Source organism: Manacus candei, unplaced genomic scaffold, assembly GCF_025592945.1.
Source record: "Manacus candei isolate 608988 ecotype Guabito, Panama unplaced genomic scaffold, ASM2559294v1 h1tg000051l, whole genome shotgun sequence".
In the NCBI taxonomy this organism is placed as follows: domain Eukaryota; kingdom Metazoa; phylum Chordata; class Aves; order Passeriformes; family Pipridae; genus Manacus; species Manacus candei.
The window spans coordinates 2,363,581-2,507,759 of NW_026138099.1; the positions used below are offsets into that span (position 1 = coordinate 2,363,581).

At 39.4% G+C, this 144,179-nt stretch overlaps 2 protein-coding genes across 4 annotated transcripts; one reads left to right on the forward strand and one right to left on the reverse strand.

Annotated features, from left to right (window-relative positions):
- Positions 1-10,361: 10,361 nt before the first annotated feature.
- TLE4 (TLE family member 4, transcriptional corepressor) lies at positions 10,362-111,249 on the reverse strand. 3 transcript variants are annotated; one of them, XM_051801407.1, is made up of 20 exons: positions 110,179-111,249; positions 109,696-109,793; positions 108,492-108,555; positions 107,141-107,185; positions 80,829-80,891; positions 72,133-72,207; positions 54,082-54,283; positions 53,670-53,686; positions 24,548-24,667; positions 23,948-24,001; positions 23,155-23,307; positions 21,793-21,925; positions 21,295-21,488; positions 21,028-21,104; positions 16,835-17,084; positions 15,494-15,741; positions 14,398-14,545; positions 13,656-13,806; positions 13,253-13,329; positions 10,362-12,081 (listed from the first exon to the last, which is right to left on the reverse strand). In XM_051801407.1, the coding sequence occupies exons 1-20, from the start codon at positions 110,221-110,223 to the stop codon at positions 11,974-11,976; spliced, it is 2,322 nt and encodes a 773-aa protein (XP_051657367.1). In that variant the 5' UTR covers positions 110,224-111,249; the 3' UTR covers positions 10,362-11,973. The 3 variants fall into 3 exon arrangements, with proteins under 3 accessions (XP_051657367.1, XP_051657366.1, XP_051657368.1); XM_051801406.1 differs by having other exon boundaries at positions 54,082-54,286; XM_051801408.1 differs by lacking the exon at positions 72,133-72,207 and having other exon boundaries at positions 54,082-54,286.
- On the forward strand, positions 62,787-64,781 carry LOC127477302 (uncharacterized). The gene is made up of 2 exons (XM_051801494.1): positions 62,787-62,970; positions 63,670-64,781. The coding sequence occupies exons 1-2, from the start codon at positions 62,957-62,959 to the stop codon at positions 64,691-64,693; spliced, it is 1,038 nt and encodes a 345-aa protein (XP_051657454.1). The 5' UTR covers positions 62,787-62,956; the 3' UTR covers positions 64,694-64,781.
- Positions 111,250-144,179: the final 32,930 nt, after the last annotated feature.

Here is a 144,179-nt window from a genome sequence, read left to right on the forward strand (position 1 = left end):
TGTCCCAAGAAGCTGAAGGGCCTACACCAAACATTTTTGTTGTTTTCATAGGAAAAAAAATATTATCAGTAAATGTTATAAAAGACAAAATTCCTTTCCTGAAAGATTCACTGAGACTATCATAGAATCATAGAGTGTTCTGGGTTGGAATGGACCTTAAAGATCATATAGTTTCAACCCGCCTCCACCTTGCCTGGCTGTGTAAGTTTTGAGCTGGCTTCCCGCCAAGTCTCCGAAACTTGACAACAAGGCCTGCTTCCCAGAGAGGGAAGAAAAACAAACCATGGGAAAAACTGAAAGAAGTTTGAACGAAACGGGATTCTATCAAAAAAAATATATTTACAAATATATATACATATACAATTTGAATATATTATCCACAACAGGGACCTCCCGGAAGGAGGGAAAAAAGGGAAAAGGGAAGGGGAAACAGGGATAAAAAGAAGCATAAAAACAAATATCTCCTCAATATACCCGTTAATAGAGAGCTAGTCAATAAATATAAAAATGAATTAAATACTTCCCTGATCAGGACAGCAGAGGTGTGCAAGGCAGCAGCCAACTCCTCCACGCCTCCCGGAGAGATCACGGGCAGGCCTGAGCAGCAGGCCCCGGCCTATATAAACAAAGCCCATCTACAGAGAGACCCATTGCTTTCAGCCACCGGAAGAGAGAAGAGAGTGAACTCTCTTATCTGTGCCTTTTTATATGTTGTGTTACGGAAAGGAATAGCATGGAATACTTTCTAAGTCATTACCCTAGTTCCTTCCTGGTTACAAGCTGGTCTCCAGGAAGGCCTAGAGTGAAACCATCACACTGGCTGTGGACAAGAACACCTTCCACCAGACCAGGCTGCTCAGAGCTGCTCCATCCATCCTGGCCTGAGAGACTGAAATGTTAATGATTCAAACAACCGGTCATTTACAAAAAGCAGCAGGGTGCTTTGTTGAGGCCAGGTTTGCAGCCTCCAGCGGAAGGGAAGGAGGAGGGGGTTTGGGTGTATGGAGCTGTTTTTATAAACAGCCCCGATGCAGAGGGGGTGAGCACCCACCACAGGAGGATGACCCGGACGAACTACCTTTGTTTAAGGAGCTGGGTAACTAGCTGGGGTTTGAGCCAGATAGAGGAGAAGGCCAATAAGAAGCAGACCCTGCGGCAGTGGGATAATGCTTTTTATGGTGCCAATTTCCTTCCTTACACAGCTGGCTCAGGTGTAAAAATCTCCACCTCAGGAAGGCATCATGCATATGTAGGTCTGAGGGTATTCATCCCTTCTGATGGTGCATAATTGGCTCAACTATGCTGGCCTGAGAGGCAGCTGCTATGTCTTAGAGGGGGTCATAAACAATCAAAGACCTTAGAAGAACCCCCAGACTAATTTCCACCAGAGGACTCCGCATGACTTACAATGGTACATCAGGCAGTGTAAAACTCCCCCTGCCAGAGGAGCTACCTGAGTGTTCCCACCTGAACCTGAATATATATTAACCCATTGAACTTCATGTTTTGCGGGCTTCCCCCACTCCTGACAGATCAAGACTGTGACCATCACTTCAGCAAATGGACACTGAAATTGCAACAATCAAGATCCATGGGTGGTGACATCTTTCTACTCTCATCCTTTCTTTCTCTTTCTTTATGTATTTCCTTAAGTGATATTTTTATACTTTTTTTATTGTTGCGTTTCTATAGATAATAACAAAATGACTACATACCTCCTTTCCTTTGCAACCAAATTGTTCTAAAATAAACCTGCCATAAATATATATATGCATATATATAAATATATACACACATATACACATACATACATATGTATACCTATATACATGTGTATTGGGTCCGGCTGAGCTGGAGTTCATTCCTCACAACAGCCCTCACTGTGCTGTGCTTTGCATTGGTAGTTAGAAGAGTGTTGATAACACACCGGTGTTTTGGTTACTGCTGAGCAGGGCAGGCACAGCATCAGCACTGTAACATGCCTTCCTCAGTTGAGGGCAAGATCCTGGGAGGGGACCCAAGTAGGCCAGCTGACCCAAACTGGCCAAAGGGATATTCCATACCATACGACATCAGCTCAGATAGAAAAGCTAAAGCAAGGAGCAGGTAGGCAGGCATTCATTGTCTCCAATGGCTGCCTGCTGAGGAACCATCACACGTGCTGAAGCCCTGCTGCTCGGGAGTGTCTGACCATCGCTGCTCATGGGAAGTAGAGAATAAACCCTGCTATCTTTCGCTTCGCTTTTGCTTGCACAAGCTTCCGCTTTGCTTCTGCTTTAATAAACTGCCTTATCCCAACCCATGAGTTGTTTTCCACCTCACTCTCTACCCTGTCCAGCTGGGAAGGGGAGTGATAGAGCAGCTAGGTGGGCACCTGGCATCCAGCCAAGGTCAACCCACCACAACATATATATATATATATATATGCACATAAGCACTGATCATTCAGTGTCGTTTCACTCTAATCTGCTCTAAAAGATCTCTTAACAAGAACCTCAGTTACTCTTGCATTCAGGGGCAGGTCATAACATGGTCTTAAAACACTTCCAGAGATGGAGGTTTGATTTCTCTGAGCAACCTGTTCCAATGCCTCGCCATCCTCACAGCAAAGAATTTTTTCCTAATATCCAATCTAAACCTATTCTCTTTCAGTTTGAAGCCACTTCCCCTTGCCCTATCACTACATGCTCTTGTAAATACAAGTCCCTATCCATCTTTCTTGTAGGCCCCCTTCAGGTTGCTATATGGAAGGTTGCTACATGATCTCCCCAAAGCCTTCTCTTTTCAAGGCTGAACAAACTTGATTCTCTTGGTCTTTACTCCTAGGAGAGGTGCTCCATTCCTCTATCATCTTGGTGGCCTTCCTCTGCACTTTCTCCAACAAGTAGATGTCTCTCCTCTGCTGGGGACCCCAGGTCTGGAGGCAGTACTATAGCTTAGAGAAAGTGCACGTATCAAATGAGGCGTCAGTGTCTGAGAGAAAAGCCCTTGTTAAGGACTCAAAGGTGTTCCCATTTTACATCCAATTCAGGACAGGACTCTTCCAGATGTTTTACGGGGAGGGCAGACTTCCTTGCCTCTCATGCTATTACCACAGGCATGGCAATGCCCCTGGAAGTAAAGGAGAAATACAATAAGAGGAGAACACCATATCATGCAAAAACCATACAGTATGTCCCTCAAGTCAGATTCCCTTTCTACCCATACAGCTAGGACTGTCAGGCAGAAAAGAATGATGGTATGCTCCATAAGTCTCAAACATTTCAGTGCCACAATGGTGGATCAATATTTCAGTAAGGGATAACAAGAGAAACCTAAATGCTCCATGATAATTTCATGTCCTTTCTTCTCAAGAAAGGGCTTCTTCCACAGTATGAACAGGTGGGTTGGGAAAAAGACAACAATTGCAATGAATTCAAAGTGCAGAAAATAAGATTGTTTTTGTCTTTAAAATTGCTGTTTGCTTATTTTTAATATGACAAGTACAGTCAGCTTTGTGATAATTTTCTGCAGCCATTTTTCAGCCAAAATTCAGCTAGCATTTTGTTGCCTTTCTTCTGTGTTCCACTACCAAGCCACTACATTCCAGTTGCGTACCATTCCACCAGGTTCCTAACTTCAATTGCATCAGACTTTTTTCCTTCACTCTTAAAACTGGTGTGAGGACACACAAAACTCAGTTCACAATTTTCTCACACTGTTACCACTGCACATTAATTAATACATTAAACAAGTTCTTTGGAAAGCTGTGCAGGATGGTCAACAATGCTTTCTCTGGTGGACTGAAATTCAGCTCCAGAAAATACTACGTTTGAAAAGGGGCAAGAAAAAAAGGAAATAAGCTAGTTGATACGCTACAACTACCATGGTGATCCATCAAGCCTGTATATACATATTCACATTCTTCCAGCTGCAGGCACGCCCAGACTGAAGTATACAAACACTTGTCTTGGGATCAGAAATTTTCCTTTTGCATTAAGAAAAGAAATGCCTGACCTAGAACCAGAGCTGGTAAAATTTAGTCTGGTGGTAGAATGCAGCCTGTGTTTCACATGGAACAATTTGCCTTATAATACCATTTTCTCCTACTCTTTCTGACATGATAAGTGAAGGGATCCTTGGCAATCTTTGTCCTCAAACCACATCTCCCACAGCACTGCACAGTAGCAATTAGTATGACTGACTATGCCAAGCTATAATCATCTTGCCTCCCTCCTGTGCAGCCAAGATCATCTTCCCTCTCTTCCCTCGAGGTTATTCTGAGCAGCTTACAGCTATCAGTCTGCACAGCTGCACTCTGGGACACTCCACTGAACCCAAGTGCTACAGATGAGACCCACAATAGACGTGGAGAAGCATCTGTCATTTCTCCAAGCTCAAAATCCAAACACTTTGACTTATAAAAGAAACCAGATCATCTATCTGGGCTGATGGAGTACAAACCAGTGAACCTAACTGGCCAGAGCACAATGCATTAGACTTTGAATAATGTGCTGTTTTCTTTCTAACTATTGTTTTAGATAAGCAGTGTTGTAATAAATAGACCTAAGGAAAAGTGTTCATTTTTCATCTGCAGAGAAACACGCCACATTGAGTGTTTTCTGTTTGACAACCCTTTTCTCCCACTCTCTTCACCTACCAAACTTCTTTCCAAAGTAAACATCCTTTCATTCCATTACCATTATATATTCTGTAGGTCAAGCACGTAGGAAGCACTGGAAGAGACCTATGGGCTATGGATACCAGTGCCCTGCAATCACACACACATCTTCATAAATGTATTGTGCTCTGCCTTAAAAGCAGTTTGCTTTTCCTTTGCAGTCTCTGTGTTGGAAATCCTTTGCAGCATCTCCCTGCTCTTAACAGAAGCCTCTTTAATTCCAGGTTACACTGTTTTCCTCACCTTTTTTTTTTTTTGTGCTAGCTTTTTCTTTCAGTTGTAATGCCATTTCACCCTTGATGAATAGACATTTGAAGTATTTTCAGATGACATTTGGATCTGCTCTTGGTCTGCCACCTTGTAAGATTAAAAGGATGCAGGTTTTTCTTACATGACAAGTTCTCCATCCCCTTGTTTTTCCAGTTTGCCTGGTAGGCCCTTCTCCCTATCAGTCCCATTTTCAATTAAGATTTTGAACACAGGTGACCAGGTTCGTACTCACTATTTCAAGTGAGGTCTCGCCAGTGCCTTGTATAATGGCAGCAATACTTCCCTATCTCTGCAGTAAATGCCTCTCCTGACACATCCTGTATCACATTTGTCTTTTTCATGGCTGTCTCCCACCGGCACACTGAGCCTAGCTAGGACTCCCAGCTCCTTCTCCTCCTCTATCATTTCCAGATGATGAGCACCTGTGAAAACCAGGTAAAGCAGAAAGGTCAGCTACACAGAGGACTGCTCCTACTGCATCTCTCTATTTAAGACTGCTCAGAGGAAGGAGGAGGCATAAGTGAGTCTGTAACAGCTGTCACAGCAGTTGTTACTGCCAGCCAAATCCTGTGAACGCTTTCCATTCCCATTCCCTGAGCGGCTCCAAGATCAAGACCAAGCCACGAGCAAGAGCATCTCTTGAGTACTGAACACCAGCTTCAGGAATGTTCTCAGTGGGGGAGGAAGGAGTGAGAAAATAGCAGCAGAGTCACACACAACCCGCAAAAACCCTAAAATTGATATGACGTAGAGAAGCTCTTCTGATGAATAGCTGGATGAAATAAGCTAATTTGCAATGGAGGTGGGATTTTTTTTAATCAGGCAAAGACATGTGCATATGGAAATGGGAGGATGTCATTAATGTTATTTCGGAAAAAGTATTTTCAGTGAAATATTAACATCGCTGTTCTCACTTAGGAAATTATACCGTAAAATGACCGGATTTTTTTTTATAATATTGCTTCATGTGTTGGAGAGGTGAAAGCCTGGTAACTATCCTCATTATTCAACCCTATTTTTTTGTAAGGTGGCCAGACATGCCATCATTAATATCACATGAGGATTCGTGTCTTTTTATCCTAAAATGAATGCAAATTAGACATCACACCTAATACTTTAAAGCCATGCTGAAATACAAGGAAGTCTATTATCTTTATACCATATATTTTAGGATTTTTTTTTCTCCCCACTTCAGCAGAAGACTGGCAGTTTATAACACAGCAGTGTGACTGCCTCATTTGCACATTTACAGTACTTGATAAGGGGTTGAAACGCTTGATTCCCCAGAGGTCCTCCTTGTTCTTTTCCCAAAATGTCTCCCTATATTTCAATACAGCTGTGACAAATTTTTCTAAATAACAGATAGCTAGCCTTTAGATAATGCCTTTCATGCAGAAGAACATAAAACCACTTCACAGGGCTCATGCAAATAATTTCACTAGATGCCAGTCAGCACAGAGCACAGACTGGAATCAGAAGCAGAGCAATCCATTCCATATAGCACCTATTGCTCATGGTCCTGGGACCAGAGCGGTCCTTAAGTATCATTTTTTTGTCTCAAATGCATTCTAAATTACAGTAAAAAAAAATCAAGACAGAATTGTTGAAACCCTTTGAAGTTTCTCTAAGCCATACTGGACAGACATTCAAAAGCATTCAAATATACAGCCAAAATTCCATATTCCTTTTGCTAAGGAAGTGAGGTAACACCTTTGACCAGCAAATCATACTGACTTTTTTTTTCAATGCCAATAGCATCGTCTAAATCCTGGCTTCTAATTGCAGCCGTATCACCTATTTGCCTTTATGGCATTACTGTCCATTGTGCTAGAGCATATTTGCTAAAAAATTCTTTAAGAATAATGAAAATAAACCAAACTCCTTCAAGCACTAGCATTGGGGTATTTTTTAAAGAACAGATTTGATTGCAAGGGAAAGGGAACTTTAAATTCCTCCACCCCTTCTTTTATTTGAAAAGAAGGTGTAATACAGATGCTTACCTTGATATGATATTAAAAGACAGTTTGGGTCAATATAACTACTGTAGAACAGCAGAATTTTTTAAAAGATACTTAAGTGTTTGTACTTACTGATTTTACCTTTCAGATGCATTGTAGCACTCCAAGGTAATCAGTAAAATCCAAATCACAGATGTAGAGATAACTGCTAAGACAGTCTCTCCCTTTATTTGTACACTATGCATACAATATCATAGGTTAATCCTTCCAAAACAAGGAAAAATGTATTTCTGCAATAACATTTTAGAACATAACCACGTGAGTCAGTGACCCCACAGAAGAGCTTCTTTGCACTTGATGGCAGGTTTATAGACACGTTGTAAACGTCAGACTACACCATTTTTAATAATAAAAAAAGGCAGTATAATACTGTTTCCTTGTAACTGAGACAGAAAATCATTTGGTAAGAGTAAGAACATTTATTGGTTTTGACATAAAAATTTCTTGCTGTGCAGTGGAAATGCTGTAGTCCAAATACTGGAAGAAACATGAAGTCTCAAGGGCTATGTTCAGCAACTCTTTGGTCAAAAGCAGATGTGGCAGGTGCATTATTTAAGAGCTTGTCAGAGATGATCTTCCACAGCACACTACTCCAGGATTCATCTCCTACTGTGCTTCGGAAGGGAACTCTCATGTAAATATATGGCAGAACTGGCTGGCTGAACATCAAGCCCGAACTGCCCAACCCTCTTCAAGAAGACTGCGGTCATGCATCAGAAAAGCTCTCCACTACTGAATGCAACTACCCTACCACATACCTCATGTAAGAGCAGCTCTTTGGATGAGCTGCTGAAAAATTAAAAGCGACATTTTTCTCAGTAGCCATACTTGATGTTCTGAAGTGGTTTTGTATTGCTGTATTCAGTGTTAATTTGGTACCATGAAGATGTAGTATATTCAATACAGCGTGGCCCAAGCTACTGCTTTGATTTTCCTGACTCCTACACACATACAGAGACATGAGTTTATTTTATTTTATTTTATTTTATTTCACAGCATAAATCCTTGAGTAGAAGCTAATCACCTCAGTAGGGATGATCACAAATAAACACGCCAGTAGAAAACCAGAAGAGGCTCAAAGGATCAAACTGTTTCAAACAAAACAACAAAGAAACAAAAAACCCCAAAATTGAACCCACTCCCCACTGAAAAAAAAACAACACCCAAATCAGTCCAAATGGATCTGTGTGGTCCTCCTTGCTTACTGTGGTGAGCTAGATTTTCATCTGCGTAAACCATGGGAGTGTTGTTGTCTGTAGCACAGAAGTGTCATTTGTGCAAATAAGCTGACCTGTGTTTCTGTAGAGAATAGTCCAGACATATGTAGACCTGCACAGCTACTTTCCTGTTTTGACGACACACTCATCAACATTTCAGGAAGAAGGAATTTCCTGCGTCCTTCAGGTACCAGAGTTAAAACAAAACACAAAATCCAATTTGAACTACTCCAGTACAGACTTAAAAATCCCTCATACAGGAGAACCACAGCTGGTAAAATAAATCTTATTTTCTTTTTATGTAATGGAGTAGCTTAAGAAACAGGAGAGAGAAATCACTTTTGGCTAAAAACAAACAGGAGAAATACCATTTAAAATTGCCTATCTTTGGAAAAAGAAATTTTGATGGGAAGTGTTCTTCTTAAATGTGCCTATACTGGCCAGTCAGAAAAGATCTAAAAATTAAAAAGAAATGTCTTTCCTAATAAATCACCGTACTAAACAAAATTTGAGATGCGAAGAATAGAGAGAAAGTAATGGTTATACCTCAGATTATGGTATGTTGGCCACATGTTTGTGGCACAGTACACATTTGTAAAAAAACATTTTACACAAAATTGTGCTGTGCAGTGGCAAGTGAAACTAATGAATGAAAAAGAAAGGTGTCCCTATGTATACATAACTAAAAACCAGAAAGTAGCTCTGTACCATCTTTCACTTGCACTCAGCTCTGAAGGGAAAAAATTAGCATGACTGCAGTAATCCAGGATTAAAGCATTTAATTCCTAGACTGTTTACAAGCCATTAATACACACATTAATAAGCATATATATGGAGGGCTGCTCTAAAAATATATTACTCTGCTGTCAAAACTAGCTCTGGTACAAATTCAGTTGTATGCAAAGTTTTATTCTTTTTAAAGGAATGCTTTATGTTAGATGTTTTAAGTAATCTCATGCTTGAAGTACTACATAAAAATATAACATCCTCTGCATATATTAAGTAGGTCATTTCTCTTTTGTTAGTAAATGGAGTACTCTCTAGCCTTTTAAATTTTTCAATGCTTTTGAAAAGATAAGGTGTCTCCATTATAACAGGTAAATTATGTTTCTTCAGACAAGAGTAAATAATAACAGAGGGTATTTGTACCATGTTTACTTTTATGGAGCATTATTGTATTAAGTGGCACATAACCTCAATATGAGTAAAATCATACATTATTCTGGGAGACAACTGGAAAACTCTTTACCGTTAACTCTAAGGAAACTGATAGCTCTGGAGGAAACTTCCCTCTAGTCTCCTCCATCAACAAGTATTACCCAATCACTCACACTAAAGGTAAATGACTCTATCAACTTAAGGCTTGTTTTGACATTTCAAAAACCCCCTAAACATTTCTCAGCTTGGGTTCATGTACCAGCAGTCAAGATGGGCTGGCATATCACAAGACAACAGGCTTGCCTGCCTGGGAATTTCCACCATGCACAATATCACTTTTCAGAAATGGGTTATGGGACAATGATTTAATTCCAGATTTCTCTTGGATTTTTTCCATTTCCATTTTTCCTGTTATAGACAGCACAATTCCTTCCCCCCCACTGCCTCCCACTTCCCAATAGTGTATAAATTACTTTGCCCTAATTCACTTTAACCCAAGTCCTAATTTCACAGCAGCTGGGCTAAATTCTTGATCTAAACCCAAATGTAGTTGAGAGAAGCCTATCTATGGGCATCAACAGATTTTATGTCTGGACGGGGAAACCCAGGTGTGATGCTGCAGTGCAACACTACTCCCCAAATCCTGCCGAGCTCTACATACTCCAGCAGGCATGTGAGCAGGAATGGTCCCCAATTTCACTCTCTCCAAGGTATGGGATAACAAAAAGCTTTATGTCAGGTGGACAACTGCCCAAATGGGAGGTGGCAAACTCCCAGGTGACCCAGCCAAACTCTTGTGGTTAATGCTTCCAAGAGTTCAGAATCACTGCAGTCAAGTAACTTCGAAAACTATAAATTCATTGATTTCACTAGCTCAGATGAAACTCTTCATTGTCTCTCAGTGTCAAACCCACAAAGTATCTGTAGCGGCATGTTCTGTGACTGAATGGCTGTTGTCCTTATGGACGGCATTCTGCACACATAACTGAGATTATCACACATATTAAGAATGAGGGAGGGGAGGAAAAGAAAGAAAAATGCATCTTAGAAGTTACTTATTTTTAATGTCTAAAAGTCTGAATGCACAAACAATAATCTACCATTATAGAAGTACTGGTGGTCAATACAATGCATTAGAACTATGTACAATGACACAGTTTAGTATCAAAATCTTTCTACAATGTAGAGTATTACGAAACTGTTAATGACATCAAACACTAAGCACTTAAGACACCATTTTTGCTACCACATTTGGAACTTCAATGAACAGTCCATTTTAACTTGCAGCATCAATCCATTTCTAGTATGAAATTAAGTAATTTTCTACTTATACAATAAGATTTATCTACACGGGTCTTTTGATTTTGATCCATAGCAGCAAAGGCACTGTACATCAGCAGATCCACAGACTTAAAGATTTTTTTTAAAGCATTCAAAAAAAAAAAAGTCACAGATCATAGTTCAACAGCAACAACAACAACATAAAAAGATAACACGTTGTCTCTGGCACAATGGCTCAGTCTGCGTCCTTTTTAGGGACATCCAATCAAGACTTGGATTGAACTGCTGGCAAACAAAGCAAGTCCTTATCCCAATGAGAATCCATTCCTTTTTGAATGTCGGAATGAGTACTCTTGTAAATCCTACCTTGGAGGTCATTGCTTTTGTAGTTTGTATATTGGTAGGCATCCATTCTTATTTCAGTGCAGTTTCCAAAGAACATATCAAATATTTTTCATAATCTCTTGTAATTGAAAAATTGCCCAAAGACACATATCCCCATTTTCAAGGAAACATTGCAAAAGTTTCCAGAAGTAACAAAGGTGATTCTCTGAGGCAACTTATTGTACTCTCTACAATATAACAAAGAGAGGTGTTTATATTAAAAAACCTAGCTTGACACCAAAATGCTTTATGTTTATCAACAGAAAAGCATTGAGAACAAATCTGTACACAAGATGCTATATTAACATTGCAAATATATAAATTAGCACATTCTTACTTAAATTTAATTTAGATGTGAACTGAATTTGCCATTCATCACAGGCATGTAGATCACTGGCTACAGTTTGCAATTTCCTAAGTTTCCAAGACTGTCTAAAATAGTTAAGATACAGCATCTTCCCACCAAATAATTATACTGTAATAACATTTAGAGGTCTCATTCAAGAACAGGACTAAAAAATATAACAAAGTTTATTTTTTTTTAAATAGAAACTACAAGTCTATTTAGTGTAACTTTAACTATCTCCTGAACATCCTTCTCCAAGATCCCCAATTTATCCACCTGCAAAAACACAAGTATACAATGCATTTTTCAAACTAAAGCCGGGTCAGACAGCTTTATTAAGTCAGTTCATTGTTAGAAAGCCTTCTTTAAACAAAATAAATACATTACAGCTATAATACATAATTAAAGAGTCAAGGTCACTGTTCAGTATGCTTATTCCATCTTCTTCCAAATAGATATCTGACAATTTGGTATCACGAGTTCTTAATGAACATTCACAAACCAATAGCAAGTTAAGAAGGTAAAAATAAATTCCACAACTGTGATGAGCATTTAAGTTTTCAGTTTAGAAAGAAAAAACAAAAGGAATATACAGCAAAGTGCTAGGAGAAGGAGTTCTGTCTGCATTCAGATTTGTCTCTAATAAATAACTTCATAGACTGTAGCTTTCTTGTCCCCAGAGCCAGTGACAATGTATTTATCATCCACAGAGATATCACAGCTAAGCACAGATGAGGATTCTTTGGACTACAAGAAAAGAAAAAGAAAAAAAAAAGAAATTACGACTTTCCGATACTTCAATCCTGAAGGGCTTCAAGATTAATTGGAAGAGTTTATAGAGCAGGAATACACCAAAAGCTCATTTAAGTATCAGTACTGTACTTTTGTTACAAGACCAGGTCTCCAAATTTGTTCCACAAAAAGATCTGTTACAAGATAAAACAGCTGTGGAAAGGGAAATGAATGTTAAGTACCTAAAGATAATCTATCAATCCAATGAATAGAAGTAGTCTTTTCTATACACTTTACAAGGAATGAGCATTTACTGATATTTTACATATTGGATTTGCATAAAAATTAATTAAAAGCATCTTCTTCCCTTTTTTTTTGTTATAAACCACAAATTCACATGAAGTAGTAGTAAAAAGCCCAACCCATCCACAGGTATAAAATAAGGAGACTCCAAGAATAAACTATATCTCCTCTCACTACTTCCCAAGAGAAAAGACAAAAGCTTTGTGCAAAAGAATTCACATTATCAGGGAGGATGCAAACAGGAAAAGATATTCTAGTGGAAGAGGATGCACAACAAGTGTATAGGAGGTGGATGGGAGACAGGATGTACCGGGTTGCAGTAGCTCTATCTCCTCCAGCTTTTCTGTCTGTGCTGAGATTATGTTAATGTATTGTCACATTTGCCTTGCTGTTTCAGCGCAATATATAACATATGTCCACATTCTTTTCTGCCTGCCACTGCAAGAGCTAAACACTTCCCCAACATGCTATGTTTCGGTGAAGATGCCTCTGCTGCACCGCAAAGGAAGTTTTCTTATCTACCCCTCATTAAGAAAGCTGTAATGGGGTTTTTAACATCACTTTTAAGGGAGATGTGTTCTTGTTAGCATGATTTGGGCTGTCTGTGGGAGACATGAGTTGGGTACAGTATTACAGCAATATGTAGAAGATGGTGAAAAAGAAGTGTATTAAAACCAATTTTGTATTAAAGGGCTACTTTACTGTAAGAGCTGAATTACTAAATAAAAGCATATCTTTCTCTAATTACAGACAAATTCTTTAAGGAATATAGTAATTAGCTGCATTTCCATGTGAAAATTCCTTGAATTACTGACAGACCCTGAGATGTGCAGCTCTATTGCACTGTAATGTATGTGGAAAATAGCTTTTAGGAGATTATTACCTGGAATATACTGGCTCCATAAGGTGTTCTCCAGGCATTAAGAAGATTATCTTTTCCAGTGCTTACAAACCATTTGCCTACAACAGATTGTTTAAATGTTATTGTTGCATTTTGTTTTCAAGGAATACACCTCAAGAAACAGATTGATCATAACAACAAAGCATTCACACATATTCAAAGAAACAGTAATATTTTCATTTGGTTGCATTATGATGTTCAATCACAAAAAAAGCAGTAAATACAAAAAGCAGTCGTAGTTTTTAAAATAATCTTAATATTAAAATTTAATACCTAATTTTTAACTATACCCTATAGTTAAGTATCTACATTATATTTTCATTTAAAGATAATTTTGAGTGAACTTCTCAGGAAGGAAAACATTGATATATCAAGATTTGCTTACCACAGTGAGCAAATTTGAGTGACAATACACAGCTCTCATGAAGATGTAGCTGATACTTGTCCGGCTTAGTAACATGTAGCACCTCGACATTGCTGTTCTCCATTCCTACTGCCAACCACTCACCAGTTGGACAATAGCCCAGTGAGAAGATCTGTAATTAGCACAGCATATGCTTCAGTCAGTAAAGGAATGAGCTTGAGATCCTTGCTACACTGTTAACACTATGCAAAACCACATTTTTGGTCTACTACAGTTTTAAAAACATGATAATTCAATTACTACAGTACTCAAGATAAATTAGTTCATGCAAACACAGCTGTAAAGCTATGCTATTAAATGCTATTAAAACTGCAATAGTGAAATACTGAATCAAGTAAAAGTTAATGTCCGAGCTTATCTGACAGCATTTAAAAATATTTTCATAAAATATTTCTGAACCTCAGTCTACAGAAAGGGAAACAGATTACACACTTGTTTTATAAAAAGATTCTCCATTACTCCATTAGAAGTACTAATCTGTCACATAGTTATAACCCAGAAAGACATTTAGCTGCCCCATTAAATAAATTAAAAAAAAAAAAGTAAAAAAAAAAAGAGTATGACACTAAGTGAAAAATTCTTTGGAGTTCTCTTAAGAGTCTGCTTTTTTTTTCAGAAACTCCCTCACCCCCTCCCAAAAAGTGCTAGTTTTAAAAACCCATGATAAACTTTTCTTAACATGCCAATGCTTCTGAGATTGAACCTGTGATGTGAAATCATGTTGCTGTAGCTGTCTCCCTTCTCTGAGATCCCATGATCTGACTGTATTGTCCAAGCCTCCCGTCCATAGTTTGGTGCCATCATTAGAAATGTCAATACAGCTTGCTCCATCTGTGTGGCCCTGAAATTGCCTGAATATATTGAGAGAAGATCAGCATGTTCTTGCACTGGAAAGAGTTGGTTCTGAGCAAGTATACAAAATACTTCCTTTTTCTTTCAGTCCCTAACATGCAGCCATTGAAGACAACAGTAATGTAGATTCCAATAGCAATCCCAAATTAATATAAACTCTGGGACAATCATGTAAGTTTTTGAATTGATGAAGCAATCAGCCCCAACAGCCAAGTGCTAATTTGATTTCAAAAAATACACTTTAAGAGTCAGGTACTCTGGAAATCTTTGCTGCTGACTGTGTGATACCCACTATTCAACTTAAAATACTCATTCTCTCCAGTGGAATGTAACATGATCAGGAAAATGACCTTAGTTTAGGAAGAATCTGCAGGTTACCAAAGTTCTAAAAAAAAAGAGCAGTCTAAAGGGGAATATCAGGAAGTAAAAGCCTGACTTTACATGCAACACTGACACACTGCATGTAAAAACATACACACAGTACAGTGCACAGAGAAGCTCTGTATGATCGGCTCCTAGCTTAATGTACATCAGTGTTGAGCAGCAGCACATGCTCCTAAGAAGCTAAGTTTGCAATGCAGTAATTTACACAGAGCTTTACCCAAGACAATTTTGCTGGACCTCTGATTAAAGAGATTAGAGTGAGAGCAGTGTATTGCACAGAAACAAAGAAAACCATCTATTCAAAGAATCTACAGCAGAGTCAACATCAGCTGGTATTAGGGAATTACAGTTATGGGTTGCTCAACAGGGCTGGAATTGTGAAACTCTCAAAATCTACAAAGAATCATCTAGATTTTTGTCAAGGTATTAGCATGGCTACTGCCAAACAACAAAATATTGGAAGCATCTATGCATAGAGAAAACGGCATATATGTGCAAAGGTGCACATAAGGCTGTGTCTAGTTAATTCTTCACAATCTGACGATCCAGTTCTGTCGACCTACCTTACTAAAGTCTGGTTATGCAGATCCCACACTGCAATGTTCCCATCACTACAGCAAGAGAAGCAGACCTTGGAATCAGGGCTGATAGCTAGGGCATAGCAAGCTGGAGCAGAAGATGTCAGCTCTGCTTTGATGCGAGGAGTTGGAGCTGCCAGGTCCCAAATAGATAACGTGCTGGCTTCCCCACCAACAATCAGGGTGCGGCCATCAGGGAGCAATCTGCAGGAACGGATGTAGTTGTCTCTGTTCTGTGGAGACAGAAGCCATCAAGAGATTACTCATGAGGAAAGAAAACAGCATTAACATGAGAGAAGAAATCCATAAAAGTATTGTATTCCCTCCTGGTTTTAATGAGCCATTTATACTTATGACAATGATAAAAGTGTATTAATGCCAGAAAATAACATGACATTAGGGAAGTACTTCAGCTTGATCTACAAAATTCAGTAGTGAGAGATATTTAATCTTAATTAGCATCAAAATGCAAAGACCTGAACCCAGCCCAAAACAATTCAAGATAGCTGTATTTGACAGCTGGTGTAGAAAGTTATATTTTCATACTCTGTTTATTTCAGCACATTAGCCTCTCAGCATGGGGGATTACCAAATTCCCTGCACACTTCCCCCCTTCCCACTCCAGTGAGACTTGCTGCCACCATCTAGGAGATGTCAGAGGAAAATATTTGGGTAATTTTCTTCATTTGTGTAGCAACTTGTGTAGCAATTCATTGTAAGCCTACATGTGCTGCACAGTTCGTATTTTACTACCTTTGCAACATGTAGCCACATCTTACCAAGAACTCCTAAATTACAAAAGAAAAGCTGCTAGCAACAGTTCATCTTGTTAGCACATTCAAATAATTTGTGAATAACACTCAGAGATATTTTTAATAATATTTTTAATCTTTGTCACATTAAGATTGGGTGATCCGTTCCTGCACATACACAAAACACATGACGCAATCTTCAAATATTCTCAGGGCATACAGCTTTAAGACAGCAATTTTAAGCATGATAGGATATCAAGCTTTAAGACTGCCAAAAAATGTCAAAGTTTATAAACAATATCTGTTGTGCTGTCTTTGATCTTTCCTCCTACCAATAAAATTTTAGGATATTAAAAATGTTTTGAGTCATTGTGGGGAAAAAACCCCACAAGTATGGAAGGGATATACTCCAACCTCAATTTTAAAAGAAACACCAAAATTACAAACGTAATACCAATCTTTGATACCATGACAGCACTCAAATACCCACTATTTTTTGCACTTAAGATGTAGCATTGCAATATTAACACGACCTCCTATCTTCTTTCATTGCCATATCCTGCTGTTCACCTACCAGGCAGTCCAGCTGAGAGACAGGGTTCTTGTTGCCAGGGTGGCTGATGTCCCAGACTTTGACGCACCCCTTCCCACCCGTGTACACGTGTCTTGTGGGGTTGCTGATGGTAACTGCACACACAACTTCCCCGTGGTTCAGAGTGTTGATCTGACGGGCATGGCGAGGGATTCCCGGACCGATGAGGGCATCAGGAGGGAAAGGAACTGGCTGCATCTGACCATCTGCACTTACATGAAATGAGTATGCTCTGAGGGGGAAAAATTATAGGGGGTGATTTAAAGAGTTTTTCTTCAAGCCTGTTTAAGAAAATAGAATCAAAGACATGTTTCCACTGTAGGCCTTTAGATTGTGCCCTTAGCTCAATTTTTTTGCAGTCTTTTTCACAGATATTTCACAGACTAATCTGAGTTGAGAGGGACCTGCAAGGATCCTTGAGTCCAGCACTTAAGTGAACGGCGTGTATGGGAATCAAACACATGACCTTGGTATTATTAGCACCATGTTCTAATGAACTTAGCTTATATCAGGTATTTTAATCATGCAAAGAAGAAATATTTATCTATAGCATGGCCCTCAAAGCATAAACTTAGCTAATCACTCATCTTTTAATGTAAAAGTCAAGCACCAATCAAACAACCTTTAACAACTCATGCAATGATGATTTCTGCCATGACATGACAAGACATGAGGCTATATGACACTACTCTTTATTTTGGGGCATAGGCATTCTTAAACTTGGGGATCAGGATATCACTGCATGCAGAGAAGGGAAGGAAGGTTGGGTAAGGGGCTCCTGAAAGACCGAAGTAGTTGGCTGCAGAGCATGGAAGGTAGCTGCGTGCCAGGGGGGACATTTACTTGCTCACTTTACTGACTCTGATGTGGCAGCTTCAGCTGGACTGCTGCCAATCTGCCCCAAACACACAGTGGCTCCCAAGCCCCTTCAGCAAAACTGCTCAGCACTGTACCTAAGGGTGCAGTGAAACCTCCACCCACCACCAAAGAGCTAAGTCCTCAAGGCACAGTTGCTGACAGCCGACATGACAGACCAGCAAAAATGCACTGGAATGGAATTTTTTGTTGTTTTTTTGTTGTTGGTGGTGATTGTTTGGTTTTGGTTTTTGAGCAGGTTTGGTTGTTGTTGGTTTTGGTTTGGGGTTTTCGTTTTTTTGTTGTTGTTGTTGGCTTTGGGTTATGTGGGGTTTTTTTGTGGGTTTCTTTTTTTGGGGGAAGGGTTTGTTTTTTTGGGGAGGAGAGTCGGGTTGGGGTTTTTTGTGTGTGTTTTTTTTTTTTTTTTTTTTTTTTATGGACCCAACACAACTACTACAGATTCCAATTTCTCTTGCCAAAATCAGGCCTCTCACTGAGAAAGAACGTGTTGTGTGACTGCCACTTATGCCACCTGTGAATAACCTATCAACAGTTATATCTTAAAATATTTTCCAGGGAGAACAGTTAGGTTGTGAAATTGTCTTGTTCTGAGATGCTACCTGACACATTGCATCTATTACAAGGGCACAGACTTTGTAAGAGGGTTCACCTACACATACCAAGGTAGGCTTAATGGAAGGCTTTAATTTCCTTAGACCTAAAAAATCATCATAGTACTGATGAAAAATTCATTGTCACAATGGTGGGATGAGAAGAGCTCACAAAAAAATCATTTTATGAGAATACTTTGTAAGCTCACTTCCTTAATTAATGCTTCAAAGTCACTGAAGGAAGGCAATGTTCAGAATTCAACTACTGAATTTGGCATTTAAGATTCATAGTGCATTAACACTGGAACAATAATTGTCAGTGAGACAAAATGCAAAGGCATTTTCATCTTTCTGCCCTATTCACAGTGCTTTACACACTTTTCTCACACTGTACTCTGTTTCTTATTCTGGCAAATCTGAGAGACAGATCATAACACCATTCTCTGTTTTTTGACATTAAATACATTCAGGAAACAGTACGACAGACTTCTGTGGTTGTTAGAAGAAGAAAACTGCCTAAAGGAGTAGAATTAGGGTTTGATCATCACCACAGAAATCTGAAATATCTTCCGCATTATCTCCCTACTTCCTGTTTGTGCAGTAAGATACTGAAAAAAGCGGTTGATGGTCATCTAAAATCAAGTGGAATTTCATAATCCTCTTTTCTGATTTCTGTACACAGTCACACTCTGCAGAGCCATGTTGAGCACTGAGTGTATGATACCTTTATCAGCCAAAGTGTTTTTTAGCATCGTTATAATGAACACAGAGAGCATATTTAAAAATTACAGAAATAAATCTTATATCTTACATTATCCTCACTCTATTCATTACTCCATACCAGCACATGTGATTATTTTGTGGTCATTGAGTGCTCGCCTTTTTTTTCCCCCTAAGAACTAACACCGCATGTTGCTTACAGAAGGACTGTAAATATCTTACAAATAACTGACACTATAAACACCTGGTGAGCACCTTTTCCTTCTTTTCCCTACTTATATACTGTACAATAGTCAACATGTTGATGTATCTCCAAAGTGAAAAGAGAGTTATTCGGGGCCAGATCCCTGATGTACTACATGCTGCCCACTCTATTTCAAGATATTCAACAGTGCAGAGAATTTACACAGCTTTCCCTCTAAAGGAAAAGGAGAAGTAAATGAAAAAGTAAGTGAGAAAGTAAATGAGAAACAATCCTGAATGGAAGCTGTGAGAAGTACCACACTTAAGATGAAGAAAAGTCAATGCCCTCATGCTAAAAGAACCACAGATTTTAAAATTTCAGGCCCTATGGTAGACAAATGATAGCTACATTTAAATGCTTAACAGAGACATCAACACAGCAACAACATTCAAAAACCTTGGAGATGTACCAGAATTGAATTGATTTGATTTCAGTTTACCTCATGTTTTATTCCCCTAAATTCTAGCGTAAGTGAGATGTAAGCAGGGAAGTCCCTTCATCCCTGCAATTGCCATTGCTCAGACCACAGCAAGCAAAGCCTAGCAGATCCAGTCACACTTCTTTTCAGGTCATTGACTCCACAGGGGATGAACTTAAATCCAGCAAACATTTGAACACTATGTCAAGACATTTCTAAGAGCCCATGGTATGCATCGGATGAAGATCTGTACCCACAGAATTTTTAATCCAAGTAGCTCATCATCAATTTCCATACCTCCCTTGCACAGCCACCTAACAGGGTGGAAAAATTCGCAGAAAGTCAACTGAAGGTGGTTACCATGCTTGAGAGATCTGGACCTGGTTTGATTTGTGTGACACATGTACAAGAAGAGTTATAGGCACTAGGTTTGATCGCTTATGTCACCATATTAACCATTAATCCTGTGTGTGTGCAAGCCCACTGGCAGGTAAGTATCCATTTACTCACACATGCAAGTGTGTAACTAACCCCAACCACTCCTCGACAAACACGTTCCTACACAAAAAAGCTAGAGATGGAGTGACACAAACATCCCTTGACCTTCACACTCTGTAGGATGAACTGGTCACAGTGTTCCACAAGTGTCAGAAGGAAGTGGAATTAGATGACCCATACATAAAATCTGGATCAATGTGGTTTGTGGAGCTGCTTTAGTTCTTCTCCTCTCTAGCTCAAGAGGAATATGAGCAGAGAGTTCTTTGTCTCCGTAATTCTTCTTTCGAGGTTCACAACATGATAAGCCTGGTAGAGCAGGTCACCTTTTACAGTCCATTCCATAAAGGATGAATCTGAATATTATGATACAATAATTTTTCAATCAAACAAAACAGGTCAGCATTCCTTTCTCTGCACACTGCTTATAGCAGCTGCTAGGTTTGCTAGTAATTGCAAGGCTTTTGTGAACAAAACAATAATTTTTTTTAAACTGAGAAGCAGAGTACAGTAGAGATGGATAGCTGAGATCCCATTCCAGTTTGCATTTCCACAGACAATCAACCAGTCAGATTTGAAGTTCACCTTCTTTTTCCATTTAATTGTCTCCTTTACTCTATGTCATCCAGTCCCTGTTGACTGCTACTAGTCTTCAAAACAAATTTATAAATGTAACTTTAAGATTAAACAGTAATTCTCCTGCTCTCGTTGAATAGCTGTATTTATTTCTATTCACACAGCAGTTTTCAGCAGCTAAGGGGAATTCCAACCAGCAAGGGAACACAACTTCCAACAGATGATTGACTTTTAAAGCTGAATGTTTGATACTCACGGTTTTCCTCCTGGGATGCCTGTTAGATTGGGAGGGATGCCTGGGACTCGCATGTGATGATGTGGATCAAAACCAACCTATAGTTTTCCCCAAGCAAAACAAAAAGGTGTATTAAAGTAAGAGCTTGGCAAGGGAAGACTGTTTAATTCATGTTCTCCATAGCATGCTCCCCAAACCACAAAGAGAGTGAACTAGAGTTAAACCCACAGGTCTTATATTTAATATACACTGCTCTCAAAACTAAATGCACCAATGGCAAACACTTACCACTGGAGATCGCCCGTAAGCTGCTGCTGCTGCTGCTGCTGCAGCTGCTGCACTCATTTGAGGGGAAATGTTGTGCAGACCGGCATAGGCAGCTCCAGGGCTGGTCAGCTCCCCGTTCATACCAGCATGTGGCACGATACCAAATGGAGTAGGATAAGGGCACGGTACTGCCATAGGTGTTCTTAAACCTGAAGCTACAGAGGGAGTAAAAAAAGAAAGAAGTCACAGAGGCATTCTAGACCCATCAGATGAAACATGAGTTTGGTAAACAGCAAAAAGACCCCAACACATAATAACAAAAAACCCAAACAAACAAACAAATAAAACAAAAACGGCAACAATGATGAAACACACACACTGTATTACAATGTTGAAGAAACAGCTCAGCACCCAATTTAAGTAACTGTAAGGTACTGATTTCACACTGCAGATTTAAAGGGAGCCTGGTAAGGGACAAATGGCCACTGTTTCACGCCACTGAAATATGTGTACACTAACCTATTGGGTCCACACCTGGGGGTTTGCCAGGCACTGATCTCAGTCCAGGAGTGGAGTTGCTGCCTGGAGTCGGGGCATCAGTCCGTGGAGTTGGGGTATTTGATTTAGACACAGGAGTGGTAGATTTCTCATTCTGGTCACCAAAAAAGGAAAGAAGACAGCTTGTGAGTTATTTAAGTCTTATAGGTAGTGGTTGGAAAGAGACAACGACAACCAGAATGAGTATGATTAGTGATATTTAGCTTTTGGGCTTGGGTTTTGACAGTGCTTGGCAATGAAGAGAAGCTGCAGAAACACCAAAAAAGATGGAATGGTTTTGGTAATTAACTACAGACTTCACAGCTTTCTTCATCAGTAGTGTCCATATGATTCAGACTGAGGTAAATGAAAATCATTGCCATCTGACAATTGGCAGCATATGTGAACTCTGTCAGTAGTCTCACTTTGCTCATGGACCTGTTCCCATTATGATTATGATTTTCTGTGAGAGGCCACTGCTGAATGGACAAGAAGGGTGGAAAAAAATCCCCAAACTGACCGACAACTCATGCCCAGGCATGGTGCTAGAAACGCAGGATGGAGACAGTGATGAGTGTAAAGTCAGGGACTGTGCAATGCCATTCTTGTGACAAGCTTGTTCATCAGACGAATCACTGACTCCCAGACCCGAACCTGTCATTCCACCACCTTTCCTGAGCACAACATTCACTTTAAGCTTTCTTTTTATTTATTTTGCTTCTTTAAATAATCATGTACCCTGCCCTGTGAAGAACTGAGAGGGGAACTACTGTGCAGCTTAGGCAGGTGATTAACTGTGGTCACAAATATGAAAGGAAAGAAGACCCCTTGCAGGCATTTTGCATTATGATTTGTGATGCAAGTCAAGGAAGGCTCTTGTAAATGACAGATTACTTTTTAGACAGAAAATAAGAATTATTGTTGTTGTATATAGCCTGGTAATTCAAGCAAAGCTAACAACCAAATCACATCCAAGCAGGGAACTGGATTTGCTATAAACCACAGCACAGGAAAACAGCTCAAGAAACCCCTGTGTACTTTTATTTATTCTCAGATTGACAGCTTTTCATATGGAGGAGGAGAAGAATATCTCTCAGAACAGCAAATCTATCATCTACCCACACCACCAATGAAAACCTCTTCCTATTGCAAAAAAAAAGACTGTGGACTTTCTCAGTATTATGTTATTAAACTTCCTTGAAGACATAAATTAAACTAATTTTAAATTGATGCTTCATATTGCACTATATTTATAGTGGAAATACAAATTGTGTCCAGAAAAAAATCCAGTAAGCATGCATTTCAGCATACAATCATGGGTCAGGAGCATTTTGAAGCACTTACAAGGCTAAGTTCTTTGGATTTGGAGGAAGGAGTACTGCTAGAAGATGCAATAGATGACGGACTAATTGGTGCATCTTTTTTCAGCAGGCGAGTCTTGTCCAAGCCATTTTCCCGTGGAGACTGGGCTGGGCTCCCCCGGGGAGAAGAAGGATCCTAAACATCAGCAACATGGGTTAGCATAAAAATTTCATACTAGTCACTAGTGCTTGACTTGAGCAGTCCTTGCTTCGGAATGAAGATCCGTCATAGGAATTGACGTCTTTCTTCTGTTCTCGACTGATTTAGCTGATACAATTGTAAAATCGAGATGGATAATGAAGGACAACCTTTTTTTTAAAGAAAGCCCTAAAATTTGATGCCATTGAATTATGTAAAAAAATTTATGGATATTGAAATAGGCAAGTAAATCTTTTTTTTTAGGTGACAGACTGAAAAGGTTTGATGCACTTAGCAGACCTGATAAAGCTGACAAACGAACTCATGGTCAGAGTGAAACAAACGACTGTTAGAAGATACTGTTAGATGCTGCATCCCATCTTGTGCTGTTCTGGCTTCAAATATCTCAAGAGAACTTTCCGTTCATATGAGAAACAAAAAGCCCTTTGTAGAAATAAATGTTAGATCTGATTTGTTTTCTAAAGAGAGACAATGTGACTGGATTCCCTCATGTATTTCAAGTTCCTTTATGAAGGCAAACACTGTAATCTTAGTCATAAAACCAATACGCACAGAAACCACTGAAGACACTCCCACCACCACTACTATAAGGTAGAAAAAACACCATTGTGTATACCTCATTGGAAACATCAACTACCAAGTTGTCATCACTCTTTTCACCATCGCTGTCCTGCAATGACAAATCACAATGTTCTAAAACCCATTTATTTAATATCCCAACATCTCTTAAGCATTAAGAAAAAATAGCAAGGCTGCTCGCAAATATGCAATGTACCATTCCCAAGCTTTAAGTGGTAATACAATTAGAATATTTAGATCACCTACAGGGCTTCTGCTTTGCAGGTTGCCATAGCTATAGTATTCTTTCCAGTTTTTACACTGGTACACAAGGACACACGATGAAAATCTTCATCCAAAGTTGCGCTGCACTATGAAGTGGAGCCAAATTAGAGCCCAGATCTAACAAGTCCCAGCCTAACTAAAGCTCAGCACTACTGTCACATGGCTTCCATGTGCTCTGTATTTATATTGTTAAAAACACTATCAATCATACACACCGAAAACCTTTAATCGAATACAGACTTTAGAGGTAACCAGCAAGAACTTGTTGAAAATTTGACCCTCAATTTTAAAATTAGTTATGCAGAAGGAATCAGGGTGAAATTTCAGAGGAACACTTAAGTACAACAATGCACAATGCAGACAATTTACTCACATAACGAGCCGCTATTTCCTTTTCTTCTGTTTTCTGTTTTTTACTATCTGAAGAATAATCTGTAGAATTTCTGTGCTTTTCTCCTGTTCTGAAACTGGCTGAGGGAGATACAGAAGAGCTCTGCAGTCCAAAAACAGAAGGAAACATTATCAAGCACTTATTCAAAACAGTGGTTCATTTGTCACGACCCCTCAATACATCTTAAGCTGATAATATAATTTGGAGCTGTTCTTATAGATAGCACTTTGGGTTTTAATTGGTGATAGCTACCCATCAAGTGTCTTATATTAAAAATTGCACATTGTATTGCAAGAGACAGAAAAAGGAGATCAACTGATGACAACAGTGGCTATCTGCAGTGTCAATTGGATGAATGTAGAGCTAAATTGGGTCATTTTATGAATACTGTGCATTGATCTTGTTTAGCTTTGTTTCCTCTACAAATAAACAGGGTTAAATTAGTAGTCCAAGAAGGGGTGTGTACATATGTGTGTGTTTGCCTGTGTACATCAAAAAGGACGAAGAGGCTCAACGCAAGTCACACTTCAGCAAACATCTGAATGAAGATTTTTACCAAAGAAAGAAGTAAGCTTCTGAACAGTCTTGAAGCAGCCAAGAATAGGGGAAAACACTTAAACTCATTTTATTTTGATGCTGTTTACAATTACAGGCTGTGTCTGCAGCAGATGGAAACAAAATGTAGTGGCTCAGCAATTCTCTTACCATTCTACACTCTCACCTAGTAATGATTGCTAAAGAGCACATGTAGGGACAGGAGAGAAAGAAAGATAACAAGTACTTTATGCACTGTCATCCAAAAATTCTACTGTACTCCTTTAAACAAGGCAGGCAACATTTATCAACTCCTACCATATTCCCAAAAGTTGGTGGAGCCTGTATCTTGGTATACAAAAAAGAAAACAATGAAAGATGCAAAGTTCCCTCTGGGACTGATTTTAGCAGCAGCAGGAGCTTTTGGCTGTAGTTCAAGAGAGCATTTAAGCATGCACTAAACTTTATCTCACACTGAAGTCAGTGGTTGAACGTACATAAGTAAGGATGTGTTCAAGCTTTTTTCAGAATTTGAAATGACAGCAATGAAGATGAAAATAATTGTCAGTTGAAACCCTGCTGACTGTTTCCATCACTATCCTCCTTATATAATGGGGTGGGGAGGAACAACAGCTAAAGAAGTCCTTACTGATGGATTTTAGATCCTCCCATTCATTCAGAAACACTGGTTTGGGAGTTCTCCCTCCATACGCTACAGACAGCTGTTGTTCCACATAAAACTGTACTACACAGCTGTTTTGTTTTGGGGATCTCAGTGCACATCTTCCTTGGTTTATTTTACAATTATGAACACGAACATAAACCAAGAAATCAGCACTTACACTGAGTAACTTCTGCTTCATCACTATGACAAAATTTCTTCTTTTCCTTATTACATCACAAGCTTCTGGTAAGGATTTAGAACACTTAACCACAGAAATTAAGCTGTCCTTATTGCCCAAGTCATGTGAGAGAATATTTCTCCCTACTGCGACACTCAATTTTTCTAAAATTTCCAGTTCTTGTAAAGAGCATCTCAGATTAATGAGTGGTGGAATTTGCAAAAATCTTCCACATTTTTGACTGTCAATCGTGAATTACTCTCTAAGAACACTGAGTGGAAATAAAAATTTTAGAACAAAGCTAGTGCTGAACACTGCTTGTGCCTTTCCCATTTTCATATCTTCCTGCCTCCCTCTCTCTCTCTCCCTGATAGTATAAAATAAGTTGAAAAGGAGCAAATACATCTTAAAATACTGTTAATTTTGAAGCAGATTATTAATCAATTATTATAGTAAATGACAAAAACTAACAAAATTATTTTTTGCTCTGAAGTGACAACACATGTTCAGACATTTAGAGACAACAGCGGCAGTAGGTACAGAAGCCCTTAAAATAAAGTCCAAGAAGAAACATTAAATGAACTGATGACTTTAAAAACATATCTGTTTACTGCAACGATATAGCATAGCCTTTTGCAAAAGACTTTAATAGCATGTTCCTATTACATTTATATTCATTTACAATTTGGGAGACAGTAGCTTGTAATGTGAATTCAATTCATTATTTTTCAACTTCACCCTATGGAAAGCAATTTGTTTTAAAAGGAAGAAAAATGATCACCAATAAACTACAAATCAGAGTGTTGTCTAAAGAATTAAACTACTGCACTTACTTAAACAGAAATACTTATTTTCATAAATTTGAAACCATATAATTTCATTTTTCACAATCTGGTTAGCTATGTGCTATAGATACCATTTCAATCTTTGATTTCACTGCTTAATAAAGTAATAAATTAAAGTTCCCTACTAGAAAGATAAAGTAGCTAATTAACATTAGCATATAAAGGATGAGCACCACATTTGGCATTGGGGTAATGCATGTTGCTTAAGGCTTCTATTGCTTTAAAGATGGATCAGACCCGATACCAATATGAAAAAATCCTCCTGCAGCATGTCACCTGACATTAGCAGACAAATGGAGACAACTCACCTATTGACAACAGGCAGAATCTCATTTCCCAACCTGAAATTAGGCCAGTGTACTAGGACTAACATTATTTTGCCTCAAGAGTCAATTAGTACAGAAAAAATCTAAATATTCCCAGTTTTAACTGTCACCCCCCCTTTCCTTGCATGAAGCCAGCCTATCAATACCTCTGCAGCACTACCTTCTTTTTCTTTCAACATGAAATGCACCTGCTACATAAAGATCAATGACTTTATGAGATCTCTGGTAATGGTGTTGGCAGATCTAAATTTACCTCTTATGCTAAGTAATAAATACATGTCATACACATAGCCAATGAGCTGTGGTGTAGATCTTCCTATGGACGTAATGCCTACTTATTTTCACTGTGCAAGGGACAACGCTATTACCTGTACTGAGTTCCCTCCATTGTTCGTAACAGCTCTTCAGTCTATAAACAGTTGTAAGGATCTATCTTCATTGATAAATACCAGGATGTAACAATGTCCTCATGGTTTCCACTGACATCAGATTCCTGTATATAATCCTGTACACACCTACACCTTGGTTCCTGAGTGTGCAGGCCCACATGTTCCAAGAGAGGCCCTTACATTTGCAGACTGTGAAAGAAAACCTCCATCAAAGCAAATTGTTTAGCTGACAGATTCTGCCCTGTTCCTTGATTAAAACATCAGTGCCCTCCTAACAGCTGTCTTTAAGAGGCAGGAATAGGATGGCTACTTAGAGAAATTAAGTGATTCAGCACTATAACTTGGAGACTGTAACTTAATGGGCCAGAGCCTTTGTTTTAGTAACTATTAAAATTTATAGAGAAATAAAGTCTTTTCACACTGCTGTTTTCTTTAATAAAATGTGTTAATCTACTGAAAGAGTAGCATTTTCCTACTAAATAATGCTGAGTTTGCTCGCATATAATAATTAGATCAGACATCGGAAAAATACTCTTTGGTGAAAGTAGGTTACATTTAGTTGTGTTTGAGCAAAATATACAGGTTTTTCTTATTCTGCTTAGGTAGAACATTTTTATTCATGTTAAATACAACACAAAATGCTGACAAAAAACAACTGAACATACATATTTATGGATAGGTTGAGCACATTGCTGTGTTCAAATAATTTGCTTAAGAAGTGGAACAGTGTGTTTCTAGTGCTGGACCCACAGTATTTTTTGCACTAGGCTGTAAAGCATGGCATGCTATGCTTCGGTCTTTGTTTTGGGCAGTGCTGAGCGCAGTGCTAACTGAAACAATCTACCACAAGGATCACTCTTTTTTCTCTCCAACACTGGCAGGACACTGCTCCTGGTGGAGTACCAGTACCATACAGGTGCAAATTAAATAAGTATCAAAAAAGCCATGCAAGCCTCTTACGCAGCAGTAAAATTCTCTCCAGCATGCTGTCTATTTGGGATAATTAATAGTTCAAATTGCTAAGGGAAAAAACACTCCCTGTTTTAGCCCCAGGTTCCACTGGAAGTTAACTGCATCGACATAGATGGCTCACACTGTAACGTGGCAGAAATCAGTGTTGTCAGACTGCACAGCCATACAAGTGCTCTCAAATCCTGCAAGCCCCAACTCCCTGTATGCTGATTCCTCTAGATGAAGACCTGGTCTGAGCAGACTAAGTAATAATTAAATTAAATCAGTGTTAAAAGTAATGACTAGAGACAACAGGATGAAAAGCCTTCCCACATGTTTAAGATGGTAACTCTTTAAAGCATTCACGAATATGACCATTCCCATGTGTACTCTTACTACTATGCCAAAATGATGTATTTGGAGTGGAATAATTAAAACAATAATTCCCAACAAAGTGGGAATTACAAGATAATTGACCATACTGAAGTATTAAGCAAACTGCAGTAAAAGCCAAGGATGCTCAATGCTAAGGTCAATTATGGTATAATTATGTGAATGACATTACTGCTGTTACAAAGTCTGTTGAAAGTATAAAAGAACTATAAAAATTGGTACAATATGCATCACGGGGAAACGACCAGGCAGTAACGCTGTTTTGTTGGTTGATGCCAGTGTTTTAGATGGAAGTACCAGTACAGGAGCTTGGACTCAGCCACTGCACTTATGTTTGGGCTTGGAGCACTAAGCTGTCTAAGACAACGTCTATGCTTACATCGGAAGCACAAAGAAAAAAAAGAAAAAGAAATAGAGAAATTCGTGATGAGACTTCTGACACCTGAAGGTTAAGATGAAGACTTCTCTAGTCAGCTACGAATGGTATGAGGTGGGAGACATCTCATCATACAGGTGAAAGGACATGGAATAAGAAAAAGGGGCAGTACAGCACAGTCCACAGAGACCATGCACTGCTCAGGGAGAAAACTGCAACCAAGAGCTACCAAAGGCCTTCTACATGGCTCCAAGACAACACTCATCTGCCTCAAAGAATGAATTCATTTACATATACCTGTATGAATGGGCATATTACTTTGGTTAAAATGAGGGAGGTGGTGTGAAATGCTGTGGACTGATCTACAGACACTATGGAATGCTTGCATAGTGACTGTGGCTCCTCAGGTCCCCCACAATTACTGCTACTACACTTTTTGTTGTTATCATTCTTATTAAATTATTATTATTATTATTGTTATTACTACATCCCACTATCTATTCCAGTCTCACAGATTTTGTGCTCTTTGCTTTAGATTTTCTACATGTCCTCTTTGCTATCCTCACTTAGGTAAGCGGATTTTCCTTACCATGCCTTTATCTTTAGGTATCCATAGTAGATAGTGATCAAGCTGACACAGTCAGGCAGTACAACTCAGAGCACAAATCTTCTAAAATGATTCATCAAAGGAGAGAAGGTTGCTAGTCAAGTATTGATCCCATATATATAACTTGTCATGGTAGACTTTTTTAATATTTTCACCTCTCCCTTTTCCAACTTGTTTCTCTACTTACCCAAACTGAAACCCAACTTCCACTCAGTCATATCATGATCAATTTTTTTTTTTTTTTTGTCTCATTCACCACTTTTTCTCTGTAGCTGCATTTTCAGAAATCAGACAAAGCCTCAGTTATTGTTAGTGAAAAATACTACTAACTAGCTAGGAAAGATACAGAACAAAGCTGGTTTTAACATCACATGACACAGTCTGAGCTAACTGAATTGAGTTTAGTAATCAAGCATGTGATAATTATTTTTAATACAAACTATGATTAAAATGGAAACTTTGAAGTTTCATACAGCATTTTTACCCACTAATTAACTTCACTAATTGCAAAATTAATGAAGATAATTAGAGGATAAGAGTGTCATGAAAAACATCAAAGTGTAGATGTGTGGCACTGCCTACAAGAGCAATGAGAAGGCTATAAAGTAGTCTGGAATAAAGAGAATGTGTAGGCTCAGCAGTCTTCAAAACCCACATGTTCTCAGAAGTTTTACATGAACAGAAGTACAGATATGTATGTACATTATGTATAGGGGTATGCAATTTCTACAAAAATATCCATGTAGCTGTTAACACTTGTAATCTGCTTGCCCTGGTGGTACCACTGGAGTATTTAATCTAAGATAATTAAAAGCATCAAAGTCTAGATGTAATGAAACGGGTAATAAAATGAACAATAAACTACTATGGTTGTATACATTAATTCCAGTCATATTTCAACATACACTTATCAATTTGCTGGAAAAGTTGAGAGGGCCACACAGCAGCAGTTGAAGATACCTAGTAATTTTGAAGAATAATCCTATCAGCATGTGATGATGTTTTTCCAGCCCCTCCTGGTGTACAGGTGCATGGTGGTGATAAGAAAGGTAGGTGTTTAAAGCAATGGTGAGGGCTACCGGCTAGCCTTTCACAGATGGATTTTTGCAATAAATCCTTTAAAATACAGCTTCTCCACTAATCAATGGCTGAAGGAATAACACACCTAAGGCTTAATCACTACTGGCACTGTGAGGTTCAAAGGATGGAGAGAAGAACCAATGCAGCTTAAGTGCAAGCAGTGAAGAAGTAGAAGAACACAGTTGTGAGGTAAAAAGGAAAGCCAGGTTTAGCTTAAAGTATATCCTAGCAGAGGCATATGAAGATAGTGAAATCGAGTGTGGCAAATGTAACAAGGGCCCTTTGGTAAGCAAGACAGTTTGAACAAAGGACATGGTTTCAGAAGGGAACAAAAGAAACAGATGGGCAGGAAAAAGAGTTAAACATTCCTGATAGGTTTACAGAAACTTCAAAGTTCACAGATTACATTTACCATCAAGGCTGCTCTCCACATCTGCCTACTTATAAATATTGAATTTAATTGATGGTAACAAACCTGGGCATTGTCAAACATCCTCCTCTTTAAACTACAGAGTAATTCACCTGATCCGTTCTCTCCATTCACCACCCTGTGATTCTATCTCCTCCCCTTTGAATAGACCCCAGAATAAGACCACATGCTTCAGCACTCAGCAGAGAAGGTAATTTGGAAGGAGCAAAAAAATTTGCAAGAAGGTATCAGAGGTACAAACTGCAATTAGTATAGGCAATACAGTGGGTTTGCCCCAGGCCCTATGCAGGCTGCAGAGGAATACCATACCATCCCTAATGATCTCAGAAAAGGTAAGTGGTCCAACATCACAAGCCTGGAAATGCTGCCAGAGAAAAACATGCTGCTGGTATTTTAGAAAGTAAGTGTGAAAATCAGGAACAAACCTGCATGTTGGCCATGACAGTGTACAAACCCTTAAATGTTACTTTTGTCAAAATCAGGCACAATGAAATGGAGGGATCAAAGATCATGAAGTTACAGAGATTCAAAAGAATTTAGAGTGAATACCATTAGAAACCTGAGGAAACAAGCAGTGCCAAGGAAATGTGAAACTACAGCTCTACTATCCTCAAATATTTATTTGGGGTTCTAATTACTGGTTTTTCACGCTATTTCCTTCAGCAGAGACCTGAAACAGTTTGAGAAGTTCTAGCAAAACTGAAACACGGAGAATAGAGAGTATTGGCAGTTATCTAGGGAGAAAGAGCAGGGAAAGCATGTAATCAGAGCATAAGGGGAAAAGCTCAACCAGTTGGAGCATTCAATGCAGCAATTTAATTGTGGGTTCACCACCATGAAAGGGAGAGAGCAGTAAAACCACCAGTCTGCATTATGGGCTTTGTTTCAGTGGCATGCCACAAGGCAACGAAAAGTAGTAGCACTCCACGGGTGTTCTTCAAAAGCCAGTGATATACATGCACAGACAATTCTCAGCATCCAACATATCTCCAGAATATTAACACTAATTACATTTTCACAACAACTGCATTTAAACAGAATACACAAGGATCCTTGGTTAGTTGTCAGAATACTAAAAAAACACTAAAGAGGGAATGTTTTATGATAGCCATCAAAGGCCTGTGTCAGTACACTTTACACTTTGTTAAAGAATACACGCAAGAATCAGGAAACCCCCTGAAGAATAACCGGGTTTTGCTTAGGGTCCTCTTTTCAGACCAAGCACCACAGTAAAACTGTTGTCCTTTCACTTTGCATAGTGATTAAAATGGAGGCACTGAGCCAAGCTGAACACACTTTCCTGTAGCATCTCAAGCCACGAGGGCTATAAAAATCTCTTCAGTACCAGCAACAGAGGTTAGGAGGTAAAAAATACACACGTCTACACTCTCTAGATTTTCCACATTAAAGCAGCAATGGTCAGGTTTTAAGTGTTGTCTTCTCCAGGGATATTTAAGTGGATTCAGTTTCCATGTGACAGGTCCTAACAACTTTCTCCTGGGATTTACATTCCCCTTCTAATTCTTCATTTACACCAGAAGGATCTAATCTAGCACTAATGAGCCTTCTACTGTTGCTTTAAAACCACGGAGATCACGTCTGAAGACAGTCCCATGAGACACTCAATTTAGCTGCCTTAAATCACGTACTGTGCCCCAGTGTCCCACATTCTGAGTTTTGGTTATACCTAACAAAGGCTATATTCATAGCAAAGGTATCAGTTTTGAGTTTTCACATTTTTGTTCCTTTCTAATCTATCCATATGTATCAACCCCTTGGGGGAAAACACTTTCATTTTCTTCCCTTCTGTCTGCTTGTCTCTAAAGAATTTCATTGTTGTTTTGAGGCAGAGATGACCTAGGAGATGACAAGAAGACAAAGCAAAGTATTGTTTTAACTGAATATTTCACAGATAGAACTAATGATCTCTTTCTACACTTTCTGATTAGTTATCTCCCTCCCCCCTATTTTCAATCCTATTTGTTCCTGACTCGATCAGTAGAAAAGTGATGGGAAAAAAAGATAGCCTTCAAAAGTCTACCATGATTACAAAAAGCCCCCTGAAATTCAGTAGAAACACTCACTCCACATCCTGACTGCTTCTGTCAGCACAAACATGTTCACATGATTTTCTCAGGTATTAAGCAAGAGACTAGCAATTCAGTCATCTCTTCCCCATTAGATTGTGTGGCTTCTGAAGACTCTATTCTATGCTTTTTTAATACCCTACGCGATTTAAGAAGCCACAGCCACTGCTAGGCGTTGAAAACAGAATTCATTATCTAACCAATCTCTTCATTGGACAGGTGAAGAAAACATGACTAGGTGTTATTAAATATTTGCAGATTCTACGTCATGCCAAAGCAAGACATCCTCTTGACTATCTATAAAAAATACCTTCCATAAAGAAATCTTTGAGCACTACTGTTCTCTCTGTCCAAATAACATCCTAGCCCATTATATCTGCCTCACTTCATCTACACTCACTTACTTGTGTTCCCCAGACCCTTGTTCAGGAAATTATCCCATTTCCTATTCAGGAAAGCACTTGAGCAGATGCCAGATTTGAGGTACACACTTTGATCTCAGGGAAGTCACAAGGCAGAAAAAGAAATCAGAGGAACGTACGCATGTGCTGAATTCTAGATGCCTACTGAACACTACCCTGAATCTGGACCTCAGCATGCTGCAAAAATAATTGTCCCCAGTCTCATTCTTCAAATCAATGACTCTGCTAAGTGGATTGGATGGAGGAGTGGTGGGAACACAGATTCTGCACTCAGCCTTAAAGCAGTTACATCAGTATATAATAGTACATTGTAAGTACAACACCTACTTTGAAAATTGAAAAAATAAAACACATGGTTCTTTCTGCCAGATTTTAAGATGCATTACAACTCCTGAACATTGTAGACGTTTGCCAAGAGAAGCAGCAGTAGCTTTTACTTCTCTGGGACTTTCATTATTTATATGAGACAGATCATGCTGTTAAAAGTTTTAAATGTTAAAAGCACACTCAAATACTAACTTCAGGCTAGCTGGAAATGTTTTGATGTTAGCAATGAGTAGCCAATACATTTTTAATTCAGGTTAGAGAGGAAGGGAAGCAAAAATCTCCCTCTTGTACTCCTCCTGCACTCTGCCAAGTAGTTAAGTGTGATAACTTGGTATGCACACACATGACCTTCTGTTCTAGTCAAATTAGTTCAGATAATTTCTGAAGACTGTTCTCTCTCATTTAAGTACTTCATAATACGATACATCTTTCCATTTGCTTTTAAGGGAAGACTACAGTAGTACCTCTTAAACAGCATTCTGGTAAATGTTCCTAAATTATGTAATTCACTAGGTTCAACTCTACTGATACAATAATTTTCAAAGAAGATGGATATCATACATTATCATTACAGCTATACAATCCTGAGTTGAATTTTCCTTTGCTGAATTACTAACATTTTAATGCTGAAATTTATTTGTTTTAAAAACATCATGTGAAAGGTTTTTTAAATACCATACATGCTCAGGCACTTTATTTTAAATAGTTTAGAAATGAGCTGGTGGAAACAGGAGACAAAAAAAAAATCATCTTATGCTCTCTAATCCAGAATTAAGTACATTTTAAAGAACAACAAGCCTGTTTCCAAACAATACCTACTGTGTGCCTTTTGTTTTATTTATAAAACAAAATGTGGAATCCCTCTAGAGAAGCTGACAAGTATCAAGTTTATCAAAATGACAAGTTCAAGGTACTTTTCCTGTTGACTGTAAATAATCTCGCTGTGAGCCAATCAAGAGTATGGAGATCAAAGGCCCAACTAACACTATAAAAGCAGCAGTTACAGGGTTAAGGGAAAGCCCCCAAAGCCTCCTTCCATACAGATAATTTCCTCTAGGAACAGTTCACTGAGTGCAAAAGTGAAGACAAGTATTTTTGGACTTGCTCTGGAGTACAGCAAAAAACAACACCCACATTTTAAAGGACACCTAAGCAAGCAGCTTGATCTTATGCACAGTTCAGAATTATTTTAGTTGTAAAGACTGACCCAGGTGAGAAGGCAAAAAAGAAGCTGGGATGGTTACACGGAATAACTTGTAAAACGGGTTTCTCAGTTGGGAATGGTTATTAAATCTCAAATGACAACAGTCCGTGACTGGACTCCTTCTCCTTAACAGCTTGCTAAGATCGTTCCTTTTTGAGGCACTAGTAACAACAGCTAGTAAAGTGTTTCCTAATGCAAGGCTTGACTACAGTGATGATCTCCACACACCCTCTTCAGATTTGAAGAGTGAGTGGGGGCTTTACACAAAGCACTGCCAGCAAGTCTTCAGAACTTAAGAGGCTGAGTTGTAAGTCACACAACTATTCAGTGACCAGGCGTCGGCGCGGGCCCGGCCGGCCCTGGGCACTGGGGCCCGGCCCTGGGCGAGGAAAGGAGCGAGAGAATGGGAGCTTCGCCTGTGCGGACAGTGCCATCGTGGGAGTTGAGAGGGGAGCCCCGGAACACACTGAAGAGAAGGACGACTCTAAACCCGGGCAGATGGATCTCATAAGCCCTGTAAGGCCATCAATCTAAGAGAAGGTCACTCTAAACAAACCTACGTCCTGAGGACCTCGCTGCCACCGTCCGAGCTCACTCGGCCCCGGCAGATGAACCTCAGGATTAAAGGGTGGGCTCAGTTCAGCACACACTGTGTCTCACCTAAAAAATCCACTGCGCAGGCTAGAAGGCCTTACCCGCATTTGCAAAGCCCCGTATCACCAGCGCGCTTGTAACAAATGTGGGTAAAGACCTTTACCTAATCTTCGTTCGCGAAGACTGGCCATGAAATTCAGTGACCAACATCTGGGCTGCTTGAGTTTCCTTGTAATGCTACTTTGCTTACTCTCAGTAATGAGCTAAATCCTGCCTTAAGACAGAAAATCTTGAATTTTTAAGCATGTCTTCACTACTGTTTCCTGCTAAGATGGGGACAGATTCTGCACCTGTCCAGTCTGTCCCCCTTCATTTCACTAACCTTCCCTGCCCATTATATTGTAGGGTTGGAGGGGAAGAAAAAGCTTTTATTTGTTGTGACTAGTAAGACCATTAGAATTTTCACTGTGCATAGACTTTAGTTCTGACAGTAAATGTAAATTTCCATTTAAAGACACCTAGAGCACCAAATGGAGCCCTTACAGTGAGAAAGTGTAACAAGCTCTTTCACACCAGGTACAATTATATTCAAAGCTCCAGCCCACAGACGGAAATCCTTTTTCCTTGCCTAACACGCTCTCCCCATAGGCACTTTCACTACTGACAAAAATCACATTCCCACATCCACTTTTGGGGCTGCTCCCTCTGCACTAGCACTGGGGGAAGCCTGGAAGAGTCCTTCAGCTGTGCAGCAGCCCATGCTGCACACCTTGCTAGATGGCAGTGGAGCACTGTGCCAAAAATCATGATCTGCGGATGAACAATCTTGGTCCATGTACAGAAGGTGGCAGAGCCCTGGGCTGGAACTAACACAATGGGGAACAGCTCAGGAGCAGTGCTGGGATGTCTGAAGTTGCACTGCTGGTGGGTGGTGTGGTCCTAAGACCTTGTCCTAAGACAAGTTAACATCAGCCCCAGAGTTCTGGTGGGGTGTTTTGTGGCATTGTGTGGCATATGCTGTGCGATGGCCGGTTAGCCTGGCATAGGTAACATAATCAAATACAAGTGCCCCTTGGCGTGACAGTGCAGTGAGCTTCTGCTGATTCTGATACTTGTACAATCCAGGTTGGTACTGAAGGAGTCATACCAAAAACACAAAAGCAATGTAATCGAGCCAGAAGGAATGATGTAAATTCAACAAAAGCTTGTCTTCTGAAAAAACATACAGAGATTAGATAGTCAACTGAAACTGGAAGTAGTTCAAAAGGATTGAGTGAGCAAACTAGAAGCATGCATGTACTTGCCAAGAATGGGACTCAAATCCACTGTGAGGTTTCAAAAAGATGAATTAGGTAAAAATAGATCACTAAGTTGTGGCCAGATGAAGAACTGTTTGCTCAGCTGGTGTTAAAACAATGCTTATTTTGCAAAACCACTAGCCTATGGAAAAACTATGTTTAACCAAGAAGATGCACAAAATAACGAAGCAGTCTAGGTATGTCAACTCAGCTTCATATTTGGGAAGTAAATACCAGTTCATCAAGCCATCAGCTGTAACTTCAGGGTCTATGACCACCAGAGGGACCCTCGGGACAGAAGAACATGTGCCAATGGGAGGGGAAATATGTTGATAACATCGGAGAAATGATTATCGTGGGTATGTATCCTCTGTGAAAATCAATGAATATGTATGTGAGCTACAGTATATGTACTTTTTCTGTACTCTGCATACATGGTATTTTGGAGAAAATACCTTATGCATCTGGTGCCAAATAAAGAATGCCTGCTTCTTAATGCTACATTGGTGTTAAGGAGGTTTTGACCGGTTTTGGTAACAAAGTAACATTGATGCCTGCACAAAAAAACCTAAAACTGGGGAGGGTGCAAACTGTGTTTATATTTTGGAAATATAGGTTTAGTAGTCTGCTCTTTCATCTGATCATGTGAAGTCAGTTAAGCCTCTTCATGCCTCAGTTTCTTTTCCTTACGGGTTGTTGTGAAGATTAATGTATTGAAGATTTGGAAGTACTCCAGTATCACCAAAACGGATCTATTACATATCACAGACTAAAATGGGAAAATGAGGGAAGAATAATCAGTATTCCTTGTATCAGCAAAAACGCAACTAGAACATTAGAGCAATCTGACTCCTGTAAGAGTATTCATACCAAACTCCAGAAACTATACAGATAATAACTTTAGTTCATTCTTAGTTTACATAAATCTGTATCACACAGATATGAGAAATGTAAAAGAGGAAACATTTTTGCATTGTATGTAAAACTCTCATCAGCCAAACTCATGAGAACCTAAAGTCACTACATTTGAGATGTAACTAAATACTCTTAACAAAGTTTCAGGAAGAAAATGCTGCTGGTGGTTAATGCTGTTGCTTTTTAATTACCCACAGGTAACAGAATTAACCAGGAAATGTGCTATCTGCAAGTTTGTCTTTGAAATTATTTTTTTCTCAAATAACCTTATTGTTTAAAATGTATACAAAGCCAAACTTGCAGCTGCCTAATAAACTCAAACCTGTACTTCAGAATGTGTAAGGCTTTCTCAAAGGCAGCCAGATGTCAGATAAACCTTGCTCATTTCAGAAATCCAGGGACAGTCTTTGCATCATCATTCCTTTTACTATAACCCACCAAGTGCTTTGTGCTACACAGTGTTTGCACTTAAAGCACTCCACAAATATGACAAAAAAAGAGGGTGTGTGCTTATCTGATTAAAATCCAATGTAACTTATATGCAAAACAGGTGCAGCCCACTGGTTCGTGGCAAGTCGCCAGTGAAGAACCTCTGTGCTGAAGGATGTGCACTGCTGATTTAGGGCTTTATATCTCTGTCATACTTTTACTTCTGTCTTACTATTTTATGGTTTCCTACTATTGAATGTTCTTTCCCATATCCACTCCTCTTCCTAATTAGCCAGTTTAGCACTCCATTTGCTTATTATCTGACACCAGACAATGCAAAAAAAGTTTGCCCCGTGATGCATAATCACTCTGTCATTTGGGTGAGTCCAATCCAATCTCAGCCTATGGTAGTACATCATTTCTCTCTCTTCTTGCTTCTGTAATCACTCAAAACTATCGTTACTCTAATGCAAATTTATTCCAGAAGCTTTCCTGCTTCCAGGTCTCTGTTTCCTGAAAGTCCAGGTACTTGGGGCCCTGCTTAGAGGTCTTCAAGCAAAGCAGACTTGCCTGAAGAGCTAACTCTGTAGCTCTAAGTACAGGGGAAAGTGTACTTCACATGAAAACACAAAACTATCCAAGCTTGATTAACAAGCATCCAGGTAATGTCACAGAACACCCATCAGTTAGTTTCTTCCAAATTCTCACTCAATTTAAATGATCCAAAACCGGATTTTCCAAATGCTGTTCAAACATGATTATGGAATATATTTGTTTTGATTGACTTTTCAGAAAATCCTCATTTTTCCTTCATTTAAGGTTGAAATTTGTATGATAATTTCTTTAGTCCCCTTTAGAATTGCTCACAGTATTCCCCAAAGAGGGAGACAAAAATAACTGGAGATTCATTATGCACAAGCTGATATTTACAGTAACATCACTCCCAGCATATGTTCACTAGAAATAGCTTGGTATTTCTACCCTCTGTTTTAATATTTGTAGGATTAATAACACATTCAGGCCCTGATCCCACAGTATTTAACACCTGGGCAAAACACTTCTTGCTGACATCCACAGGGCTGTGGTTTGGCACAACAAACATACTACATGTTACAAGAAACAGCAATGGCAGCAGTAAAAGGCAATTTCTTCCCTACCTCTTTTTGTGTTTCTCTTGTTTTTTTATTGCGAAGACAGTAGGAACAATATGGCAACCATAACAAAGGGGGATAATGAAAATACTCATGGATGATTGCTCAAATTGAGTCCGTAAATGCCATGATTACCTTGCTACTATGCTGTTTGGTTTTAGGAAAACTTGAAGCTCCATGGGGGCAGGCAACAAAAGTACCAGCATATGACAACTTTGGTGCTCCAAAATCCTACAGGTACCTCACATACCACCAGGTGCACGTCACAGCAGAGGCAAGAAATACCTTTGTATGCCTTCAGATAGCAAAGCAAAAGAGTGTATCTCCTTTCATCACAGTGGTGTCTTCACCCCTGTGAACTTTATTTGCCACTTTCCAGTTGACTTGCACAACACTAAAGTTGATTGCTACAAGAAAACTACAATCAGAATAACAAATACAAAACATCTCTCCTGCCAAGCAGTAAGACCTTCCAGGTCATACACTAACTTCCTCCACAGCTACCAACATAACCACATTTCACTATACATTAAATACATTAACAATCCCAAGAAAACGATGTTCAGGCACAAAACTCAAGAGGCAGAGATGGCTAGAGCAAACTTGAAGCTCCTCCAGGGCCAAAACTCCCTTTTCAGCAGAAGTATCCTAATGTGATGCTATTCTCCTGCCTTTATTCTCTGCCATCCCTTATGACAGACCTGAAAAGAAGAACAGCTGGAACACTGTGAGTCAGACATAGGCAAAAAGGTTAGTCTCCAGAAGCCAGAAACCACAAGGATAGGCATCTTAGACACGTATTTTTAATACTTTCTTTCTGTCTCTTTCTTCTTTTCCTGAAGGACTAATGCAAAATGAAATCATCTTACAGAAGGACAACCGCTTCCCCCCTGTGCTCAATCATTCCAGTCACACTATGTTGTCCAGTAACCTGCACTGATAATTCCTTATGAATAAAATGCCAACATTATCATCCACAGCTATGTTGTTGACATGCTTTTGCTATTTCACTAAAAATACCATTAATTTTCTGGCTTCACAACAGCTGAGCTACTCTCCATTTGAATATACAAAAGAGTATTTTGTTTAAATCAAATTAAAAGCGTTCCGGTAAATGACTTCAATTTTGCTGGCTATACTACTTAGTGTATACAGTTGTATTTAATCCCCTCTTTTCTCAACTCTACTCTTTCTATACCCCCCTTCCTTTTCTCACTTCCCCCCCCCCCCTTTGCTTTTTATACTTAATCCTTTCACTTCAGGAACTGGATTTGCCCAGCAAGACATCCACAGTCAGAAAGAGCTTCAAAAACGTAGTGCCAAAGAGTTAAGGCAATGGTAAAAATTCCTCTGCTCTGTTTTTATTCACCTGTTTGCCAAAACATATTTAGCAGTAAGGAAAGGAAGGGAAGGGGGAGGGAAAAACACATAAATGCTGAATACACCTTCCTTTTCCCATCCAGACAAGTGTAAACATTCCCCATTTAAGCTGGAATGAAAACCACCATTTCTGCCAAGTCCTCCTGGCATCTCACTACTTTATTTGTTCCCATTTGTATCTAATGCTTTTGTCAACAGTTCAACAAAAGTCAAAGCAAACAACCCACTACAAACATTGGGGGTAACAGCAACAAGCATGAATCCTTCACAATTATTCAAGCCCAGCTGCTCAGTGCCTGTCCAGGCTGCTTTCATTTACAACAGTGTCAACAAAAGGCTGAAACCCAATAACTAGGTGGGTCAATACTACCACTGTAAACCCTTCTGAGAAGGAAATGCTGTTCTGCTGCTTAACTGCTTCAGCAAACATGCAGAATAATTCAGTTAGATAGACAAGTGCTAGCCTAATCATTTGTTGTGTGAATTATTCAAGGCCTTCTCCTTAAACCCCTAAACGATGGCTCCTCAAACATTTCTGAGGAACCACCAGATGTCCTACAGGAGAAAAGGAAACAATCATTCTGACACAACAGAGGGCAGTAATCTGTGATCTTGAAAAGCATTAATGTTTAGAGGATTAATGCCTTCCTACATCTTGCTTTTGGTGTCACTGTACAGAGAGCACACACCTTTTAACATACAAGCACTAGGCATGCATCAGTTTACTAGTAGCTTGATCTCTACGCATAGAGATCGAGGTTGCTGCCTACAATTGTAGGCTGCTGCCTACAATTTTTCTTCCTCTTCTTTTTCATGTGAATTCTAAGAGTTCTTTCCGGAGAACATGTAAAATGTGGGTAAAAATAAGCAAAGTAGTCAGGTGGATGCAGAGAGAAAACATGAATTTATTCCCACATATCTCTCTCTCTCCACTGCCCCCCACGCTCATTTGATCTCTTCCTCATCACCCACTTCTGCGTTTCTTTCTCTGCAGACACAAGGCGAATGTTCACAAGCCTTTCTCCAGAAGTTTCACCAGAGTTCATGTTTACACTTTCAAAAAGCAGGGCAAACTAGTGTTACTGCATAGAATCAAGTCCTGAGCATTAGATGTTTTACTTCAGTTGCCTCTTTAGTATGGGAAACCGCCACCTCCAGATGCCTGTCTCCCCATTTTTGTTGGCTTTTTTCACAAACATATCATTACATTAACACATTTAAATTTTCAGTTAAATGTTAAGAAAACAGGCAAATTAGGTAACAAATGGTGCTTGTTTTGATATAATCTTACTATTGGCAAGAACAACCCTCGTTATGAAGAAATGTTTTCCTAAGACCAGTTTACATATATATCACAGTGCAGTGTTGGACAGACACATATCTTGAGCCAGAACACAATATCAAATACACTTAAGAATATTTTATTTTTGACATCTATGGTAACAGTTATGCACACTGAATAACTAGTATTCCAGAGAGAATTTCTGGCAGTTTTAAGACTCAGAAAAATAGTAAGAGAAAATCTGTCTGTATATCAAATTAAAGAACATGTTTTTGTTTTTATAATTAGAATCTGTGACATACTTTGTTTGCAAAACAGGCGGCTTTGCACTGTAGGAATCTCTGCTGTTGTGCATTGTCAACAGGAAGAGACTTCTTCTATCGAATAAAGTTTTCTTCCTCTTTCTGCCCAGAACAATCATGAAACACTTGTCTATCAAACAGCAGAAGCTCCATCACTGTGATGGCCTCAGCTGTTAGTACTCACTATTAGTTAGCCCTACTCGGTGGGAAACTTCAGTTACATTTACTATTTTAAATCAGGTTATTGGTACTTGCAATACTAAGTTGCAAGTATAGCAGGACTGTTACAGTCATTAGTAGGATTTACAAAATGGTTTAGGGTCCATGGAGAAGAAAGGCACAACAGAGAAGTGCTGTAGCACAGAAAACATTTGATATCAAAAGGGTTGCAATTTGCACAGAAGAACTGCGAAAAAGCTGCACAGTCTGATGCTAGATACTCTAAAAGGAACAGGGAAAAGAGACAACATCACAATCTTTGATGGTGTCTCCTCTTCTTCATCCCCCGAAGCAGGAAGAAGGGTCCAAAAATGGCACCTCCAGCCTCTGCCACAGTTGAAAGTAATGCTGTTACCAGAAAACCTTCATGAAGCACACAAGAGTCCTACAGACTAAATAACTTAACTGCTTTCAAACACGTGCAGTGTGATATAAAGCTTTTAGGCTACCTAGACGGTAAGCATACAGTGCTTTTTCTAAAGGCGCTGAACTGATCCCGGACTAGCTGCCTTTATGCTTAAGGCAGGGTACCTTTGCTACTCTAATGCCAATTACGCATACTGACAGGGCACTTAGAAAGATACCATACTTCAAGGAAATGGCAGAAAAAGGGTTTCTCTCACCCCACAGGATTTATTGTAATTTATTTAAAGGGATTCTTTTGAAATTATTCAGATACTGAATTCTTTTCTTATTTTGCAGTATGGGACAGCAAGGCTCATTACAAAATAATATTTGCAGGTCATTGTATGAAACTCTTTTCTCAAAGCAGGGGAGGAAAACCAAAACATTAATTTCTTCAAGGGCTAAAATAAATTGCAATTTGGTATTTTTAAAAGAAATAGAGAGGTGGGACAGAAGTACAGCATGAACAGATATGGCTTCAGTAAAGATATCAGGAAGAAATAAGAAATATAAGCACATAGCCATAATTACTGCAAGTCAGATACAATGATTTCCTAATGCCTGGTGTTCTAAGATCACAAAGCAAGGCTTTATATCATTTAGGTCAGCACTGGTATTTCAACTCAATGCAACCAGCAGTTTCTATACAGTCTGGCCATGTCATTAATAAAATAAAATGAGCAAAGGAGTAAGAAATATGTTGCTGGAGCTCGTAAATTTTATGTTGCATGTGTTCTGTGCCAAACACAAACCACACAGCCCTGCAGACAACCCTTCTGGGGGTAGCTGCAATTGGGAGACACCTCTCCTGGCTGTTCTTATTCCAGCATTCTTATTCCTGCATATTCCAGCACTGCACCTCTGCAGAGCATGTCAGTCTGACCAAATAGGTCTCAACCAGCAAAATCAATGTTATTATTTATTTTGATCTGTCAAGATTAATATAGGAAAAAAAATACTGTATGCCCTCTTTCAAATGATACAGTGCCTTGAAATATGCCAGCTTCTCTGTATAGAGAATCTACAATATACAGCTCACCCAGTTAATGAAAAAAGGAACAAACCATGTTGAAATCTTTTTCCTTTTCCCACCCCTCCATCCAACTTACTCATAAGTATGCATTAAGAACACTCCCACAGCTGCATTCATTGCCTCTCGAGAGGCAGAAAAACAGAGGTGCAGCTGTGCCTGCTAATATTCGTATGCAAACAAGTAGCGTTGGACTGGCTGCTATACCTCACTTAAAAGCACCCCGTCAGTCTTTGATAAGCTTGCAGATCAAAAAAAAGTGATACAGAGCAATCTGCTGTCCTTTTAATACAATTAGCAGATTAAAGTGGCATTTCACTTTCAACACTTCTTTAAAACACTGATTACATCCAGCATTCACTGATGATACAACATACACAGTGTTCCCCCTACAGTCCTTCCTGAGACTTGGTAGAGAGCTGGGGCAAGCCCTGCACTGGCAACCAGTGGTCAGCACAGCTCCTGGAGTCAGACATGAAACCCGCACCCTGGTGCACCACAGCAGGGATGCAGCTGGCAGTAGGTCAGGGGAGAGAACACCTGGCACCTGCCAGGGCCCTGGCAGGAAGCCCACAATCCCCGTGCTAGTGCTCTCAGTAATTGTTCCAGGAGGCAGTGGAAATTACCATCCCCCGGGTTTTGCATCTCACAAGCATAGTTGTGGCTGGGCCTCTTGCTGGGTCAGCTGTCACACTGCTGATTTTTGCTATGCCTCTCCATCTTATGATTTGTGTGAGACCTGCTACCCTTCAACTTCTGTTTCCACTCCAGTCTCGTGAGAGTGAAGCACAGGAGTGGTGGACTCCAGTAAAACACAGTGTGGAAACAAGTGCTTCAGTTTTCCTCTCCGACTGTTTTTTTCATGAAAGCCTGACAAGCCAAACAACACCTCAATTTAGGAGAATATTTTTTAATTTCTTCTCTCCCCTACATCCAAAAGCAAGCTTAGAGCATTCCACTGAGACCAACATCAGGCCAAGGCCCTCCACTGTGTTAAGCGCTGCTGAGAGGGACCTGGCTTCACCCCCTCTGCCAGGAGCATGGGACATCCCTGGGGTATCCCTCCAGCTCTGGCCCTGCTGCTACCAGGCAGCGCAGCCCCGTTGGTACCAAGGAAAGAACAAACTAAAAAAGATTAATTTGCAGACGTTCATGCATTTCACACACAGGGTGCCCTGTGGTCCGTTGCCAGGGCAACAGGAGACCACCAGCGTGCGCTTTATTGGCTTTATGAAGTGCGTCTTGGGGGCTATAGTCCGAGAAATGCTGTATGATAATCTTCAGGCTTTTCAGAAGCCTTGTTTTGTGTTTATCCACATTTAACCCTCTGAGTGTTATTAAGAGCATCACTATGCACGTCTGGCATGCCAAGGAAAGTAGATACAGGAAGCTGGGAGACATGCACACGGTCTCTGCTTCCAGGCTAGAGACTTGGGAAAGCACATCCTCAGCAACTGCTCCCACCTGCTGTGTGTTGAAGTTTTCACCCGCAGGCCACAGGTAAGCTGGTACCCTGGCTGTGGTAGTGCAAGACTCAGCACAGCTGTGTTTGGGGACAAAAGTGACAACAGCAAGTGCAAAGGCAACAACTAGACTAATAGACTACTGACAGTAAGTTTTCTCAATAATGTCAAAAGAAGATTAAAAAGAAAAATAGGCATCTCACCAACTTCCTAGACACATCATAAGAAAAAACACACTCTTATTTTGAAGCCCAACATGTGGCACCGTCAAGCCAGCCACGTCAAAACCTTTACCACAATATCATCTGTAAATTTACACAAACAACTTCCCCTCCTCTCCTCACTCCAGGCTGGCATCAGGCATCTCCTCTGGCTGCCCTCTCACCAGCCAAGGCAGGAGCAGGAGGGAACAGGGGTTAAAAACACAGCTGACACAACACTCCAAGCAGCAACAGCCACCACTGATATGAAGCAAGAGAAGAGAGGGAGAAAGCGAGGGTGACAGAGGGGATCAGTAGAAGAAACAGCTTGCATTCAGGCTTGCAGGAGAAAGAGCATGCGGCGACAATAACTTCCTGGGAAAAGCTAAAGCCTAACGAGAATTTACTCCGTCTCCTTTATTCAGACGACCAACCCTTTTGTGGCAGGGGTTTCCTGACTGACAGGAACTCAGGGCCCCTTAATAGGATTTCCATATTATTTCCAACACCTGTCTAGAAGTTATTTGTTTACACTGAAGGAGGCGAGATTCTCAAACCAGACATCTGCTTCTGGTTCAGGCATATTTTAGGAAACCATCTAGAAAGAAGCTTTGTTGCTATGGAGACACTTTTATTTTCTTCCCTTAGTTGGCTGAAAAACATTAGCATTTCAATTTTTTTTTCTTCAAAAGGCCAAATGTCGCTTAAGCAAATACAGAACTTTTCAAATTGCTATGCAGAATAGGTTAATCGAGCTTTCGATATTTAATTAATTATTCAACTCAGCTAGAGCTGTACTAAAGAGAGGCAGGAAACAGTTCAACTTTCCTACAAACTCCCTTCAATGGTCGATTCCTGATGGCTGGCCTAATTGCTTCTTCCCTCAAAGCACAACTAAAACTTTGTAATTCATGTTGCACTCAACAATCTTGCACAATAACTTGTATTAGACTACTCATTTCCCTCCACATTCTTCTAAAATCAACCTAAGGAGACTGACAACATTTGGACTAGGAATGTGCTTCTCTCTCTCTGCCAGGGAAGAGACAGGAGGAGCAATACAAATATTAATGTAAGTATTAACATACCACTAGCATTCAGTAACATAAGTGATATGACAAAATTCCAATGCATGTCATCCACGTGGTAGAATCCAGAAGGTAAATCAGTACACTCTTTCTCTCCCTTTAGCAGATAATCTGCATGCCCAATGACTCCACTAATTTGCATAAAAATAAGGAATGTTTCAAGTTACTTTGGACCTAAGGGTTTTAAAGACAACTCCAAAATGCTAAGTGTTCAATATAAAAGCAAAAATAATTATAGCTATAGTATATAGATATCTATAAGGCAAAACACAGCCACCTAGTCTGTGTCTTGCTTTAACAAAAATTGGTGTTTATTTTCTCGCATTATACGACTAACACCTATGTAACTTGACCTGCAAATGTGTTCTTCATTCCAGACTCATTCACCAAAAGTAAACTGGTGTAAGACATGAATGCCAGCATCCAAAGTATGCTTTTATTAACATACAGTGAGAAGAACTTCAAAAGATATAATAAACAAATTAACTCCCTCCCTTTACTTCTTTTCCTCCAGCTATTATACTGTCAAAGCCTTTGCACTGGAGGCCTTTCCACCCACCTCCTCATTCCAGCAAACTTCCTCTTCCTACTCTACGATGTGAAGTCATAATCCTGTGTTATCAACATCACAGTCTGTTGCCATGGAAATAATTAGACGTGACTGCTCAGGTTAGAAATTACGGCCCATGTGTGTGTTTACCTTCTGGGTGAAGAGAGAAACTGGAGAGAGAATACTTGAGTTACCTTAAATCACCAAGTGGCAAAATAAAAGCTTGATAGTGAGAAGCACTACAGGAATTTTACCAAATGTGGGCACACCACTGAATTAGAATCAACCTGTGGTAACTGGCAAAAGGATGCAAGATCAGAGGACAGCTATTGAGTAAAAGAGGTAAAGCCATCAAAAATGGCAGAAGCAGCTAATTCTTTGATACCAGAGTACGCGCGGTTACTTTCATATGAATATGAATTCCCTACACTAAATTAAAATTCCCAGATGTCCTCATGAAAAAGCCTTAAGATGTGACACTGTATGAATTAAAGAAATGTAAAACTCAGTTGGGGTGGGGGGAGAAAAGAATTAAAAAACACAGCAGGGATATATATACCTGAGGTTCAGTTTCATGTTCTAAAAGTCTGTTAAAAACACAGGGCTTGAATGACATACTACGAGTCTAACCGTGAAAAGGTTATAAAGAAAAAAAAGCAGTGCCAAAAAATCTGCTCCATAAGATAGACTGAGACAACAAACAGGACTCTGCTAATTAATATTTGTTCTGCTTCAGCATACAGTTACTGGACCAGACTGCAACAAACAAGCATGTCTCACCCAATCACATCATTAATCCACTCACATTCACCACCTGAGGACCAGCTATGCCCCACAGATATTTATTCATCTGTTCCACAAACAAACAATTACAACACATTTTCTGGAATTAGGGCACCTGTTACATTCAGCACAGCTTACAGGCCCAGAGGCAGATATCAATTAATACTGAAAAAATTACTGTATCACAAGCCAACAGAAGTTACTTATTATTATTTGGTAATGCTATCCCCAAAACACCCATAAAGATCAAAAACACAACTCTTGTAGAGCAGTGTAGTTCAAATATGCTCTGCTTAAAACTACCACTTCATCATTACAGAAAGCAAAACACATGTAATGCCTTGTTTCCAAACAGAGAAAGGTACAAACAGAATCTGTGGCATGAGTGTGAAATGTCTGGATTTTAACAAGCCTGTGAAGCGCTTTTCAGCTGAATGGTAATTAATTGGCAAAATAACAAAATTATTAGGAAATAAATTCTGCAAATTTCTTTAAGTTTGTAACAGGTAACTATGTTTCTTTGTCTCATTAAATACATAGTGAATACAAAGACATCTTGCAGACACTCAAGCCACTAGACGAAGTCACATTTAAAAGAAACCTGACAAACAGGACAAAGTTCACAGCAATACATCACAGTAGTTTATCTTCCTCTATCAGCAGAAGAACAAAGCTAGAAATGTAATTACATGAGATAGTATCCAAAAGTCTTACATAGTATACGTTGAGCATTTTTATTTTAAACCATCTAGTACTTTCCAGAAGCATTACACTCACCAACTCTTTTTTAAGTATTAGGTTACTTTCAGCTTCAGGAGTAAGCAGCTTACTCACAACTAAATGAACAGAGGTCTAAACAACTAATAGTGGCTAACAGCTTGTGAAGCACTGGAGCACAGGCTACCACAAATGCAAATGGAATGGGGGAATCTCACCCATCCACTTTTCCTGTATCTCCCACACATGTAATTATTAGCTTTCACACAGATTAAGGCAAAAGTAATCTTATTTCTAAATTCACCTCAATTTGTCCTGACAGACTTCTTTCTCTGAATTCACCAGCATGTTGGCCTGAAATTCACCCCAAAGCTGCATTCGATAAATTATTTCAGATATTTTCATTTAAAAGTCTGTACTTTTTCGCAGGGGAATCCCAGATTAGCTGTTTTATTCCTGCCACAAGACTGCGGTTTTAAATTTTTGGCACTTGTTGCTCCCGAAACAGTAACCTCTGTCATCAAAATGAACAAAGTTTTCACCAAGCTGGCAAGTCGTACTATAGTCATAGTCTCTGCCCCAAACAATTTAAAAATCAGGTGAAGAAAAAAAAACAAAAAAACAAAACAAACACAAACAAACAAACAAACAACCCCTAAAAGAAAGGCAGCACATGACAGTTATATAAGGAACAAGAGATCTAGATTAACAAAAGATGTGGTAAAAAGTTACACACACTGCATTCTGTGCACAAAGCAGTGATTCAGAAGACAGATTCTTGAACAACATGCTCAGGAACATCCTGGTTAGCTCTGGTAGGCCCACAACCCAGCCAGCATCTGAGCGGTCCTTCACTCCATTTGCTGCAGTGAGAGTCATGGGAAGAGACTGCTAGCACTAGACTACTTTCTGCCAGGTGGAGCTTTTGCACACAAAATGTTTCCACAGCTGCTTCAAAGGGCATGTGTTACAGAAGGAACTTTGACATGGACCAGCAAAACTTTTGCCACATTTGTCCCAGGGAGGGTACCACAGCTGGGAAGAAGGACATGCTTCCTGAATCGGGAGTTCTCATAGGACGTGGAAAAAAATTTGTGTGGTGCAATTAGCAAGCAAGAATTCAGTTTAGAAAAATCCTTTTTTTCTTTTTTCCTTTTCTTTTTTGAAAAAAAGAAGTTTTACAGCTTCAAAAAGGAAACACACTAAGTCCACTGTGAAAAGCTGCTCGGTTAACCGCAGAGCAGTTTGTCTTTCTACCTAAATACACTATATTCCCTCTGAGCCCTTAAGCCAGGGCTGCCAGTTGAGCGCAGCCCTGGCACATGCCCCCCTTCTCTTCCTTTTGTGTGCTCCACAGCCTTGCCACTGCACAAAGAGCACTCCCACGGCCCAGTTTACTGCCTTTAGAGTTTTCCCACACTTCAAACTTGGCGACAGATTTGGAAGACTGAATCCAAGCAGCAAGAGCTCCCAATGCTGCCCTTCTCCACAGAGCTTCCTCTGCCAATGCTGATCTAGTATTTAGGAACAGCTCCTGGACAATCTTGTTACCTGGAAAGTGACTACTCAGCTGCAGCAGGAAACTACTCGCTCAAGGGATGTGCTGGGAAGGATGTGAGTCCAGTCTGGCTTATCAGGCAGAAAACATCACATTTGGAAGAATGATGCAAAGTGCCTTTTCCCTGGTGTGAACTAAGAGGAGTCAGGATCAGCACAGCTAGAGACAGCAAGTTTCACTAAGAGAACTGCCCAGAAAATCCAAAGTGCTGGAAATGGTGGCAAGCAATGGGACATTTCAGCCAAACTTCTTTCTTTATAGAAATGGCTAGTGTACCTTCATTACGCACACTACAGTGTAAATTTACACTTTATGAGCTATTTTAAAATCTGCCCTGCTTAATAATCTGTATCAGCAAGAAAACTTTAAGGTGTCTCTTACAATTAAACCCAGGCAAAACGTTATATAAATCAAAATTTTGCTACCATATCAAAATGTTACACTGGGGCTGTATAACATCGCTCATTTCCTCATTACATGCTACACTAATTACTACCAGCAGATTCAGAATTTTCTGCACATTAGAGGCTTTTAAAGGAGCTATAAAAAATTTCAGGCACCATTAATTTAAATTTGTATTGAAATTTCCTTTTGACAGATGGCCAAAAATTACTTACTATTTAGAGTACCAGAGCCTCCCTGTTTGCACATTGAAAGAGGAAAGTAAAAAATTAAAAGGAAGAAGGAAATTTATGTCACGTTCATTACCTGTTAAATGTTAAGAGGCATTATCCTGCATGAATAAATTATTTCTTACAAGCACACAGACTCCAGCTCCTGGCAACTGGCACGTTCTGGCTGACAAAAACCATCTCAAGTCACACAGCAGACAATCATAAAACCCCTGTCTTAACTGGGAACCACTTAAGGGAGGACAGATCAATTAAACAAGTGACTAACTGCTACTCTGGGCATCACTGCAAACATTTAAGGAAATTAGCAAACTATTTTGCCTTGCAAAGTTGGCAGTAAGTCCCATAATGCTGACACAGAAACCAATTCACAACCTGAACAGTGTGGAAGACAAACACCTACTTATCAGTTCAAAGTAAACTGGCACAAACTAGCAATGCCCTCCTCTCCCTTTGGAAGTTGTATGAGTAACAGCAGCTTTGAATCAGTCCCAGACAAAATTGGGCTTTTCAGTACAAATGCTCCCCCTAACACCCATGCCAGCATAAACACCCCAACATCCCACAAATGACAGAAACATGACTAGCATGTATTGTTTAGAAACAGCGGATGGTATATACCAGTAGTTCTCCTCAGCCACTTTCTTGAGTGAAATCCTCATGGTTCTAACTACACAGGTATGCAAACTCACTCAAGAAACCAGATGAGTTTGTATTGCCATATTTAGGTAACTGCCCTACTTGTATTTGTTTGTTTGAATGCAGGAAAAAGGAAAATGGACTAAACCTATCTGTTCACAGCAAAGAGGGGATGTTCTAGGGAAATAATCATTAATCTGTGCCCAGCCTCATTGCATAAAGCACTAAGGGCAGTTTCTAGTCCTCATGACAAGAAAGCTGAAGTGAAATCCAACGCACTGCTGTCTTATGTCAGCAGATAGACAGCTTCAGTGCCTTTGCTGCTCACAGTAAAAACTGACAGTTCCTGTCAGCTCCTGGTTGTTATGCAGAGCCGTGTGAGTAATCGCAAAACTGACAACCATCGGCTCAGATGCACTTGGCTGGGACATGTCAGAGTTGGCAGTGGCAGAATGGGTGCACTGGGGTAGACTGTGGGACACGTCCCCACCTGTAGTTGCCAAAGAAGCAAAGCAAAGGCATAGCCCCTCACGCTTTAGCCCCGGTTGGACACGTTTCTGACGGGGACAAAGCCTGTGCCCAGAACCATGGTTTTCCCAATGCCAGCTAGGGCACACTGTAACATCTGACTGAGAAGATCCTCATAATCATGTCTAATGCACCCTAGACTCATGCTGTGAACACCTCTTCTGCCACTTGGCCAACTCCAAGAATATATATAACAATATTCCTAAAAAAACCACCACTAGAAACGTGACAAACTCATCGTAAGTGCTCAAAAGGTTGGCATAGGTTTTGCCATCTGTAGAAGTTTATTTTTCATTTCACATACCAGCACCTAAAAAGGTTTGTTGACCTTATGTTTCTGAAAACCATGCAAACTAGGAGAGCAGACCGATCCAGGAGATGGCAGGGCCAGGGTACAATCTCCCCACTTGCAGCATGGAAACCTCAGGAGCCTCTGAGAGAGTCTAGTGGCTATCCAGTATCGAAAAGCATCCAGGTACATAGCATCACTGAATGCTCAAAAATATACAGGCTGCAAGGTGTGTTATTACATCTACTTATGGACACTACCATACACAGGATGGTACATACAGAGTAATACAGATACATTGCAGAGTCATTCAGAACCTGAAAATTAACTTCTGGAAACAGAAGGCAGAATCCTCAGTGTGAGTACCACGTTCATCAGAGTAGGAAAAGGCAGCTCACTCCTCTCCAACTACTTGAGTCAGGACAGCAGGCAGCATCCCCTCTCTCCTCTGAGAGAGACAGAGTTCTCCTTTCATAAGTGCATTATAAGGAAATATCAGAATTACAGTTTACAGTCTCCAAATTATTTAAGGCTAATGGCTAATTGTTTCTGTCTCAGAAGCGTGGGCAGGGACCCCAGGCAGACTTTTCACTCTAACCAAAAACATCCTCGATGCTGTTCCAGCAAACTTGCTGCTCAGCATGTTGCTTGCAGTCCTAGCTGTCCCACTACTAGCCACTTCCTAAATGTGATACACGATCTATGCAGGGTGCTGCTATACGAGTATCACAACTCAGTTTCACTTGGTTTTTCCACCACTCTGGGCCATACTTTAGAAAAATGCAGTGTGCCTACAGCTCTGTCAAGCTACCCTTTACACCTATGAAATGGAATCCTACCTTGATGGAGTCTCTGTCTGCATGCATAAGGAGGGGAAGAGACGGCGGCAGGAGATGGAGATGGGGGAAGAGAGAAAGAGAAAAGTACCGGTTAGTTTACATAAAATTATACATTTATCATACTGGGAAGAAAGAATCCTGATGTCTGTTAAATAATAAATTTCACAGATGTTAACTTTTCTGTACAGTTAATTATTAACGCTGTGCAGCCAGATTTATAAAACTGGATTTCTAGCACTTGAACATAATTTCTGGCTACTGCTAGATAAGAAACACTGAAGTAATTAGCTTGGAATTCTTCTGAAAATCTCTCTCCCCTCCTCTCCTCTCCCTCTCTTTTTTTTTAACAGGAGAATTTTTTAAAAAAAGAAGGAAAACAAACAAAGCCACACACTCATCTGTCAGCACCAACCTCTTTGGTGATCATTATCATGGTGCTTCTTCTCATCTTTAATTGGGAGGTGTGACTGCCCACCCAGCGCACTGGAGAGTGCCAGGAGACCAGCACTGCTGCCAATGGGTGGGATGGCTGGAGGCTGCAAGCCCGAGGGGTGCGGAGTGAGCGGCACGGGAAGACCATGTCCGTGTGACAAGTGCTGGGCCTGAAGTTGTTGCTGCTGTGAAAAACAAAACACAGATATTGAATTTGTTCAGGCAACTGGGGGTTGTCTGATTGCTTATATACATCAACTGTGATTGATTAGATCAACCAATGCATCTGATCAATTCAGATATCAACACACAAACATCCTGGTGTTTTAAAAATGTCCATGTTTGGACACAACACATTCAGTAAACTTCAGGCTGCAAAAGAAGAAGAACAACAATGAAAACAAAACAAAATAAAAGGAAAAAAAAGAATAAAGGAAGGGAATGTTCCCATTTTTGGAGAAATCTCTGTTTTTCTGACAGAAGTATTACATTTTTCTCTTTCTAGCAGAAACGCACACTACACGTCTAATCAAAACACATGTAACTATAAAAGTAGTTATATAATAAAAAAAAGCTGAAAATTGAGAAAATTAGTGTTAAACAGTTCTCCCAGCGCCACTACACAGCATGCAGTGAAAGTTAATTTGAAAGAGAAAACCCAAATTAACAATCCAGAAAAGGAAACTGGTTGCAGCCACCGTTTAAAGCCCTTTAAGTGTCCTCAGCGGTACTTGAGCAAATTACTAAAGAAAATCTAATGTAGCAAGGCTTGGATCCTCCTGTAGGCTTCCTCAATAATGCTGAAATAATTGGGTACTCTGTGCACGTTTAGTGATGCTTGAATGAAAAGCTAGAGGCCTGCCCTTGTAGTCTTCTTTAGCTGCTGACTCTGTGTTGTGACAGGTTTATTTGAGTGGGACTGTGATGCATGCACCAGTAACTGCACTGACAAGAGTTTAAAGTCATTTTTACCAGGACACTGGCAACACAGAGAGAAAGCCCTTGAGAGGTTCGAACTGGAGTGCTTGACCTCAACCAGGGCTGCATCAAGCTCTGTGCTATACTAACCACCGTGGGATAGATAGACTGTTGCTATTCATTGGGAAGGCAAGGGCAAAAAAAACCAGATCAAAACAAAAAATCAAACAGTTGAAAAAGTTTGATAGTTGAATAAGTTAAATATATCCCAAGAAAGATCTGTTCAGATCTAAGGTTTGCATGCTAACAGTCCCAACTAATTTCTGTTCATACAATAAATAGATTAACTCTGAAATTTTGGTTTTCAAGCAGCCATTGCTCAGGATTCAGGTAAATCCCATAAGTCCTCTGGGATTGTTCTCTCCCCCCGCATGTCTGTATACAGGACTTCAGGAGAAAAAAAAAAAATGTAATTTGCTTTGCATAAACCAATTCCACTTTAAATTTCTAATTGCTAAGGCTTGAGTTCTACTTTTGTTTGGTTTTCATTAGAACTTAAATTTACTTCCCACCCTGCAACCTATCTCTTGATAATCAACAGACACGTTGCTCGCTTTACTACTCCCTTCCCTCCCCTAGCATGAATCTTTACATAAGGGTGAGCTGAAAGTAAAAGGCTGCAAGTCACACACACAGTATGCTAGATAACTCTTGCAGCACACTGCATGCCTTCCTTAACACCCCACCCCTAAAGTACAGATCCTCCTCTTCCTCTTGGAAATAAAACCCATGCAGTGGAATCAGACTGGTGGTAGCACACATGTGTCATCCACTCAAGATCAGTGCCAGGGAAAAGAGGGGAATGATCCAAAAGAATGGTGAGAGGAAAAAAAATACAAAAGGGGTGGGGACCACACAACAACAACAAAATCAAAACCAGAAAGAACATTCTTCCAGGTGGAAGAAGAAGGGAAGGCTCAATCTTTTCCCTGCTTGCAAACCCATGTGTTCCCATTCTAGCAGGTGCTCCTTCTTGTAGAAAGCATCAAACACATTTTGCTTGCTTGATGCTCTTATGGCAGTATGCTTTGTTTTTCAGAATTTTAAATTAATTCTAATGAAACAACTCAAGAGTAAACAGTGTATTGTTTAGCTTCGGTTTGAATGGGGCTGCCTTAAAGCAAGGAAACAATCAGGCATGCCTGATCTGGGGAGGGAGGAGAAGAGCAAGCAAAAGAAAAGGGATAGACAAAATAATCTGTGTTCTATCAGCTGATTTTGAGCAAGGAATTTCCCATTCCTGTTTAACAATATGCTATAATGTACTGCAAGAAGAACTCTGCCTTATTCTTGCCAGCAGCTTAAAACAAAGACTTTGAGAAGAGCTCAAGAGTATCAACAATGAGCTTTTCCCTTGTTAACTATTACACTGTCAACCAAAAAGAGACACTCATTTCACAGTATTGTACAACCTGTATAGATCCCTACTGACCTACCGTATTTGCACTATTTGACCTCCTCTGTGGATATAGGATGGTTTCCAAAAAGCTGGAAGAAAACTGCAATAAAAATGTAATGCCCTTTTTTACTGTTCTTTGTTGGGAACCTCTCCACATAGCTCAGCAAGACAACAGCACAGACTGAATCTTGGATGTACTGAACATCACTAATGCCTCTCAGGTATAGTATGGTCATTAAGAGTAATGGCACTTCAGTGCCTAGCAGCTTGGGATCACCCTGAACAGCTTGGCTGGCCCAGTCCTTCTTGGCCAAGAACCAATGTGTTTTCATTGCAAGTTGCATTGCAGAGAGCTCTGAAAATAACTGCAGAGAGTAGCGGGAAAAAAAAACCAAACCCGGAGCCTTCCTGCCATGGAGAACTGCAAGTTCTTCGATTAGAAGTGATGGGAACCTAAAATCTGGAAAGAACATGGTCCCTGTAGTGACAAAGTGTCATTCACTAATACAGCAGAAATTCAGTCACTTGTAGCAGCACAAAGAAAACAGTATGAAAAGCAGACTGTTAAAGAAATCTAAGTTAACACCCAAAATTTCAGCACGGCCCCATATGCCTACGCCACACAGACAGAGGTAATGTTGTGCATGCTGTTAGGCTGGGCTGGAAGTAAATGTCCAATAACAGAAGGATTATGGACTAGGATTGCATTGGTATGGGAAAGGACTATGGACTATGACCACCTCCATTACAATGGACGATGCTGAAAAAATGAGGCACTGGTTCAAACCCAGAAATGACACAAATTCAAGTGAAGCACTGAGCAGGCTTTTGCTCACAGAATATAGAAGAGAAAATAAAAGTATATAATCACATAATTAGTGCTGTTTGCTAATAAGCTTAGCCAAGAAAGTAAAGACAAAGCGACATCACATCTCTGACTGCCATTTCCATGACCTCTGAAAACTATTACTGTATTCAAACACCCACAACATTCGCAGCTTGGTTTTGCTTTTCCCCTGTCCATAGGTGTCACTGGTGAGCATCAGGTGGACCACATGCAGTTATTTGGTTACAGAGAAAGTTATAAAAACAGGGGCAATTCTTTAGTCCACTGGGCATCAGGTTAGTGGTCCAAAGTGCTAAAAAAGCCTGAACTCCTCTAGTCATCAAAATGCCAAAGACATGGAGCAGTAAGACAACTGACAGATACTCTCCACACACAGAAATATTCTACTACAGAAGAAAGTTCATATTTGTTTCTGCATGTAACATGAATTTAGATCAAAAAATCCAACACAATTAAAAAACTTGCAAAAAAAGCCTGAAAATGAGCAACACATAATTTTTTGATGTTGTTGTAATCCCTTCTCTTCCCCTTTCTTCATTTTCTTTTTAATTTGTTATCCTTAGTCACATTATTTATGAACTCTTAGCATGTGGTTAACTTTAGAGAATCCCATCACAATTGACTTCAATATGTGTAAAGTCAAGCATACATCTTCAGCATCTATGCATAATAGGTGAAAACTTGGAAACTAGGCTTTATGATGCTGTAAATTTTCCAAAACTATCTGAAAATAAGAACAGTAAAAGTTGGCTACCAAGAAATATGCCCTACAGAATTGCAAAATGCAATGTTTTTAAGAAGATCCAACACACAAAAAATATAAGAGCAGGGGGTAAACACAGCAATCAGAAAGAAGACAAAAAAAGTAGACTGCATTCTTTTTAGTAATATATTTAGGAAGATGATAATTTAAATCAGCTCAGTAGTAAAAACTGAAGTACGACATTCAAAACATATTAACACATGTCAAATAAAGATAACATTTGGTTGCTCCTTAACGGTATTTTATTTTCTGTATATTCTTCTAGGCAGTCTACACTAAGGAATAAAATAACTCCAAAGTCATGTCTTAGCAAATGGGTAAAAAGGATTTGCAAAAGGTTTTTATCTAAGTATCACTAATTTTTACAGCCACAATTCTTAATATTGATGCTTAGCTTAATTCTTTTCCCAAAACATCTTAAGAGATCAAATTTGAAGTAATCATTGATAACAAACCCACTAACAAATTAGCTTCAAATGCTCTCTTGTTATAGTCAGCACATTCAAAGCCTATTTTCCTGGAAAAGGTTCAAGCTTTTACTGGATACTTTCCAAGCAGCTCTGTGTTGCAGTAATCTACCACTTTTACTCTTACAGACCCCTAAAGCTCACAGCCATTACCCAAACAACCTGAACCTCCTTTAACCTGAAGACATTTCTAATGTTAACAAACTAACATCTCAAAAAGATATTTTCTCTTTTATATTTATACTCATGCGTTCACTACCCATACCTGCAATACTGCTGGAACGGGACCTCAAAATATCTAAATCAAATAGCTTCATTGTTTGTTTGAAATGAGTTAGATGATGTGATTGATTGCTCAGAGTGAATCATTAGTAAGATAGCATACTGACAAAACAGAAACCAAGACAAAGAGGAAACAAAGAAATAAAAATAGTGGCTCATAAGTACACAATATTGATGTCAATGGTTTGAACACCAGCAAAGGAAGTCCTTCGGCACACACAGTTATGAGTGTGCCTAGGATGATGTGAATTTTTATCTATCATGCCTGTTCACACCCTTGATGTGATCTGCACTATTTATACTTCCTTTGTACTGGCATAGCATTACTAAAAAAAGTTTTTTTGATGTTAAGATACAACACAGCAAAACAGCTTACAAAGAGAGTCATGCAGTGGTTTCTCCAGTGGAATGGTTCTCGAGCTATATGCATATATACCATATGACTGGTATATAAAGAGACAGTGATACTGATATAGGGTAGAACAAACTACTACCCTTACTCTTTTACAGAATCACAGAACATTTCAAGGAAGAGTGATCATTCCGAAAATTATTACAGTGACCAGAGTAAAAGGAACTATCCTGGTGGGAGTCTGCTATAGACCACCAAGATGAAGAGGCGAATGAAGTAGTCTGTAAACAGTTGGCAGAACTCTCTGATCGCAGGTACTTCTTCTCACAGAGGATTTCAACTTACAAGATGTCTGCTGGAAATACAACACAATAGACAGGAAACAATCCACAAAGTTCCCGGACTGTGTGGAAGATAACTTCCCAACACAGTGGATGAGTGAGACAACAAGGGCTGGCACCACACTGGACCTGCTGTTTGCGAACAGAGAAGGATTATTGCCAGGTGTGTCGGTCAGAGGCCGTCTTGGTCACAATAAGGGCCAGTAGTAGGATCCAGAGAAATACAGACCTGTCAATCTGACCTCACTGCCAAGGAAGATTATGGAACATATCACCTTGAGTTCCATAATGGCCATACAGGACAACCAGGGAATCAGGCACAGTCAGCATGGGTTTGTAGGTCCTGCTTGACCAACCTGATCTCCTGCAACAAGGTAACCCGCTTAGTGGATGAGGGAAATGCTGTGGATGTTGTCTACATAGACATAATAAAGCTTTTGACACCATTTCCCACAGCGTTCTCTTGCAGAAACTGGTTTCCCATGGTATGTATGAGTGCATTGTTTGCCAGATAAAAACTGATTGGGTGGCGGGGCCCAGAGGGTAGTAGTGAACAGAGTTATATCAGCTGGCAGCCAGTCACTAGTGGGTGTTCCCCAGGGCTCAGTACTGGGGGCAGTCCTGTTTAACAACTTTACTGATGATCTGGATGAGAGGACCGAGTGGTGCCCCCAGTAAATTTGCAGATGACACCAAGTTGGGCAGGAGGGTACGAAGGCTCTGCAGAGGGTTCTTCACTGCATCAATGGGCCAAGGCCAATTGTATGAATTTCAATAAGGTCAAGTGCCAAGTCCTTGGGTCACAACAAACCCAGGGACCACTACAGGCTAGGGGAAGAGTGGCTCAAAAGCTGCCTAGTGGAAAAAAGACCTGGGGGTGCTGGTTGACACCCAACTGAACATGAACCAGCAGTGTGCCCAGGTGGCCAAGAAAGCCAATGGCATCCTGCCTTGTATCAGCAATTGCATGGCCAGCAGGACCAGAGGAAGGGATTGCCCCACTGTACTTGGCACTGTTGAGGCTGCATCTTGAGTACTGTATCCAGTTCTGGGTCCCTCACTTCAAAAAGGACATTGAGGTACTAGAGTACGTCCAGTGAAGGGAAACAGAGCTCGTGAAGGGTCTGGAGGAAAAGTCTTATAAGGAGTAGCTGAGGGAGCTGGAATCATGCATCCTGGAGAAAAGGAGGCTCAGGAGACCTTATTGCTCTCTACAACGGCCTGAGAGAAGGTTGTAGTGCAGTGGGGGTTGGCCTCTTCTCCCAGGTAACTAGCTTTTGGATGAGAGGAAATGGTTTCAAGCTGTACCAAGGGAAGTTTAGATGGGATATTAAGAAAAATCTTTGCACTAAAAGAGTGGTCAGCCATTGGAACAGGCTGCCAAGGGAGATGGCAGAATCACCATATCTGGAAGTGCTCAGAAAAACTTCTGGATGTGGCACTTGAGGACATGGTTTAATGGTGACCACAGTGGTGCTGGTTTAATGGTTGGACTCCATGATCTTAGAGGTCTTTTCCAACCTAAAGAATTCTGTGATTATATGAAAGGTGTTCTAAATTCTAAATTCTAATTGGAAATTTAGAATTGGAAATTCTAAATGATCAGATGCAGCTGATCTACTAAAAAACTCAAACATTTCTGTTCACAAAGGGGAATGAATGCACAGGTTAGACAAAAATAAAGGAGAAAAAAAGAAGAATGAAAAACAATGAAAAAGGAGAGAGAATAAGAAGGAGGCTAATAATAATAAAAGTAATTTTATTTTTTACAAGAATCAAATGCTAGGCTTCTTGTTCTCTTCAAATCAGTAATTTCTGATTCTAATTTCTGTCTTTGAGGATGCTGATTTCACAGGAAGAAAGCAAGCTCTACTGAGAAAACTATGGGGAGAAGAAAAAAATCAATAGCTGTCATTAATCAGAAGAGGAACATTTAGAACTCCTATATAAGTAACAAAGAAACCATCAGAATCATATCTCTACAAATTGCTTCAAAGATCTTTTAAGTGAATGAGGAACAAAAAATCATCTCCCAAATCATATTGTGGGATGAAAGGCAATATATGGAGAGCACATTTCCGTTCTGTCAGGATACATGTTTCACCATTTGTCCTCACTTTCACTCCCACGACTATTTTTCACTCAGTGAAACAGCACAGATAGAGAACAAAAAATTAATAAAACCTACTAGGAAATAAAATATTCTTGGTAAAAAAAGGACAGAATCTTAATAAAGGAAAAAACCTAGTCCCCTGCAAAAGGCCAAGTGCACCCTTCCCATAGAATACTGGACTTCAGTAGTTTCTTCTGATTGCAGGACTTCATCTCAATTTCACAGTGACGGTGGAGGGAATTAAGCTCTTCAGAATGATTTTCTATTATCAATTAATAAAGGGCAGAAGTTCCTGCATAAATCATGCCACTTAAAACTCTCTTCTTCCTTCTCTCCCATCAATTCCCAGCCAAGGAAAATCCACATCTCCTGCCAGAGAGGAAAGAAAGCACAAATGCAAGTAAGCTCAAGGTCTTACCATAAGGAGGGCCAGTCGTGTGAAATGTGCCCCGACATACCAAACCTTCACTTTAAAACCTTCTCACAAAGACCAGTGCAAAGAATAACAATGACAACAAACGGGTGTTTTCTGCTACAGACAAACAGATGGCAAAAATCATCTCTGACTAAGGTGCACACTGGTTCAAGTACCTTATTTACAAAGTGCTCCATTCATGTCCTACCCACAGATATTGGGAAGAAATTTTTTTCTCCTCTGGACTCAGTAGAAAAACAGCATCTCTGTTGTGACCTTGTGAACCTTGTTCCTTTTCTTTAGAACTAGAAAATGAGAGCAATGCCAATGCTCTTTCTAGTGGCCTTCCAAATAATCTTCCAGGGTCATCATATTTAAAAGTTTCTGAAACCCTGGGCTGAAAAGTGAAAAAAGTATCACCTGCGAGGTATCACGAATCAAAACAATAAAAGCTAGAAGAAAAGTTAAGCAATGCTACCGATCATAGAGAGATCCAAGTGGCTAAATCTATGAGCAATTCTAACAATCTCCAATCAGCCACAGTGAGAGACAGATTCCAGGCAAATCTTCGAACTAGGCTCGAAAACTATTCCATAGATTCTATATATGCCTCTCCTGAAACACTTTGGCACCATATTAAAAACAGCATCCTGTAGTCCTCTGAAGAATCCTTAGGGTTCTCCCTCAAGAAGAACAAGGACTTGATGATGTTTGATGAAAACAATCAAGAGATCCAGGAATTGTTGAGGAAGAAGAGAACTGCTCACCAAGCACACCTTGCACTGCCATCCTGTCATGTAAGAAAAGCAGCTTTTCATCTTGCATGCAGCAAGATCCAACAGAAACTCTGTGACATCCAGAACAAGCAGTGGATGAATCTGGCTGAAAAAACTCAATTATGTGCAGATATGGGTGATCACAAAGGATTCTATGAGACCCTGAAAACAGCATATGGGTCTACCTACCAGGTACAAAGCCTTCTACTCAGCGCTGATGGGCAAACGCTTCTGACAGATAAAACCTCCATTCTGAATCGATGGTCTGAACACTTTCAGACTCTTTTCAGTAGTAGCCGTGTAGTTCAAGACTCAGTAATTCAGTCCATCACACAACAACCAGTGAAGTATGAATTGGATACTGCCCCCACTTTAGGAGAAACCCTCAAGGTCATACAGCAGGTGAAAACTGGCAAGGCAGATGGGGCTGATGGAATTCCATCTGAATTCTGGAAACATGGGGGTCTTGCACTCCATGCTAAATTTCATGAATTTGTGGTGTGCTGTTGGGAACTAGGCGAACTACCATCAGACCTTCGTGATGCAGTCATCATCACTTTGTATAAGAAGAAAGGTACTAAATCAGACTGTTCAAATTACTGTGCTATTACTCTGCTCTCCATTGCTGGCAAAATCCTGGCAAGAATACTCTTGAACAGACTAATACCCGCTATAGCAGAAGGAATTCTACCTGAAAGCCAATGTGGTTACAGAGCCAACAGGAGTACCACAGACATGGTATTTGTTCTCAGACAACTGCAAGAGAAGTGCAGGGAACAGAACAAAGGTCTCTATGAAACCTTTGTTGACCTCACCAAGGCTTTTGATACTGTGAGCAGAAAAGGTCTATGGCAGATTTTGGAACGTTTAGGTTGTCCCCCCAGTTCCTTAAAATGATCATCTCACTCCATGAGGATCAGCGCGGCCAAGTCAGATATGGCAATGCACTTTCTGAACCCTTTCTAATAACCAGTGGTGTGAAACAAGGTTGTGTTCTTGCAGCAACTCTATTCACAATCTTTTTCAGCATGATGCTCCAAAGGGCCACAGCAGACCTCGAGGATCAGGACGGTATCTACATTCGATACCATACTGATGGAAGCCTTTTCAACCTAAGGCGTCTGAAGGCCCACACCAAGACCTTAAACCATCTTGTCCGGGAGCTGCTTTATGCTGATGACGCCGCCCTTGTTGCCCACACAGAAGCAGCTCTGCAGCGTTTAACATCCTGCTTTGTAGACGCTGCTGAGCTCTTTGGGCTGGAAGTCAGTCTAAAGAAGACAGAAGTTCTCTATCAACTTGCACCTCAGGAAGTCTTCCATCATCCCCATATCACCATCGGCCAATCAGAGCTCAAATCAGTCCAGCAGTTTAATTACCTCGGTAGCCTCACCTCCTCAGACGGTAAGACTGACGGAGAGATAGACAACAGGTTAGCAAAGGCATATAGTGCCTTCAGAAAGCTTCATAAAAGAGTTTGGCGAAATAAACACTTGAAGAAAAGTACCAAGATCAGTGTTTACAGAGCCATAGTGCTGTCTACTCTCTTATATGGATCCGAATCATGGGTCATCTACCGCCACCACCTGCGACTCCTAGAACACTTCCATCAACGCTGTCTCTGCACAATCCTAAACATTCATTGGTCAGATTATGTGACTAATACATCTGTTCTAGAACAAGCAGCAGTCACAAGTATTGAGGCCATGTTGCTGAGAACACAGCTGCATTGGGCAGGACACGTCTCCAGGATGATGGACCACCGCCTCCCTAAGATCTTGCTTTACGGTGAACTTGCCACCGCAAGAGAGGAGCCGCAAAGAGAGGAGCCCCGAAGAGAAGATACAAGAACTCCCTGAAACAACATCTCAGCCTCGGCCATATTGATCACCATAACTGGTCTACTCTGGCCTCCAGTCGGGAGGTCTGGAGACACACCATCTATAACGCTGCTGATGCCTTTGAGAACACACGCAGGATCACTCTTGAGGAGAAAAGACAATGCAGAAAGAATCGTGTCTTGCAGAATATACCACCTAAGGAGTCTTTCTGCTGAGCCTTTTGCAACTTGACGTGCCTATCTTGTATTGGCCTTTTAAGCCACCAGCGTGCTTGTAACAAGAGTTGGTAGAGCTCTCCCCAAATCTTCATTCGCAAGGCCTAGCCATGATGATAACGTGGTAACTATAATTTAGTTCAAAGCTTCCTCACAAGGTATAGTTTTAGAGCCATGTAGTATCAGTGAAAAAGAGATGCATGTTACGCATCTCACACGTGCATTTCTCCAATGCATCTTACAAAGTCAATCCTTACCAGTCAAATTTCTACATAGCAATTACTGAGAAGTACAAGCTCCATAACTCTAAGTGCTAACACTATGTTTCATTATACGTACAATACACAAATATAGACTGTGTTGGATTTCAGCAAGTTGTCTTTGCTTAGGATAAGAACCTGGGTTGCATGGATTGATCCATTCTTTCCAATCCGTTCTGTGTCTTTATAAACTGCCATTTCTGGTGCAGCTCTGGTCCTGTGCAGAGCACTGTAATGGCTGCTCTTCTCGGAGGTGAGCAGCCTCTTCCCACAGGTGTTAGAACATGTGGATATTATTACCTCTCTCCAAGCAATTTAATTGAGATGTGTAGTGTTCTGCCTCTTTAATGTAGTGTCTGTTAGTCAAGTAACTGAAACTTAAAGTGATTTAATTGCAGTTTCCCATTTACAGCGGTTTTGATAATGGAAGGATCAAATCACCTGGATTTAAGTCGCAGTTCTAAGACTGTGGAAGGACCACTTTTTCTTTTTGCTTCAGTCTCTTTCGAAGGTGCAACAGGGAAAGCACTACTCCCTTGTTCCAGAAACATTACTGGATTAAGTTCATCAGTATTTGTGATGCATTCATATACTAAGAAAGTGTCTGTGAGAAGTTCACCAAACGATAAGCAAGGAATGGTCTCGCTAATGAAAATCAAACATTCTGAAATATCACACAACTTAAAATATTTAAGATCTCCCAAACTCCTTTTTTATGGATGAACTTAACATGTGGAAACACTTACACAGTATTTTAGTGTCCATCCCAGTTAAGCACTAAAGCTCTTGTTTTGTCCTGTAATTAAGACTGAAGATACAAGAACTACCCACATACCTGAAGAAATGCAAACACTTAACTGATCCACTGTAGAGAGTCCTGGTCCTCATTCATAGCTGTAGGCAGCAGCCTACCAAGTGGGGTTGGGAAAAAGTCTAGATGGCAAACATACAACCTTGTTAAGGGGTGATATCAGAACTCTTGTGTTATGAAACCAGGACACAGTAACAATTGCCTTTAGGCTATACTGTACAGTAAGGGTACCCATTTAAACGGATGGTATCTCCACTTAGTACATAAACCTTGCTGATTTTGCAATGAAACACGTCTGCAAAACCCCTGCCTTCACAACACTTTAAAATCAAACAGACACACTTCTTTTTTTCCAAAGCACTGGTATAAGGCCATGACTGAAGGCAATATATGGCATATAAAAGACCAATATGGAGCACAGTACATCTGTATTTGGTTGGCAACACCTTCCATATGTGGGAGTACAGGCCACATCAGTAACAGTGTTTTCTCCTTTCTACCGTATGTGAAGTAAAAGCATACAAAAATAAGTCATAAATAAAATACTGCATATGTTCATGCTGTAGAACATCACAAAAATTCTCCATGGGACTGCTCATATCTGCACTGATTAATCCTAATGAAAAAAGATATAGCTTTGGTACCAGGGTTTGCAAAACCTTGAGAAACATGGAAGAAAAAGCCAGCTCTCCTGCCTGATCAGATACAGTGTGTGAGCTGTAACACTCATGTCATATGCACGTACTTAAACATAAGGAGCGAGGCCTCTGGTACCAGCATATTGGCAGTTAGATGTTAGCAAGTGGTCAGCACTTCACACTGCAATGTTACTGACTGCTCATATAGTGATAGATAATATAAATTCAGTAGCTACCATAGCTACTGAAGGTAGGCGAAAAAGCAAAAAAACAGAGGCAGCCCATTCTACAAGAAGCAACAGTATTTAAAATCCATCCTCAGAATGTTTTTTCAGTAAATACAGTACCTGAAAATTATTTACATTCTAATTAATTCCCTTGGAAATCTCTAAAAAATTCCTGTGCCTCATTTCAGCTTCTTTAAATCAAGATAATGCTGCATATGGGAGAGATTTATTTAAATTAGGTCTCACCTTCAAGGCTCTCTCTGAAGCCGGCACATCGGAATAAGACAACAAATCCCTCCAAAACAGCTCTTTATAGCCAAAAAACAGGGTGTCTTTAACTTAGCCAGACTTCAGGTGAATAACTCAAAACCAAAAATGCTCATCCAAAAGGCACCTCCAGTTCCTTCTACAATTCAATATCAGGCAGTAGGCAGTATCAAAAAAATTGCAGAACCACATCACCAACACCCTCAATATACAATCAGCAAACAAGTAATTAAATGGGGAGCAACGAATTTCAGCATTTCTTTAGGGTACACAAATAAACACAACTCAAAGCACATACCTATTAAGTCAACCTCTTCTGCCACCTTCCCACTGTAACAACCTGTGTACAACATACAGCAGGTCACCAACTCGTTCTACAGATTTAAGCTTCAACCACTGCTTAACACACCTTTAAACAAGCAATACAGAAGGGCTGGAGAGACAAGAGACTGTTGACCCCACGCTTGTTTTACTGCACTTCCCCACCCTCCCTGCCACTATTGTTCCTGAATGCACACACTGGGCAGGAATGACTTTTCCATACAAACTGCCTGCATCAGTTCAAACAGAAAACCCTCAATCTTCCTCACAGCACAAGCACACACATAATCCAGAAACAATCTACCCTCTCTGTGAGGAGCAGGAGATGCCTCTGCAGGTTAAGTACCGATGTAAAGAAGAAGCGCCTCAGCATCTGGCATCTGGAACTCCAGACAACTGGCTCCACAGCAGTGATGGCTGGCACTGATGCCAAATTTTCATTTCAAGTTGTGTGCACTGCACTGCTTTCAAAGCTTTCCATGCTTGCTATGCAATACTGTTATATAGTTGTAAAATGACCACTCACTTGAAAACAACCAAACAACCAAAAATTACAAACCTTTTGAGATGGGTCAAACAAGCACCTTGGCCTCAAATATAGGGTAGAAATTGTGACAAGCAGTGTATTTAAGAAGGAACATTATAGCTTGGTAATTATATAAGACAAGACAGAAGGAGTCCCTTCTTCCAGTAACTGACATTTGCTATTTTTTTTTTTTAAGAAGATAATAAAAGTAGCATAATAAAACAAAATGTTTAAAAATTAAACCAAACCCATCCTTTTTTTCTTCAGATGTATAGAATGGTAAAGAAAAAAAATTATTTCAATCATTTCCTTAGTAATACAAGTAATGTTTAAATAGATTTAATAGTGCAGCTCCAAACCAATGAATTATGAGTTTAAAACCTATTAAAATGTAATGTTTTTTTCCTGAGCTGAGGAGAGAGAGATTTAAATTCACTGAATTTTAATATTTCAGCTTGAGCTGCAGGAGGTAGAGAAAGTCCAAATGAACTATTCCATCAGCACCATTCAAGCATGAACATTTTAATCAGTTTTACTTCCTTGGAGTTCTCCAACACAGTTTACGCTGTCATTCTGAAAGCACTTAACACAGAGGGTGTGAAAAACCACCAAGGCTTGTTATTGCCTTCACAATTGATGGCAAATAATTTTGCAGACTTCCTATCATTAAAATGTCACTGCTAAAAATTGAGGTTCAGCATTTCTTGTGCTAAACTGCATTTTCTTTCAACACCATCACATATCTGTTCTTCAGTTTTTGGTGTATTTATCTTTCTCCAAGTGATAAACAGGCATACAAGCAGTAGCCTTTATTTCTCCCTTACTACCCAACTGCAGCTGAAAAATTACTACTTTAAACAGCAGGAAAAAAACAATACTCTGATAAAATTCTTAAAAAGTTACAAGTTAATTCCCTGGTTCCCTTATTAAAATGTAACCACACTCACACAGTGTGTTCCAATTGTATTGTATAATGGATTAAAAAAAAAACAAACCCCAACATTTTAAGAAAGTTAGACAACTCAATTTATTAATTGAGGAAATGAAAACATCATTCCTAATTAGATTATACTGCTGACTTAAGGCTATGATTCATGTGTTGTTCCAACAGTGCGATCTTGCAGATTCTAATGTAAAAACACGGCAGCTTTGACACATGACAAGATCAACTGGATACATCACATGGCTCATCCTGGCACACCCAGCCTGGGAAGCAGCTCTGGATGTGCACTTCCAACGGCCCCAAGCAAGAACGCTACACCACACCATCCATGGCAAACACCAGATGCAGAGTCTGTATGCCTGCAGATTTACAGTCCTCCTGCAGCATGCTTATGATATACACAGTTTTGATTTAGTTTTTCTCACTGCAACTCTCCAGGAGATGATAGATGATATCTAACTTGTTTGAGCCTGTCAACAATTTTCAACTGAACATGACCTGTGAAAGAAGTCATTATAACTGTGTTTCATTCCATTAAACATAACTAGTTTATTGTCAGGAGAACAAGCAGCCTCTCCAGATTCCGGGTTCACTTCAGTATTTTGCATTTAAACTGCATGGATCAGTGATTTGGTTCATTTACCAATGAAGATAGAATAATATTGCAAAGTTAAAAGGTGCTTCATCAGATTCCATTAAATTAGAGCACATTCATACAAAAATATATGTGTGTGTGAAACATAAAGAGAGACGTGATCCATGCACGTTTGATTCTCTTCTTGTGGCATATTCCATTTTGGTAGAATCCATTTTAAACTGACACCCAGGGTTGCTCTGTGCGAATTGAAGGGGTTTAGCACGAGTGAGGTGAACTGAACAGAACTCACTCAAAGCACAGAGAAACTTAAGCTACAGTTGTATTTCAAAAACTCAAATACTGCTTCCTTCTTTGCCTGATACACAGTTCAATGGGTTAAACATACTTTGGAAGTTTTTCTAATACCACAGTGTTAAAAGAACACAAACACTGTCAGACTTACCAAACGGCAAAATTATTTAAGACAATCTAATCAGATATATATAAAAGGCATAATTTCTAATTACATTCTTTGTTTTATTTTTAGGGGTATTCACTTCACAAAGTATGACAAGCCTTTTTAGTCCCATGTTACATTTTCAGACTTTAAATCTCTCTAATCTCTCTTATTGTGGATATTCATCCAACAAAAACTTGATAACTCTCTTTCCTATTTATTCCATTTTTAAAAATGAATATTTCAAAGATTGCATGAGATTACTTCTCCTTAAATGTGATGAACACAAAAATTGGAGTCCATATTGCTCCTGTTTCTGTAAAACTAAAGAGAGGGACACACAGCGTTTGCTAAGTCAACATAAAACTTAGGAGTGAAAAAAGGCAGTAGAGTAAGGTAAAAATCAGTCCTGTGAGGACACGAGGGTTGTCTAATTTTAATGCACAAATCCAAAATTCTGATAGTTTAAAAAACTTTGAAGCAACAGAATTTTAGTTGACATGAAGAGATAAATTCAGACAGCAGGAAACAAGAGAAAATTTACTTCTGTCTGGTGGAGGGAAGACCAACAGAAGCTATTGCCAGGCTCCCAGGCAAGTGTCTAGTCTGTTTATATTTATTCTGCATGGTTTAGCGGTTCATGAAAGCAGGATAAACTTAAATAAGGAGTGCAATAGCCAGTATCTATAACATCACACATTTTACACGGACGTATACACACATGTTATATATGCACATGCAGCACACACATATAAAAGCTTCTTTAACTAAGAAGCCAACCTTCAGCTACTTACTTTATGCAAAGAATGTTAATAGAAGACAATATTTCTGGTTAGGTAATGAAAACTAATTGGGAAATTATTCACTTCCCACTCTTCCCACTGGAGTGTAAAAGACATACAACAAATGTTATTCATGATTCTACACGACGTGCTCTGATTCACCCCCTTCTTTCTAACGGGTACTTCAGAGGAAATAAAGGTTACTTTTTTCCATTTATAATTTCTAATTGACTACCAATGTTTTCTTGTGGTCAGAGATACAAAACAGAGTTAGAAATAGCCTAGTAAAAACAAGCTACAGTCAGATCCTTGGTCTGTACTACTGTCACCAATGATGAGAAAGGCCCGATTTCCTTGTTAAAAGATGGAGGTGTAATTGAAGCAATATCTTCACTTCAGATTGATTATTCTGCGACCCTTATGCACATCTTCACTCAGCAATTTGAATTTTAATGAAAGTAAATGGAATAATTAGAATTTCAAAGTGTGTTTGATACACTGAATAAAAAAAAAGGAAAATACTTTTCTGGATAATCTGTACATAAAACAAAAAGCATTTGGGCGGGTTCAGAAGAAAGGAAGTACAGTTGTGTCTTCACTAGAATAACTTAAACGACTGCTTGCTCCAGCTGCATAATTATACATGAGAATAATGTGCTATGAGAAGCTATGACTTCTCAACTTTATTTTATGTAGTGTGAACAGCTATGGCTTTTGTTGTTATGTCTCTCCTCTCCAGTTGTAAAATATAAACACTGTGGCTGCCCACACCCATAAAATCTCTATACTGGACTAATACCACTGGCAGTAAAGCTTTTACAAGAGAGGTTCCACACACTCATACTTTTAGATGATTGTAGGGGACCTATAAGCACACTGTTGATGAGTTGTTCTGCTATGGATTTTGGTTATTTCTTTGGGTGTTTTGGTTTTGGTGTTTTGGGGTTTTTTCCACTTGGTTGATTGTTCTATTTGTTTTTTAAAGTAACAGCTATTTTTTAATTTAAAAATGAAAAGTGTGATGAATATTCAGAGTCTTGAGCCAACACCCAGAAAAGGATGTGGGCAGGAGGGATGGGAAAAACAGTATGTCACATGAAGTCCTTCTGTTACTGTGGCTGCAGAAGCAGACTGGCAGGTGGAATGCAAAGGAAGCAATGTTACTTAAAAAGGACAAAAACAAACAAAAACTCAAAAAAATTAGATACAATAATAGATACAATACAGACATTAATTAGCCCATTAGTCCTTTTGGCACAGTGCAAGGAAAAGTCTTCAGATAGTAACCAGATTTTATGAAGATTAAGCTACTGAACTTCACCACTGCTCACACTTTTTGCCCATCTGATGGAAATGAGTTCATGAAAGGGAGAAAAAAAAAAAGAAAAGCTATTTACAAATACTATCAGAGCTAAAATGAAAAGACCACGTACCCCAATGATTGCGTTCAGTTCTGCCATGGTCACTTGTTTGGCACGCTCCACAGCCTGCACCACTTGTTGCTGGTGCTATAAATGAAGATCAGAAACAGAATAAAATTATTTGTTTTCTAAATTACTAAGCACAGATTCTTCCTTTTATTGTTTTTATTTGCTTTTCCAACAGGTCTGACATAACTGTTCTCTAACAGACAGTCAAATTGTGTGTTGATCTGCAAAAACGTACAGGTAAGGGGAGGATGTTTATTTTTATGCCATTACATGCTAGGAATTACACCTTCGCTTCCCAAAAAGCTATTTTACAACCTAGCTAATGGAAAACTGTCTTCTTTTTTGCTCTTCAGCACAATGTGCTCTTGAATTTATATGCCAACTTCAAATGCAAGCCAGTTTCCTTACAGCCACAGAAACTTTCTGAATTTTTTAAAAAAGTATTCTGAAAAAGAAAGGTATATATTTTCAACAAGCATATGGCACTCACACTACTGAAAAATGTGCAGATTCTCCTCCTAGGTACATTTCAAACCATTTCAACCATAGGAAAGAAATTTAAAATGCCATTCACAAATCTGTCAAACACGTGAAAGAAAACTAATTATTTCAATCTCTAACATGTAAATTTTAGTAGCTTTAAAAAGTCCATTAAAAACACATGGTCTAATTAACAACATAGTTTACAAGCTTCAGTGGTTATATTATCTCAGTTTGAGCGATACTGTATCACTCAGTATGCTGTATGCTGATATTTACTTGAAGACAACTACTACAAATAAAATAAGGTCTTCATTTTTGAAGCAGATCTATGCCTGTTCAGATCTCCACCAGTGGCAAATTAATCTTCACAGGCAGCCTCGCGGAATCAGGATGACGCGGAACAAACAGGTGCAAGGACAGGTCAGGGAGAACAGCAAGTAGATTGTGTGATCTGCACTGGGAGTGAGACGTCTTTGATTTATAGCCATAGGTTGAACACAAAAAGGAAGGAGATCCTGTCTATCTGGAGAGGTGCTAAAACCATAACAATGAATCCTCAGCTTTGTATCAAAATCAACATCTAGGTGTTTTTTATCACAAAGTTGAAGGAAAAGGTCTCTTTAAAGACTCAAGTCTGCCACCCCATGGCTGTGTATATGGGCAGAATGGAGCCAAGGTAGAGACCATCCAACAACTTCTCCTGTGCATCCTTATCAGGAACAAAAAGCTGCACAAAATAAGGTGGGGACCCAAATCCCCAAGACCACCTCCAAAACAAGGTTAGGTGAAGAGCATCAGAAACACTACCCAGGGAGCACCCTAAGCTCCACTGGGAGAGGGCGCCATAAAGAAGGGCACTCCTACATCAGGGGCTTGGAGGACTCAGATTTCACAATTCTCAGTGCAACACTGTCCTAGTTAGGACAGCTGAGATCAGTTCATCATGGTGGGTGTAACCCAAAACTGTATTCTATAGCCTTCCATGTCATTTCCCAGAAACTAGACTATTGTTGTCAATAGACTATTCGCACTTTCTGCCCATAGAGCCTGACTCCTCAGGCTATAAACTAGGTGTTAAGAGGCCTGTGAGATAGGAAGATGTTTCTGTCCTCACACCCTTTGTGGAACTCCCCGCCCTGAGGGGAGCACTGAACATTCCTGCCTGAACTGGAGGATATATAATCTTGGAGTTTTGGAACATTTTTCAACCCACTCGTGGGATCCAGAGGACAGCTGCATCTCATCGCTCTCAACCAGACTTAGACCACCACTGGACTGCGATCACCAGTTCTGGCCAGACTGCAGCAGCTCTCCCACCAGCAGGTTCTTCCCCTCTCCCTTTACTTTGGACTCAAACGGGGCCCAAGGAACACCACTTTGTTCAGGCCCCAGGGTACTAGGTTATACATTTGGGTTTTTGTGGGTTGAGACCAATTGTTTGTTTGTATTATTGTACTTACTGTATTATTTTAATAAATTGTTATTCTGATTTATAATCTCTCCTTTGAGTTGGGTTCATTCCCCCTGCTGGTTAACTTTTAAACCAGCACAAACACACAAACGAAAATGGCATTTTCACTTATAAACTGTCTCCCATAAACGCCCTCAGGGCAAGGAAAACCAAACATATAAATCCACCCACCCATAACTGTCTTGGTTTGGGCCAGGACAGAATTAATTTTTCACAGTAGCCATGAGGGGTGGAGCCTGGACCCATGTAGGCAGATCTCAGTTGTTATTCTGTACCATCTCATGTCCTGGCTGGGGGTGGAAGTAAAGAACTCGCTTCTGGGAGAAAAAGTGGCTTGTGGTCAGGAAAAAGTAGGGTGGCCAGATGGTCTGTCCACTATTGTTTTCATTGTCCTGGGCTACGTGAGCATTTTTGCTTGTATATTACCCTCTCTTTGTACATTTTTGTTATTAGTATTGTTGCTGTTACTGATCGTTTTCTTATCTCATTGCTGTTTCCAGTAATTGTTCTTATTTCAACCGGTGATCTCTGCCTTCTGTCTCCCACAGACAGAAGAGCAGGGAGGGACGGGAGAGGGAAGAAGAGGGGAGCAGCTTACGGTTTTCTTTTTACTGGGAGTACTAAATTAGGGAGTAGCATTCCTAAACCATGACACTGTAAGAAATGCTGACCTCAACTATGAAAAGTGGAAAAATGCAAATAATGAAGGAGGCAATTTAGAAACACTCCTAGTAAGACTAAAATGGATTTAAGGTTTGTTTGTTTTTAAGCAAGGAAGAATTAAATGAAGGACAAACAAACAAACAAAGGAAATAGAATCACAGCAGTTTCCTTTAGAGTTTTGTAAAACTACAGTGCCAACGTAAACCAAATTCGCCACTTATAAGAAGACAACATAAAGACTAAAAAGCAGGCTGAAAGTGAGCAAACATGTTCTTGGCATTCACGGGGGGGGGGGAAATAATGCAGTGTATCAGTACCACAGATAACCAGAAAAAAAGAAAATCATGATACTCCAGCCTCGAGTTCCTGACATTGTGGTTTCATCTCCAGGTCATCACTTGTTAAGGACAGGTACAGCTTTCATTGATTATATAGCTGAAAGCCTGGTGACACGTCTATACATGTCAATAGGGTAATCATAAAAATTATACCATCACTTTCTGGTGGAGATCATTCACGCCCAAAATGGGTCATGGAATTTTTCATCAAGTAATCAAAAAAATGCAAAACAAAAAAGAGTTTTAAAAATATTTAGGTTTTTTTTTTTTTAATAAAATCATTAACTAGGATGTTTGCAGTCATCTTCTCTTTCTACCATTTCCTAGGCAATGATTTTTGCACTGAGGTACAGAAAGCTCTAGTACATGAGTGTTCTCTTCCAACACCCATTTACTTAAATCCTGTTCCCAGGGCAACAGGCAGGGGAAAAAAACTTCCAAGAGACCTACAAAAAGCTGGCCTAAAATCACCAAAATTACTGCAGAAATTACTCCAATTTTCATCCAGGATTTGGAAAATAAGTCAACTCCACAAGAGTTGGAATGTTTTCTGTTCCCTTATAGCAAACACAGAAAGAATGGCTCTCAGAAGAATTTGGAAAAAATATTATTTCACTCTTAGGTGAGAGGAAGAGAAGGTGAAGGGTTATACTACCATAATATCACATTCAGATTTCTGCTGGAGCAGCCACAGAAGGCATCTTTCATTGATTCTAATAGTTTGGGATCAAGCCTTCACAGATAGGAGAAAACGCAAGGGCCTAGTAACACTGAACCTAAATTAGGTAGAGAAAATTAAAACTCTTCTCTTGCTACCTGCTTTAACATTGATTTAATCTTCAGTGGCATTGTATGCAAAAGACTGGAAATAGATGGCCTGTAATTAGCCCCTCCATCACCTCCACCTCATTGCAGCAACAAAGCAGACTCCTGATTAGCTCCCTAAAACCCCATGGGGGGCCCCGCCCCAAGTGACCCTGGGGCTATTTTGAGTTACAAGCGAAAACCATGCATTCCAGTGGATAAAGGCACAGGGAAGTCCATAGAAGGTTGGAAGAGCTGCATCGTCTGCTCACAGCCTTTCTGAAACTGGGGCGGGCTGGTGGCTCTGTGTTACCAGCCATGGCTCCAGTAATGGGTGGGGATCTCTCCATGCAGAGAAGGAGCCCGACAGGGCTCCAGGGACCCACTGCAACCCAAAAAGAAGGTGAAGGGCAGGGAGCCCAGGGGCCAATTGAGCAGCGTGCCTGAACGCCTTCCCCAGCCAACAAGCAGCATTATGTTGAAACCAAGAGTATATATTAGCCTGCCCATCAAGCGATCATGTACCTATTTACAGCCAAGTAAAAATGGCAACAACAAAAAAGGGTTACTTTTTTCCCAATCAAGTATAGACACAGGGTTGCAACTTTCACACACATCTAATGCTAGCCTTCCTCCGTGCACACAAGCAAATGACAGACCTGGCTTTTTTCAGTTGCGAGAAAACAGTATTTTGCACTGCATTTAACAGGCCAGAGTGATGAGCTCAATACCCTGCCTCAGGTGTCACCCAGACTAGTACTGTTTCTCCTTTCTAACTTCCCTTTTCTCTTCTCCCCTCTTTGCCTTCTGTAACAACTGATGTGTCTGCAGTTGTCTTGTGTTGGAAAACCACCTCCTTTCAGTCTCACAGCGGGTAGCAACAGCTACAGAGACCACAAGAAGGATGTAGGCTTTTTCACCATCACATTGTCTCACCACAGTCATCACCTAGCCCTGGTTCATGCACAGGTACTGCAGCATGGGGGAAAATATCCAAGCTTTTTATGCCATGTCAGAGCTTCCCCAACTCCCAATGATAGGTGAGCTGTGCTGGCAGCAACTGAGCACCAAAATCCCCCAAGTATGCACATACCAACACTGGTGTTAAGAACACCTAATTACAGCCTGTCCTCAGCACTGCTATCAACATCCAAAGCAAAACTTACTGAACAATACACTTTGAAGAATCAAACAAGCTTTGCTATGCTTTACTCAGATTATTTTGCTGGTCTGTTATCTCTTTAGAGGAAGTACAGGTCTTGCTTAAGAACTGCAGCACTACCCTTCTGAAAAGCCTGATCTAGAGACAGCATAATGGAACAAGGCTGTGCCAAAAATGCTAGTGAGAATTGGGGAGTAAATACACATTTTCTGTGGAGTACAGCACACACTTTGAATTCTAAAAGGGACAAGCTGGGTCACTGCATGCAGGCACCATAACTCAGACAAGATATAATAACCACTTTACAAAAACGGAAGAACATTATTAGCAATACATGCCTAAATTGCTAATGAGATGCCTTCCATGGCAGGAGGATTACAAATCACTGACAATTTCCTTGTACTTACTATCTAAACTCTAGTCTGGGGCAAGTTTAAGATGGAGGCAAATAATTTTGTCTTCTCAGCATCTCACATCTCAGAACAAAACCTACTTCTTTTTGAACAGCACATAAGAACTCCTGCTCTGCTTCTATATAATGGATCTCACACTCCTCATCCAAATTTACTGAACTTTAGAAGCACCTCCAGGGAAAGTATGTACAAAGAACAGCAAGCACATTATGAACCACATCAATCTCATAAAAGGAAAATAATCAACTAATATTATGTTTGAAAGAAGACAACTGCATGCAGCATTTCCTTCTGATGTTTGTTTGCATGTATGCATGCCAGTGCTTGGCATTGTATTGTACTGCTAAGTATATTTGACCACCTTAATGTGCACAGGAAACTGAAGATCCCTGTTAAAAAATAACCCATCTAGCTTATTATTAGCTACTTCACTGGCAGCTGAAAGGGAAAGTGCACCTTCCAAGAATAGTTTATTAGAGCCTTCTCCAGCCTACGTAATTCTTACATTGTGGCAAGGAAGTTGACAGGGATCAATACTATGAACATCTATCTGGCTTCTTAAACAGCTTTTGCAGGTTGTGCTGAGCTTCAAGTTGCCACAACTACAGTGCTAGCTGTACATCAGCCAGCTTGTGTGTGTCTCATGAATATAAACACAGGCAATACTTACTGAAAAGAAGATAACTGTGATATATGAGTATCTCCAGACACACTGAACAAATACCACTATCCAGTACACGAGGTCGTTCAGCACTTGACAGCTCACAATAATTGCCACGGGTTGCAAGCAGCCACACATAGCACCTTGAGCAGACAGGAACCAGTCCCACCTTGAAAGTCACAGGGTGAAGTGTCTCACTCTGCTGCAGCTGGTAAATTCAGTTGAGAAACGTAAATTAGCAGAGGCACTGTCTATGGCTTCAGACACAAAATTAATTGCATCTTACTGGCTAGATCATTCAATAATGTGAGCCATTTATACCAGCTGCAGCAGATCAAACTAAGTTAACTGAGTGACAACCTCCAAGTATTTACCTACATCCTTAAAGGCATCCTTTTCACCTTATGCAATAGGAACTATTTTGAGTACTCTGGTACCTCATAACATCACTACAGATGGAAAATTACTGTTGCAACACAGGAAGCCCAAAACCACAGCAGAAATCAAACACACATTGCCCCTGAGGTCCATCTCATCTCTCGACCACAAAGTCACTCTTTCCTATCAAAATGAGAAGCTTGTATTTCTTGGTGCTGTTTTTTACAGTCTGTCTAAGGTGGAGTCAATATAAAAACAAGGTACCACTTGACTGCATATTTAGGCAGGTTAGGAACTTTGTTTTCAATATATGCTTAGACGATTTACAGCACAGGAAAACTGACTGAAGCTTGAAGATTTTACTGTATACTTTACTGGATTTATCCCTGAAACAAAGCAGACAGTAGTACACAGTAGGGTGATGTATTATAATTGCATCCTATTCTCAAGATTTCTAGCGATTTTGCCCACAATTTCTTACTTTTAAGTGAGTTATCACAAGCCATTGATTCCTTAGAAAGTTAACAAGCAATAAGACAAGTTAACCTGGTGCGATTATGAGGCAAAAATGTTACCATCAGTGCATGCAACCACTGTATTTTGTTCATTTTTCCCTCAGGCACAATACAAAGGAGCCTGATCACATTTTTCAGCCACTATTCCACAATTAGACTGTATGCAAAATGCATGAACAGCAAAAGCATGCTGCATTCAATCCTCAATTAATCTAGATGATGAAATAAAGAGAATTCCATTAAGACACTCACTTTCTAAAGACACAAATTAGTCAGAAGCCAAGACTAACAGAGTACTCAAATCTGAAGACCGGTTCTCTTTTGACACTCAGCATATGCCAATATACACTGATTTAAATATGACCTACTAACATAGGTCAAACAACTACCAAGATTTTCCTAAGCCCAACATGAAAACTGTCACTATCAAATGCACTGTCAAGACACATGAAAAGTTTCTTTATGCTTCCCCTTTCAATCCCTCCCTACTATCTATATATGATGTGCTACCTCTGCACAGCAGATGAAACTGTGTAACTACATGAATAGAGATTTTGAAGCAGTAAAAGAGCAAAACAGATACTTGTTTCAGATCCATGCAGGACTTGAATTCTAGTCCCCCAGCAATATAGTTGGAATATTACACATCATTTAATTTCCACAAATCCATCTTAATAAGCAGAGAGTACAGTGGCAGTCCTGAACACTGTTAGGTTCTACTTTTGATAGCATTATTCTCATTTGAAATACACACAGATACACACACACGTACACACAGGCAGCGCATTAGCTGCACACAGCTTCGTTTGCAGCAGGTTGAGCAGCTCTCTTGAAAAGCAATGGTATTTTATGGAACAGCTGAAAAGGTAGCAGAAATAGTTGCATTGTATTCTCAGACATGATGTTTTACAGATGTAATGCACAAAAATACGCCTTCCAGCTTTGTCTTCCCAGCTACAGATCGTACAATTGAAATGAAACCATGTGCTAAATAGATGTATGCCAACTTGCACCAGCAGACCCCAGTTTCCAGTTCCTTTCCTCCAGCAGGGTGGACAGGGGAAGCTATTATCCAACCAAAGCCTCCTTTAATGAGCCGTACCTTCCTTTTATTTCACACGTGCCAGTTGTTCTAAAGCTCCTTGCTAGCTCCCACCAACTCCCCCAAAGCCCAGTGCCCCTCAATATCTACAATGCACTCACAATAATACCAGTCAAATACCAATCCTAATTTGGGAAAAATTAGTGCTTAGAGAAATTAGCTCACAGCGAGTTTCAATCTTCTGTTTATATTCCCCAAATACACAAAAAAAACATAAAAGTATTTAAGCTAGTAAGTAATCTGGGGGATGCAGAGAGAAAAAAGGCAGAAAAAAAGCTGCATTTCTATGCCTACTGTGTTGAACATCACTACTTGTACCAAAATAGAAGTTTCTGCCAAACTTTAATGCTCATTGCCAAGGATATAGCACAAATTATGTCTTTCTATCATTTTTGCAAGCTGTCCTCTGATTTCAGACCCATAAAATCATAATTGCAAGAAAATCTGTACTGCACATTAAAGAAAAATATTTAAACAACTAAAATTTTGCTTATCACACTACAACACATTCAATTTCATAAATATATTTAAATAACATTATAATAGGCTTTGAGAAGATAATGAAGTTACAGTGATAACAACGCAGTGGAAAGTCATCTGCAAGTACCAAGAGATTCATAAGGAAACCATGTCAATGCAAAGTTCCACTTTCCTAATAGATACGATGAGGCAATCGTTTACATCAGAAGTGGTACAAATGACTACCTACCTCTTGGGACAGGAAGGGAATGACTTGTGCACATATAGCATTCAGCCTCTTGACAATTTCTGCCTGCAAGTGACAAGAAAAAAGAGGTTCAATTATGTAAATTCTAAAATGCAATTGTCACCCATGAACACTAAAGAGACATTTTATTTTTTTTCATCTCTGGTAATCCTCTGGCCAGGACATGTTATCAAAATAATAAAAGTATTTGGACATCAATTAAAAAATATTTAGGAAGCTAGTAATTTCTGGCTTAAAAGGTCCTCTTAAAAAACACTGTTTAGAACAAAGACTAATTAATTTTGATTACACAGTCACAGGCATTTAAGGAACAAAACCTTTAGGAGATGTAACAAAAAAGATAAACAAAATTCTGGGCATCAAACTGAACTCTCTCCTACAATGCAAAAGCAAGGATCGTTTGCAATTACAGCACTGCTGCTGTAAGCAAAGGGAACAAATAAACCATTTACTGCTAACAGTGCATATCATGAGAACACTAGCATTGTAATATACAACTTCACTAATAATCATTCTACCACATATTTCAGAAAGAGAAACTGCAGTCTTGTATCACACTTATGCTTTTATCAAACCCAAGGTTAATAGCAGATACTTTCATGTTGCAATTGTGATCAGAAATTAATAATATACAATTCTGTATTTTCATGCTGAAGATTAATTCTTATTCTGTGTATTTAATCTGCAAATCTCAATAGACACAGGGAAGATTTGCTGAGATAACACAAGAATTACAGCTCCAAACCCAGAATATTTTAAGCAACACAGACTTCCCTACAATATATCATAACTTTCTTATAATAAATTCTAACCAGGATCAATTCTTCATTATACAGTAGGACAGAATGCTCTTCCTCTTGCAAAGTCACTAACCGTATGATGAAGAGATACAAACTTGTGCAATTTAGCCTTCCTTCTTTTAACAGCAGACCTTCCAGCCTTTTTGCTATGCTGTCTTTTAAATAGCAAACACTTAGGAAAGAATCTATAGAACAGAAAGGCTCAGAAGTAGCAGTAAAAAAAGCCAGAAGGTCCCATAAAATAAATCTGGGTTCGAGGAATATTATAGTTACACAGTTACTTAACCTTAACAGACATGGTTTGCAAGAGGTAAGAGTACATATGAAACTAACTCTGCCCCCTTGTGCATACTGTGTGATACATACAAATTACTAATGCTATTTTGCAAATACAACAACTTAATTTCTCTGAAATCCATCTAGACTCCCACAGATTATTTATACAGCAATTTCTATGCTACACTATCCTTGTATCTTCTCACTGGCCTGCGCTGTTTATGCAAGTCCTCATCTTGTTAAAACACTTACGCATTTTAATATATGTTTTAGATTCGTCTACTACTCCTTTTCTATTTATTCACCAACACAGGTACCTTATAGGACACTTCAGAATATGTTCAGTTCACCACAAAGCTAAATTATCTGCAAATTTCAAAGTTCTCTACATACCTATAATATCAGATATCCCACAATGTAAAACTTAAATATTCCTTTAAACAGACAGTGTTCACTACACTAGTTGACATGGAAATTTATGAACTGCTAGTTACACAAAGCAGTACTGGAAGTGACAAGTTGTGTGCATCTAAGCCTCAGCCAGAGAGGCTGCACAATCCAATACAGCATTACTTGAGAAAAAAACATTTTATTACAGAATTTAGACTGTAATACCAGGCACAGCTGTCGAGTACTGGAGCTGTAGTGGTTTAAGCATCATTAATCTAGTAATTTCCAAATTTTGGGCTCCAGTCACACTGCTATTTTTTAAAGGAATCTCCCAAGTGCTTTAAAGTCAAACAGAAAACTACACATTCTGTTCTTCAAGGCTTTTCCATATGAGCAGAAAATTCCAAAGTGCCCCTGCCTTGGCATAAGCTGAAGCCCCTCTGACCTGCCATTTAACTCACATATATGCCATAGTAAAAAAGGGCACATCATGCTTTTTTCTGCTGCAAAACAACTCCTCCTACCTACCTTTAAAATGCCCGTCACAACCTTACCCACCTTCTGCACAGCTCCTGGGGGGAGCCTCTGGAAAACCAGTCTTCCACCTCAGCCACATTAGCTGGATACCTTACTGCACTGCTAAGAAAATGAGAACAAAACCGGCTCGAAGTGCCATGCAGGAGCTCAGCATCTAATTTTAAAAGGCTTGAAGATTCATAGATTTTAAGGCCAGAAGGGACTGTTACAATTGTCTTATCTGACCTCCTGGGTAACACAGGCTGTAAAACTTCACTGGCTTCTCCATCAAACCCATAAATTACAGTTCAGCTAGAATATAGCTTAGTCAACAAAAATAATTTTATTCAATTCACTCTAAGGCATTTCTTCTCAGTTAAGGTACTCGACCATAGCTATTTCAAGTTATTTCAGCTATGATGTTTTCCTTTTGATCATTTCTCTCCCCCTTCCCTAACAGAAGTACGTCTCTCTTCTACTGCTCTTGTGGCCAAAAAGTGGATGAAACATATTTGCTCAATATTTATACAAAAATACACCTCTGGCAGATTCTGAATCTGGGAAACGTTAAGCGAAAAAGAGTTTTCCAAAAAGCTGTAAGTAACTGAAAACAGGTGACTGAATATGAACAGTTACACAATTGCAATAAATCTCTTGATATCAATCCCGCTGGAGTGCAGAAAAGAGAGTCCTTTCATGCTGTATGCAGGGAAGTGAGCTGATGGAGACAGCACCCAGCTCAGCCTATGGAGAAGAAAAAAAACTTGCTAAAACAGCTTCAAGTGATGTGGAAACATTCCCCAGCAACATTTCTGAGCTAGACAAGGGGCCCACTACGCCAGTCACAACAAAGCCAAGAAGCCCTTGCTACACCAAAGTGCTTACAATTTTTCCTTATTAAAACAGTCTTCTTTTCCCCTAATAGTGAGTGTCCCCAGTTGCACGGTCGTGCATACATTTTATCACCCTCAACACTCAGGCAGCAAGGAAACAGCCCAACTGAGCAGCAGACTGCAGAGGCACAGCATGACCAAGACAGAGATTGCCTGCCTTTGGAGACCACAGGCAGGCCAAAGGCATGAAGCAAAACACTGTGTACATGCACAAATGATAGGAAGGGCATTACACATTCTGTACCAAGGAAAGTCTTACACCAGACATTTTCACATAGTAAATACGAAGTACAGCCTGTTTCGACACTGCAACTGTTTCTGCAATTAACTGTGGGAGATGCCACAGCAATAGGCTTGATTGTCTTCCGCAAAATGTACAAGAGAAAGCAGTTAGCCTCCAGAAGCTAGTTGAGTGGGTTTCTTGCGATGCTGCCCTAAAACCTGAAGGTTTATACTGCTCACACAGGTCAGCATCTCAGTAGACCTATTCCACTCCCCTGGTGGGGGCCTGGAAACTCACTCTTCTTTGCATAAGGTACAAACTCTGACACAAAGTAAAGAACAACTCCACATTTCTACACTCATACAGATATTTAAAACCTTACATTTCATAACCAATTTAGGGTCTCTTTTTTCTCTTAGACATCAGGTCAATGGGCTTTTCATGATCAGTTTAACTGGCAGGAGAAGGAAAAAGCATGATTTCATAAAATCAGTCATTCAGTTCCTCACATGAAAAGCCGAAGTTGCCTCAGAAACACGGCTGCTTCCACAATCATCTAATTTTACCTCTTTTTTCCCATGGGACTAGGCTTTAGAGAGGCTTCATTTATTTACAGGCCCTTCCACCGGGCTTCAGTTATCAGCCAATAATACTGTGGACACACACACTTCTAATGGCCTATGTTTTGAAACCAAGTCTAATCTGATGGCGCAGCGCCCAAACTCCTTTTCCAGCATAGCCATTAAAGGATGTAGGTTATTGCTGTTGTCACCATTGATATTTGTCATTGTAATGTAATTAGGGCTCTAAAATGATGCATTACAGCCCTTGGCAGAGCTTCTATTAAAATCTTTTCTTCTGCTCACTGAACTGCGACCTGCTTTCTGATGAAGAACAGACAGACAGCTTTAGCGTGAGGAACAGATTCATCAAAGTAGTATTTTCCAGCTCTGGAAATAAAATAAATAAGTAAATAAATAAATAAGAGGGCTACCTAAGAAGAAACACAAGGGGAGAGGGGATGGAGGAAAGCAAACAGCATATTTTAATTTCATCTGACCGCCTGAAACTCTGATTGCATCTAACGAATGTTTCTTAGGACAATATATTCCCAGCCTGTGAATTACATGGTTAATCAGGGTTCTGTTCTGCTATCCATCAGCCTATGCCAGCAGTGTAACTTCCAATCACATTTATAGGTTATGTGGGTCATGCATCCTTGAACAACTACATTCACGGATATCCCATGTAAACTGGCACAGATTCTGAAATGCTTTTGCTAGTGTTACTGAATGTTATAATACTATTCAAAGCTTCATGAAAGCTCCTGATAAACAACTGCTAAATTATTGCCTGTGGATACAGCACGATGCTCTGAAATAGCAATAATGGCACAATAAAAGGGAGACTCTTCATGCCAAAATATAAAAAAGATAGCTTTTGCTGCCACAGTTTGTCAAATCTGCTAACCCACTAAGACACTTCTATTACTACTTTCCCTAAACCAAAAGATGTTTGGTTTTGCATAAAAGCACACAAGCGCAGAACCAGAAAAGATGAAGCAGACTCAGAAACAGAAGACTTGGGCTGGAATTGTCTTTTTACTGATGCAATACAAGTTTGTACTTGTGTCCATCCTTTGGGAGAGACCTACACCACAGTATTTTAAAAGTTCTGATCTCTTTTCATAGTTACTTATGTGGCATCATTTTTAAAAAGAGACGATACTTAAATCATTGTGCCAGAATCTGATCCTAGTAAAGGAATGAGAACTTGTATCAGTTAACAGTGCCTCAGCATTATCTCAGGGATACAACACAAGAGTAACAGCTAAGGTCCCCAGTTCAGACAACAAAATCTTTTTGATCAAAGCTGATAAGTTAAATGATACTTAGTTTCCTAAACACACCTAAAAATCTGACCCCTTAAGTTCATAAGTGCCTATAAAGGATTCTGGAAAATGTTCAAAGATAAGTCTATGGACAAGACTATACCTCTGGTTCCACAAGGTAAGATAACCCAGTCCATTAAGAGGGCTCAGCAAAACTGGACTTTGGGGTACAACCACAGCTCAACAGCTATCAGTTGTAGGTGAAGGGGAGCATGTGATGGACCATCTGACTCCTAAATCCCTTTCAGAATTACAATATGGTGGTTTAATTCCATTTACCCTTGTCACAAACAGCTAAAACAGGACATAAGCACATGGTAAAATATGGAAATGTGTTTAAGTGCCTTAATTAGCATTTTAGCATATGTCCAAATACTTAGCACTGATGGAGATGAAAAGAGAAGCAAGAGTCATATAAACTCCAGATACTGAAGTACTCAGAAACATCCTCATAGATAGGGAGTTCAGAAAAAATTTGTTGCTTAAAAAATATCTATTAGTATTCCCCTTTTTCTGGAAAAAATCTAAATGATTCTGTAAAAAAAAAAAAAAGAGAGAATTGGGATTTTATTTATAGTATATAAGCTTCAGGAAAATATTTCCACTATATTTCACAAAGTTCCATGGTTATTACAATTATAAAAAAATTGCTGGTAAAGAATTACCACTGGAGGCTCTAGGTTTGTCAGTGGAATGGAAAAAAACCTACTATATATGTATTGTTGAAATAAAACAGAATAATAAAACATTATTGGGAAACCCATTTCAGCAGCCACTAGGAAGAAGAATATATGCAATTACGCTTTCAGAAAAATAATCTGAAACAACTGTTATTTCAGGTTTAATTTGTTCTACACAATGCAGCCTTTGCCAAAAAGATCAATCTAGTTTATTAAGTGCTTACCAAGAACACATGCAAACACCCTAAACAAGCATTTCACAAATTAGTGAGAACAAAAAACATTATTACACTGTATGAAACATATTGTGATTCTGAATAAAGCAAGAAAAAAGCTAATCTTAGTATTTCACAGAAAATTAACTCTTCATTCATAAAGAAGAATGTGTTTTGTTTTAATCACAGACTGTTGTCTGGAAGTGCTTACTCCAGTTCTATGGAACTAGAGGAAATACTGCAAGCCCTGAATATCAAATTTCTCCTCAGCCCTAAAGAAATGGTGTTTGGAAACCAAGACTCAAAGAGCCTAGTCAAAGGAAGTGGAGGGAAAAGTTCTAGATACAAAGGAGACTGAACAAAAAATTATTCTTTGCTAAGCCAACTGCTGATGTTTATGTATGAGTTGGATGTAAGCAGGGTCATCAGAGTGCCAAATAATCACGGGTCCATTGTCTACCTCACTTCCTTACCAAATTTCTTTTCAAATAACCCAGTTAAGCTCTTAAAGTACTGAAAACATGATAGTCAGCCTCTGTAAGTTAATTTACATGCCTATTTTGCACAAAATCCTGCAAACAGCAACACAAGCAATAAACTGGAGTGGCAGGCTTTTCAAAATCAATTTTCTAATGTACGTACCACTCAGTGGGCTGCTGAAGTGAACTGATAAGACACAGCTCTTATTTAATGTCTGAAGAATCACATGAAGCTCAACTCAGAAAGAAAGGATACATATTGAATCATTCATGTTTAAGACAATAAAAAGCAAGTCAAGTAAGGTGACATACAAACATGCATCAAGCCTGCCACCTGATGAAGTCAATGTTTTTTGTAAATATCAACTTTTATCAGCAAGTAGGCAAACAAATGAACAGCCTGGAGATTACCATAGTTCTTCAGTTTCTCAGGTTGCCACCAAGGTGCATCCTGCCCCACCCTGACACCAGAAACTGCAGAGCATCCAGAAAAAAGGTTGCAAGTGGAACTTGAAATGGCAAAGACTGGCTTCAATTTCCCTTCCTCAAAGGCAGCAGGAAACATTTGCTGAAAAATCAGACAGAAACAAGTAAAAGGACACTGCCACAGGAAATGTTGTTTCCATCAGTAGAGCTTTGAAGTCCTCTATAAGGTACTATGCCTTCACCTACAAGCAATCCTCAGCATTTCACTGCAACACTTTTTTTGTGAAATATGTCCTCATTACATAGGGCTGAGATATTTTCATCACTCTCCACCAGCTGAAGGATCTGACTTTATAGTCAGAAACACAGGAAAAAAAATGTTTTAAGCTTATAAACCTGTGGCATCACCCTATGGTTCAGAGTTTAGTATTTTGCATCTATCTCCTAGCTGCAATTAGGTCAGAATTTCCAATTTTAATCTTTCCCATCACTGCTGAAACACAACAGCACATGCACAATCACCAGTCTCTAACTACTCAATTTCTACCCTCACACACCTCATCAAAGAGTCTGACCACAGTTCTGTATCTGCTGAAAATGGCAGAATCCAGTCTGAGCCTGCCCTTGTAACTATATGCATACAGTGGTTCTAGTGTGCAGTTTTAATTTAACTGGATGAAGAAAATTCTCTATTTATTTACATCACAAGTTCATTTATACTCTGTTTCTCAGGGGTGGCAGGAGAACAAGTCAGCAAGAAATACCACAGATCAGTAGTTTCAATGTATACATCACAAAAAATTAATCAAAGGAAAAACAGTTGAGAGTAAAAATTTGTTCTCAGTTTGACTTGAGGTGGCCTTAACTGCCCTGAAAAAATATTAAGGAGGCAACATTTCATGGACAAGCTGAAAATATCTAGCAGTTGAATTTAAAAGAAACTATGCTTTTAAAATTTACATACATAAGGCTTTCAAAAGGGGGTTCTGATGCTCTTTTTAGAAACCTTACCACAAAATAAATGCTAAAATCATTTTCCCATTACAAAATAGAATGCCAATGTCTATTTCTGACCCCTCCCTGCACTTCACTTTCATCTGCAAATACACAAACAGGAAGACTCAGAAAGAGCTACAGGCATCTAGTAGTCCACATACCCTATTCTATCCACTCCCTGTATTATGGCTAAAGTGCTTACTCTGGAGCAGTATGCTTCAAATGTTAATCACCAAGAAGCTGGTATGCTATCAGAGTTGAGAACTGTGAAGATTGCGACAGACTTTCAGTTACACCTAAAAGTTGTACTCTTCAATCTTGAAGCTTGCAGAAAACACGACAATCAGTGGCAACACACAACGTTCTGACAAGAAAACTACGTTTCCTAGTAAGTGTTGTGTTGTTGCAGGTTTTAATGAACTACATAAAGCTGATCAATAAACTTGCTGAACTCAAGTTTATTTTCTTCCAAATTCGTCTGGAGCTCACAAATCAGTCTTTCTCCATCAGGAACAAGGCTACCATTTCTTTTCGCCTCTGGTTTCCTTTGCTTAACCTGACTCAGCCCTGCAGGTTATGAAAGGTGGAGCCCATAGCCTGTCTGATTCATTGATAATCACACTTGATCGTGTTTGCTTCCCAAAAGATAATATGAGGAATAAGCACACTGATCTATTTGATGGATTTGTTAGGTCTGATTACAAGAATTCTTAGAGTGTTTGAAAACTTTGTCATGTTTCGCCTTCAATCCTTCATCTCTTCTACCTACCCAGCAATTTCACAATACATCGTGAACAGCAGTCAGGTATTTATTTAAAGGAAACAACATTTTAACTCATCTTCTGTTGCAAATATGCTGTTGTACCATGAACAGGAGCAATACTCAGATGCAATTTCCGTAGATTAACGTAACAGATTTTAGTATTTGAAATAATAGACAAAAATACTACCCCTTTTAAGCCAATACAGAAGCATAATTTTAACATCCTTGAAAGAGATGAAAGAACAGTACAGTGAATTTTGCGGCAATGATATAATCAAGCTTCAATTTTGAATCCTTGTAAAGACAGAAATTCAAATAAATCCTCACATTTAAACCAAGGCAAGTATGATACCTGTTAATTCTTTCTGAGGATAAGTAAATGTTTCATGTTCCTTGGTGGTCTTTATCAAGTTCCAGTTTCAAACTCGTAACTTCCTCATGCTTGAGAAGGCAATGCCACAGTCCTACTGAAGCACCAACTGAAAACTTCCATATTGCAGCACCCTATATGGAAGGGCAACGTAGGATGAACGAACTATCTACCCATCTTGTTACTAGGGGTTTACACCATACTGCATATGATGACACAGCCAGTGAGGATCCCCATTCCCTTTCTCTGGAGCAGGTTGCCCTGAGAGTAAGGGGGACAGTACCAAGGAGCTAGCGAACCAAGTGCATTCATCCAAGGAGCAAAGACTGGAAGTTCCAGCATTCCACACATCTCTGCCACCACCCAGTTGATACTGACTCACATTCACATTTTCGAAGTAGAAGACTTGTTCCGACAACTAGCTCAGCAGGAAGGGATTCCTGATGAAGCAGAATGCTGCTTTCCAAAGAGGAACAACAAAAAAAGCCTGTAATTCCAACTCCTATTGAGGAGAAAATATTGATATGAGTTGTCATTGCTCATAATTTAAATCAGTGGAGATCATAACTATCTCTGCTGAAAATAACTCATTCAGATTCCAGCATTTCTGCAAGTAGGGTTTCTTGCTATTTTTTGTCCTAAGTGATGGAGAACAAGGAAAGTACAGGTAATTTAATCCTTCAGCATGTGAATACCTAACAAGTGGTAGTTTCACTAGGGAAATACATCTAAAATAATCAGGCAGTTTACGATTCTCTTTTAAGCCTTCCTAAGAAGACACATCTGCAAAGCAAATGCTAAGACATTTGTAAGACATGCACTCTTAATATGTTCAGGAAATTTACCTGTCCAAGACAGCAGGATGCACTAAGTACATCTTCACATTCAATTCCTTTGAATGGCATTCCCCCAGTGAAACTCCTACCAGAACAGAGAGACTCTGAATCAAGCAAAACTAAATGGCATTTATCTTTAAAGTACATCAGCATTATTGAAATTTTCAAATACTCTTTATCCATGAGGGATTTCAACATAAAATAATTTTAAAGAAACGACAATTTTAAGAAAATGCCGTAAGAAGCAGAACAGGAAGAATGGAGCAAGAACTCTCTGATCAGAAAATGTAAATTTTATGGAACATTTTCCAGTGTGTAACTCCTGTGAGAACATACTTGGTGCAGAGACCTACTATGAACTGCACTAATTTCAGAAAAATGCTCAAGACACACCATATGTTAAATGTGCTTTCCATCATACTGCACCTACAAACTTTAATAAAAACATCTACAACGTGGAAATCACATAAAATTTAAGCAAATGTAGGGGGTAAATAATCAACCTCTAAACAAATTAAACATGCGATCAACACATTTCTCCTTAAACAAGTTCTTATCAGAAAAGGTATCAGTCAAACAAGATTCCATCATGAAGTTGTCTCGATTTTACACCCATGATTCCTCTTCTATAAAGACATCTGGGCCAGAAATATGGACTACACTCTCATCAGTTATGCTGTGTCTGCTCTTGAGATAGAGAGAAGGCTTTCACTGTTGCCTCATATGCACTTTAAATTGGCATAAAAACAGGCACTTGAAATGCACAGAAAACTTCATTTCTAGACACACAAAATCTTCAAGATGACACTTTTTGTGAACAATTTTAATCAGAAAACAAGAGCACAGTCAAGTGAGCAGACTACACGGCAGCAAGCTGCTCATCTTGTTAGACATAGTTCTCTGGGCATGGTAAGGCACTCTGTTTCACTTCCTCCCTGCAACCAAGTTGTATTGTCATCAACCATATCCTAAACTTTTCACCTCTCAGCTTAATATCATGATTTGTATAGCTGAAAGTTTACGAGCCACCTGTTAGATACCTGGTAAATCAAATCACCAATATCCAATTGCACAGTGAATTCGAAACAATAAATAAATAAAAACTAGTGCAAATTAGTGGTGGTCATACCAACTTGGTACTGGTCAAATGAAGAAATTAAATGCTGTGATCAAAACCATGAAAAAACCCACACGAACAAAAGAATGCATATTTATCAGTTAAAGCAGACAGCATGAGAGACAGCAAAATCACATTTCCATGGTCAGTTTGTTTTGGATTTTTTTAATGGATCTCTGGCTTTTTGCCATGGAGTAATTCTATGGTTTACCCAAATGCAACCTCTGGGCTTGTTAATTTCATATTTAGTTTGCTAGGTCTGTATTATTGCTACTTTTTTAATCAAAAAGGTTTCAGGCAAGCATTTAGATGAAAAATCCTAACATTTTTACCCACAGAAGTACACAGAGGTTCGATCTATTCTGGTTTATGAAAATCTGTTTTGCACAAACTATGATAATTATTCCTTTTTGTAATAGCAGCTTCCCATGACAATTAGAGACTTAGTTGTTCTATTCTGTTTGTATTAGAAATTTGCCAGAATACAAAAAAGAAAACCTTAAAATCACAGAATTACCTACTGACTGTTTGCAAACCTGTTTGTGTAAAATCATTATCTGTTTTTCAAAAAGGCAACAGAAAATGCTGGGAGGAGTAGAAAGGGAAATAGGTTTGATGACAAGTGGATAGCTCAGACTGTTTCCTTTGTGTGAGCTTCAGTGAAGATGAGAGAATAAGCTGGAAAATATTAACTTTCAATATAAAGAGAAAGTAGTTTAAAATTACTCATTTATTTATTGAAATAAGTCAGTTTTTACTATGTAACACGCCATGACACGTGGATGAAAGCAAAGGAAAGAGAAGTGAGAAAACATTTATTTTTTAAGTCTTTAGGAAGGGATGTAATTACTTTCACCATCACAAGTATAATTTCACTCATGGACATAAAACCAGAATTGCCTTAAACTAGCTATAGAATAGCCCAAGAAGCTGGAGAAATTATCAGAACAGTAAAACCTTGCCAATTCCTCAGTTATCAGGACCTGAGGAAGTCTGTTCAACACTGGTTAAAGCACACCTGTGAGTACTTCAGTGATACTCTTGAATACCATCCACATGCACCAAACAGCACTTTATCTTACTCTGTACCTGTAAACAAAGTCTTGAAAATAGATGCCATTTTCTGCCAACGCAGCCTAAAGCAATACAAAATCACTCTCAATATCTACTGCAGAACCTGTGTAGAACTCATTTGATACGGCTGTAAATTAGGCTTTTTGCTACTCTACTGACTAAGCTAGACTGTAGACCGAGATATATTAGTCTTGTTAAATTCACAGCTGTTCTGCCTCCAAAACTGGCACCCCTCTGAGGAAGGGTAACCACAATAGGAAGGAGCAAAGTGATGCTCAAATAAGGAAAGCAACTTGCTTTACCACCTAAATTTCACTGCTCCATCAAAGTGGAAAAGCACAGCAGTATTTCAGTGGAGAGAACCACGTGTTTCTCCTGCATTATGCTAAAGACAGTTCTCAGATTAGTACTTCTTTTCCAAAGTCCAACTTTCATTTACACTCAAAATTACTTTTACAGCTTCTCACATGTGGGGAGGTATTCCATATACTGACCAGTGAAGATTCAAACAAAGCTGCAATCCTCATTGCTGAATACTAAGCCTGTTTGCCTAATCTTTTGATATTTCACACTGTCATTACCTCCCTTTCCTTCCTTCAACCTCTTCAACAAATAAATCAAGAAAGAGCCTTGTACAGATTCACTGCCTAGTAGGTTGAGGCTAAAAAGAGACTGGGAAACTAGTTAGAGAGCTACACCAAGAGCCTACCTTGGACTAATTCTGCACAGTTCCACATAGAACCATCAAGCACAAAAAAGTTTATCCAAACCTGTATTTTCTCTAACTTTACAATATAATTGCTTCTACCAGAGAATCAAGATCCCACTGCACTGCAGCCCCTGCATTTATAGCTATAAATGCATTGCAAAGATTTGCACATGCAGGTGGCAGGCACGGACACACACTATCACAAGGCAAGAAAGTTTGTTTCAGGTTTCCCAAAAAAATTCCACCCCGATAAAAAAAGTACTATTATCTCATTGTCCAGATGGAGAACAGAAGCTGATAGGATAGACTACCACAGGCAAACTTCCTTAACACAAATCAAAGCATTGACTTTATTACCACTGAAAGGCACATCCCTAGAGCTATTAATTGCAGCTGGATGGAAGACAGCAGAATTCACACGGGAAGCAAAAGAAGGACAAAACTGTCTTGGGAAAGAGCACTCTGCCCCAAGCACAATGCTCTAGGAGATAAACACAGTCACTCCTAAGTGACTCCCATCTAATAGCATCCCACTTCCCATTTTTTAACATACTGCTCTCCAAACAATTCTCTGTGGTAAGGGCTATGCTTCAGGAAATAGTATTACTTCCACTTCCCAGACAGAGATCTGAAGCAGTGAAAGCCAGAGGTGAAGTCTCCAGAAGGTATGCAATTGAATTTTTAAAAATACGTAAACACACTAGACATGTAATTCAGTAGAAAGTTAGCAACAGGTAAATGCTCAAGATTTTCTAGAATTCCTAAGCATGTGGGGGTTTCTACTCTTATCTACAGATACATAAATGGTACCTTTGCATCTGAAAAAAAACAAGGCACATCACCACAAAAATTTAGGTATTAAAATCCCAAACTTTGATCTTCACCCCCCCTTTGATTCCCCACTCCGGACTGACACAATGCTGAAGTCACCAAAAATACACAGAAGTCTCCATATCCAGGACTGAACTCTGCCAGAATTATTCCTACATAAAATACAGCAGCAGCACACTTAAAAAAAAAAAGGAGTGGAGAACAGATAGATTTCTATGTAACAGCTTAGTGGTTAAAGAGTTTAATCAGAGCACTATATGCATTACTTCAGTTCTTTCTTTACTTCTCCTTCCCTGTCTAATAGGCTTCTGTGAGCACTGGAAAGACTCTCAATTTTTTCACTGGAGAAGGAATGTCTCTTTTCCAGTTCCTGCTCAGAATCATCATACTTGAAGAAACACTGCAGGCTAAACCGTGGCTTTGGGGCAGAGATTGGAACCCAGTAAACTTGTCCAGCTGGCCAGAGTCTTTCCGAGGGGACAGCACAGCATGTGTCTCTCCTCTTTCAGTTGGACTGAATCATAAAGGATCTCGTGCAAACCAGATAGCTTCCTGGTGGGTATCCCAGTCATTTTCCTGGGAGAGAAGAAATGTGGGTCTCACTAGCAGAACAGAAAAATAGCTGAACTATGACGAACCAAGAACGTTGCCTTCAGTTTTTTGTTTAAGAAAAATCAGTACTATGCTTATACTTTCAAATAAATTTCAGGTGCCACTCTTCAAAAGGTGATTCTGAGAACTACCAAACCAAGGCAGCATGCCCTGGCAGCATCAACTTTGGTGGCTCAGCCTTCAAGCAGTGAGGTATCCGAGACACTCCTGCGACCTCAACGTTCCCCTCTGAGCTACCCTTTCATATGTGATGGATTTCTTTGGCACTGTACTGAATCTCTTAACTCATCCCCACACCACAAGCATTTCTCTGCCCTTGTTCAGTGAGCCCTGCAGCCCAGTGGTACAAAAGTGCCCACAGCATTGCTCCCATCTCGCTCCAGAGAGCAGTCGAAGTGGCTTGTCCAAGGTCTCACAGGAAGCCCCTGACAGCATAGTCCGAAAACTTGCATCTGGATTCCCCCCAGGCCCTAGATCCTGGTAGCTGCATCTCATCCACCTAAGAGCTTTCTGCATTGCTTCACATTAATACAGAGAGGCATTTCCCATGTCTACAGATTTTCGGGCTCTCCAGGTTCTATCACAGGCTTTAAAAAAACCACTCTTGACCCTTAATGCAGTGCATACTTACAGCTGCAATTTTTTTTTGAAAATGTGTAAACTAAGATTATCCCAGGATTCTTCTCACCTACATAAAGATATGTTAAAAATCAATGTATTAGAAGAAATACACATGAGTTCCAAGCAGAAAAGAGAGCTAGTAGTAACTAAAGAAAGGACAAAATATCCTAATTTCCTACATTTGCAAGGCCTGTATGTCCATTTGACTGAAGGCATAGTTGTAAAAAAAAATTTTGCATATTCAAAGAAGCTGGATGTATCCGCAAAGAAAAGTCTTTCATCTTTCCACAGAGGTAGGTTTTAAGTGTGTAGCAGCAAGGTTGCTAATGTTAGTTTTAAAAGCATCTTGTATACATACTTGAAAACTCATCTTCAAACAGAAAACCTATAACCTCAGAAAAAAAAAAAAAGCAGCCATATTTATGCTCATGGGGGCTTTCCTCTTGTACAGCCTTATGGTGCTGTTGCTTTTTACATCTCTATCTACATGATCTAACCTAAGTAGATTGTGGTTTTAGACAAAATGTCAGAAATAAACCATTCCTCAGAAATTTCCAGGACACCACAGGCACATAACTGCAAGAATTTTTCTTAGGCTGACAACAAGTGAAACATGTTTTGGTGTTGTTGGTCTGTAGAGATAAAACGGGCAATATTGTGGGGGGGAGAAAACTAAATGCCTTGTAGATATACATGAAAGATGTTCTTCTCATGGCCTTCACATTAAAGACATTGCTTCATTCTCCTTAACAGCCATCTCCAGAAGAACTTGGAAGCACAGATGCAAAGGAAGCAAGATACCACTCTTGAATGAATTAAACCAAGAACTTATATACAATTCACTTTTCAAGAGCAAATGCATTACAAGTAACTCTCACAAGTAACTCAAAGTCCTTCGACGTTTGGATGAAGTCAGCATTGATATTGCTTTAGAGCAACAAATAAGCAGGAAACTCTCATCAATGCTTGATTTTGGTGGTGTTGTAGTTATTTTTTAGGACAAGACAGAAAGAAAAGATACAGTTTGCTGCCAGAAATTAAGAAGTACTAATAAAAATTGTAAATAAGAGACATGTTCAGACTGCAACAGCCTTCTGCAATTAGGACAGAAAGTCTACTGATTAAACTGTGGATAAGAATAGACAACCTATCCTTTGTTAACACACTGAGACAAACATACAGGGTATGTTTTATGCCCGAAGTCTTCCCAATCTTCTTGTGTTATAATTTTAAGCAAAGGCATCTACTGCATATTTTAAGAAAAGGCACCTACTTTGTACCTAGTCAGGTGCTTTACAAAATTACAGCAAGCAGACAGTAGTCATGTTGTAGCTGACTCTCTTTCACACATCAGCACAGTACCATCTTTCAAAGGCATCACTAAGAAAGTGGATGGCTGTCACATAGAGTGAACAGTAGTGCAGGGAAATAGGAGATGTGAGAAGAAAACCAACTGAAGAACTTCCTCCAAACATTTCTTATTCTTTGCCTTCTCCCCCAAGCCAATAGTCCGGGGTGTTTTGGACAGCTTTGGCCTTGTCCTCCCCCAAATGTTACAAGAAGACCAGACTTGTTTTGTATTTTCAACTTTTATCTCCAAATACAATTAAAAGAGTTGCAGAAAGGAGGATAAGTCGAGTATCTGTGGTGTTCTATCTCCTGGTAACCATCTGCAGGTACCCAGAGCACGAAATAGAACACACAGAAACACTGACTTTTCTCTGCAGATCCACAATGCTCCACAAAATATGAGTACTGAACTCTTGCCTCCTGCAGCAACCACAGAAAGGTGGTTTCCTCCTGCAGCTACCATAAAAATTCAGCAGTTACTCATATCCACCTCAAAGACAAAACCATGACACAGCTCAGCTCAGCTCAGCTGCTGGCTCTCAAATGCCCACGGCGTCCATGCTGCCACTGGCTACTTGGCTGTTAAGCAGCTAAATGGTGGCTTGTCCACCTCACACCTAACATAGGATCTCCCAGAGTGGACAGGTAGCTGGTCAGAGACACTGGCAGAGCTACTGACAGAAACCTAGCCCTTCACAGTCCTCAGTGAAGCAGCTGTCATGAAAACACATGGACAAGCACTGTCACAAAGCTGCACCCTTCTCCAAGCCTAAGCTAGGCTGCACTATAGTTATTTCATCTCCCTTACACTTACTAATAGGAAAGCTTAATATGAAAACAGCACTGTGTTTTCAAAAGAAGTTGAGAATCATTTCAGATACGAGGCATGGCTGAAAACTTCATATTCATCCCTGGGGAAGCGTAGAAATGGGGAAAAGTGGCTGTCCAAGATAAAAACTTTGCTCAATGATTGCTCCATTTTCCCCTGGTCTTAAAAAGTAAAATTTGAATCAAATGATAAATAGGAGAAACTGAGATCTTGCAAATTTGAGCATTTGCTGTCACTGCCTGCAAGTACCACGACATTTTATTAAGTATTTGCAGAGAAGCATGTATTGGCCTTGCTGTGTTTTGATCTATTTGATTTAGGGTTCAAAGTCAGAAAAAACAAGGGGATAGGACCTCATTTGCTCTCTGTCATAGTACACCTGCATCACTGGCTACATCTGTAACTGAAACCCAGGTGATGTCTTTAACAGGAGCTTCATCATGCCCTCTACATGGTGCTACTCCAGTACCAACCACTCAGTCCTAGGGCAATCACTTCTTTCTGGGGTAAGCCAGAACATGGTTGGAGGGGTTTTTTTTTACTTTTGCAAATTCTTAAACAGTCAGGACACTATAGGAAGCCACGCACATAAGCAGACAGAGTACTACAAGAGAAGTTTACTGTCCTTAAGATGGAAGAAAGACCACAATTTTTAAAAATTAAATGTTCTCAGTGATCATACACAACATGCACACAGTATACAACATATGTCAAAAAAAATCTAGTGCCATTACCTATTGTTATGCAGATTCTTTATAGCATGAAGGGGACAAATTTTTACTTCTGCTCAACTGTGAGATGTTCTGTTGAGGTTTTTTAAGCAAGAAAAAAGAAAAGCACACATTCTCATTGCCAGTGTTTCACATCCCAAGCATAACAGTGAAAAGATTTTCTGCTTTGAAGAATCTGAATTTCATCCAGCAAATGTCCAAAACCTCTGGCAGTAAAAGATTCTGCACAGAAACCATTTAAGCAGACCAAGAGAGAGAGGCCAAGTTAGAAGATACCTACTCAAAACTATGCCCTGTGTTACCTTTCCTTCTAATGCAAAAGAAGAATTGCCACCATCGTATCTGTGGCATCTTATGATATATAATGCACAAAAACTACTCATGTAGTTTTATAGTTTGGTATTATTTTTTCTTAGCAGAGTACACATCACACATTTTCTGAGAGCAGGAAATTATGACAAAAGTTGTCAGCTGTATCTCATACTCACCTCCACTGACTTTATCTTGAATGTTTTACTCCTTATTTGCAAAAATCAATTATGGAAGAAGACTGGAGAAAAAACTAAGTATGAGCCAAGCACAGTTTGACAGCTTAAAATTAGATGGCAAGTAAAAAGAGCTCCAAATTTATTATGTTTATCTCATGATTAATTTTCAGCCAGTCTCATGAAACTCAGTGACTGGCATGATTTAACATTTGGAGTTGGCAATACAGCATACCATACAACTACATAACCATAAAGAGACCAATTCAAGCCTACTGTGGGGACTATAAGTTTGACTTGCCTGACATTTGCACATTTAAGCGTCTCAGCCATAACACCGCAGCGTTCAATACCAGAGCATCATGTACCTGTCCTGGGCTAAGAAAAATGATTTCTTATGTCTAAATCCTATCCATATGGACAAGAAACCACTATTTAGAGTTCTGTTTATTATTTGTGATATATTTCAGTTATATTTAAAAACTATTATTTTTTAAAAAGTTATGAACACCCGCTTTTGACATTGTGCCAGTACACTTTCTGCTACACTGAATTACCAAGTTTGTACCACCACTAAGACAAACAGTATCAAAGGGAAAAAATTAGAGAATAAGTACTTCAAGGTAGAATTATAGAGTAGTTTAGATTGGAAGAGACCTTAAAGTTCATCTAGTTCCACTCCCCCTGCCAAAGGCAGGAACATCTTCCAGTAAGTACCAGTGAAACTATAAAAATATCATCTCGAACCAAAACAAAACTTGTAAATATACAGATAAACAGAAAGGCAAATAGGTATTCTTAAAACCACTTTATATTTTTGTATTTTAAAATAAAGATTAATTCTTACTGTGAATATTCAATTTCTTGCATATAATAGCATTTCCTGAGTGATGATAAGTTCAGCTTCAAGATACACTTTTGTCATCTGTTAGTTAATGTGTATCGGTTTATACATCCTGTGTTTCACATTATCATCTTTGTTGTGCTCCCACTGCATCTTGTAGCTAAACAGGTTTTCTGAAAGTCAGTGGCAAGATGTACTCAATCTGCAGACCACAGAAGTATTTTTGTAACAATTATAATTGTACTGTTCACAAACTGGCCCATGTTTGTGATAAACTCATTTCTCTGCTACATCCACAAATAGTACATCATGATTTTTCATTAAAGGGAAAAAAAAAAAAAGACCAAATTGATAACTGTGAATTCTTCACATTTGACAGTCTTAATGTTAAACTTTGTTTGCCAGCTTTAATGGACCAAGCCTACAGTACTCATTGTGACTGACCTGTGCGAGCACCCCCTTCACTTTTGGTAACACAGATCAAAATCAGAATCTTAAGGAGCTTACAATAGCAATTATTTCACATGCTTGAATCTTCATGTTTAAAGTTATTTCTGTTGCTGAGACAAGCACCCAAACACTTTCAAGTTAGCTTTATAATCACCTCTGCAGTCTTAATTCTACTTTTCTAATCTCTATTTTTTGCAGTGAAAAAGGTCCTCTAGGAAAACTGGTAATGAGATCAGCAATTTAGTGTATAACTAAAACCTGCACCATGATGCACACACAGGACCAAATTTACACAAATGCTGTAAAGTTTGGGCATCCCAGCATAGTAATACTTCACTTGAAAACCTGCTAATTAATGTTTTTTTCCAATGCTGAATGACATCAGCACTTCTTTTTTGCCCCTAAAAGGAAGGCAAATCTCACCACAAAAAATGGTGCAAAAGCTATATACAAAATGGTGACACAGCTTCTCTCTCTTGGTGGGTAGTAAGTCCTGACTCTTCAGCAGGAGCCTTATGCCCAAGTCTTATTTTCCGGCATGCTGGGCAAACCAAAAAGCCAGCAGTGGTGCCAGGAAGGAGGGGAGCTTCTCACTGCAAGGATACACATCACTTTTCCCTCTCCCTTCCCTCTCCCCCACCACTGTCCAAAAAGGGCTCAGGGTTCTCACCAGAACACTCTTCCTTATTGAAAGTTTCTTTCATTAAAAAAAAAAATTAAATTGCAAGAGTTTTTTATAAGGGAAACTGTTAGGAGACTATAACCACGGGGTCACCACTGGCCCCCTCTGTAATTACAAGTGGGCCTATAAACTAATACAGTCAGTATTAACAGTCAGCATAAACAACACAGGCAGCATCACGGCAATTAGCACCTTTCAAAGACAGAAAAAATGCTCTTATGTTTAAGCACTGTAGAGCACAGCCTTTTGTCAGTAAAAACAGAGCATATGTCTTAATTTAAACATTTGCTCAGCATGTTTTGTGCTACTTCCTGTGTCTTAAGCATCTGTCTGAATTCCCTAAACAAGCGTGAGAAAACGACATTTTCCTTTGCTGATGAATGGCAAAACCTGGTGATATGGAAGTTCATCTTGTATGCTATTCTGCAGTAGCAAGGGTAAAGGTTATTTCAACAATAACTCATGGAGTAGTGGCAACAACAAACTTCTCAGTAATTACCAGGACCTTTCCACAGAAAGGCTGCTCAACAGGTCTGAGGAAAAGAAAGCACAGAATCTTGTTTCCGAACTTAGCAGTTCGGAATCTTGTTTCCGAACTTACTTACTTATTATCAAGTAAAAGATTTCTGGTTTAACTCCAGAATAATACATTTTCTAACTTTTCATAAGCTTCTAAGCTTTTCTGTTGGCTTGAGAGGCTAAATAACCTAAAATTGGGACAAACAAGCCTCAGCTGTCAAACTAATTTGACAGCCTATTTTTTACATTTTGCAACTTTAATCGAAACACCACTTGTTTTTCTCTTCCTCTGTAATAGTCCTGTGTGAGCTGCAGTCTTCAAAATTTCACTTCTAATCTCTCTCATTTTGAAGTTTTTCAGTTCAGTTCTGATTACCCACTGCCTGTATCTCTATTAAATCTTTCCAACTGTTTACAACAGAGAACAAATTCAACCAGTATAATTTTAGTTCGCTCTCCAGCTATTTTTCGAACACAAGACTATATACACTCAACTACTGAATGTGCTAAAGAAAATGTCCACACATGCATGCGTATAGATTCATGCCGATTCATGCATTACCAAAAAATAAAGAGGAAAAAGAAGAGTGCATTTTTGTGTTGCACAGGTAGCACGCACAAAACCACTTCTCTGTGATATATGCGTTTTATCTCCATGAAGATGAGAAATGGTCAAAACTCTGCCCTAAATTAAACAAATTGGTTCCCATCCTCACCCCTTTACCAAAATAATTTACTAATGCTTAAGAAGCAAGCAGGTAAAAGGCTAGGATGTCATTACAGCCCATATATCAACTCAGTCAGCAATAAATCTCCCCCTACTCTCCATACTACTTTCTTAAATAGCTCACTATAAAGCCCCAACCTAATTAAAAACAGCTTTCTCGGCAACAGTGGCCTTGATTTCACTTATTTACACATTAACTGCAGCCTCCATTTGGCCAATCCAGTCTATTCCCTGTACCATGCAGGGCTTTTTATCTGCCCTGGACAGCATTTTCTCCAGCAGATGAAGTAGATGCCGATTGATTTGCTGTCGAGCATGGTAAATTAATAGCAACAAATTGCTGAGGGCCCCATCTCGCTGCTCCACCATGCTTCGGCAGTTTTGCTTTATTTGCTCCATGATGGGCAGCAGTCAAGCCTCTTCAAGTCAATTTCTTCTCAACAACCTGCAATACTTTTCAATGGTGAAAATAGAGCTATTCCTTGTAAGACAGAAATCAATATCCTATTGCCCTTAGAAAATGCTTAACAAGCAGTATTGGCAATCCACTTGGTACTAGAGGGTATCAGATATAATGCAAATCCATACTGCTTCCCTCCTCGTAGTTATTACAGTTTGCTAAAAGGTTCCTAATGCCATTTATCATCATTTACTATCGACTACTGCAGCTATGATTATGACATCCTATCAGCTAGCAGAGCCCTTCCATTTCTATCCAATTAATATTTTAGCAGCACTCAAATGGTTGCTGACCAAGTCTTGTAATAAAATTTACATGGATTGGACTGATTTTTTTTCTGTGATCTTAAAAAGTCATTTCATTTATTTTTTAATACCCAGCTTCTTGAAAGACTTAAATTTTCTTTCAAAAAATGCTGAAATCTGACATTCTAGCACGTGAATTAGTTCAAAGATGAAGGTCTAGCCAAAAGGTATGAATCAGAATTTATGTATTGACAGCTTTAAAACACATAGTCAAAGGTGAATACTATATCTTATTTATGCTTTCCATTAGTTCCATTCACAAATATCTGTTGTCTGTAGCCAAATATGGACACTTATTTTAAGCGATGATTACAGTTTTGATTTAAAACATTCAGCAAGCATATCGGATTACAGCAATTTAAATAAACTGTTTACCATAACATTAAAAGTCTAATTTCAGAAATTAAACTAAATGACCACCACCAAGTACCAACAGTATATTAGAAACACAGAGCAACACGTCAACTATTCATTCATAAACTACTGGCTGAGCCTCTTAAAAAGAGATGTTAAAAAAGCAACTTAGTAAGAAATGGACATCTTTAGACACACTCAAACATTATTATGGCATTGAAATTTAAAATTGTAGGGACATATCTGATCATACTCAACCCAAAATCCCTAAGTCAATGCCTTTTTTTCTGGAGTGTGTCCACTTTGAAGCTCTATTGATCATAATACAGAATATCGAAAATCAGCTTAGTATTTTGGGCTACAACACCATATGTGACAGCTTACCCTACACTCATCTTTAAAAAAAAAAAATTACTAATTTTACCAGTCTAATGCTATTTACTCAGTTACCAAAATTTAAATTAATTATGTTCTCAAACATAATTGTTAAAAATTGGCAACATTATGCAGGCTTAATTAAGATTAAATCCAATTTACTAAATGTACTTTAATTGGTACTAATTACATTAGCTTTCCTTTCAGAATGACAAATTCCCCATAGGTTTCACTTTAATAGTCTTCTATCAAAATCAACACAGGATGACTGATGATGAGCATCACACAAGCGGCGGGGAAAAGAGATGCTCTTCCCCCTCGCCCTGCTCCCAGACACACAAGCACACTCACTACCACTGCTTTCTGCACGTTTATCCTTCTATCAATTTGCTAAGTCACAGAGTCATGACTCCATCACACATCATTTTCTGTTCCAGTGAAAAATTTCTCTAAAAATAAATACTCTGTGGCTGGGAGCAGCCAAGAAGAACAGAAGCTGTAACAGAAAAATACACAAAGGTTTCAAATATCAGGGCCACCAATTACTACGGTACTTCCAAGGACTCCAGGGAGTCCTGCTCTTGAACCCTTTGAGACGCAAATCTAATAAGTGAATAAGCCTAACCTGATCTTGAGAACTAGGCCCAATTACGCTGAAGGGCAACTTCACTGCATTATTGCCTGCTTTCCATTACAAGGGCATCAAGCAAGTACATCTGGAAAAGAACCTGAGAGGAACCAAGGCTGTCTGCCCAGAAAAACAAATAAAGACAGATATGCCTCTGTGCTAAACTGAAAAAAAGAGAAAGAAAATATAATAAGTAGGTGGTTTGCAGGCTGTCTGTATTTCATAATGTGATAAACTGCCCTCAGGATTTTTTATGTGATTGAATTTAGAAAGATGGGGGGGAGGGAAGGGGAGAAGGGAAAAAAAAAGGGTGAACCACTCAATTTCAGCTGAGTTAAATTCAAAGATGGGAGAGGAAGAAAAGGGAATTTAAGGTGGTAGACTAAAAAATCTTTGTGCACATTAAATGAAGCAATCAATGCTATCTATACAAATACCAAATTGCACCCTAATGCTGTGATAATAAAGCAAGATGGAAAATATTTTGCAGTTGCTGAGGCAAGAGGAGAAAGGAAAAACACAATGCTCTGGCAATAGAGGGGGAGACATGAAAGACAGGAAATTGGTATTAGATTTAAGAATGAGAGAAATTTTCTTAGCCGTAACTAATTTAAATCTACATCTGACAAAATATTTCAGTGTTTTGCACAAGAGTACAATAGTTAAAACTACTAATTTGAATAGACTGAATGCTGATGAAAAAAGGCATTTAATTAAAACTCAGTCCTTTGTAATCTCCACACTTAGTTGTCACTAAGTATTTAATTTTGGTACAGTATCAACGACGAGTCCATCACCATAGCTATATAAAATTTCTGAAGTAAAACATTTAGAAATTAAAAAGGCTTTTGCTGTGGGTTTTTTCCCTCGCTTAATACAATTTCATTACACATTGCCCTTGCGAGCTGATTTTTGTTGCACAGAATTTTGTGCAGTCAGTGTAAGTGTACCTACAACTCAGTGCTGTAAAAACAGGGTATCTGGAAATATAAACAAGTTTGACTGCAATGCTTGCTTTCAAATGCCGGTAAGAATTTGCTACTTAGGTGGCCTGTAAAGACTCCAGTCTTTGTGAATTGTTTCCATATCTACAACTTTACTGAATGGAGGTTTGTTTGGTTCTGGTTTTGTTTTCTTTTTTTTTTTTTAATTTGGATTTCAAATAATCTGAATATTCTTTTAAGAACAGACCCAACACCTCTGAGAGTCAATCACCAGCCTTGCCGCCTGCATTCATTACATGAATCAGGTCCAGAAAGTCACCAGATACATAAAATCTGATCAGCTGCAATCACAGCCTTTTCCTGTCAACCATTTGTTAAACACATTTGTTGAGTCTTCGTGGTACCTGTGAGAAGGACTCATAGAGGAATTCAAAAGGTCTACATATATGTCTGTAAAATAAGTTGTATGAACAAGGTCCCATAAGCTGCAAGATGCTTTGAGGCAGGAAATCCCACAGTCTTTGTATTTGTATGTCATCTAGCATAAATGATCGCAATAATTTCTGAAGCACTGGGATGCTGATAGAATACAAAATTTAATAAACAACATGAAAAAACTTTTGACTTCTATGTCTGCTTCCAACAGGACAAAGAAATCCTATTTTCACAACCCAGAGAAGTTCCAAATCCCTAACTCTGAATAGACGCATACAAAACAATTTTAAGGTGGTCTTTCTTCTCCCATCCAATCATTTATTTCTGCAGTTTACATTCCCCAGTAACCCCTGACAAAATGCTCAATCACTTGCTAAAATGAGTTGTCAGTATTAAACTCTACAATATAAAAAGTTCCCTTACTGGAAAAGAGGTCAGATGTTTAATTTATTCTCCTCTAGAGAAGGCTGAAAAACACATACTGCTGAATAAGAAACTCTAATTTACACTACCATGCTCCAGCTGACTAATCTCTTGCTAATCTTGGCCTAAGTGCTACAGTTCAAGGCATAAAACCCATTGCAGCCTTCAAGTACCTAAAGGGTGCCCACAAGAGAGCTGTAGAGGGTCTTTGACATGTAGGGATAGGACAAAGGGGAATGGCTTCAAACGGAAAGAGGATAGCTTTAGTTTAAATATTAGGAAGAAATTCTTTACTGTGAGGGTTGTGAGGCACTGGAAGGTTGAGCTCCACCCTTAGCAGCATTCAAGGCCAGGCTGGATGGGGCTTTAAGTAACCTGCTCTAGTGGATGTCCCTACCCATGGGGTAGGGTGGAACCAGAATACATTTAAGGTCCCCTCCAACACAAACCAATCTATAATTCCATGCTAACACCCTTGCAGAAAGCTCATTTAACCTTTTGTGTTTGAGATGATAAGACACTGGTTTTGGACAAAAGTCCAAGTAAGCAGCCTGAGGGAAACATGAACATGGTTGTGCATCACATGCATTTGTAGCTCCATCTTAAGTCAGTCTAGGTTAACCAAAAAGAACAGGCTTTTCCACATGCATTCCTTTTCCCAATACACACTCATGATGTAGTTATCTCTCAAAAAGTAAACCCCAAAGGTTTGAGGCCAGACAAAAATGAAGATACAACCAAAAACCCATCCCTACTCACATACGCCCTCCCTGTGCAGTATAAGATCACCTGCATGTGTAAAATCTACATGTGGAAAAAAACCAAACAATGCACAACTGGCAACCCAGACGGTAACCTACGCAGCCTGTATACCATACATGAGATGGAAGATTCAGGGCCAAGTAAAGAACAAAAAAAATTCCAATGCACTCAAGTATGCAATTAAAGCAAGTCACACAGAATACACATCTCTGTTAAGACTGATAAGAGAAATTACACAGAGTATTCTTACAACAGAATAAATTATCTACCTACCTGTTTATGCATCTCTATATTCAGCCCATAGGACATCTCGTAATACTAAGAAAAAAGAAAATTACTCTATTAGACTTTGTAATTCTGAAAGCTATTCTGAAATTCACTTTGACTGAAACATCTGTACAAAGACATACAGACTTAAAAACACTTATTTGCCTTGAAGAGTTCCTGGAATTGGAAAGAGCATATTTCAGAGTAAACTTTTTTTTTTTTGCTTTATCTACAGTGCTTCATGTCAGATTTACAAAGAACAGCCACAAAACAAGGCAAAAACAGACAACGAAAATATCACAAAAAGTAATCATAACCAGAGTCAAACATTAGAAGCAGAAAATGCTTACGCTTTTATTCCCTAGCACACATAAAAGATGCCAAAAAAACAGACAAAGTGCTTCAAGCGTATAAACATCTAAATCAGCAGTGTCTAACAGACCAATTATTCACTATTTTAAATTAAAAATGAACACAAAAAAACCCTGCAATTAAATTACAGGGATAAAAAAAAATGAAAGTACATCCTGTTGTGCCTGAGTACTGCGGCAAACTCTGTTCAGTGCGTTAATACCAAACAATCTCCAAGATTTAGGCATGTCGGGCATTAAAAAGACAACTGCGAGCCTTAACATTAGCATGTGCTCATGGTTAAGATTTTTTCAAGGTTATTTAGGCTTTTTGTGAATACAAGAGTAATACTTGTGCATACAGAAAACGGCTAATCTTTCATAGATGTACAACAGAAGAGACAGTAAGAGCTCCTCTGTAGCTATCAGGATCCATCAAGCAATTATGTATTTAGACATGCATGTTATTTAACCAAGCAGACCACAACCACTGAGGAAATCCCTTTCACAGCTGAGGTCCCAGACATTCTCAATGTAGTGAAACGCTGATTCGGCTGCCTAAGTGCAACAGTTCTTCTAGGAAGTAGGCTTTGGATTTGTATACATTCATGTACAATTTTGGTTTACGCCCATCATAGAAAAAAATATTATCCTGAATGAACCGTTTTACAGAGATATGATCATTGGGAGAGATCAGCAAAAGTGAAAACATCATCCCCACATACACTACGGAAGTTGTATGTGGCTTTAAAGGGCCGACAAGTAATTTGCTAGCATTTGGAAGAAATGCCCTCAACTGCTTAAAAGCTGGTTTCACGCAGATACTAACCACTGCAAACAAGTTAAAAGACCCCAGAAACTAAGGATTTACAATGTAAGCACTGATGCAACCTCAACAACAGCAGTGCTACTACAATCTTCCTGTTCGCCTCCAGCAATCCGAATGTATGTCAGTCTCAGTATACCAAGCTAACAGACATTTAGAATTTGTTATGCAGCTTGCTTACCATGACATAATGTCGCTGCATCTCTGTCTTCTCACTGGCCAGTTTTTCACATTCTAGCTTTAAACTGTTAAAGACACAAAAAGTAAAAATCATGGATACTTCATGACAGTAAACTGACATTCCCCTGAGCGCAGGCTACCCCCTTTTTCACACATTTCTCCAATATAGAAATATAAATGTATATTCCAGCTCTTGCTTGGGATATCAGAGTAAGGGTTTGCAATTTTCCATTTTCAAGCAATACTGTGCAACTTCCTCATCTCCTAAAAGAACTGCATGTCTATGTGTGCATACATAGGAGAGTATTTTTCTGACATTAAAAAACTGACCACCGACACGAGTTCACAGAAGAAGCATGCCTATCTCTAACACTCAGTAGCTTGAGAAGCTACTAATGAAAACATAATTTAGGTTTCAGAGTTTTTATTTGAAAGAGTTTTAGAATTTCACTCGACCCATAGAAGAATCAAATGCATATCACCACTTCAAGAAGCACAAAGGTGTGGATTTTAATTTTGCTTTTTGCTATTACTGGTGAGAGAACTACAAATAAAATACAGCAGGTAATTTAAGAATACCGTGGTAAACACTAACACCTCCACTGTTTATTTTGTTTTCAGAAGCCCGTTAAGCAATTCTGCCAAAAGCCACTTGTCACTTTGAGGACACAGCGCTGTTCCACCTAAGGATAATGAAACAGCTCGCCGCCCCACTTCCAGGTTATCAGCACTTGACATGTCAATGAAAGGCGCGAGGGGGCCGAGCCAAGACAAGATGCGTGTCCTGAGCGGCATTTCGAAAAAAAGCAGAGGACGAGCCCAGCCAGCCACATATTTTTCTGTCAACACCCACTCACTCCCCGCAAGCAAAAGTGAATTTAAAAAAAAAAAAAAAAAAGAAAAGAAAAGAAAAGGGGGGGGGAAAGAGGGGGTAAAAAAAGAACAACCACAAAACGGAAAGCGGGGAAAACGAGAAAATCTGCTCGCACCGCTCGGCTCGGGGCCCATGGGAGCCTCTTGCCCCGAGGGTTGGGAGAGGCGGCGGGATGCAGCGGGCCGGCGGAGGAGCGCGCGGCTGGGTCCGCCCCGCTCCCGGGCTCCGCCAGGGAGTCCCGCGCCCCCGCCCCGCCGCCCCTCCGGGCAGCGGTGGGAAGAGCGGCGAGAGGAGCGATCGCGCGGGGCTCGGAGAAAGTAGGCAGCGTTACCTGTGGTACTGAGCCTGCAAAAACTGAAACTCCTCCTTTATCCGATCGCAGGACTCTGAAATGGTGAATTTAAAGGGCTGCGCTGGCTGGTGAGGAGCCTGCAAGCAAGCAACAGCAGGTCTTTTAATCGCCCGCTCTCGTTCGGCCGCCACCTCCCGCCCGCCGCCGCCCCCCGCGGAGGGCCCCGCACCCGGGCTCTGCCGAGGCGCGATGCCCCAAGCGCCCCGCGATACCGCCCCGACGGGGCCGCCGGCGGTACAGGCCGCCGCCGGAGGAGGCGTCGCCCGCTTGTACCCCCGCACCGGCCGCTGCCGCGGGACGCGGGGCTGGCGGCGGGACCGCCGCGCACCGGACGAGAACAATTCGAACGAGCCAACCTCGACACGGGGCGGCGGCGCGGCGGACAACAATAAGAAAATGGCTACAACTCCGCTGTGCCCGCGTCGGAGCGCTGCCCGCGAGCCCGCCGCCGCCGCCACTCACCGGGTGCCGGGTCTGTGGGTACATCTTGCTCAGGTCGCGGATCATCCACGCCGCTTCGGGGGGCGCTGGCGGCCGGAGCGGCGGGGATCAGGGCTGCAGGCGCGGCGGCGGAGACGGCGGGCAGGGACGCCCCGGCCCCGCCGCCCCGGGGCTGGCGGGGCACCGCCGGCAGCAGCGAGGCGCGGCGGCGACGGCGTCCGTGACGCTCGGGGGCTGCTGCCACATCCCCCGGGGGCGGTCAGCGGGCGGCGCCGGCCGGTTCTCCCGAGCGCCGCCGCCGCTCCGCGGGCTCCGAGCCCCGTGCGGCGGAGGGCGAAGTGGAGGAGGGCGGGGAAAGCCCCTACGCCAGCACCGGCGCGCGCTCCGCCAGAGATCCCCCCCGCCGGCAGTTTTCCTCCCCTCCTGAAAACTTTTACTGCTCCTGCCGGCAGCTCTCCCGGCGCCGGGCGGAGTGGGGCGCGGCGCCCCGGCGGGGACTGCGGTTGCGGCGGGCGGGCGGGTGCTCCGCCGGGGCTGCGGGGCTGCCTGCGGTGCGGTGCCCTTTTGTGCGGCGGGCCGGTCCTCGCTGCTACCGCCCGGACAGCAACTCCCCCGCCAGCGCTGCTTGGCCGCTCTTTTCCTTTCTTTTTTAAATTAAAAAAAATAAAAATAGAATTAAGAAGAGCGAGAAGAATGAAAAATACGGTACGGTCCAGGCAGCTTTATTTATGTCTTTTTTTTTTTTCTCTTTTTTCGCTCCTCGCCTTTCGAAACTCCGGGAAGTGGCAGAGGCGGCAGCGACGCGCGGAGCGGAGCCCCGTGCTCGGCTCGTCGGCGCTGTCCGGCCCTGCTCAGCCGTGTCCTGCCCAGCCTGACCCAGCCCTGGCCGGCGCTCCACGCCGCTCCGACCGCACGCTCTGCCGAGGTGACTCCTTTGACCAAATTTAGCAGCGGCTCGTCATTAACATTCTTATACATATTCACAGCAGCCGGAAGGCCGCCGCCGCGAGGTACTCTGGGAGTCGCAGTCCTCCCTGCGGCACCTCTGCCCGCGCGCCACTATGCCGGGTACTACTTCTCCCGCCAGGCACCGCGGCCCCGCCCACCGTCCCCCCGCGCCCAGCCCCTGAAGGGCGGTGGCGGCGGCCAATGGGCGTTGGGCTCACGCTAATCGCCGCTCGGTATTAATACCCATCATTTCGCCGCTGACAAATAGGCGCACGAGCCCGCGGAGAGGGGCGGTCCCTAGCTTAGCCCCACGTGGGGCCGTGACGCCATGCGGCCTCGCAGCCAATCAGACGGCCCTCCGCTGCCTCCCCGCCCCCGCTGGCCCACGGCCCGAGGCGGGGCCCGCAGACCGCCACCCTTCCGCGGCGCCGGCGCTCGAACAGAGGAAACATTTGTTCAGCCGTCAATCAAAGTAACGTGGGGCCGGTGTCGGCTGTCGCTGCCGCCGCCGCTCCCACCGCCCACCGCGCCACCGCCCCGCGCGGAGGAGGAGGCGGCGGAAGCTCCGCCTGGCGCTCGTACCGCAGGCTCTGGCGACGGGCGCTAATGAGGGGCAGCGCCTCGGGAAAGAGGGGGGCGCGGCGATGCCGCTGCCCCCGCGGGCTCCCGGTGTCTTGGTGGGGTTCACGGCAGGCACAGGAGGCGGAGCGGCCTCTGCTCTGCCACAGCGGGGGCGAGCGCGGCTGTCCTGCCCTCGCCCCCGCAGGCTACGCGGGACCGGTCCTGGCTCCCTGCCCGGGGAACCGAGGAAGGTACTGACGGGGCAGCTCCGGCAGCTCCATGGGTCCCACCCTGCCCGGTGCCGTGCTACGGTTGGCGAATGCGACGTGATTTAAGTTTAGTTGTTTGGGTTTTGCTTTGTTTTGGTTTTTTTCCATACAGGCTTTGCTCGAGGAAGGGGTTTCAGGGACAGAACCTCGACCACTTGCGGGAGTGAGGCTTGAAGGCTTGGCCTTTAAGTGCTCCATTGTAACGCCACTTTTGTGTTCGACGGGGCGTTGTGTCTCGGTTTCGGAGGGTGGCTTGGCCCTTAGAATGCCGCGGAACGTGCAGTACTCACACCTGGAAATTACCTGTGGAGGAGAAGGGACAGGTGGCTACAGCGTCGTTTCTCCATCAGCCAGGGCTGCACAGCCTCGGCTGCTGTTCTGCAGGCTGGGGAGCAACTTCGGAGAGTGCCTTCTGCAGGGCTGTCACTGGCAAGCTGGAGCGTGAACACCTGATTCCACACACACACACCGCCCGAAAAATAACTGGGAAAAACTGCAATCTGCACGTAGTGGTGCTGTGTCCTAAAAAGACCCTACAACAATTTTTCTGCCTAGCCCCACTGCAGACAATGCTGTGCAGTGACGCACATATGAGGGATAGGCTCAGGCTGGGGGTTTTTTTTCCCTCTGTCTGTATCTGTCATGCTTAGATTTGCCTTCAAGCAGTTTGTATTCCTAATGAGCTGCCGTTTAAACCTACATGCAAAATAGATGTGGTTTAGTAATGACATTTTTGATGCCTGTATTCCAAATCTATAGTCTCAAAACTTACACTCAGCAATTAATACCCTAACAATGGTAGCTAAATTATGTATACCTAGATTTTTGGTTGTAAATTGGCTTTATTGGCTAAAGATCTCTGCCTAAGGCCTGCAGCTGCTCAGTACCCTGAAGCCTTGATGAGACATTCCCCCCCTGTTTTACCATTGAGATTTTGCCTTGCTTAAATGGCCTCTGAAGATTGGTCCAGTAGTCAGGAGCTCAGGACTGTTTCAGAGTCATGGTGGTGATGATAAAGGTGGTAAGGACATCCATCGTCTTCCACTGTGTAGAGCTGAAAGAGGTACAAGGTGGAAATTCCACCTCTTTCTCAAACAGAGTTTGTAAACAAAATCTGCTTCCCCCGTGGTGAGTGCTATTACCACTAGAATCTGGAGTAGTTTGTGACAATAGATTCTGAATCCTTTTGAAAGAAGTTTTTGCCTAAAATGGCAAGTGCAAAATGGGCCAAAACATGTCCATCCTTCTCATCTTCTGTTTTTATACCACTGAAAATATCTCCATGATATGTATCACAATACTCAGCCTTCACCCTACTTGCATATTTAGTTTCCATTGGAATTTTCATATTTACCAGAGTCATAATAAGAGTTCCAGTGGGATTTAGACCTCTAAATATTGTTTAAAAATTTGGTGATAAAACACCTGCCTAATTATGAAAACTCTGCTTCTCAGTTGTCTAAATCTTCCGACACTAAAAATACTTTTAAAAAATCAGTTATGAGCATCCTTCTCTAGACAGAGGAGCACTTCCAACTCCTCTGAAATAGAAGACATTTACCATATGCCAGGACCAAGTCTTGACATTCAGAAGCATGGCTGCCAAACCTACAAATGCTTAAATGCCTGTCACTGAAAAGCGTGAAAGCTATGCAGGAAAAGAATGGAACAATTCACTCTGCAGAGTTGCAAGCATCTCTGGAAAACTGACGGGTGCATGCAGTGTACATTACCATCAAATCCACAACCTGGAGAAGGATGAGTCCAGTTATAAAATAAACAGTATATCTGAAGAAATTGAATTCTGAAAATAACAGCAGGATTCATTCTCCCCTGTCACCCTGCATGTGTTTGAGATTAGGTACAGAGTTCCAAACATAAAGGTATTCAACACCTTAGAAGGCAAAAAATCTTTTTGGTCAAATCAGTCCCTGGTCTTTTGGAGGGCAGTTTACCGGGAGTGTTTGTCAAAGCTTCACCACTGTTTGCTCTTGCTTGCCCAGTAGTTTTCAATGAATTTGTGTAGCTAGAAGTAGACAGTTTGGTTTGCAAAACTTTAGCAAGATGTATATATCTATATACTTAACTCTTTATTTAACAATCACATCTATTTTTGCACAGTTCTGCAGCATTCTGCCAAGATCCATGAAATCCAGAAGTTTGAGAAAGTGCCCTATAACTTGCCACTTTTAAATTATGTGAATTAAGATCAGAATGTCATTGTCATTCTATTTTCCTATCTTTTGTCACTTCTGACACAGCTTTGATGGATCTTTAAATATAGGCTGTTTTGTATTTAAAGCTCCTTGTTTTTTCCTTCTTTTATGAAAAATCTTTTATGGTAGGTTATATAACTTGTTACCGTTATCTAGTAAGTGGAGAAGCTAGATTTTAAATGTTTTACATAACTTGCTAAAGATTTCTCATAGATGAATTGACTGCAAGAAATATTTAGGCAGTTTTACACGCACAATAAGTGTGCTGAGTTTTGACAGGTGTAGAAAAACCCTTATGAAGTATCTCAAGGAACCAGAGGGTGCAAAATATCACATCCCTTCTTTTGTCGAGAAAGGCAACTGGTTATTTCAGTTCTAACAATTTGGAACTACTCTGCTTTTGTTTACATTCAGAATTTAGGGTCTGAAGTGAACAGAGCAATGCGTGCTTATATATATATGTTACAGGATAGGTGAAAAAGAAGCTTTCTTTTCTACCTAAGATTTTCTAATGCACTTTCAGAGTCTGGTGATTTTTTTTTTTACAGTCACATCATAACCTTAATACGGAGATTTATCAGTGCTAGAGGACCTTTAATAAAGGGTCCAATCCTAACGCTGTTTTGTCTGTAAGCCTACATATATCCTGTCTGGAATGACTGTAGCTGACAACCAAGATAGTTGTGCCTAGCACTGCAACTTATTACAGTTTATTTTGGGACCAAGTTACTAGATCTCTATACTTTGCCAACTGTATATTCACACAGACACACTCAAAAAAATAAAGTGTTAAACTGATAATTGGTTCAAAATGCCTCAGAGTAAAACTTTTATCAGTACCCATATTTAAGTTCACTTATGTAATAAATGCTTTTCTTAGCTTTCAAAAAGATAAACTCAGTGAGGTTTTCAGTTGAATTGAAACCAAGTTCCCTCTGCTTAAAAATTTTAATCATGGTATTAGATCAGATTCTAGGCGTAGAAGAATGTAGACAGCATGACACACAGTTTATGATCTGGTGTTTCACAAGTGCTATCAAGTGACCCTGCCTCAGCAAGTCTTTAAAACGCTCCCTACCTACGATTAGTTATTAGTGACCTTAAGGATATGTTGTAGCTGGTAAGCACTATGTATAATGCAATGATTGATATGCCAATCTGTATGTACCTCCCATGCAAAACAAGAGTTTTGCATGTTCCAAACTATTTTTCATTTAAGTCTTTACTTTTTCCTTTCACATTGCTAAAATCCCACTTTATTTAGTTATTTCTTAGGCATCAGTGTTTTGGATTTATGGTCTTTGTTTATTTCCGCTTGATTCATTACATGCAGAATTCTTGCAATGACAGAATTCTGCTTACAAGAATTGCACTTGGGATGTGGCAGGAAAACTTCTGTTAAAGTCCACAGAAGTTTTTTTTCTCCAGGAAGAATAGTTTAAGACCTATCATGTACTGGAAGCTGGATTTGCAAACTTATGTGGTGCAAAATGGCTTAGGCAGATATTTGAAATTAAAGTATTTTTTCCTAGTCAGTGGTCCTTTTTGCATTAAAATCTGTGCACTAGTAGTAAGGAATATTATTATCCATGGCAAACTCGTGACAAATTCTTTGGGAGAAAAACTTCAACTCTCTCAGAGAATTCTCATAAAGTCCTCATTAAGTTACGTTCAGGCCTTTTCATCATACTCGGTCTGTGAGTACTACCTAGTCACTCCTCACTTTCTGCAAGAAAGCGACTTGAGTCCTGAGGCCCACCTGCAACATTTGCTAAATGACTGTAGCTATAAGATTGTTTATCCTACATTTTGTGGCTACACTCTTCTAGCTTCAATAAACATGAAATTAATTCAATGTGGCTCAAACTGACAAAACTGGACCTGAACAAAACATTTTCTTACATTTATACCATATAGTCACATTGCAGCTAGCTTACAAATGACACTTCTGATAAGGCTACAATATTTCTTAGTGCGGTTACTCATAGGAACCTCGTTAATCTCAGTAACTTAAAAGCCACCACTTCACTTGCAACACTGGATCCAAAATTTTCTTAGCTTCCAGTAAACTAATCAGACGGTTTCACAACACAATGTGAAATGGGCTGGTCCAAGGGAGAAGTCAGCCACTCACACAACACATTCACCCCTGCATTCACTCCCAGTATAAGAAAAACAAGGATTTTCTTCTCAGGAGTGATGACTGTAGGAAAACACATAGCTTTCCATTTTACCCTACCTTTCAATTTCTCTACCCAGTTTTCAGTGCTTACTGCAATGTTAGGAGTTTCCTAACAATATTAGAAGGAGAATGGACTTAGCATTTCTTCTTGCTTCTTCAAGGCCCTTAAGGTAAAGACAGTTCTCCCAGCCCTTGCAATACCATTAGCAAATGTCACTATTTAGTCTCTGGCATGTAATAATTACTAAATAAGTCCAATCCCTTAATTCTTTAACTCACATTTTCTTAGGTGCAATAAATTCTATTACACATTTTTCAAAACTTTAGCTTTTCAAAAGTACATATTAAGTTGAAAAGACTTTTATCATATAATTTTGATAAAAGAGAAGGTGCCATTGTTTGGAAATTAACATTGCTGGATGATTTATATTTTGATGTGCAAGAAAATTATACATACCAATTTAATTTTGCAAGTTCAGGGTGCTTTAAGCCGGATGAGGAAAGTCTCACTGGAGGGTAAGAGGCCAAAAGAAAGAAAAATAATTTAAAATGGATGTAGTATGTATTTAGCTTAATGTTCTTTATGTATTAACATTTCTATACTTTGGCAAAAGTGAGTAAACTGAGGAGCACAAAAATATTATCAAAAGACAAAAACTCAACAAGTATTTTGAACTTATTTTCACGGTGTAAATAAGATTTTGGACTTCTCTTTCTCTCATCATATATTGCAAATGTATTGAAATTGAATTGCATGCTGTCATTGTACTGCAGACTGCAAGCACAGGGTATTGGGAGTTTAGATGCATATTGTCAAACAGCTTTATTTCCTTTAGACCTTCCTTAGGAGCATCATTCATGAGTAAGATGTACACACCTCTTAGAATAGCAATGGAATTACTATATGATAAAGATTAATGTGTTTAGCGGAAACTGAGTTAAGCAAATAGCTGCTGTATTTATATGGAAAACTCTAATTCGGTGGCAGTGTGTTTTCATCTGATAAACAACAAGGATTATTTTCTAACAGACTTTTCCTTCCTAAAGAATAGGAAGAAGAATTCCTCTCCAGTTATTATTCAGAATGAAAATAGTCAAAACAATGTGCTTCAAGTAAATTTATTAGTTGCAATGCAAGTTTCCTGCTGTCTAAAGTCCAGGCAGTTTAGAACTTTTAGTGTATTTCAGCACTGGAAGTTTTGAACAGAATATGGATTTTGAGAATCATTGAATGCATTCTGCTTCTATTTCTGTGTTTAATGGATTAATGTACAGTGACCCTATACATGGACATGGACATATTCATGGAGTCAGCAATCTTTTCTTCAGAAAAATATCAGCATTAGGCTTTTGTGGATTATTTGCATATTTTGAGGTGATGTGGGAAATATTGCCATAACATCAGATTATGTCAAAGCAGCATATAAGGTGACCTTTCCATTATTCCCATTCACACAGTTCTGAAGAGCTGAGAGTTCATTCTTTCCTATTATAAATTGCATCAACATCTTACAGCCTTGTCTTTCCTGTCCTTGGCACATTTTTCTTTCCTGATCCCAGTACAAAACAGGAGCCCAGTGGGGACTCCAGAGTATCCTCTGTGAGATGGAGAGCTTCTATCAGTTTCCTGGAGTGGAGAACAGTGGATTCTGTAGGTGGGAGACTCTGTCCTGTCTTCTAGGTATGCTTTATAGTTAGGGTCACTGTCGGGTTTCTGTGAAAACACAGAACAATGCAGTTCTCTTCACTGGCTGCTGACAAAAGGACCTTCACAAACCACAACTAAAGAAAGTAGTGAGGAAGTGGTTATTATTTTAAGGACTGTTTCTATTTGTATAACTGGGTATACACGCAGATGATCCTCACTAAAGGTACTCCAAGTACCAGCCAGCCCTCTAACCCACACCTGTCTCAAAGGTAAACAGTGACATTTTGTTCCTAATGACAAATTCTTTTGATGAGGCTACCTCATGAAATTCTGTCAAGTTTACTTAAGGAAACAGTGAATGGGAATTTACTCCCTACTTGCTTGTAGATCAAGTGACTCCATCGGGTTTAATGGCACGGCTTTGGATGAACAGTGGTATAAAAGAGAGAAGGGTCAAATTGATTTGGGTCAAACTTGAGGGACAATCAAATTGCTTGTTTTCAGAATAAGCTGCAAGACATATTGAATTGAACTTGATGTGAGCTGGCTGAAAACAAAACGGAGTAATTTACTAAACAAACTTTTTTTTACTTTTTTCCCTGTAAGTTTTAGAACAGTACCTGCCATAACAGAGTCCCTATCAGAGAAAGGAGGGATAAAGCTGAAGATAGCAAATGAATAGTACCCCCTTTAACAACAGTTGGTTACTTCTTGCAATGAAAACCATACTAACATGTGGCCTGTTCAAATAAAAATTATTGGACTAGAGCGTCCCGACTCAGAAGAAATGAGATGAAAGTAGCCAGTCGACTGTCTCAGGTCTTTTTGGGTCTTTCTCCTAACTAAATGAAATTTCTACCCTCCTTGCATACAACCCAATCTTATCCCCCTCCTCCTATGTTATATATGGCAGATCTAGGTAGCAAGTTGTGCGATATAGTCATATATGTGGTAGTATTTATTAAGAAGTCTTATGCAGGGTATACATTTTAATATTCAAATGACCCTTAATCAGGTAAAAGTTCCTTTGTTTTGGCCATAGTGTCCTTCAAAGTTCTGGTCATAGGACTATGTGCCATTCTGTGTCATTTTTCAGACCCAAAACAGGACCAGCCTCCTGTCTCCACAGGACTTCCTCCTTTGGCCAATTCATCTTTTCTTGGTGTCAGCTGTGCAGCTCTCCATCTGCAAAGATAATGTGGGGATTATACAGTGTAGGTCGTAGATAGTAAGCACTAGCCCTTGTCTGGCTCTTTGGTCATCATTCCACATCCTTTCTGAAGAGTGAGCTTTAAAATTCATTGTGTGCACTTAAAAACAAAGTGTCCTTGTCCTGGTTTATAATGATTCTCTTTTAGATTGGGTTTCTTTAGTTATTTAATTACATTCTCTTCTGTTTTGCATTTTTGGACAGATACTTGCTGGAAATTTCTGCTGCTCTTAAACAAAGAATCTTTTGTGCTATATCAGCTTGCATTTTTCCTTGGATTGTGTTGTGCTGGTGCCTTTTCACTGACTTCAGCAGTGGAGTATTGTAGTCATAGCTTCACTAAGTAGACTTTAACAAACAGATTCACTGGCCCTTTCTCTGTGCTGCATCTTATTAACTGATCTGTGGGAAATGCTCTTTATGTTGTTAAGGCATATGCACTAATATAAACAATAAATTAACCTTAACTGGAGGAAGCTTTGAGACTCCTAATACAGTAACCTAGCAGAAAACAGAGTTTATAAAAGCTTTATACCTACCAAATTTCATGGTTATTTTTCTTTAAGTGTTCTCTACCTATTTTCTACACCAACCTTTTACTATTGCCTTTACCAATAGATATTATGAATAATGCTCTGTAATTTCTTAATATGAGATAGCAAGGAAGACATAAATACTAGATTCATTCAGTTGCATCAAATGATGCAATTTTATTTCTTTCTGCTCCAGTTAAAAGGACAACAGTGAACACAATTGTTGGAAGATTATTACTGTGAATTAGAAGGCAGCATGCACATATCTATGTTACCAGTTTTATGGGGGCTGCTAATGATAACCTTCAAATTACAGACTGCAGTCTAGTTAAGAGGTCAAATACTGGAGTGCTAATTAATTCACACAAAAGTGCTTTGGATTCTAGTATTTAGATTGCTTTTTCATATTGTAAAAGTGTTAGAGCTCACAACTTGTGTAGTGAGAAGAATGTAGGTACTCATGATGATGCAGGAATAGCAGCATCTTAAGCAGGAGGAGCTGAGGATGAAGGTGCAGTTCTGGTAACAGAGAAGAACTAGGAACACACTTAAACAAGGACAGACCCTCCCAATCCCCCTCAAATGAGATGTACATTGTCTTTGGGCTCTTGAGGGAGAAGTTTGTACTCAAACACTGTCTCTAGCACATTCGTTCACTTAGGGAATCTTATAAATTTATACTGTGTTTCTAAGTGTAAAAGTTCATCACCTACTTCCCTCCCTGGAAACTAAAGAATAAAAAAGAATTTTAGAGCTCCGCCATATAGGCCTGATTATCTTAAATGCAATAAGCTCCATCCAAAGCCTGATTTGTCAAAAAAAAGTGCTTAGATCTTTAAAGCATGATACCAGCTTCGCCACTCACTGTCTGGCTTTGGACAATTTATTTTCAGTTTTGTTATGGAAGTATAAAAAGACTTGGTGTAATTAGTATTGGCACAGGGCTGTGGAATCCATAAATTATTTGTTATATTTCAGAAAGAGGCTCCAAGGTTAGTATATGTAAATTCAGGAACCCCTGCAAAGGCATGCAATTTGTGTGTCCCTTGGCTTTAACAGAATTTCAGGGATTTCCTTGACATCAACACTTGTTCTAGTCTCACAATAAGTACAAGTCTGAGAGTGTTTGAGAAGCAGCGCTGGGAAACTCTGATCCAATAGTTGAAACTGAGTCCATAAAATGCTTTAAGCATTTGCTTAACTTTGAGCCCATGAGTTGTGCTATTAATTCAGAGCTAACTACTAGATTAAAATTAAATTCATGCCAAAATGCTTTGCTGGACTTTTACCAGATTATTAGGTTTATGATTTAGGTATCTTTTTTAAACTTGCTGACTTCAGATCTCCTGATTTAAGAATTTACAGTCCAGCTGAATGTGGTGGACTTATATTTCTGTGAAAGTCATTTTGGGGCAAGAGATCTCTCAATATTGAGAGGTACCTTGACAAATCTAAACGTTGACTAACTTCTGTTCAGTTATCTAAATTTCCAAATGCTACTTTGTATGACTCATACTCTTGTAGCTCATATTTATTCATTTTATTTTTCTCAAGACTAAAATCTATAATGCTATAAACCACCATGCCTCAGGCAACTGCAATGAGGCTACTACAGTTTACTTGTTTGAAGATCTGGCTCCTGCTCAATACTACTTTCAACGTCAGCTTTATCACTTGTAGTACAGTACATAAGAAATGCATGTAAAAATATATGCTGCGTCTTCCACTTACGAAGAAGCCTCAAATTAATTGCAAGGAGCCTATTGCAGATAATAAGCACTACTGAATAGTGCATATTGCCTTGCATTATTGGGCTTGTAGTTGGTATTTTAAAGCTGAAGAATAAGGCTTTAACTTTAAAGTAGGTATTTGGGGGCTTATGTCCATTAAAAAAGATCTCTGCATAGCCATAAGATTTCAAGCTGTAATTTAAAATTATATAAGATAATAAGTAGCAAGAAATGGGGTTTTGGGGTAGAAACAATCCTCTGGTGTTTTACTTAGCATCATTCCAAGCAGTGGTCTGAAATTCACTGTCATGGGTCAATATTCAAAAGATGAGTGTTTGCTTTGATTAGAGGTTACCTTGTTTCCTATTCAATGGGTAAAGGTGTAGACCACTGATTGTCTGTGATACAGGGGTATTTTTACTGAAAATGTGAGGATTCTTTTTATTAGCACATTAAAATATTGATCACTTGATATGCTGTCGACAATTTCTACTTTTTTCTGATTAGCTTAAGGGAATAAATTATTTACATTTGATATGACAGTTTTTAGAAATGTTCAGTGTGGCCACAATAAATCAAAATTTGTGTTGATCTTTTGGGATAAAGGGTTTTATTATTATCTTAAACAATAGAATGACAGTTAAAAACAGAATAGATTTTTTTTTTTCTAATATCAGTCTCATTTGAATGTTTTCATTTATCAAAGTATTTCATGTTGACTTAAAAAGCATATTTTCTGCTACCTGGAGAGTCCATAATCCACTCAGTAAAGACTGAACATCAGAAAAAATGTATTTAATGACAGAGTAAAATTCATGAAAAATTGTTCTGGTTTTGTTTTGGTAGATACACATGTTGTTGAATGTTGGTGATATAAATTTTTTGCCTGTGTTAACACATTTCCTTTTGTGGTCATCTGAATAATATAGCTTTTATTCAAAGTCTAGCATTCAAAGACACCACAGGTGAGTACTTTAGTTTTAAAATCTTAAATATTTAAGCTGAAGAGAAGAAATGGAACTATAGAGAACTATAATTCTTTTCACCAGTGAAAGTACCTCAGAAATTACATGTGACTAAGCTGGAGTTAGGGCATTTTCTTAATAGCTAATTTGATAAAATCCGGATAGTTTATATATGACTTAAACTTTGCCTGACTGTAAAATGGCATTGTTCATTAATGAACAGCACATCTACACAATAGCTTAGGACAAGAATTGAAAAATTCTATTTCTATATGAAATTACAGAAGGAATTCAGAGAGCTAAAATCAAATTATTGAAACTGGAACATTACAAAGATCCTTGAGCTAACTTCTCTGTTCTTAGAAGCTATATATTAGATCCCATTTCTTGTCTGTCTTTGCTGTACACTTGCTGTATTTTTTTAAAAAATTCTGATTATTTTTTCTTTTTTTTTTTTTATTTAAAGAGAATGCCAGGTTTGTGGCTGGACATAAGTGTTTAAAAATGTGTAGGTATGGTTGGTCGCAGTAGTTAAGAAACCTGTATTTAAACAGTCATACCAGTTTAAAAATACTATCACTGAGAAGTTTCCAGGGCTCTCAGGCAAGCTGAAATAAGCAGATATGGTCAAGACTAACACAGTTTTATATTGTCTGTGAAAACATAGCATGAAGTCTTTAGCCTGTCAGGTCCTCAGTAAAACTCTTGCTGACGTTGGTGAAGAGAGGATTTCAGCATGATACTGCTGGTGCTTGTAATTTTAGCACCAATTTTGCAGCAGTTGGTATTTTTATTGTATGCTCAGCTCCAAGTCCTGCTTGTCATGAAACTCTCAACTGCAGGCTAGCACCAAATCTACAAAATAGTGTTGGGCCCAGATACCACTAAAAGGTTTCATGCCCTATGATGATGCATTTGTACATTATGTTTTTAGACAGTCACACCTTGTATCTTGCTCCCCTGTTATTCTCCAAGTCCATGATCTATTAGCTGAGCGCTTGCACAGCTAAAGCAGGAGGTGCTTCTGCTCCTATCTTGCTGTGGCCATGGTGTACACCCACTGCTCATAGCTTTGCCCCAGATACAATAAGCAGTACCTCTGTAGTGTCAGATCTAGAGACTCAGAAGTCTCTGGAGTTGAAAGTTACTAAAGTAACTGGAGCTGTAAATTGCTAAGAGAAGCAATATGTAGGACAGTTTGGGCATTCACCACTAGGTTTTTTTTAAACATCTTTGTTATACTAGCTGTTGTGAACATCGTCATGGTCAAAATGTATCTCCACTACAGGCACAGGAGCAGCAACCTTGCCAAGCCAGAACTAGAGATATAGCAGCACATAGTACAAATTCCTCTCTGGTAATGCTTTGGAAGAGTGTTGAACTGGGCCGAGTACAGTTGTTGGGGTTGGAGTGAACTCAGGATCTCAAGACTCATGCTCCATTCCTTTCACCTCCTCCAGACACTGGAGACTAGGGAACATATCCAGAGCTGTGGATCTGCTAAAGTATCTACAATTTTTTTATAGATTAAACTTTAATTCTCTAGTTGTGGAAAAAAAGTTTCCACACAACCTTTCTTCTCGGAAGGAAGAAGATCACAGAGCATCTGAAAAGAACCTGAATTGTGCAGTTAAACAAAGACCCCAAAAATCCTCATTATTTTAACAGAAGTAGATAACTTTTTGGACAAAGTAATGATATTTTAGTGTTTAGCAAGCAAAATATGGAAGATAGTTATTCCTCATGAGGCTGTTCCTCCTCCCTGAAGGTATAGCTGTTCCAGTTCAAACTGGCTATAATGAATATCATCACCAGTAAGAATCCCTAAGTTTTCCATCTTAGTAAAAACTGTCTTAGGAGATTTGATGGGATCAGGAAGAGATTGGTAGAATTTTTCTGGTGACTGTATGTTATTGCATCAAACTCTACTTGTGGCACTTGTGGGTACCAGGATATTTTGAATCATTACTGTAAGTCCTTTAAAAAATGAAAGCTTCTTTCATCCTGACACGCTATTGTGTAGCCCAGCCCTTTAGCAGAAAAACATAAGTCTGTATAACAGTGTGTACCTCTAGCCACTAATGAAATCTCAGAGTACATACAGGAATGCCATTACAATTCACTAGGCCAAAATTAGTTGCTTCTATTTAATCCACTTGTCGTATATGTATTTTTCCTGCGCTAATCACTAGACCATTCATTGAGTCTGAGCATTTCTGTGATAACGGAGAGTATCTCCCTGGAGTGCAATCAGGTTCCTACCATTGATATGCATATTTGAAAGGTCCTGAAGTTTTTAGTGTTCCTCTAGCAAATAGTTCACTTTTAATTGATATGCATTTTATCTATGAGAACACTCAAGGATTCTTGTTTAAAGAACAGACAAAATGAAGGATTGAAAACTAAAGACAAACAGAAGTACAGATTTCTTTATACCTTATTTGAATGAATGTGTATGGATCTTTGATCACTTCAAAAGAAAACTGTTGATGACATGTGCTGAAAAATAAAACAACATAACATATGGCTGAAAGCATATCAGCACGGTACTTCCGTTTTTTACACCAGTCTCTACAGAACTTTCCTAAAGCACATTTGCTAATATTTCAGAAAATATATTAAATTGTTCAAGTTTTTGCTATTTGCTATTATAGTAGCTTTGGAAAGAATTAATTCTTTTAAGAGTCTACCATTTTCATAAAATTTTTTAACTTCTTTGACAGTGTAAGTACTAATTACAGAAAGTACTAATTACAAACCAACATTTGTAAAGTACCAGATATGAGTTTTAAACAAGTATATATCCTATACCATATTTTCAGTAGTGGCTGACTACAGAAGTATAAGATAAATTCAGACACAGTGATATTCCTGCAATCTTAGAATGGTTTATGTGATTAAAACCATATGATGAACTAGGTTCTTTTTCACACTGTAATGATGGAGGTACCAATTCCTATGGAAGTGTGAAGAAATAGACTGTTCCCAATCACTGTAGTTAAGAAGATCTTTACCTGTTGAAGTTGAAAGACATACCAGGAATCTCCAAACTTTGCCTACAGCTGTAACCTGGTCTGTGACTCTTCTAAAGACTATAGGTTTTATTATTTTTATGTTGTTCTCCCTAGCCTAAAGAACTTAGGAAGTATGTGCTGGATGAAGATCACAAACATACTATATTAACAGGCACTTTTTAGAATCCATCACCACGTTAGAAGCATTTCAAAGACATGGTGGCTTCCAACAACAGGAACATTTGTGTGACAAGTTGTGCTGGTTTAAAAGTTAACCAGCAGGGGAAATGAACTCAACTCAAAAGAGAGATTATAAGTCAGAATAACAATTTCATAAAATAATACAGTAAGTACGGTTATACAGACAAGCAATTTGGTTTTAACCCACAAAACCCAAATGTATAACCCAGCACCCTGGGGCATGAACAAAGTGGTGTTCCTTGGGCCCCCCCTTGAGTCCAAAGTAAAGGGAGAGGGGAAAAAAAAAACAAAAACCTGCTGGTGGGAGAGCTGTTGCAGTCTGGTCAAAAGTGGTGATTGCAGTCTAGTTGAGGGTGGTGAGCTGCAGTCTGGTTGAGAGTGGTGAGCTGCAGTCTTCCTCTGGATCCCACGAGTGGTAAAAAGGTTCCAAAACTCCAAGTTTATATATTCTCCTGTTCAGGCAGGAATGCTCAGTCCTCCCCTCAGAGCAGGAAGTTCCATAACAGGGTATGAGGATGCTCAGTCCTTCCCTCAGAGCAGGGAATTCCATAAAAGGGTATGAGGACAGGAACATCTACAGGCCTCTATTGCTAACAATCTCTGGGAAATGGCATGGAAAGCCATAGAATACACAGTTTTGGGTTACACCCATACCATGATGAACTGGTCTCAGCTGTCCTAACTAGGACACAAGTTCATTAGGCTTTACTGTAAACTTTAAATAAAGTTATGCAGTATAAGTCTTTTGTATGAGAAGTGCTGACCTAAATAAATTACATATAATTATCTGCATTTAAATTCTTACCAGAAGTAATATTCATTGTAATGAATTATATTTTGATAGGAATACTGTTACAGATTTCAGTCTTGAGTTTCAAAATCAGTCTAATTTTTTAATTTGTAAATCCAATTTTATTTCCTCAGGAGATTTTAAGACATTGGCAAGTGGTCTTGCTGCTCTTTGAATAGCAGGGAGCCAGAAGTAGCCAAATGGAATGACCTGCTTGTGGCAACATGGGGAGCTAATGACACAGCCTGGGAAAGAAATAGAGCTTCCCAAAGATCCATATCCTGTCCTGTGGACTGTGATGGCTTTCACTGCTATATTTTTCCATCTATGCAAACTATGTTTTAGGTTGTTTAGTTGTTGTTGTAGGTTATTTTGGTGGGGTTTTTTTCCCTTCTGATTTTTGGGTGAAGGAGTAGTCAGGAATCATTAAAGAAGCAAGGAGATTAAAAAGAGGAGGAATTTAAATTTTTCAGTGGTTGGGCTTAAAGGCTGTATGTGAAGGAAATTCATCTATTTCATACTCTGAATTTTAAAAAGCCACTATACAATGTCAGCTTGTACTTTTGTGCAATGCAAGAAAACTAATAATTGAAAACCTCTGAAGGGCTCATGTCATATTTTTAATGTATTCCTGTTCAATGTTCTGAGTAGAAGTTTTGTTGTTGCTATTGGTAGAGGATAGTTTGAACTGATTATATACTCTGTTATAAGTAAGTGTATTTTGTTCCCTGAGGAATTATTCTTCCTTCAGTAACAGGAAAAATAAACAAAGGGAAAAGGGTACATTTTAAGCTTGCTGTCAAGTCTTAGCTATTCCTAGGCTTTCAGATTTCTGTTTTCAGCTACAGTGTCCTAAATATAAAACATTTTTCATTTTAAATCCAATTTCTAAATGGCTTAAGAAGAGACTTTTCCAAGTTAACCAGTAGATATCCTGTTGCTGGGTAAACCCTTTGTCCTCCTGAATTACAAGGAAAGGTGGGAAAAGCATGGCCTGAATCTATGTTTGCACTCCTGTGATTTTTGGGTTTGGCAGAGGCCAGACTGATTTTGGCATAGATTAGAGCCATCTAAAATGGTTCTGTTGTTGCTGACTGCCTGAGACTATGTGGGATCATTCATAACTGAGGGTCAGGTATATAGGGCTGTGCTCTGGGAAGGTGCTTTAATAAATGGGGAATCCTCAGGAGGTCAGTTAGATTAGTTTCCAGATGGTTGGTACCACTTGAACAGAGGCAAAAAATGTCTCATCTCAGGTTCACAAGATTTGAAGAAATGCGCAGTTCTGCTACGAATAAACTTACTTGAGGAACAAATAAGATTTCAGTGGCTTTCTGGAATTTAGTGCAAGGTGCAAACTGTGGGCAAATGGCTATTGTTCATGCCTTTAACTAGCTGGATTTTGCATTTCTACAGCTACACTGCCATTGACATCAGAGCTAGTTTAAATCTAGCTTAACTGCATTGATACTAATTGCTTCCTGTACTGTGGTGTCAATTTGGCACTCACTGGTCATGCAATATCCACTGTATTTCAATTTTTTTCTTTAATTTTTGGTTGGTTGGTTGGTTGGTTTTTGGTTTTTTTGCTAGGCCACTCTTGTCTCTGCAGCTGAAATGAGCAATTGATCTTGTTATTTGTTTTATCACTAAGAAATATAACTCACACAGTGTCTAGTAATGCCCATATCAATTTGTGTGACAACCTTACAGTTAAATTTCAACTGCAGTCATCACTAATTATCAGGGGAGTTTCTTAGTGTCCTTTCTCTTATTCAGATTTTTTTAGCCTTGCTTTCTATGTAAACTGTATCTTCGTGTTGCCAGTAATCATAGTGAGTAAGAGAATTTTTACAGCCCTGTAATCTTGGTGGACTTCTAAAGGTGCACAGCACTTCAAGGAAAAAAAAACAACAAATGAAAACCAAACAAACACAAACCCAAGTAAAACAAAAAAACCCAAACCAAAACAAAACCAGAAAAATATGGGTGAGTGTTCTTAATCTTTAATTTTTCCACTGAAATTGTGCTGCATATAGCACAAGATAAAATGTGATAATTATTAGGCCATTCAGAGCTGCACTGCATGGCCATTCTGGAGAGAAAAGGAAGCAGAGAACAGCATTAGACAAACCACACGGGGAAGTTTTAGGTAGACTTTGATATCCAAGCTACAATTTAAATTTGACACTGATGTTAACAAACATAACCGTGGAAAGTACTGTAGTGTCTTTAGTGACCACAAACATATACGATTTTCTCTAAGCCAAAAGGCAGTGCACCCACTCAAAGGAACTGTTTACATAACCAGATATACCATTTCCTGCAGCATTTGAGTTTCTATTGACAGCTCCTTAAATGGTTATATTTATCAAGACAAAAAATATTAGTTACATAAGAAGATAAACTTCTGTATGTGAGCTCATTAACATGTCCCTGGAAGAAGAGAAAGCGGTACCACTTATTCTCTACTATGTAGTTGTTGTTACACACACTCTCACAGTACTATAACAATGCACAACACATTCAGTTTGGACATAAAAGATGAAAAAAGATTGTGCAATATTCACAGACAGAATTTTTAAATCTTTTAGGCACTTCCTTCATAGTCTTTTCTGCTGTTGCTCTTATGTTCATTAATATGATGTGTTTTCTGCCTGTGTCTTTTCTTCTCTTTTGAATGTTGTGTACTTTCTTATGTGCACTGCCAAAATTGCCTAGTTCTAATGTTCTAATGCAGGATCGTACCTTGCTTCCTTACTTGCCCACTCATCCACTTTTGGATAATGTTAGAAAACATCCCTTAAAAACAATCGCTCTTAATCTTGTCAAAGATGCCTGTGTTGTGAGGGTGAAAATTAGTTATTAGCTTAGCTTTTCATCCATACATAATAGGATGTTATAATCAGAGATGTATGCTTGGGGCCATGAGAAACATCCCACTCTGAGGTTACAAGTTCTGAATTTATAAAATGCAACATATGTAAGATAAATACACAGAAAGTAAAATGAGAAAATCTGTTTTGTGTATTTTAGTCTTTGTGCAAGGAGTTTAAGACATCTTCTTGACTGCAGTAAAAGAAGGGTTCTTATCCCTCCCCCCACATTTGTTATAAGAGATTATCAACAGAAGAAACTATGCCATGCTCTTCTTACAGCAAAAACTTTCGCCCTGAATAGGGGTCTCATCATCTTGGTTCCTGCAGCATTAATCATCCTCAGTGCTCATGATGTACCTCATCAAATTAAACCCTAGAAACTAACAACACCAAGAAAAAGTCAGCCTGGAAAAAAACAAACAAACAAAACAAAAACCAAAAAACAAATTAAACCTATCCTGAACAAAATAGTGACAAAGCACATGTACTGCAAGGTAAAGCTGATGTAATTTAGAGATGATGCAACCTCTCTCCTTCCTTCTGCGCTGAAGCATCTGTGGCAGGATGGGAAGTCAGGATCTCTCTCTGCAAATACCCACAGATCAGAAGCAACTTCCAGTTTTCCTTATCTCTTATTCCACTTTGGTTAAATCAGGCAGAGCAAAGGATGTAGAGTAGGTGATAGTTCCTTTGGGAATATCTAAGTTAGAATCATGGTAATTGGCAGTGAAAGCAATCAGTGAGTTCAGACACTTTCAGAGAAACCTCTAGATGTCTCAGTGCTTTCCTTTGTCATCCCCAGTACCTGCATAATAAAAATGGCTACCAAAAAACCCAAAAAAAGGTAGGCATTGTGGCTCTAAATGCATGCATTGTGTCTCTAAATGCATGCATTATATAAAATGCAGAGTTGTACACCAATCTGCTGCATGACAAGCTTGAGTCTTTGGATCGCCTACCAGGTGTTGATGAAAAGCCACACAGATTCTTAATTCAGAAACTCCAATTTTTCCTCTGTTCATGTGTTCATTTTCTTTATCAGCAGGGGTTGACTTACACTTTCAAAACTGATTAACATTTTAAAACTGTGGGAGCACTTTGTGTGGCATTTCAAATTATTTTAACCCTTTAGCTCTTCGCTGGAGCTGCTCTTTGATGTTTTATCTTCCTTTTTTTCTTCTTTTTTTTTTTTTTTTCTGTTTGGAATACAGGTTATGCCAGCATGTCAGCACTTCCAGAAAGTATTTTGAGTTGTGCAGAATGCACTGGAGGCATTAGTTACATTAACTAAATTTTGGCAGTACAAATAGATAGAGGCTTACTAGCTTTCACCTCATTGTCTAACCTACCCACAGGAGTGGAAGAAACAGCTTTGCCTTAAAGTTTTGAGAAACCAAATAGTTTCCTTAATCCTCTCCATGTCCTGTTTGTCCTCAAAATATTGTCTCTGATACAGCTGTTTAAAGTCAACAGGACTTTTCCTTTTCAGCATGTTTTCCCCTCAATCTCTTTTTTTTCTGTTTTCCCCCCTCTCACATGCTTGACAACAGTGATGTTTGGACAAAGCAGGGACTCACATCACCCAAAGACCCAGCTTCCAACTCTGCTTTCTCTTCAGCAGTCAAAGCCCGTTCTAAACCATGACTGAGGAATATTATTGACTTAAAAATAAATATGGTACTTGAAGGCTTTTTCCATATTCATAGACAAACGCGTAGCTGAAATGATCATTTGCAGCCAAGAAAAACTATTAAGCGATGCCTACAGGCTTGTCTTTAGCCCACTCAAAAGTTCTGCCACCTGTGAATTAAAAAGGTCAACATCAGTTCAAGTCCACTAATTATGTTGATAACATGGCTAGAGATTCATAGGAAAAATTCAATTCTAATGTCATCTGAGTAAGGACAATCCCTTTGACTTTGGTGGGACTTGCACTTGAGGACCCATTTTGTTTCATGACTCCAAACATGAATGTGGACATTACTTACCAGTTGCTGTTCTGCAGTGTTCAACAGGACACTCAACATTGTAAATATTAGTTTATTTTGCTTCTTACTATTTTTCAGCAAACAGAAGTCCAGTAACAGGAGAATTTTGCTATTCTCTTAAAGATAAGAGTGCAGGAACAAAAACACGTTTCTGGTTTCCTACAATATATTGGGATAAAAAGATGGGCAGAGGTCTCCTATTTTCTAACTTGTCAGTTTTAGGAATTCAGAAAAGTTGTGCATGATCCAGTAGTGAAGAACAAGAAAGAAGAAAAGACAAGAAAGGCACATTACATCTGCATCTGAAGATGAATTACCCATTTCTAAACCTACATCTTTTAACTTTTACCTCTTTCCCTTTCTAACTCCACTTTGTCTGAGACTCACTCCCCAATGCCCAGATCCTCCCTCAGGATTCCTTGGTTTGGAGATTGCTATTAGTCCTGTCCATGCATTCGGTGATGGGGATGTTGATTTTAATATGTATTTTTGTAACTTGTTTGTTAATGACCTGCTACCACTCTTCTGCACATGTTAACTAACAGAAGTGGTAAACAGAAACTCTTAACAGTTGTGCCCATAGAACAAAGACAAATGGAAAATGCAAAACACTATGGAGAACCAATCAGGAATGTATTTATTGTTCTCTAAATTCACATTTACTTTCTGAAAATGTAGCTGTTTTGACAGTTAGTTAAAAAGAAATCTCCTTCAGTTTTACTCTTTCCCCTGTAAAAATAAACAGCACAGGACATTTCAGTCAGTTTATCTTTGTTTCATTAAGTAGGGTCAGGCAAGAATAAGAGGAAGTAGAAAAATCTGCTTGTAATGTTGGAAGAGGTAGGGTCTTAAAAATCTTACAAAATATGAAAACCATAAGCATTTCTGAAAAGACTAGCTATTTATTATTTTGTGTTGTAACTAGTATTCTGAAATATTAGTAGCTTTTTTGACATTTGATTATTAGGTACAAACAGCACTTTTTCAGGTTTGGAGGCAGGTAATTTACAGCTTATTGTAGGGGAAATGGAACCAGAGGAAAGTAAAGTTAGAATGCTTCATCTACATTTCTTCACCCTTTCTTTGAAGTTTCCTGTTAATATTCAGGAACAATTTCCATTTTCTAATGCTCTTCCACTAGTAGTATTTTAGTTATTGATCTTTGTCCATTGTAAATAAAAAATAAGAAATCTGCTAATGCCCTTTGATCATGGTTCTGTTCTTTCCTCCCAAAAAACTTATACACAGAGTCTTTTCCTTCAGAAGTGAGAAGTATTCCTCATTAGGAAGAGCAGACGCATCCTATCATAAAGGGTTGAGGGTTATAGATTCTTTCAAGCAGTTTTCTCTCTCTCCAGGTACAAATTGTTAAATTCCCAAGCACTGTCAGTGTTCTGGAGTGTTCACATATTTAGAATATAGTGTCATTGGAAGCTCCAGGCAAACCATGTGAAAGAATAGAAAAATGTATTAAAGTCTAAAAGCTAATGAGAACATAGTGCAAATACTTTTCATAACTGTTGCCCAGATTACTTCCTTGGAGGAGTTAGACTAAAGTAGTTACATCAGGAAAACAGGCACACCACAAGTGGGTGCCAGTATTCTCCCTTCAACTCTGTATAAAGTAGAAACACAAAACCCCCAAAAAATGTTTCTTGTACCTTTTTGATAATTTTAATTATTTGAAGGAAGACATTAATCCATATTTCTTTTCATACTCATTCATATTTTGAAATTTTGTTCTAAAGTTCTTTTTCTCTTCAAATTAAATGTATTTCCTGGGGATATATATATCAATTATTTTGAAAGTCTGCAAAAGCCAACAGTGCAAATACTGCAGGCATTTAATAAACACAGAAGTGAAACAATACACTGAAATTGCTTGTCATACAAGATCTTGAAACAAGGGAAAGGTTGTACTCTATTCAGAAAACATTTTCTTGAAGTTTGCATATATCCCTTTTTTTTCCTTGTGAAGTTTTAAAGTTACACACACACATACACTTGCTTGAAGCCTGATGAAACTGAAATGTCAAGTGAGAGTTGCTTTATATCATGTTCTGTCAATCAAAGTAAGCAAGGCTTTATGCATCTGTTGCTAGTATATTGGCACTTTTTTTGAAGAGTGTTTCGGAGGGAGCGAGAATAAATAAAGATCTTTCAGGCAGTTTCTCATTTATGGATGAGGAATCAAAGCAGTCTGAAACTTCATTTTCAGCCTGATACCCTGAAGATTGTTGGCTGATAATTCTGGATGGAACAGCTTATCTGGGAGGATTAGGAAGAACATGGGCTTCCTATTACTGCTGGCTTCAGCCTATTCAGCTGGGCAGACTCTGTCACACATTATCTGTGCCTTTACATATGTCACTAATCTTATCTATATCTTTTCAGCTCCTTCTGTTGAAGCTGTGGTTTCCTGTGCCTAAACCTCCCATTTCTTCATTATACCAGCTGTATAGGCATTAGCCTTCGCTAACAGTCTTTCTGTGCCATGTCATTCAGTAATGGCTAGTAATGCAAAGGTATGAGAAGGTAATGGTTGTGCTTTATCTCAGATCTTACAGGCCTCACATCAATGTATTAAATGCACACCTCCTTCCCACCAGCATCCTCCATTCTCCCCCCATCATTTTTGCCAGTCCGCTTAATGAAATAAAATCACCTCCACAATAGAATATCCCTGCAATCATTAAAAATAGTGGAAGCAGTCAATTTGGGGGCAAGCGTATATGCTGGAAGGGTCAAACTAGTTTTTAACCAACAAAACAAAACCATCCAGATCTTCTGCCATTCTCTCATGGATTCCTAATTAGTGTTACAAATTTAATGATGTTCATCCCTAGGACAAAGTAGCTCAGAAGAAAGAAGAATTAAACTCTCTGAGAGTCCCTGCCCTTTTAAATTTAATAGATGATCCCCATCACCACACCTGCTCTAAAATACTTTCTTAACTCCAGCTGGCTCCCTATCTGCCAGCTAAGCTCTTTTCACTCCTATTCTGCTTTTGTTTTTCAGTTCTCTTGCCACACTGCCACTTCGGTGTCCTCTTTCCTTTCTAATTAATTTTCTGCTGTTTCTTCGCCTCCTTCAGCCATTTTCAACTTCCTCATTCCTTGTTACTGTAATAAAAATTAAAATAAATAAATTTTTAAAAGTGAAAGAAATGAAAGCAACGAAGTACCACTTTACCCATTTATTTTCCCACTAACAATGTTTTTGACTGTAAAGTCTTTGGGGCAGGGACTGCTCCTGTGTGTTTTCATTGTGCCTAGTACAATACACATTTAAAAAACAGAGAAATATTATAATCGGTCCTTATCTTGATGCCTTTTTTGCGTACCATCAGAATGCAAACTAGAAAAACATGTCACTGGCCTCTGAGTAATTACTTATGCAATAATACTATCTAGCACTTTATTTCTTATTAGTAATTCAAACAGATGTATATGTGATTCATTTTAATTACATTTAAATAAAATTTAAATTATTTTAAAGCAGGGAAATTTTTCTTCCTGTTTTTACTGTCCTCACACTTTGTTTTACTTTAAATTGCCAAGTTATTAGGGGCTTGTATCTTGTCTGTTCTCCAACATTGAAACAATAAGCTTTAGCTGAACCTGACAAACATAATTTCTCTTCTTCATAAATAAATGCCTTGAATGTCATGTTTTCCCCATCCCACTACCACAAGTCCAGCCAGGCCCATGTCATTTAGCTCAGACACATTTTTTATTCTGTTACAAGCTGAAGAAAGAAGAAATGTAACCTATATCCCAAACGTTGCGACCTACCCCAGAAAGGGGATGGTAATCCAGATTCTTAATAAATCCCTTGGGGTGGACTGGAGTGAAAGGACACTGAATAATTGGTTTTAGTAAACATATATATGAAGGGGTTTTTTTAGAACAGTTTTGTTTCAAAGGTAAACAGGTATGTTGCCGTTTTGGGTGATATCATTCTATAGCAATACAACATCTATATATATGTTATCTATACAGCAATATCAAAGCATCTATAGTAATATGGCAATATTAAAGCATAACAATAATCATCTAAACAGCAATATCAAAGCATCGTTAAAGCATAAAGATAGCACTTAAGGAAATGCATAAGGGAGAGAAAGGGGAAGAAAGGATAACTGTGGAAAGATGTATATAGTCACCACCCCCTGGATCCAGTGAAGAAACTTGGTAGTCACAGCTTCCATATCTGTTGGATGAAGTGGTGGTCTTGGTCCGTTGGGAGTGGGGGCAGCCCCCATGCAACTCAAAGAAATTATGAGTTATTAGACACTTCCAGCTCAGATGGGAATACCTTCTGCCTCTCAGGGGTGAGGAGTTTTACAATGGAATGTCATGGGCTATGTCAAGAGCCTCCACAAGCCTCTGAGCCTCCTACATCCAGATGCTGCCTATTGTACCAGCATCAGTCTTGGTCCATCATGGTCCAGCATTTGAGGTATATAGCCCAGGCTAGATGCGCGGAGTTCACGTAAAGGGAGGACAATGGCATGATAAAAGGGATTTTCCCACCTCTAAGGACTTGCCTCTTTTTAACCTCTCCCCTTCCTCAGGCAAGCATCTGCACCCAGGATAGCTGGACAATGGCACCCACTTGACTGATTCTTTAGCAGTAATGGTGGGTGTGTGGGTGTGTGTGGGGGGTGTTTGCTGGGTGAGCAGCTGCTTCTTTTCAGTTAACAAAAGTCTTTTGGTGATCTTATAATGTGTAAATCATTAACTGTTTCAGTCTCTGACACCAAAGCTATACAATTACTGCTGAATTATACAGCTGAGATAGCCACAGAGAGTTGTGTTTGCTCCAGCAGCGCTGGCAAGTGCAGAAATTATGTGTTGTAGCAATGGAAGATTACCTTGACTTTCAGACATTTAGAAAAGCTGCTAACTGCAGAACCTGCAAGAACTTCTGGTTTTCAGCATTCATGGTCCCTCAAGGTCACAAGGAAGAATTTAATTTCAGACGCTTCCAGGGAAATTGCTTTCATTCTTCTAATCCAATTTATTTGTTCTTCCCTATGCTCTTGTACATGGACTTTTTCAACAAGCACTGGGATAAACTGAGCATTTGGTATAAAGTTAATTTTGCCCATGCAGTTAGGTATGTCGCCGAGTGAAATGTATAGACCTAAAAAGGGCAAGGCTCATTCTCAACACAGAGAATCCAGTGTTCCATCGGGTGGACCTGTATTCCTTTATGATACATACAATATGAAGAACTATAAAAAAAAAAAATCTCTTAAATACTTAATTTGTAGTCTGCCCTTGTCAGAGTATATGTCACTTACAAAAGGATAACACGTGGCATGTAGACTCATCATTAGCCCAAAGTAACAGAGGTTATGACTTCTAATTCTGCTCTCAGCCCTGCTACAGAGTTACTACATGACCTTGCACAAATCACTTAACCTTTATATGACTAATTTTATCCAACCATAAAACGGGGATAGTAAATTTTTAGCTACACATGGCAGGATGATGAGAATTAATTAATGCTGTTGAAATCCTGAAAGAAGCCTTAATATACAGGGCCTAATTCCACTAGTATTCACTTGCTGACTCTCTGTCTTGAGCAGTTACTTCTAGCTGAGCAAAATGAGTGTAAAACCTACCATCTGGATTTGTTAGCATTGTTCAGATTCACTGTGCTTAGATATGAAGCTCACACAAAACACTCTAGAGAATCAACACAAAAGAAATCTGAAGTGATTCATTACTAATATAACTTCTATGTCCACATACACAGAGAACAACTAACAATGCATTCAGAATTTCATAGGAGGGGCTCCAAGTCAGTATATGTAAAAATAAACATCTGATTAAAAGCTCCTATCTGGGTTACTGCAGCTGCAAGCAGCAGTCAGGTGGCCATATGTCCATGTGTGTGGAAGATAAAGTGTGCACTGTTCATGTTGTTCTTCAACTTCCGTTTTTTTTAAATTTGACACTAAAACTTCACTTCTTCTGGATTGTGAGAGCAAATTTCCAAGATAAAAGCAATAGGATTTTCATTAGAAAACTCAAGTTGGAAATGTAGTATCATGTCACCTACCAATATACTGGAACTTTATGGGATAGGACCATTACAAAATACACAACAGGAAGAGCTAGCTAGTATCCATGTCTAGTAGCTGGAATGAGGGGGGAGTGGTACAGCTCACTTTACTCTGCTGCTGGCATGCTGTTTTACAGTGGGCAATCCAAATCAGTCCTAATCCAATTTCAATTCTCACATATTAAAACATAAAGATATCCTGATACGGCATAGAACAACCAGTCTTCAATCTGTTGTTTTACCTAAAGCATGTATGGGTTTATGCTCAAAGCAATCACTTTATTTCTTTCTACCACTAAGGCAGAACATTCAAGTTACTGTAATTGTTGCAAAACTTCATCAGATTAATAATATATTCACATTAAAACCTGAAGATCAAAGTTATAGAACTGCCAAGAAGGCAGAAAGCACCAATCTTGTCTGTAGATACCAGTAATACAATTGCCTTATACTAGACTATCAACAAACCCACAGATTATTGGTTCAAGATTATGTGTGGTGTAACTGGAAATACTTCATGGCGCGCCCTAACTCCAGCATATTTTCACATTAACCTCAGAAGATTCTTCATCATAAGGAAAAATGAATTCTTTATACAATGGGAGTGGTTAACCTTGAATCTTCAAAGTCAAGATGATTGGAAGATGTGTGTGCAGGGTGCAGAAGGAAAGATTCTACAATTTCCAAGGCATTTGAAAACTGATACATTTCTGAGAAAATGAACAAAATATGTCTCTCTCCGTAGTTTGCTGTTGCAAACATTCAAGAATATTTTACTGTAAAACCTTGTCTCTTTTAAATTATCAAAGCAGGATGTGATCCAATCAGTTAAACTGCAACAAGTCAGAACAACAAAAACACACTTAAATGTCCCATTTACTGAAGATGTTAATTGAAGATAATGATGCACAGGACCTAAGAGATTTGGCGGGAAAAAAAATAAATAGAAATCAACCTCAGCTTAATGATGTCTATGATAAAGTGTGTAGAACGGTGAAGGTTGGTGGTTGTTGAGGAACACATTCAGTTCAGGTAGCTCAACATGCAGCTGCAGTGAGAGCTGCAGGTTGAGCTCTGGGTGGTGAGATCCCTGGGCAAGAGGCCATGACCTCCTGATCCTTTGCATAACACAGGGCCCAGGGACCTGTGGCCCAGCCAGGGCACTGGACGCTGAAGGACACAGCAGCAGCCAATGGCTCCCAGACTTTCCTGCACTTAGACAGTGAGGATATAAAAACCCAAGGGTTCCTTTGTTCTGGCTCCACTCAGAGGCACCTGACTCGAGTTGTTATTTTTTTATTTAGTTATTGCACCATGATTGCATTATTTTAAGGATCAGGGCACCGGAGACTCTGCCATGGGAAACCTGGGATGGAGCTGGTAAGGACACCTGCTCTGACTGTGAGTGTGTGTGGTGTAGCTGTGAGGGGCCTCAGTCCCAGCTCAGGGGGTGTGATAGTGACTGCCAGAGGGGGCCCTGGATGTCAGACAAGGAAGTTTCCTCAAGAGTGGTGACACTTTTCTCTTTATCATTTATTAGGACTAAGAAAATATTTACTTGCACACTTGATTGGAGCATGGTGCTAGTAACATTTAAGAGTTGGACCTGATGATCCTTGTGGGTCCCTTCCAACTCTGAATATTCTGTGAAACTCTGTGAAACTCTGTAAAGTCATTTTACACACTGCTAAAATTATTTTGCACCTTGTACATCTATGTTAATATCAGCACAGCAGAAGAATATGTCAGAAACAGCTAAATAGTGCCAAAATAGTTTACCTTTAAGCATATTTTCCCCTGGGTCAAAGAGAATAAATGTGCTTTGCTAAAAAAATAAAATAATGATAAACTGATAGTAGTAATAATGCAGCACAGACTGTTTCCATAAGAAACAAGTAAAGCTAAGCCATAATACATAAATGCAAAGTATTTTTGGCATTGCATGTTTGTTTCAATAAATAACCAAAAAATTGCATTGACTAATTTCTTCTCTGGCTTCTCCATTTGTTATGTCTGTCTGGCATTCCTTATTCACTATATTCCTTCATCAATTTCAAGAGAGCATTTAAAGAGGTGCTGATTATTAAAGCAGATGAATTTTTCAATTGACTCACATAAAACATACACAAAAGGTTTTCAGATGTGAGGTATGTATCCTGTGAGGACCACCCAAGGAGGTACCCACCTGGTGGCCTTGCATTAAATTCTACTGCTCCCACCCTATCATGCCTCAGCCTGAACCAGTCTTCTCAGTCAGTCATACTCACTCATTCAAGCTCAAAACTGCTCTTTTTCTGGTAATATCCTAAAAGAGTACTGCCTCCAAGAAAAATCCTGCAGCTCTAGAAATTCCCCCTTTTCTCCTAAATGCGAAGAAAGCAGTCACGTCGTCTTATCTTTCCCTTCCTCAGGCTGGTTTGTAGTCTTACCTACTGCATTAACTGACTTTTACAGTATGGCCTTTAAAATGGCAGGAAACTCAACAACTTCATGCATGCAGGTAGTGACCAGGAGACTTTTCACATCATGCAGCTTATGGCATGGACATGGCTTATCTCTCCTTACTTTATGTTCATTTTTAAAACATGTAATAATTTTAAGGGGATTTTCCTGTTCACTTCAGTCCTAATGCAGTCTTAAAAAGCAAGTCTTTTGTAGTAGGCTGACATGCAACTGATGGGACAATATGCTGCTTGCAATACCCTGAGGTGTATTACAACATGCTTCCCACTTCATGTAGTGAACCAGAGTATATAGGTGGTGCTGAGTGTATTTTATCTTAAAACAACCTTTTCTTAAGTTATAATCAGTCAATCTTACTGAAACTGAGTTTTTTGAAGTGGTCATTCATATATGTACATGTGCATTGAATCCAGTATTAGTAAGATACATTTCTGTATCATCAGATGCTTATTTTCAAATGTCTCATTCTGATAAGGGGGGTTTATTTCTCTTATCATGCGTCAAACAGCAAAATAACTGAAGGTGAATAGGTAAAGATGATACATCCTACCTGAGGTCTCCTCATGCACTTGGTAAGCATTTGGTTTTTATAGATGACATTAATGAAATAAATATATCTGAATGAGTGAGTGAGTAAGAGAACAGTATACTCTGTGTTCAAGTGCCTGGAAATACTGTGGCTGGAACTAGCACTTAGCTATGATGGCTATGAAAGATGCCTTTTCACAGTTAGATTGCTTCTGGATGTATCTAGAATGTGGCCTACATCTATTCTAGTAAATGCAAACAATGCTGGAGTGATCCCAACTCCGGGATCCTATTGTCATTGCAGTAAAATATTAGAACATCTTCAACAGACATAAGTGATGGTGATAATAAAGCACTCAACACAACAGATCAAGCCTTACAAGCCTTCTTTTAGTATCTCCATCTGCTAAGTTACTAACTGTTGCATTTTGTGTACACAACATCAGCACCTTTCCAAACATTTAGGTAGAGGTTTTTTCCACATTATCAATAATTTTTGAAAAATTTAGGTGGGTTCTTTCCCTGTCTCTTCTTAATGTGTAGATTTCAGAAGTCACATTTTTGAAGAAGTGGGGAGAGGGAGTATTAGCCTGAAAAATTCTGTATATTCACAATGAATTGTTTTTCATATTCTTTAGCACATTTTATTTACTATTCACTAATATCAGAGGTTAAACAGTATAATACCTTGTATGTTTTACAAAAAGGGGTGATACTATTCTGTTGAATCCATGCTGTATTTGCTATCACTCTTTCACTATATACAGTATTTCTTATTAAAGAAGTAATCTTTAAAATGATCTGCTGGAATTCTTCTCTAAAGAAACACACCTAAGAAGGCTATCTATCCCCCCATAAACCCTTTTCTAGCCTATCATAATATACAATCACTTCCTATAGAGAGCACAGGAAATTATGTAGTCAAAATTTTTGTGGTGAAACTTCTGTTGCAGAAAAGAACCTAAATGAGTGCTGGTTTAGGTCTGAAATGTCAACAATTGTATATTCCACTATTTAGATATTAAAAAAAAACCACCAAAAAGGTGTATTCTACTCATTACAGTGCAGTCAAGTCGCTTACAATAGGGATTATCTATGCAGTTGAATCTTTACACTATTAGATTCCATAGGAATGTTCCCAGCTGTCTTTACATACATAGGTCATAGTAACTTGGGTAAAGTTTTGCCAGAAGCAAATAGCCAAACACCCTGTATGAGGACAATGCATACCCTCCAATCAGGACTTAGAATTAACAAAACTTCTATATGTGAGTAAATTCATCCTAAAAAATTACAAGGATGATTAAACTAAATTAATACTTACATAACATTTCTTTCTATTTGCATTTGTTTACTTAATATAAGAAGAACTGGATAGTTTTCTCCTTTGTTGTTGGAATGATGTGCACTGGAAAGAAATTAAATTGTGTTTTCTAAGAAGTATTAGTCTATGTGCAACACTAATATGCCCTTGAAGTAAAGCAATGAAACAGAAGAGCGCAGATCTATTGGTAATATAGATTTAACTGCTGAATAATTCTTAATTCAGAAAGTAAATATAAAATCTTGAGAATCTTGCAAATTCATGAATATATTTTCATAGGCATAAGTGTCACAACCAAAAAAAAAAAAATATGTAGCAGGCTTGGTGAATTTTGTTGAATGCTTGATAAGTTTACAAATCTTTTATCTTAACACTTACTACAGTTTGAGACTGGTGAATAATTCACAATGAATATTTCATCAGACACATTGCCTTCTTTTTGCAAATAGCTCATAGTTTTCCAGATTTATTTGTTATTTGAAATTATTTTTTTAAACAAGTAACCATGTAGATTAATCCAAAAGCTTTACGTGCAAATATTTGTCAACTTCGTTGGACTGGTTAATTGTGATGAGCCAGATAAGTCACGATGTATTCTTTCTATTTATGCTGTGGAACAACAAGCATATAATTTTGGAAGAAATATTTACACATATGAATATGACATTTAGTTTTAGTGAATACCCCTGCATGTGATAGAGGAGCATGTGTTCTGTGACCATTTGTGCCAGAAAAAGGCAATCATTCAAATGTCTGTAGAAAGCAAACACAAAAGGAGATTGTGATTATCACGTAACCAACACAAAATATAATCTCATTTTTTAAACAGGGGAATGAATTAACAATATGTTGTTGCTAGGGCAGGTAGGTGACACTGGGGATGCAAAGACAATCCCAGTTGCAGATATTTGCATATTATTTGTCTGTGTTCCCATTTTGTAGTTGTTTGGTGCTTTTGGGTACCCTTTGTTAAGACAAAAAATAGTTCCTAGGCAGTAACAAACTAGGCTGATGACAGTAGTAACAGACATCCAATAGTTATCCTCAAAATTCATTTTGTTCCATGCTATGCTCTCTAACTATTGTCCTCAGGGTTGCTTGAGGAGGTGAAAATTACTTCTCACTTTGTAATATGCTTCTTCTATGACGAAGACTAAAAGGAGCTGTGTCAGAGGAGCTGTTGTGGGGACCTTAAATAAGTGGAGGATACCTCTAACCAAGGAAATCTCCCATAACTGGGTCCAGTCAATTTATAACCATTTAACCTACTAGGTAAAAAATTACTGTAATCCAGTTTAGAAGTTGGCATCTGTTTTCATAGAACAATAACACACTGATAACTCTACAAGATTAAAAATTTCTTCCTTCCTACCACATGTGCTTCTTCCAAGTAACTGATCCAGAATGGGCAATCCCCATTGTTGTCTTCTCTTTTACACAGATTGGCTTCTTCATTTGAAGAGTCACACCTAACACCTAACAGCCAGTGTGTTTTGTCTGAGACGGAAATGGTGAACACCACAGAGTATGAGTAATGAGCCAACTGTGCATAAACAAAGATTAGGAAGACAGAGACACCACAGCCAGCTGTGCCTGAATTTTATCTAGACACTTGTCAAAACTGGCTTTGCTAGTACTACTTTCCTCCACATTATACTAAAAGCTGTCACATATACTGTCACATAAATTCAGTCCAGACAGAGAATAAAAGTATGACAATAGCAGGTACTAGTATTAACACATTTCAAAAATCCAGAAGTACAAGCATCTTGATTTACAGAGGTATTTGAAGCACTGTCATTCGATTTCGGTGGGAATTAAGCACCTGACCTGTTTAGGCATTTAGATAAATCTTACTAAACACTCATCTTCACCTCCAGGCAGGAAATAGCTCTGTGTGTCTGATTTATAGCATTTAAAAGAGGTTGCTGAGGCTTTAACTCAACTCTGCCAGCACATTAAATACAGATCCTAGTCTGCATAAGACTCTGCAAAATAGCTGGTTAGGAAATATTAGCTAACAGAGGCTATTACCTTAAATCTTTACCTCCGGGAGTTCTTCAAAGATAAAAGAATTTTCCCTCTCAATGGTGGCAAAACTATTTTACAGATTGTCCAGAAGAAAGTAACAGAAAGCACAGAATCTTTTCTCAGCCACACCAAAACCAGTGATTCTCTTGGCCATAACTGAATTCCACTATTAAGTATGTGGTTGAATAAACATCAGCCAAAATTGAGCATGTTATGATTATTTGGGGATTTCTCGTTAATGACTATTTTGCAGACCACCCAGCTGCATAGACAAAGTATGCAGATCTGAAAATATCCCTATGTATAGTGAAATAGTAGTATTAGGACCACAAGACAGTATCATTTCCCTTGCACTAACACTCCCACTCTAGTTCCTCAAAAAGGAAAAAAGGCAGAGGGGGTAAAGAAAAAAGAAAACAAAAGGCAGGAAAAAAAAGCAGCTGCAGTGCATGCATGGTGTAAGCAGT

Bases quoted from the DNA above. Each gene is read 5' to 3' on its own strand.
- TLE4 (XM_051801406.1), bottom strand. From the start codon at position 110,223: ATGATCCGCGACCTGAGCAAGATGTACCCACAGACCCGGCACCCG. The intron at 21,926-23,154 runs GTAAGTGCTTCA...TTTGGTGACCAG, and splicing joins AATCCAAAGAACTTAGCCTT to AATGAGAAATCTACCACTCC. The intron at 21,105-21,294 runs GTAAGTGTTTGC...GGAAAACTATAG, and splicing joins CTTACGGGCGATCTCCAGTG to GTTGGTTTTGATCCACATCA.